This window comes from Triplophysa dalaica, chromosome 21, assembly GCF_015846415.1.
Source record: "Triplophysa dalaica isolate WHDGS20190420 chromosome 21, ASM1584641v1, whole genome shotgun sequence".
Lineage (NCBI taxonomy): Eukaryota > Metazoa > Chordata > Actinopteri > Cypriniformes > Nemacheilidae > Triplophysa > Triplophysa dalaica.
In genome coordinates this window covers 13,007,728-13,115,835 of record NC_079562.1, presented here as the reverse complement: position 1 = coordinate 13,115,835, position 108,108 = coordinate 13,007,728, and the positions used below count along the sequence as shown (strand labels likewise).

Sequence of the window (108,108 nt, the reverse complement as noted above, 5' to 3'; positions counted from 1 at the left end):
GACGCTCCAGTCAGTTTGATTACATTGAAAATTAACTCTCAAACATCAATAAAAGCTTTTGGTAAATAATCATGGTAAAAGCGTGATGAGCCACAGTTTACCGTTCATTTAAGGATTTTAATGCACTACGCGGAGGATCCACCCCCTGCTTCGTGTCCGGTGGTTCTTCGCCTCGACGTTGTGCATAAAAATCCTTTAATGGGCGGCTAGCTGAGGATTTTGCCTTAAAAATCACAAAATATACTCTTTAAGATTTTGTGATAGGTTTATTACAGTAAAAGCTTTTTAAAGAGTGTGAAAAATGGTAACGCAGATGAATGATTCCTTTCCGAAGAATACTTTTTAATTGTCATCCAAGTCTTTCATAACACAAACAAGAGGAGCTTCAAATTTAGATTCACTTCGACCATAATACAAAAAGTAAATGTCACAATGTATTAAACAGTAAAAAAATCCTGCTCTTAGGATCACTTCAACCGCCCAGGAGTGACCTGAGGTTGGTGTTGTTTCAGTCCGGTCTCTCATTCATTTTGAACTGACACAGTTCTTCTGATAGAGATGAAAGGTCATCTAGTTGGGTTTGGTCAGCAGCTGAGTGGAGAACTCGTACAGGTCTTTATTGATCTTCTTCAGGGTTCTCACCTCCTCCTCCAGCTCAGACACTCGTACTTTAGTGTTCTCTCCATCACCAAACACGCTCTGGAAAAAACAACAAGAGTCGGTTCCCTCAGGAGTTCTCTCTTTATTTTTGCATTTCATAGAGAAGGGAACGTCAGGAAATGATTTAGAATAATGACTTTAGGGCTGAATCCATTTCGGATGAACTATTCCTCCAATTTATATTGAACCTGTAATAACCCCTTACTCTAAAAGAGCTAACTTGCACGCATTTATAATCCAGATGAACTGTGTAAATGAGGAGGTGAGGTTATTTCGCGAAAAACCCACCTGGCTCTGAGAATTTGAGTTCCGTCACATTCGCTGAGGTCATCAAATCCCGTTTTAGAAAATCCCTAATCTAGCCGCGAAAATATTGACATTCCCTTTGTGCTGAATTCCCCACTGGCAGGCAAACACACCGGGTGACAGCGATGCACATTTTCCCCAGATTAAGTCCGGGGGAGGAGTGATGGCGAAAACGCTTCAGTTATATATTTATTTACATGCATCTCGTGAACAAACACAGCGGGCTCTGAGCTTGCTGGCAGGATCGAGCTCTCTTTTGAGTGAGTGAAACTAATCCACTTAATGGTCCTGCCAGAGCTGGACTCGGTTTAAAAGCCATCTGAGCTCCGCGAGGAACCGAGAACAACCTCTATAGTGACCTGAACCAGTACGAAGAAAAATAATGACAACGGACCCCAAAGACCCCCTCGGTCCCTCCAGATGGACGGAGCTGAGGGGACCATCTGGCCGCACTGTACTTTGACATTTTAAAGAGGGTAAAATAATGTTTTTGGAGGTAGGTACGCAGTCTTTGAATCGTACAGGATTGGATTCGGCCCAGCTCGCTGTATCTCCAATTCCCTAAACAACTGACGATCAATAGATGCAGCTCGAAAACCTCCACATGGATGGTCAAAAAACCTTCCTCGAACAGAAATGTGGTGACAGCTGGAGTGAGATTCCTGAACTACGGAACATAAAACAAGAGGCGCCAGATCTTTGATCACTTCCTGCTGCAATTGCTTTTTTTCCCCACTGTGGAACTCAGAGAAAATAAATCTGATGTGTTAATCAGTTCAGCTTCAGCCCAGTTGATCTGATCGTGTTCTCCTCCAGCGGCTCTCAAATACCTCTCTCGTAATTTTCCGATAGCGTCTGTGTGGAGAAAGTCCTTTACAGTGTTATGAGAGCAGAAGAGCCCAGTGGAGCTGCTCTATCAGCAGATTAAATCACTGGAGACTTCATCTGTGTGTGTGTGTGTGTGGCTGGCTGGCTGATTTCCTGTAAGTGGCAGTAAATAACATGGTCTATACGGAAGATAAGCATCATATTGACCACGTCTGGAAAGCAGACACATTTCACACTGCTATTGGCCTTTCCCCCAATAATCCATTTAAATTTTAATTTATACTTTCAATTGTGAATTTTTACTGCATTAAACATGTTTCTGATGTAAAATAGTCGATAAATATTCTCTTTTATTAATAAATAACTGTTTGTTGAGCTTTGATCTTGTTGCCATTTTAAAGCGGCCGTGCAATGGTGTTTCTTCCATTCTGACTTCTTTACAATCTTAAAAATGTGCCGTCTTCTCATGCTTGCTCATGCTGTAGTATTTCTGTGCTCAATACACTCCACCAGCGATCGTACAGGTTTCGGAAAGTTTTTTCGAATATATAAAACTGTTTCGTAACATCTTTACATCTTTCTTAGTCCCTTATTGGACAATTCTACCAGAAAAGCACGCGGCAGTAAGGAGAGCGGGAGAAGACGTCACTTTCACTTGAGTGCAGGAGATAGAGAGCATACGTTCAGGTGTTTGTTCACTGAGTGAATCTGATGGCTCTGTTTTGGTGACAATGGGTGCGCATGTGCTTTAGTTCAGACTACCCCTCCCCCCGCACGCGCCGTATGCTTTCGGAAATAATCGTACAGCTGTATCTATGTTCTATTAATGTGATCAAACTAAATACTCTTCGAAGAAACGAAGTATGCAATACTACTTACAGTTACTCAAGATGAGATTGTCAGAAACCGTGTGTGTTACGGCCGCTTTAAATACTGTATACAGGAAGTTGTATGTGGCCATTACTTGCCCAAGTCAAAGGAACCCATACCTCAAGTAGGTTCACACTATTGACAGTAACAATAACTATATAGATAAAGAGTCCACAACAATTAAGATATAGATGAACAAAAGTGTTGGAATAACTTTAAGACCTGTTATGAACGATAAAACATACCGCTAAACAGTTACTGGGGCAGTTCTAGGTTTAGTGGTTTTTGGGACGTAGTCAGAGACATCCATATGTGTGTCAGAATACTCTGTATACACTTTAAAAACATATGGGGCCCGTTCACATTTCACGGCTAAAAATGTGAGGAAGATGCAAGCCGCGCTGCTTTCTCACTTGTTTTCAAAGCGTTTGTGCGACAATTCTTGATGTGTGTCTACATTTAAAATAACCAACTTGAATATAACCAAAGTGCAAAAGACGCAAAATGTGTACAGACCCTGATTCGTACAGGGCATAATAATAATGTGGGCATAAGTCATTTGCCGGCAATCTCATTGGTCGGCTAGTTTTTACCACCCCAAGACGCTTTTAAGCCTGGTGTTTTGCGCTTGGTGTGCACACTCACATTGGCGCCCTTTGTTTAGTCACGAGGCGTTAAATGTAGACGATAAACTTGCGTGATTATCCTCCCGGTGTGAACAAGCCTTAACTTTTCACTTTAGTTATAATAAAAAAAGTAGACCAAATTAGATGCCCATTTATGTTAAAAGATATTTAAACAGACATTTCGGAAAGGAGAATATGAGGTCTGTGAAGTGCAGTTAATTATTCAGGTGAACATGGTTATCAGCCAATGCATATCAACAAAAAACAAAAATGGCAGTTTTTTTTCTCTGGCTGAGATATCACCTACCGGAGCGCAAAATCTGAGATAACTATCCTATCGCAGGCCTCTCCTCACTGATTATGACAAGAGTCAATGGCAAGCTGTCCCGCCCTTGCTAAAATCCAGCCCGCCTCACGGTAATGATGTTTACCTTGTCCGTGATGGCGCACATCAGAGAGTAGAGCTCGTCTGCTTTTTCCAAGTACGTGCCCTCCAGATCCTGTAACATAAATAAGAAAAAACATCAACATAACACATTAAAATACTGATTGAGCATGCCAATAAGACGCCCGCATGTGTGCATTCCCGTGATGCAAGCGTCCCCGAGAGATCGTGCCGAGCGTGAGAGGGTCAATTAGAAACATGGTTTAATAGTGGCTGTCTCCTGCCGGCTGATCACTACTGACAGTGAGTAAGTGGCCGGGGGGGTTGCGCAGGGACTAACGTTGTTCCAAGGGTCCGACGAGATTATTAAGGCTGACAATGAATATCCCAGCAAGGTCAATCTCTTTTTAACAGCTCTTCCCAGATCCTGCCATATTGCCCAATTGATTTACAGACCATCAGTGCCAGTCTACGGAAATTTACCGTTTCTTCCATGACGCATACAGTGAAATTGCTGATTTTACAGGAAGACGAGGAAAGCTGGTCCTGCTGTTCGGCACAATAGTTTAACTGTTCTTGTGAAAAAGTATTCTGTTTTCATATTTTTCCTATTCAGGTTTTTTCGAACATAAAAAATGTTTGCCTCTCCAAATATTTATTTGATCTTTAACATTTATGCAAGCGGCAGATACCCAAGCAACTTACATTGCATTATACTATACAACTGTTTTGAAGTATGTGCAATCCCTGGTTTCTAACACATAACCTTATGCCATGCTCTAACCATTGAGCCACAGGAAAGCAAAATTGAATATGATTTATGAGGAATTTAGATTAGATGACTGCAAGAAAGAAAAAACGGAGAGCCAGTGCAATCTCTCTACGTCAGACTTCATTCTGTGTTGCGCAGACCTAACGGCATATGAGGTAAAGCCGCTGCGGAAGCAGACGGCATCATTATGCTTTGAAACGCTCTCGCGGAAGTTTGATATTATATTGGTTTGCTAATGAAGCGCCGAATGAAGCACAAAACATTCTGAACTTTCGATCACAAAGTATTTCCCTCGTACAACAGACATAAACAAATGAAACAAATCCTATCCAGTATAAAAGAGTATAAAACCGTTTAGTGACGGTCCATTTGGGACGATACTACCCTTATAAAATCCATACGCTACATGGTTGAGTGCATGGTGTATAGTATGTCATTTGGGACACAGCCTGTGATTAACACACAGCAAGTCTGCTAATCTGCGTAATGACTCCTTTGAGTCAAACACGGAACTCACAGACTTAATGTCTGAATCTGTCAAATCATTTACTCAAAACCCCTCAGAACGTATGTGTGCCTTAGGCCATTTAGATAGAGTGGTTTGTAAGATTTAGTCTTAATAATTGAAAGTATTTACAGTGTATTTATATGACAAGGTGTTGTAAATTACCTATACAATCATTTAGTTTAGACAGGAGAGAGGTGAAACCAGAACATATCAGAAGCTGTTGTTAGCTAGCTGCTAATTTAATTTAACTGTATGTAGTAAACGTGTCCTTTGATACTGATAGAATTATTATATCAATAAAATTCTCAAGTCTGGCAAATAAAAATCAATGAACGCTAGTGGAAAAAATACAGCTTTTTTGCCGATAGGGTGAGAATGGAGGATATATGAGTGACCGGTAATATCTTTGTCGAATAATTTCATACCCATTAAATAACTTGGAAAAGGTTGCAAAACGTAATAATAACTACTGAATAAAATGACAAATCAAAAGCCTTTTTTTGCATTTATATTGGATTTATTGTCAGTATTGGATTTGTAGTCCAAGAGTAGGGTACGTTTAACTGTGTGTGGATGACAGTGTTTGTCAGCCACAACCGAAGACCAATTTTGACCAAGGAAAGACCCTGCTACTATTTTAAATCTTTTTTCAAAATGTTAACCAAATTGACTGAATTGTTGGTCTGTATCAAAAGAAAGAAACTCAAAGGTTAGGATGACAAATAAACCGTAAGAGAGTTTACATTTTTGAATGAACTACTGCCATGAATAAGAGAATGTAGCGGCTCCAAGTGACAGTAGTGGCAATAATATCCACTCAGACAATAAGTAGAGGACATCACGCTGCCTATACATGCTATTAGAATTATACTTATAATGACGTGAATTGACGTCCTTTCAAGACGTTTTTACCACTGGGGAATTCAGAGCAAATTTTGATCCTGGGCAGGTCATAAACTTTAAACTGGTTAGAGCATGGCGCTAGCAATGCCAAGATCATGGTTTCGATCCCAGGAACTGCACATATTCAGATACAAATGTATAATATAATGCAATGTAAGTCGCTTTGGATAAAAGCATCTGCCAAAGGCATAGTGTAATGAAAATATAAACTGCGAAGGGCAAACAGATTGTAGAACCTGAGAACCTTGTACTTCTAGAGACTCAAAAGGTATGTTCCAGTTCTGGAAAATGGGGGGACTGGAGACTGCACACTAAATATAAAGCGTTCTTCATTTCAAGCCTTTGCTAACTATCACTTATAAATGATTATATACCGTACATAATTAATTGCAATTATTAAGACATATTTGCTTACGATTTGGTAAAATGTGTCTGGTAATCTTCACCAACCAAACTGACCTGTAAACCTCACCAAGAGCTTTTGCCCCACCGCAATGAGCTGCCTAATCCTCAACCAAATAATAGCTTTCCTAGCTTTCCTATCTTCATGCATAGTTCTCAAGATATGTGGTTCACTCCATTAGCAAAGAATAAAGAAGCGTGATCTCCTCAGAGATGGAAACACGTCATATTGAAACCCCTGCTACACTTCTCTGACCTCCATCTGCTTCCATCAACCGGCACGTTAATAGACTTCTGCGCGCTTGCGATTATTAAAAGGGTCACGCAGTTCATTTCGGGCCTAGCATTGCGGGCTTCTCGTTGTGGAAACAATTCTGAAAGAGAATTTAATTTTCTCCAAGCAGCTTTAATTTACACGCTGTGTGGACCCCTAATCACGCCACATGTGTGATGCTGAGCGCAGCCTCCGGGTCGCAGTTTGAACGCGTTGTTTTGGCTCCTGCCATAAGTATTAATGCACTTATCAAAACGGGTTCCCCGTCGCTGAGCAGAGTGCGAAAGACGTGTTTTTCAGATAGCATGAGCAATCCCACGGGCTGGAAGATTAGCACGGTAAATAAACTGTTGGGGGGAAAAGGAAGATATGTGGAAGAGGAGGAGAGAATAAAGAAAAGTGAAGGCTAGACCCACGGAGCAGGTGGTGGGCAATTTTAAGACTTTGTATGAGCATTTCATTTATATGGCTATAATTGATTTAGACGTGGGAGGAATTACAGCCAGGCCACAAACAGCTGTTGCTCGACACCACTGTAAACATTCATCATTCCAGTGGAGGATGGACATTTCCATCTGTGAAACACGCATTAAAAAATCTCCAGCCCAATCATATCACCAACATGCAGCTGTTACATGCAATTAAGTCAAAGCCTTAAATAAAAATGGAATTTTCTACACTTATTTTTAACATTTAAGTGTCAATAAAACTACAGAACTTCATAATAAACAAAATAACAACACACACAAAAAACATACAATATCCACCCACTGTAGAAAGAGTTTTCTCATATTTATAAGGCACAAGTAAACACAGATTTTCCCGACTCTGAACATTGTTTCATGTTACCTGCGTGTTGGCTCCCGGTCTCACACACACACCTCCTGTGGCGTCTCCCTGCTCTGATGGGTTCAGGTGGCGACTGAACCGCGGCAGTGGGATTGATGGACGGCTGTCAGGCACAAACATGTTGGCAGGTGCTGGTATGATGGCTGCGTTGGTAACAGGACCTGTCGGAGAGAAAAAGATGGACGCTGTCGATCAAATCATCCTTTAGAAGTCTGATAGTTTGTGCTAGGAGTACAATATTCGTTACGTGTCGTGAAAAACTTTCCAGGGGTTTGACCCCGTAACCCGTAAGATCCCAGACGTATCCGTCACCAAATCGACCACATATAGACCGAAAATTATTTTGAATAATAAAAATGATCGTTCACACTATTTTACAGTGCCCGTGGTACAGTGTAATTATACATTTGAGTACCGAGTAATAATAATCAACTACATGTACTAACTCTAGGGTTAGGATTATGGTGTAGTTACATGTCATTTTGCATAATGTATAGTAAACACTATAGTAAATACATGTGTAACAAGGGCACCGTAAAATAAAGTGTTACCAAATGATCCATCACTGAATGACTCCAAAAGGTTGTTGGTTCGTTCGCAGGGAACACGCATTCGGATTGAATGTACAGCTTCAATGAACTTTGGATAAAAGCGTCAAATGCATAAATGTAAATGAATCTGGAAAATGGCACCGTAAAACCAGTTAAGATCAGAGCGAAGCATCATCCTTGGAATTTTACGACTTGTGGAAGTGCTAAACAGCTCCTTAAATACTTGCTTACCCTGTTAGACACTTTTATTCACCCATTACAGTCGAAGCTGAACATATGACCATCAAATCATAGAAAAACCCATCAGTATGTTTCATTCTGTCAGTAACACCATAAACTTCTGCTGTTTGAGACTGAGAGAAAGAGCTTTGTTTGTTTTTCATTGAGCTGACACAGTATATTCAGCACTCGTAGGAATAAAGCATTTGTACCGCTGTGATTCACCTGAGATCAATTAACAACATCCAGCACCAACTGAGCTTCTGGCAACTGCTGTTTACCGTCCTCTATAGAAGAGCTAAAGACAAATCATTTGACCACAGGGACTGTGGCTGACTCACTTGATCTGCATTAGTTCATGTACTAAATGTCTCCCTACAGCCGATCGAAGTGTCAACTGGAAGGATATGAACGCTTTAAAAATGTGTTTGTAAGTCAGCAGCTTGAGCACAAAAAACTACATTTATTATTTTTTATATTAAAACCCCTTCCACTAGCAATCCACTGTCCCGCCCGCTGGACAAAATGAGACTTTAGGAATGCTAATGGGTACAAACATTAGTCAATTATTTGTTTTTTAATGGAAATAGTAATACTGTATCTATATAGACCACTTTTCCAGATGCACTTCTGGTTTCAGTTTTGATAAAAAAAAATGTAATATCAAATATTGTCCCTGTCCTTCCAAAACCTTGTACGTCCAAATTCGCTGTTTTTTTAGAACACTGTACTTTTAAATGGTTTAATACTGTGTTGTCGAAGTTGACGTTTTAGGACTTTTTTGGTTATTTGCAAAGCCTAGTGACAAACATAAAGGGTGACCAATAATAATGGTCTGGGAAAAAAATAAAAATCACAAAATATGGAGACATGAGGTTTCAGAGGGACAGCAGTGATACAGTATATATATAATTAAATCTTAAAGATATTTTGCTTAACATTTAAATTTGGTCGTAAAAAGTCTGTAAATTGTATTTTGTGTGTGTGTGTGTTAAGTCTGTGTTGTGTTAATATAAACAAAGAGGAAGTTCATCTCGACCTGCGTTGGATCAGCGTTGAAACAACGTTGTTTACATCATCCAAAGTGGTCTATAGCGGCTGGCTTGTTGAGACAGAAAAAGATAAAAGATTGCACATATAATATTTGAAATAAATGCTTTTTCCACAAAGCTTCAAGAACAAAAAATAATCTGATCAACGATGTTCTGTTATTTGAACAATAGGGTCATTAGATGTGGTTTAATGTATAACAGACCAATGAGATTTCACTGTAGGAACCCAGAAATAAAACCCAACAAAATAGTTTTGCAACATCAATATCTTGTGTTTACATAAAAGTCATGCCTGGGTATCACATCAGACACCAAAATATCTTCTTTGTTTCAATGCAACAGAAACCTTTCATAGCTAGGATTACAAATTTCCACAGGGGAGCAGAAAATGCCAGTTATTTTCCATCAGATGAAACCCAATAAACAACACAAACAATTAAGGTGACTATTCATACTTCAAAGAGACTGTGGAGCAACGGTTTTCTACGGCACAATTTTGTCCTGTCATCTTGACATCCTCTAAAGATTAATCATTGCATAATTTCACAGAGAAAGAGAGAGAGTGAGAAGATCTATCACACAGAAGAGACTGTTGGCAGATTAGATTAGACCCATAAACTGTGTTGGCGTTTGATAGAAAAATTAAAAAAATGAGCTTCATCGCTCACTCTGAGTCATTCACAAAGTTTAAACAGGTCAACACTGGGATGTTTGTGGGAGGAGTTTGATTCCTGCTGTGCAAGTCGACTGGTATCGGTAGATATTATAATAATAGAATAACACATAAAAACATGTTTTAGTGGCATTAAATCAGCGCAATACCTCAGAGCCTCTATATATGGACAAATGGAGATCATCTTTGGTCAACGAAAACCGTTCGTATTTGACTCCTGTAATTCTTCTCAAGTCTTTACATGTAGAATTGTTAATTTATTGAAGCCATTCAATTTAACACAAGAAGCACTCTCGCCACCTAAGCTTCTGGTTTGGCCCATGCTTCCCGGTGAAAAAGAAAAGAAGGTGATAAATAGCTTTTTTGGGCGAACCGGCTCAGTGAACTGTGTGTACATTAATCCCTGTTTTTGAACGATGCCAAAGCAATTACGATAAAACAGGTAAGCAGCGATGCAGCGGCAGGCGTCTAGGGGATGCTGCATTCTCTCAGCTGTGTGAATTTGGCTAGAGAAACACGCCGCTTAAATGCATTCAATTATATCAGCCGTTTGACCAATTTAGTCTGTATTGGTATTTTCCAGAAATGTATTTTACACAAATTACGGGTGTAACAATACAGTGAAAAATTACTTTTTTGCAGTTAAAATAAACATGTTTTTGTACATCGTAAAAACGTATCTTACGGTATTTTACTGTTTTATTTTATAATTACAGTTTTAAATTTGTAAAATTATGCAGTTCACCTCTTTCATTTTTACACAGATTAAGGGTGTAACAACACAGTGAAAAATTTCTTTTTGCAGTTAAAATAAACATGTTTATGTACATCGTAAAAACTAATTTTACGTTATTTTACGGTTTTATTTTATAATTACAGTTTTAAATTTGTAAAATTATGCAGTTCACCTCTTTCATTTTTACACAGATTAAGGGTGTAACAACACAGTGAAAAATTTCTTTTTGCAGTTAAAATAAACATGTTTATGTACATCGTAAAAACTAATTTTACGTTATTTTACGGTTTTATTTTATAATTACAGTTTTAAATTTGTAAAATTATGCAGTTCACCTCTTTTATTTTATACAAATTACAGGTGAAACAATACAGTGAAAAATTACTTTTTCAGTTAAAATAAACATGTAGATGTACATCGTAAAAACATTTTTCACGGTATTTTACGGTTTTATTTTTATAATCATAATTACTGTTTTAAATATGTTAAATTATGCAGTTAACCTCTTTTATTTTAGAGAAATTACGGGTGTAACAATACTGTGAAAAATTACTTGTGTTTAAAATGTGCATTCTGATGATTTCACATGTACACTTTTTTTACAGAATTTTTACTTATTTTTGAAATGATGCAAAAATATTACAATACAGAAGTAGAGTGCCAATTTACACCTTGGATATAAAATAAAAAATATTTTTTACGGGTGTGCCCTAGCTGCCAGAATATTACAGTTTTGACAAGATTTTTTACAGGTATCTTATGAGCAAACACTGGAGAAATCTACAGACACACGCATTGTAAAGTCCACTTTAAACATGTTTGTTATTTTATTAAACGTAAAAATGGAACGTTTAGAAGTCCACCCGAAGTCTACTGAGTGCTTGATTTTCTTTGCCTCTGGGAAATGATAGATCACGCTCATAGTTAAATTATTTATTTAGGAATCAATTATTCAGCTAGTTCTCTGTGTTTGTGTCTCCTGAGTCTCTTGCTAAATAGAAGCTTGAGAACCCTGTAATGACCTTCAAGAGCTCTACCAAGTCAACTGTAAACATGATCTACACAGGTCAATCACAGGTACTAACAAAAGTTAAGTATTGAAAAAAATACATTGAATACATAAAATGAGAGTATGAACATGTTAGCATAACTAGACACTTCTGTACCAGAACAAATGTGTGTGTATGCGAGATGGTCACAAGAGCTCAGAAAAAGAAATTTGAGCTGAATAAATGTTGACATGTTCAATTCACAACAAATTAAAATGTTCAAATGTGAACAATACTTGAGTTTTTTGTGTCTGTTTGGCTTGTGTCACGTCTTGTGTCATGCTCAGTTATGTTCAGCGTCACTCTTCTGGATTAAAGCTAAAAGATACATGCAGAAAAGCAAGAAGTCTCACACACACAAGCCGAGAGTGGGTTGATACTTCATTATGTTTTGGTAGAGTATGCGGGAGGCATAACATGAATGTTAATGAAGGTTTAAAGACCTCCTGTAGTAAAATTAAGAGTGCCTGCGGGTGGATTTACAACATTCAAACATGGAAACTGTGAGGGAACCCCTCATCATAAATTCAAAGCCGCTGACTGAAATTTTACAGAATATTTCTATTTGACCGCCACATACAGAAATGGGGGATGGAGCCATCTAAACAGTCCTGAAGCCAAACCGCAGTGGGGTTCCCAACAGGGGAGCGTCCGCACCTCTGTATAAGAAGCATTTTGTCCATTATACACCCCAGTGAAGATGCCGCGGTGAGGTCTGCTGATGGCTTTGTTATAATGGTCTACATTATGTTAGTAGTCATTCACCCATGCAGTCTGTTTAGCTAAAGGCTCATCCGCCCTAATACGGTCTGAAAAGCCTTTTAAGAAAAACACCTGGAAGCAGGTTGGATGAATAAAGCATGACAGGGCTACTCCTGAGTAATAACATAAACGCCTGTCGAGGGGAAAACACCGGGCTCCGAGTGACATTTCTGGCAGTCTTTGAAGCTTGTCATCACATTCAGAAAAAAGTGAGAAGAGAATATCGCTGTTCAAAAGCGTCTGAGGTTTCATAGCATTTTAAACCCAAACAAATGCTGCCCAGATATCTGTAAAGTCAAATCCCAACAGAGCGCGAGCGCACTTCCCAACCTCCGCTTCCTACAGTCTAGATTTGAAAAATCAAGACAAATGTCCCAATTTCTCTTTGGTTTCTTGTTGACAGGGGAGTTGAATGATGCTTCCAACGTCAGGAGGAATCTTAAGTAGAACAAGAGTTTTTTTTTTTTTGTTTGTGTGTGCTACGAGAGGGAAATGCAGATATGTTTATCCGTGCTTTGAGATTCTGCCTATGTTTTTGTTTTGCTAATAAACGCAATCTGCAAAGGGAAAACCGTATTTGTACAGCTAATGGCTTATAAATAACAATGATAAACTCAGATAAAGCTAGAGAGGGTTTGTCGTACCAAAAAACTGCATTCTTGTTTTACTTCACCTGACTTGAAGGTATTTGGGGTGCATCCTTTGTCCCTGTCTAAATCTATTAGCTGATCTGAGACCTATGGACCTGTTTGTAAGCTACTTCTCTCAATGCAATAAGTGCTGTAAATCACTTCAATTAACGGCAAGGGATGTTCAATGCAGGCAATCTGCAATATATTAGAGTCCTTCATGCACTAAAAGCCCAAATTACAGTCTAGAGGAATTAAGGCACTCAAACACTCTGTAGGCTTCGTCCCAACAACCGGTCAGCCGCCTATATAGGCAGCATTTTAAAAGGACGTTCACATGTCGCGCCTAAAGGTAATGAGTTTTAAATGTTGTTACTGAAAGGATGAAACTGATTCATGTTATATAACGTGCAGTGAAAAAATCGGGTTTTTTCTGTATAGACACCTGGATAAAAATAAGTAGGTGGCTAACTATTTAAGCAAGCTTTCTAGGCCTATAAAAAAGTACCTGAGCGCGTAAAAGACGTGACATGTGAACAACCATCATAGGTGCAGACCAGACACAATGCACTTCATATTTATATTTGGAACATCAGATTACAATGCAATTGCACTGACAGGTACGCCCACCTTACATGCGTATACATTTGGGCGGTCTTAGTCAAATCTTATCACCAACTGACTGTAGATTTGTGGGGATGTGATTACATGAAGCGTTTCAGGCCGGTCTGGGTGAGCATTCGCTTTTACATAGAATACATCTTTTGTTCCGGTACTTTTTTTGGGGGCAAATCTTACGTGTCTTATACATGCATGGGCAACCTGTAACACACCAAAGACACAGAAATACGTATTCGCGGCATCTGACCATTTAATTCAATTTCTGTAAATTTCCTACCTGTTAGACGTGATGGCTCTCGATTATACTGTTGAATGGCTGTAATTAATGTGAAACTAAATACAAAAGAATCAATTTAATTGAGAAATTAGTTGCAGTACTAATATCAGAATGTTGGCTTTCATTCATAAAATGATGCTGTTAAAGAAATCTGTTGCTTCTACATTCATTTGGAAATTAAGTGAAATCATCAGAATGTAAAGTATATTTAAAAAAGAAATGTTGTGTGCGATTAATCAATACTCCCGACATCTATGCTAAGAAGACACTGTAGACTAGCTTTATTTCTCAACAGAATCTTTAAAGACATCACAAGAGAGCATATTTTCGTTTCCGTTTATACAGATATGATGTGTTTATCATGTTAACTTTTTGAGCAAAGTGCCGCATTAGTGAATTCACTCACTTAAAGGGGGCAAAGACCAACAGCTCATTTGCATTTAAAGAGACAAACGCCGAAACAGCCTTTTTTCGAACAGGCAAAAATTGACATGTAGCGCAGAGCAAAATAAAAGATTTGTCGTGTATTTTGAGCTGAAACTTCACATTCTGTGGACTCCTAAGATTGATATCACATGTAGTAAAAGGGCTACATTAGGGGGCTTTTAAAACCATTAAAATTCCCACTATAACCATTAAATCCCTCACAATTTCTATTGAGTTTTGGAACTGTTCTATTGTTTTTTCAGCAGGTGAATGAGGGGAAACTTTTGGGTTGGGTATAATTTGTGCTATGGGAGTTGATTGGATCACATTGGATATTTGGCCATTAGACATATAGTGTAGCCCCCCCAGGCCCAAACATACATCATGAAGCGAAAAGACATCATTTGGAGGAGGAGGGAAAGCTTTACCTTAAAGATTAAGAAAGCATGTAAAATAAAATAACATCTTTATTATCTCAGAAGAATACAATCCCATCCAAAATTGAGGATGACGCGATAAAGAGAAAATGATGTGATTTAAATAAATGTTGATTATAACAGAATTCATTGCTTATATTCATAACTCAATTCATAAAACAAAAAAGTTTAATAAAGCTACATATGTTGTGTGATCCAAGGCAGCTGCCTATTTAGACATTAGACAGCTCAACAGATTTACAGTCATTCACACCCCTGAATTAAACTCTACGTCATCTTAAAATGTGGCACGTGAGCTGCTTTTCCTTGTTGAATATGTTTATATTTTGTTGCATGCAGTCGGGTCTGGCTCATTATCTGCCACTCAATCACGGCAATTGATTCACAAGGAAACTGGCTCCACTCCTGGAATTACACTAATGGCGCAGGCTACTTCAACACACGCTCATAAATTGTGTGCGAAACCGCTCCAGGTCACGCGGGTTGGAGTGACAGGGAGAGGCATGAGGAGGTGGGTAAATGTGCGTGCTATGCCAGCTCACTGCAGAGTCTCTTGGCACGATGACACCCCGGAGGGAACGGGGCAGAATTGATATCAAATTTGTTGCTGTAATTTTGCCAAACGATCCCAGAGATCTCCCTCCCGAAGGTTTTGAGCTTACTGCATCAGACTCGACCTGATTTGATCGGTACTTCATTTCCATATCTATAGCGGGACAGTTTTACTCCGTATGGTATATTTAAGTCAACAAGAAGTGAGACACTGATATCTGATTTGTAACTCCCAACTGCATCAAAGCTGAAAATGATGTTCTAAAAAGATACACTTATCTTGTTTATATTTGTTGGAGCAGTGTGTTTACCAACATTGGTGTTTGTTGGGCAAGATGAGATCCTCAAAGCACATCACATGGGATAATCTAGCACCAGGCAGAGGGATAGAGAGCCGGAGACAGGACGGGAATGGGGTTTTGGGTTGTCTAAGTGGTCTCTAAATGGTGTGTGCTTGGAGTCTGCTCTTGACTTTAGGTCAGCTGGGTTTAGAAGATTACATGATTAATAGCCATGGCTTTGAAATTAACACAGAGGTCAAAAACTTGACCTACATGACGCAAGAATTTCTAAACTTCCTAAGAGCTGCAACAACCACTCAATTTAACCAATTATAATCAATAAAAGTAGTTGACAATCAACATCATAACTGATGAGTTGTGTCTGAATTCTTGTTGAACTTCTTGAAATTTAAAAATAAGAAGGCTCGAAAAACAGTGATAGAAAGATCCCCATAAGCATTTCCTGGAACTACGCATCTTGTACGTCTTCTGTCGCGCTTGTTTGTAGTTTCTGCACAAGCGTGTCCTCTGGCTTTAAGATGCATCCGCATTACAGTGAAGAACTGCGCAAAAACAAATGTAGTAAATCGTCTTGTCGTGTGCAGTTTATTAACGATTTATTGTGCAGCCCTACCTTATTTGTGTGAATGCTAATATAGTTGTTTTGATAATATTGTTATTTAGTTATCTTAATCATTCTTTGTGTGAACAGATCTTTAGTGCCTTGCATAACATCTCACGGCTCATTACTACACTACCCAAGCACTAAACCACCTCACCTTCATAAAAACATCATGACAAACTGTAAAGCCAATTTTTAGCTTCCTTGTGAATGACATATTGACATCATCGGTGAAAGATATTTATTATAAAAAACTCAACTACATGAGAGCCTTTCTATTTTATAAGACCTTTTCAGAGGATCTCCATGGAAACCATATTTTAACACGACCCACTTAAAACTAGGCTGGACCGAAAGTGGACTGAACAAATGGACCCTTCATCCTTATGAATACAAAATGTCTGACAGTTCAGTTCAGCTGGTTTTGGCAACAGCGCTTGTTTGGGTCGCCCTCTTTTCACATTCTCTTATTTGACAGGCTGGCTGCTGGCTGTAATGAAGACAGATAAAAAGAAGGGCGGGGATCAGTTGCGTCTGGGAATGAGGCGTGAAACCGGGTTTAATTGCCTCCATGATCAAGAGCCTTGAGGAGAGAGACCATCACCCCTCGTCCGGCCGCTATGAGTTTACAGAAGCCGCTCTGCTCAGAGGCTCGTCTCCTTCTGAAGTTTATGCCACGCTCGCACCCCATCCTAAGGGCCAACAGACCCAAGAGAGCAGGCTTCTGTCACACAAATAGATGCATGATGGGAACAACTAGAAGAAATGTGGTTTCTAAGGCCATTTGTAACAATAACTGTGCTAAAGGCATGCATTTGTCTATTAAAAAAAGCCTGCAAGCAGAATATTCGCCTTTTTAAACTGTAATTTGATTTTGTACATTCATTCAGAAAAAAGTGTAAACTCAAAAACAAATCCTGTGCAGTAAGTCCCGGCTTGTTTTGATTGGCCATTTGTCTGATTTTGTAAGAAGATCTGGCAACCCAGCTATAAGATTGCACAGAGGTTTTGTTTAGAATACAGACTATTTTCATTCAAGATATTACAAAAAATAAATGATTTTCTGTCAAATTCACTCTAAAATGTTTTTTATTTTATGTTACGGTTCATGTAAATACACGTATATTGAGATAGCCCTTAAAGTCCCAGTGCAACCCCTTAGTATGTGCAGCAATATTTGATGTGTTGACGTCATTTCAACTGAAAAATGCAGAGAGTGCGAGACATATCGAGTGCCCCCACCCCCTTTTAAAGGTGTCATTAATTGGGCTTGTTTATTGTTTTGTACTGTTGTATGAGGTTATGACGTTTGCCGCTTCAGCAGCTCTGCTTGTGAAGGGGCGGGACTCTTCGCATTCTAAAGTGGATTTGATTGGACAAGAACTTTGATGAGAGGCTGAAGTGTAGCATGATGTCGTGGAATTTCTAGATTTTTTTAAGCGCACGTGCCGGACTGTCAGTTTTGAACGGTTATATGTGACCCTGGGCAACAAAACCAGTCTAAAGGGTCGATTTTCGAAATTGAGATTTTTACATAATCTAAAAGCGGAATAAATACTAAATTATATTGATGTATGAGTTGATAGAATATGACAATATCTAGCGCGTTGGAGCATATCAGTTTATTGATGTCCTGAACTTATTTTTAATAAAAGGAAAAAACTTTCATTTTGATTTCACTGGGGCTTTAAGTAAACATACCTATTGACACTTTTCGGGATAAAGGCATGGGGATTTTTTAATGCTTATATAAACAACAAAGGTCATGAAATTTTGCATGGGTGTAAATGCACCTTTTATGTAATGAGTTGTGTAACTGTATCAGTTCATTTAGATGGAGATGTGATTGAGTGATTACGTACAGGGTAAATGACTATTGTACTACTAAAAACAACAATTTCCACCAGTTTGATTAACATCAACAGTACTTCAACCATGTTTACCCCTCCCTATCTCGATCACAAATTGCTATAGAATTTTAAACATAAAACTGAATCAAATGACACAACCGGTTTACAAACTTAATAAAAAATATGAGATTTGTTTAATTTTAGTTTTGTATTGATGATTATGGCATTGCCTTCCCTCTACACCGAACCTCTGAACAGCTAATATTATATATTTCTCTCTCAGAAAGAAAAAAAGAGAAAAACTTTTTTAAAACACAAATTCTCCAAATCTTGTGGTTGGGCTGACAGGCATCTCATTGGTCATTAACCAAAACCTTTAAAGCTCTCCGAGAAGTTTAATTACAGCAGGTATGTGATCAAAGGCCCTCAGAACCAACGGTGTAATTCAGCCCTGCATCGATCTGAGTACACACAAAAATCTGCCTCAGCCTCGCTCGCTCTGACTCCCTCTCTTTTCCTCAAAGCAAGACTATTAAACAGAGAAGCAACATAATTAACTACTGGATAAAGGTTATCACAATAATTCACTGCTAATTTCTTCAACTCGACCGGCCTTATTGGCCTTTAAAAAGCCGTCGACCGGTTAAACAGATCGGAGGTCTCTGACATCAGTTGTTCTTTAGCCCTTATTGACCAGCAGGGTAACAATAGCAAGAACGAAAACCAATTCATCACTGTGATTTTTCACCTCGCGATAGCCCTTACCCTCCACCTCTCCGCATTTGACGAATTACAAAGTTATTTAGCCATAGATTTTTTGGTGCCTCAACCAAAGTGATTTATTAAGGGTATAACAAGCGTATCCAATGAAGTAAATGTGTATAAAGACAGCTCGAAAATAATGCAACTGTGCACGGGACTTTTTCTGGAGTCTGCCGGAATGAAATTAATGGGAAAATTCTTTCATCCTCCTGCCCGTAACCCAGGACGACCAAAGCTCATCTGTATGTTGGAAGAGTGAACGGAGCTAATTAGCGATTTCACCTCACGGGAGAAAAATGAGAGAGAATTCAAGCAGTCCATCAAAACTGCCAAGGTCTACAGACTAACTCATTCAAAGGCTGAAGGATATTGGAATATTTAAGGTGTTATTGATACAGTATCAGGGATTCAGATTTATAGAACGGAGGATACATTCACAAAACCCACTTTACTTCTATAACGTGATGTACTGAATAAAAGGATACAGAGTACAGGGTTTAATCTTTCATTGTTTGATATTACATTCATAATTGTATAATATCAGCATTAACCAGAACACTATTATAAATAATAAATATAGCTGCAAGCAGCAATTATGGGGTCAAGACCTACAAGGGCAGAAAGGCAATCGTCTGTGGATATTTTTAATTATATGTATTTGAAAAGCAACATATAAGCAGATTAAAAGCTAAAAACATTTATTTGAATAGTATTATTATTGATTAACTTTTGACTAGTAGTCACCAAGTTTCTACGAGGCAAACAAGATGTGCCTATGATGATGCATACAATGTTCCAATACACAAACTTTGAAGTGTCAATTTCGAAGTACTTTGGTTAGAGCCAATTTCATGTCCTACCATCGTGTGTCCTCAGATTGTACCCATACATCAACATGGCAAACGTAGAGTCTCTAACTCAAACCCTCTATCGCAACAGTCCAAAGATTTACATATATTTTGGGTTACAACTTTTGAACAAGAAGCTCTAGAAACAGACACAGTTTTCCTTTGAATCCTTGACGGCTCAAACACACCCTATGATAGCTTGACCCCACTGATGTTAAGACAAGACAAAAATTCTCTTTGCACATTCCCTTTACGTTATTTGCATAACTGACACAGGCAGAAAGACAAGACTGAGGAAAAACTCATCCCAGGAAACCCAGACAGGAAAATAAGGTTGATCCTTAGAGGGTGAATTTCGGTCTCATCTGTGCGCCGATGACAGAATGTGTTCAAGGATAAGAACCACAACACTGCCTGATGTGTCACTATCTCTGTAGAATCTCATCATTCACTCGTCACCGCTGCCCGGTCTCGACCAAAACACCAGAGATCAGACACCTAAACTGGAAAAGACGCAGGTGTCTGATGGCACGTCAGCCGCGAGTGGGTGACATGCAGACTGGTCAGCTGCCAGGGACAAGTGAAGAGTCAGCAAGCCTGACTGAGCACTGATGGATGCCGGGACAGAAGAGGGCTGAGTGTACGTAGGAGTTGACTAAGCCTGTACACGATGGAATCAAGCAGGGTGACAGAGAAAGAGGAAAAGAAGGAGAGAGATGCTCACCTTTGTGGGTGATGGAGCGTATACACTGCTTGCTTTGAACATCCCACATCCTGACAGTCTCGTCATTGGAGCCAGACAGCAGGACTGTGCCGTCCATAGATACAGACAGACATGTCACCAGATTTCTGTTCAGGAGGAAACAGATTGTTAAAATTGTGGTGACAGTAGAGCTCAGGTGCAAAACTATATCGGCTTTAGTGTGAAAACCTGAAAAATGTGTTACAATTCAGCCACAATGAATTGATGCTTGCAGGTTCTCTGGTGCACAAACAAACAAGTCTGCATTTAACAGTGTGAATCATAATATAAAACAACTCTGGTGCACAAGTTAGCACACATAACAGCTTTTTTATCTTATATTGACTTTGGAAAGGCGCAATATATACAAATTATTATTATAAGGTACAATTTAACTAAATTACATTTATAGTCAAACAAACAAAAAAATGTTCATATTTGTGTTGTATTTATGCTTCAACATATATGAAAATAATACAACAAAGACATGAGAATTCCCGCACAGATTTGGCTACATATAGAGTTTAAAATATCCTCTTGTTGTGTTTTTTAATGCCACAATCGACAGAATACAGTCTACAATTTTAACACAGACCTGCTGCCATTGCCAAACAAAAAGACTGACGACAGCTGTAGTTAAACACAATAAAATGAGCGGTGTGAACAGAAACGGTCATCAAAAATGCTTGCGTTTCACTTCATAACACTTGAGATTAAAAAACGACTGTCTTTTGTTGGTGTATTATGATTTGGGTATGTGTCTTAAAATATCTCACACATGCCCAAATCAGAAACTGGGGAACAAGGTTATTTTTTGTGTTCATACTGTGTCAATGGGGCCAATGTTGTTTGGTTATCAAAATCTTCAAAATATCTACGTGTGTGTCGGTCATACAGTTTGGAAAGACCTAAGGGTGAGTAAATGCTGAAAGTATTTACATTTTTTGGGTGAACTATCCCTTTAAGACTGCATTCAAAGGGACAAGTAAATTATACATTCATCATTTTGGATTGATTTATAATTATTAAACAAGTAATTTTCATTTTATAACCGTGTATGCTGTTTTTTGTATATATTTAATTTGTCAAATGTGATTAAAAATGTGTTAAAAGCACCACTCAAAACAGGGTGTCCCAAACCGGGGATCCTCAGGAGGAGAACATCTCAAGGGGTATTTTTGAGCAGATGATTCAGGCTGATAAAAAAAGTCTACTTTACAAACATGCAAAAAATTTATTATTTGTCAACTACTAGCACAATTAAAAAACTGTATTCTCACAAAAGAGATACTCTAAAGTGAACATGTGTTCCTTAAAGATATGGAACACAATGACAAATTACACCCTCCTGCCACCAACAGCCACCACCAATTCTATAATCCACGCTGTGTGCCACCTGAAAACTTATAGCACAGGTGCTCATCTTGGCAGCCTCCAACAGCACAGCAAATGGAGGCTGCGATTACACCGCCTGCCTGCATTGGCACACAAGCAGAGTTTTTACACAAAGCACAGAGTGAAGGAATTTAATCCAAATGAGACCAGATGAGTTCCAGCGTAGACACCAGAAACTTTCTCCCTTTCTTCCTTTCATCAACTGAACTTTGGGCTTCAGATACAGACCCATGGAGCACACCAAAGAGCAGACATCCTCACCTGTGTCCTATGAACACCTGGTTGCCATCATTGTCCGTCTGGAAGGTTTTATCCCGGCTTAAGCTCTGCCAAGCAAGAAAATAAAGAAAATGAGACGAGTGAGAAAAACATTTACTACAAGCAGACTAAACAGTCCTCTCGCCAAGGATTTTGTTCCCCCAGAGTCAATCAGCATCCAGTCCAGGTACACACATAATCATGTTCTATCCAGTGGCTTCCATTAGGTAAAGGGGGATTCAGTTGTGTCTGTCTTTCCTAAACGGCCTGATCGATTGACTTAATGGCATTAATTAAGGAATAGGATGTGGGAGACGTATGGTGGCCTGGACCGGACCACTGCTGAGTCAAATCATTACATCACCTCTTAAAAAGGCTTGCAATAGGGATCATCAATAATACATGACAAGAAGAGTTTAAGCCGGGAGGAGATGTCTGGCTGATGTGGAAGAATTTTTCTTATACGGAGTCACACAATTAATACGGCCGGATGCCTCTCTGGTACGGAAATAAAACCCATGTGATAAGGAATATTTTTGAAAGACCTTAATTAAAATAACAGCCCTAAAAGCTAGTAGAGAATTTGCATTTTCTAACTATAGGTTCCCTAAGGAATTGGTAATGATTTTAAAGCTTTGGCTTAACAAGTACAATAAGATTTGGGAAATTACTAAGATTTTAAACACAAATTACACATAGTCACAACTCAAACGTGTGTTTAGGTATATATTTATGCTATCCAAAGTGACAGAATGCTTTTAGGTATTTTTTATCAGTAGTGAGTTTTCCCCGGGTAACAGCCATAAAACATAATAGCAATATAATACATAATGACATTAAAGTCTCATGAATAACGTCAATCATAATTTTTTCAAAGCCCAAAACAAATTCCTGAGGGAACACCAGAATTCCGGGTAGGCTAACAAATATACATTATGACTGATCAGCTCAATTGAATATAAACCATAAAGTATTTAAATCAAAAGGATGAAGATATGATACTTCATATCAAATAATCATTTTTCGCATAACATCTAATAACTAAAAAAGGCAAGAGATAACAAAAATGTGTGTATCCCACTTTCTTGCCAACAGATTTTCAAAAGGAATTTCAACCAATCAGAACTTGACGATCGGGGTCGTTGTTTTGGAACGAAGTCAGGATGTTTATTCCCAACCACCTAACGCTTCTTATGTTTCAGCCATTACTCTAACTGCAAAATCAACTTTTAAACAGTACAGCCAAATAATGAAGAATGTAAAGACCAGCCTGAGAAGTCCAGGAGATCTGAATCTAGGCTTTGAACATGTTGAAAGGTTTTAGAGACGTGAACAAATAAATAAATCAGGAAACCCTGCAGACTAATAAGGCGAAGAAATTCCAGACACAGATTCTAATGAATAAACGTGAGGCAGAAATTCCCCAACTTGTCATTACCAGCTCATTAATGCCCTGATTAATGTTTCAGAACGATGATGAATATATCTGGACACAGTGGGGATGAGTTGAGCACCTCAATTTGATACCTAATTACAGCACCACCGGAATAATCTTTAAGCATTTAAACCACTAGATCAAATTTAAAAGATGATTTTAAAGATCTTGTATTTAGTATAGTTATGAATAAAATGCAGGTATTGACACTCATTATAGGAGATAAAATAGCAAATTGTCCTGTTGAAAAGTTGGCATGCCCTTGAGACATGTTACCTCCTCTGGCTTCAATGACTACTTCAAGCTCCCCAATTGTCCTGAGAGATAAAGCTGGATCTAACATCACTGAGCCCCTGTGGTTGAGAACCCCAGTGAAGAGCATGCTGGGAAACCAAATAACTTACACTTCCTAGAGGATTTTTGTTTAGAACCCAACAAAGTCATTGAGGCTTGAGAAACTAACATTTAATACAATGTTATAAAGGTATGTAAACAATCATAGACATATAATTTGCATGTATATTTATGAACTAAACTTTACACCAAGTGAATTTTGCAAAGAGGACCCTAAACTTACCCCAATTAACACACACATAAATGTGTAAAATTAAGAAAGGTCTTGAGGAGAAAAAAATGATCTAACTTTTTCTGCCTGAAGCAACTTCTGTTAGATTTGCGATTTGCAATGTAATCTTATGAATACTTTAGCTCATAGTGTAAGCCATATGATAATTAAAGCACTTTATTAAGTGCTGACCAATAAACGCTGCCAAGAAGTTCCTCCGAAGTGTTCTCTGTAATACTCTTATCATTTATGAGAGTTTTTCTGTCACCCTTGGCTAATTCACTAAAAGTTTCAAAGCAATGGTCTGCAGAAAGCTTCTTTTTACACTTTCTCAAGTACACGTGAGTGGTTTTAGCCCATGCAAAATGTGGGTATATGCCTGAGTATAACGTAATTCTGAGTGATTGTTAAAGAATTGCTTACTATGATATGATATTCTTTCTATGATACATTGCCTGGGATTTTTTCTCCCAATTTTACAGTTTGCTTGATAGCACATCTCTGCTCAGTTTGAGGCATCATTCATTTTGGTACCAAAAACAATTTGATCCTTTTCATGAGCCCAGTAGTATTAGATTGTATAATTTGACTAATAAATAAACTGAACCGATTTATAAAGTGCCAACTAGATAAGCATAGCACAATTGCTAATACACTCTTAAAGTGATAGTTTGCCCAAAAATAAACATTCAGTCATCATTTATTCACGCTCATGTCGGTAAAAAACGAATTTCTTCCTTGGCCATTATGTCTCCCCAACACCACTGTATTCTTCTGTTTCCCTATTGGATCTTTAATGGATCTTCTTGGTGAAGAGATTTCTCTGGTTGAGCTCACCCAGGTCCTCAAAGCCAAAATCACCTGCTGGGGAATAACCTACTTCCAATGATCCAGCGGGTAAGGCACTGGCTTTAAGGGAGGTTGACAAAAGCCATGACACATGGATACGTTTCATCTGTGATTCCCTTTGAGATGAGCCCTCTAAATGGATGTGAGAATGGAAGGAAACACGTTCAATTCACATCCACTTACAGTGAAGCAAGGAGCCTTGAGCTAAGCTAGGATTGAGAGCTCATCCCAATAAAAAATAATTAAAACAAGAAAATCACTTATTTTATTTCTCAAGAGTGCTGAAAATGGATTTGAAAGCTCAAACCAGTGTATGACAAAAATAAGCAAGAAAATGCATCTCAATGGGAATCAAAATGAACTGTCTACTGTAAGATCTGTGTGAAAGAAAATAAATGATAAGTGAATGATAAACAATATTATCGGCAGGCAGATATTATCGGCAGATAATGGCTAATAAATAAATTATCGGCATTGGCCCGCTACAGAAAATAACGCCGATATGCCTCGCCGATAGGAAGCTGTATTGATTAATACGCGTTTGCGTCAATTTGCGTGTTTGTGCTACAGAGAGCATGTCGGTGGTGTATTCATTTGGGGGGCAGGGTTTAAATTAGAGATGGGCATTTTTCAATTTTATATTTGAGCTAGTCAAAAACGAATATTGGAATATTTGTTTATTTAAATTAAGTTACTAATGAAGTAATTTGTTACGTTTTTATTTTGTCACAATTTCACATCAAGCTTATAATTATCATTCACAACGCATCAATATTATACCCTGTATAAAGTTTTTTAAGTGTAGAAAATACAGAAAAATATAGAAAAACTGAATTTAAACCTATGAGCAATGGGATAATGCAAAAAGAAAACATACAAAGCAAAATGAACAATACGCAACGTACAGTGAGTATATTGACAGTCTGTGTTATATAATAATATTGTTTATTTTGTTTTACATGTTCTTGATGAGAAAAAAAGGCATATAGTCTAGGTCTATTAATTTTTTTTTAAGTCTGTTCAACAAGCCAACAGTTAACAAGCCGACAGCGAGAAACCGCACTGATCTTTAACTAAAACACAGAGTAAAAATAAAGTTTCATCCTGCCCATCGTTCATCGGGAGTAGACTTTGACCTTGAGCTCACGGGTGCTTTTCATCTGTGCACTCTGCCATTTTGTAGTCTCCATTTCAAAGACACCATTGCATTAGCAAGTCTGTGATCTCTTTACCCTCTGCTCTTGTTGCTTCTTTAATTAATATGCACCAAATTAATTTTCCAAACGTTTTAAAATTATTTAGTTTATCCTCATGCAAAATGTGAGAAGGGACAGTCGCTGAAGTGACCGGGCGGTGCCCCCTTGTTTTTTTCCACCAGCTCATTCCTGGTGCTTATCTTTTTTCCCATGCCGCTTAAATTTGCAACCAGAGCCCCTTGCTTTTAGCTGCGTAAAAACCCCCTGGTGGGTATACAGCATATATCGGCATCGGCATCAGCTATCGGCTTAATTGAGGTGAAAATTATCGGCATATCGGATATCGACAAAAATCCAATATCGTGCAGAACTTAAAATAAATTTATTTTATTTTAATTTTTATCTCATCGCTACCGAGCAGACATCCAGCTATAACCTTCTCTTGCTAAAGCAGGGAACAAAAAGACAGGGTGTATTATTGCTTATGAAACAGCAACAGGCTGAGCGAGCCAATTAAACGTCTCGTAAACATCTTCACAACTGTGACAAAAACTCCGTTACAGAGTGTTTTTTTTGGGCAGCATTCAAAATAAAGGCCACGAACATATGCTGAACATATGCTGCAGTACTCACCGTGGTGCAGAGAGACACCTGAAAAATATTGCCGTCGCTCCCTCCGCAGAACAGAAAGTACTCGCACGGGTCAAAGGTCACAGACATGATACCAACATCGAAGAGGACGGACAGCAGCATCTGCCCAGAGGAAATTTCCCAAACCTGCGAGAGAAATGGGAGAAGCGCTTTAGATGTATTAAAGTGTAAAAGATGGATCAGGAAAATCTTTTAAAATCTAGTTGTGCACCACTTGGCTATTTTTTCATAATATATTTTATTTTTAAATGACTTTATTAAAGAACATTTTATTCATAAAACAGGTGTATTGCAAGTGTTTATTATATGAAATATAATAAAGCTATAGCACTCTTAATAAATAAAAGTGTCACTTCTGCAACTTCTGTTCTTTATTTTTCTGTGCTCTATGAGCCAGTACATCTTGAAATGAATAGTACAAAGAGAGGCCGATAGAGAACAGAACAAAGAGACACAGATAAGAGCGGAGAATACAAAAGGAATACCAAGACATCTGGGTAACAGTTACTCTGTCTGTCAGGACAGCAGCCTTTTCTCTCGGGGTAATAAAATCCCCAGTAAGATCTCTGGCTCTCCAACATCTCCACATTTCTGTTCCAACTTGCAGCTTAATAGCAACATGTTTGCCAAAAAGTTTGATAGTAACTCATTTGTACAGGGAGAATGCGGTGTTATCGTCTCAAATAAATGCTGAAGTAGACGTTAGAGAGCTCAGAAGCTTAGCTTTAGGAAGCTTGAGTTTTTTGCAGTGAGGACGATGGGACAACAACACAGAACCTTTAGTCCAAGCGAAAGGTCTATATCGCAGAGCCCGTAAGAAGAGAACGACCACTTTCCTAAATTTACAGCTGCTTGTAAAAAGATGGTTAAATCAATAGAAACATAAAGTTGGGGTCAAATTTTCTACTTGAAGAGAAAAAAAGACATTGCGAGTGTTTGGACAGAGCGTCGCAGCACATTCCCGCACAGGTCCAGAGTGATTGATGTGCCATCCTAAAGAAGACTAACTGACCGGAAAATAATTTTGGGTCTTAGCCAGTAGATGAACAGGATCAATCAGGACCCGTGACCCTGTCATAAAATGTCAAGAGCAAAAGGAAACTGCCCATTATCTGTAAGTGACTATTACTGGCTCAGAAAATCTATGCAGAAAGCAAATCATATTATTTAAAGGGATAGTTCATCAAAAATAAAAAAGGTCACGGTTTACTGACTCTCATGTTGTTCCAAGCCTTATGATTTTCTTTCTACACTCCAAAAACTAGGGGTGGGAGCAAATTGATTCACATATGAATCGCGATACAGTCTTCTAGCTATTCAAATCGATTCTCAAATTTAAAAAAGATTTATAAAAGATTTTAAATGTTATAATTAAATATAATAACGTGATTCCATCGAAACAAAAAAGGCAGAAGTCACCCGCAAGAGAGGTGCAGCGCCCGGTCCAGTTAGAGAGAGAGCGCACACCTCACACGGAGACACAGCGGAGCATACACGAGCAGTAGAGAAAGAGAAAAACATTCAGCCCTGTTGTGCTAAACTTCACAATAAAAAAAAACCTTTCATGATGGTCTTTCTCTGCATCTACACTGTGCACTGAGCGGCAGGGAGAAACAACGCATTCAATTCACCTTCCGCTGCCGAATTGTCAATGAGTGCAATATAGCGTTTCCCAAAACCTGTCACTGTTTAGACTTTAGAACATGATCATACTTCTGTAAATATGCACAGTTTGTTAGCCAGCTCACACACACTCAACGAGACAAATACAGTTATATTACCAAAATCAACTCTCTCATGTGTATGATGATTTTGTCATAGGATGTGTCAATTCGTGAAAGTTACTGTCGTTTGATATGTGGCACTAATGACCATTGTATTAAAATACAACATGTGACAGTTCACTAGAAGCGAAAGTGCAAACAATAGTCTGACTCAGAGCGCAAATGCGATGTAATGGCGTTTTCCGTATGCTAATTTGTATGTCAAGAATCGATTCTGAATCGAATCTTAAGGGACCAAACGATTCCCACCCTTACCAAAAAATATTTGTAAAATCTGTTCTTTACACATTTTTGCGTCTAGTTACGTTTATCTCGACATTGCATTGATCCTTTATATTTACACAAAAAAAGACACATTAAGTGTGTAAATTCCATAACAGAATAATTGCATGCATCACACAATATGTTCAAAATTGTTTTTTGAGCCTTACAGGACTTTTTTCAATGTAAATTTTAATTGATTTTATTAATTAAATATAATATCATGAAAATACTTCAATCAACCAAAATATTAAAATCTGTATCACTACATGTTTAACCAATATAAATGTTTTTCTTATGGACAAAAAGTTGCGTTAAAGACACTTACATTTTAAAACCATTGAAAACCATGTGCATAAACCTCCTCAGTAAGTAGGACAAAGGTCATGTTTTACAACTAAATTAATTAACCATCTGATAAATCAAGGCTGTCTAAAGGTCATGCGTCAACTGTTCAAAGGTCATGAGATGTATCTGGATGTCCTGACTGATTTCCATCTCAGTTCATGTAGACGTTAGATGTTTTTAACAAAATGACTAAACGCCAAACACTGATCTGACTATAGCAAATAGGCTTGACACAGAAACACCTCATGAGCTGTGTGCTGAGTGACCTCTCGGATTCCCCACACGCATCTTTGATGTCTGACAGGCTGTAATCCACTGCATCCAGATCTATTGAGCTCAGATGACTGATGAACAACAGCAGGACAAATTAAACCTCTGAATTATCCACCTGATTGATGGCAATCTGACAGCGAGCACTTTGTTTGAGGGAGAGACAGGAAAAACAAGATGGTGTGACCATGACTAAAATAATAGAGCACTTCAACATTATTTTCGTTTTTTATAGGTATGTGTTTAGGGAAAATGATAGTAGTTAACAGAATAAAACTGACAATATTTCTTCCATGTTTCAAATAAAAAAATTCTTTATGCATTTATTTGCAGAAAATGAAAACTGGAGAAACAGGTGAAAATAACAGTAAAGGTGCTCTGTATTTTTCAGACCTCAAATACTGCAAAGAAAACAAGTTCATTTTCACTATTAAGCAACACAACAATAATATTTATACATGTATTTAGAAACAATTCAAATAGATTTTTTATGTGATACAACTCGTTCTCAATCCCAACTCATCTCAAATTGATGCTCGGTCAGCGCCCATCTGGGTTACATTTGAACACGCAGTGTACACCTTTGCCGTCGTTTTTCGATGAGCAGTTAACTGCGTTGCTTTTGGCTTAACCCCCCAGACCGAGATGCATGCAATTCTTAGCATTTCATAATTATTTGTGGTTTCGATATTTTGTAGCACATAACCCCACCCTAAACCTAACCTTTTCTCAACCATATAAAACACAACACACAAATAAAAGTACAGTCACATCTATTTTTTCCAAAAACTGATCAAAAGCAGGGTAAAAGTATAACAAACAACTCGTGTTGCAGACCTTTTTGCACCGAAGAGGTACGATAACTTTATATGAAGATGCCGTGTCTGTGAAGGCACGCAGTCGACTCCCATTCAAAAGATAAACCAGAACATTATCTAGATACAGTCGATCGCAGAAGCCAATCCTTATAACAATAATAATATTTCCCGTTCAAAGACAACGAAATGACGTGATCTGTCACGAGACACAGAAGAGACAATTGCATCGAAACTGACGTAATTCTTCTTCTACCCTTGGAATATCTGTATTTTTTAACGACTTGTGACTCCTTGTATCTTGTGTTTTATATTTCGATAAATAAACTGTTACATTACCTGCTCAAACTGCCTTAACAGTGTCATGTAAACGCAATTAAACTTAAATTAAACCCTGTCACATCATCATTGCAAATTATATCTAGTATACAATTTCATACAGATGGTAAAATTAGCTTGCCCTGCAAGTCGAAAAACGACACAGAGGGGCACTGACCAAGCGTCAATATGTGACGAGTCGGAGTGAGGATGTGTTGGATAACCTTGATTATTTTTCATGTGTGTTGTCAGTCAGTCTTTCACATTACTGTTAAATGACTTTATATCTCTCCTGAGGTTTGATTTTGTTCAAGTTTAACAGACCCTAGACTGGAATGAACACAATAATTTGAAATGGTCTCCATGACTTGTATTTGTGTGCATTTATTAAAAGTACTTTCCAAATGCAAAATATGTAGGCCTAGCAAAGGAACCGTTCACATAAATGTGAAAATGTGGACATTTTTGAGTCTTTTTGGTTTACAAATAAGAAACAAAAGAAAATAGAACATAAACTCCTTTTGTTTTTACTTACGCAACATTATTATCATTTAACTTATTTCATTTTTTATCTTAAATCTCCTTACTTCTCAATACAGTATTTAAACGTATTAAATGAAAAATATTGCATGGCCCAACCCACAATCTATTAGAGTGAAAACACTTCATTCAAGGCCAACAGACTTTAGCTTAAAGAACCGGGTTATACGCTTCTCTTAACTTCATCTAAAATTTATAAACAGAGATTCGCTCAAAAGGAGAAAGTAGCCCGTGCAGTTTTCATCAGAAATCAGTCATCCTGACCTGGAAGACAAAACAACTCTGACATTGAACCTGACCAGTGAGCATCACCTTGTCTCTTTCTCTCACAGACAGAAATGTGTTAATCTCAGGTTTTTTTTTAAAACTCAACAACAAAAACAACAGCTGTGGATCCACACAGAAACTGGTAAAGAAAACTGAAACATCAGTGTTGTTAAAGATTTTAAAGCTTTCACTTGTTTAATTAAGCTTTCATCTTGAAAATGAAGATGACTATTTACAGTCAACTTGAACATTAGCTAATCAAATGCATTACTTACATAAAATGATGACATCCACACTTTGTAAATACTATCATTGCTCTCGCCAACTATTCTGCATACTGTTATTTAATATTGATCGTATTTTCTATATATTTCATATCTGCTGCAGGTCACGAGTATCTTCCTATTATGGGCTCGGCAATGCACCACTTTAACACTCGATCCTTTGAGCCAATCAGCTGAAGCATAAATGCAATGTGAAGGATCCCTCGTGGACCACAGAATAGAAAGGCATGACAATGTTGATTGCCAGATGTGCCCATTTTTTGCAATGGAAAACAAATTTTCTGACTTTAAAAGTGGAGGAGGATGCGTTTCCATCCAGATGCTGGTGGGTACAAATAAACCGTACCGTGCAAATGTGTCCTATGGTGTGAAGGCAAAAGATTTGCAGATGAACTGTTAATAATATATTAAGTTGTTGTTATTACTTGTAATATAAAATAGCAGAGAGATTTATGTTTATGTTTATTGTTTATTGTTCTTATTCTCAGTGTTTGTGTTGTCACACCAGAAAAAATAATATAGACCACTTCGCAAAATATAAACACTGGTCCAGAAGCACTTCGGGTTATGCACTTATCTTATATATATGATAATATCTTAAAGATATCCACGTAAAGTATCTTTGTGTGAATTTTAGCGGCATCTAGTGGTGAGGTTGTGAATGGCAACCAATGGCTCACTCCCCCTCCCTTTCAAAGCACTACGGCGGCTCTCACAGGACTAAGATGTCGTCACGTTTTCACTTCTTTGCTGAAGGAGATATCGTATTTACGAAACGCACTCTGTAGAGCAGTTTGTCCGTATTGGGCAGGGGTCGGAAACTCGTGGTTCTTGAGACGCATATGGCTCTTCTGCCCCCCTGCTGTGGCTCCCTGCCGTCTTTATATGATGCGTTTGCTCGATCGGATCACAAGTGGACACCTGCTGATGTAATCCGTCTATTTCGTCCACTTTTGACCACTTCTGTCCTGATTTCTTCAAGAAAAATCTGAACATTTTTCTGGGTTGCTCTGGAAGAACATCTATGTTTTGTTTATTTAATAAAAAAATATACCAGAAAAGTGTTAAGTAGGCTTGATACATGATTTTCAAGGGAAAAAAGATAACTAATAGTTACCTTTTTTTCTACAGTGAAGGTTTTCAAATCCAAGCAGTTGTCCACGTTTTGCCTTTTGTTTCAGTCTAAGGGAATTTTATATTAATATTAAGATACTGTATATCGGCCAATATATCGGTTTATTGGATTCCAATGTTGAAGAATTATCGGTTATCACTATCAGGCAAAAATTTACATATCGGTGCATCCCTAGTAATAACTTTATCATGTGATGTTGGTTCATCAGTACGCCGATCGTCTGTGCAACGTTAAATGAAGTCAAACACACCTGATATTATCGGATATCGCAATGATTTTAAAGTTGATTATCAAATTTTTGTTTAAACACATCGCCCTGCCCTATTGTTTAGTGTAAAAAAAGCTAGAATTTGTATTACTTAACTATATATTACTACCTAACTTAACTTAAAATACAAATACAGATATACAATTCTTAAACTGCTAGCAACAATTTAAGCATACAGTAAAAGCCTGTAACTAGACCAGATCAAGTGCCAACAAAACAATCCCAAAATCAAATGAAGGACTGCTGTGCCTGAATCCCTCCCAGGGAGATTTTGGCTGCTTTTCAATCTAATTTAAAAGTGAATATCAAAATTCTTTGGTTCAGCTAACCGAAAGGTTTCCCTGTCGTTCACAGGCCGCTAAAGGATAGAGACCAGACTGAATGCAGATTATGACGAAGTTCAGGTCGTGAATCCCTTCTGCTCCTCGCTGCCTCCACGGTCTATAAAATGCTCATCAGTGCTGAGGGCTCTGGTGCGACTTAGATCTAGATGCTAAACACAAATCTTCATCTCAAGCACATCAATATGCTTCTTATTGGTGTTGATGTTTAACAAAGGTCGCGCTGGTTTGAAACAATGACATTAAATCGAACAGAAAAATCAAATACAGTCTTTAAACACTGTCAGAGTCCATTGCGAACACAATGGATAGTATCTGAAGAATTATACGTTACTGATACGAAACTGACTGAATGAGTCACGGCATGCGGGTCACATACATGTCAATGTCAATAAACTGTCTTGGATTAACCCTTTGCTATCTTTGACGGATAATTGGAAGCATGTGGCAGAACATCTTGCTCGTGTCGATAAGGATCTTCCATCCATGACAATATCTACAGGGACAGGCCATGACACCGTTTTTCAAAACAGCTGAGAGCAGGGTAAATCAGAGCATTAGCACAATGAAACGGTGCAGGCAGGTTTCCCACATACAACACAAACAAATTTCATCACCGGCTCTTTGGGTGGGGGTGTGATCGATTCTGATATAGATCAGCTCCGGGGCCCTGACAGCAGCCACTGAGCTCAAATGGCTTTTGACAGCATGAGACGGGCCTGATTAAACCAGACCGCCAGCACGTTTTGTTTGAATGTTCATCTCCCACAAGAAACTCTGAGAGCATCCGGAAAATTCTTAAACCTGCTGCTATGATGCTGTGAAGGTCACGGTCCAAAGATTATTTTCAGACAGAGAGGACACTGAGGGACAGTGTCAAAAATGTACTCTGTGCATCACCTGTCAACAGTGTGTGAATTAAGAACAATCTATTATAGTTGCTAAACTAAAACTATTAAAACATGTATGATAACTAAAATCTTAATTAAAGTTAAATTGAATATGAGTTAAATAGTTAAATATAAATTGAATATCTTTACATTATTATATTATTTAAAGAAAATAGAATGATTAGCAATAAACGGAAATACGTTTAAGTTGAGGCAATAAAATAATAAACTTAAAATAAATTAAAATAAATAAATCGAATACAAAAATAATTAAAATAACATAAAAACTAAAAATATATAAATATATTCTATAGTTATTTATAATACAAGATTTTATAGAATAATATGATATTTTTTGTATTATTATAGAATAATATATTAAATATGAAAAAAACTCAAAATATTATTTAAACTGAAAACAAAACTATAATAATTCTGATTTAGAATATTATGCCACAAATATTTATTACAAACCTGAAACATTCTTTATAAAAAAAGAGGAATTCTTATCAATAAGGTTATATTTATTAACATAAGTTAATGCATTAGTTAACAAACTAACAGCATTTTTTTAAACACTGGTAATGTATGTTAATACAAATCTAACTTTTTTAATTCGTTGTATTGCTCGTTTTATTTTGTTTATTGTTTGTTCATATAGGTCATTGCGCCTAAAGTAGGGTGTGAAATGTGTTAAAACCAGTGAGTTTAATAAATTCTGTACAAGTATATTTCTCATTGTTAACAAATGCAATAATGAAAGTAATGTTGTTGCCTAAAATGCATTTTTAATGAAGTCCAAATCTTGTCTAATATTGCTGGTCTTTATAAAGTTACAGGCCACCTGACATGTAACCTGCTAAATCCTATTTCTACTCGCATTTTGCGCATGACTACTAATTGCTAATTGTGTACCCTGCTGAGGTGAGATTCCCGCTGTGGTAAACTCGACGGCCCTTTATTACCGCAGTCACCTAAAGCCAGCCCTCGCCATCTCCTCCTCCCATCTCTCTTCACTAGAGCTCTGGTGTGACAGCAACTGGCCCTGCGAAAGCCCCACGGGGGACTCTGGGTAATGAGCGAGCGCACTCACTGTGACATTGAACGCCTGGTGCCGCGGTGCCCCGGGCACACCTCCAGCTTAAACAAAGACTAAGCAGCCAGTCATTTATGACAGATCCTCACAACATGTGGCCCCATGATCAGTCATGGCTATGGATTCTTTATAATGGGCTTGATTACTTGGCGTAATCCTGTCAATGCAATGTCAATGACAAGAGGTGCGGTCAGGTGAATTGAGAACTACACCTATAGACTTATTTCTTGTGTAAAACACATGAGAAGATATTTTGAGAAATGTCAGTGGAAGTCAATGGGGACCAAAATATCTTCTTTTGTGTTCTGCAGAAGAAAGAAATTCAGACAGGTTTGGAATGACATGAGGATGAATAAATGATGATTTTTTTCTCACTGAGGTTTAATGTACTTTATCCTTGGAGGGACGTTGCTGTCACCTCATCCCACCAACCCTACACTTACCCACCCCCCTTTTCTAATCCTAAACGTATTAAACACATCATAGCATGGAAGTGACTGAAATAATGGATACAAGACTAAAATAAGGAAATACTGACAAATGTAACCTTTTAACACCCTTAAAAATGAGAAAAAGTAATTAAGTGACACAATAGCTATAATAATCTAGTCTGTAAAACCAGAATGATTGCTTTTCTAAAAAAAACTTTATTTAAAATCATCTAGGGGACAGAAACGTTCCCGCAAAAAGGCTGTGTAAACCTTGCTTCGCACGTCATGGATGTAAACCATTGGACGTGTGTAATAATGTATGGATTTGTTCTAACAGCAAGCTGGCAGATGTTTAGTCTGTTGGAAGAGAATGTTCTTATGCACAATGTCTGTCCATCCATCCCTCAGGGACATCAGTCTCTCTAGCCCTGATCTTCAAACAGTCTCCTCAATCGAATCAAGCACATCGCCCAGAGGCGTCCAGGAGAAACAGCCCTGAGTGCCAAACATCAGCACTCACACTGCTGCCTGCTGGCTATCCGGTTTAGACCCGCACGACACGTACTGACCCAGTGTCAGCGAGAAAATCTAATTCCTCCCAAGTTCACAACTCGAGAAAGGGGAAGCGCGCATTATTATGCATTTAAAACAAAATTATCCTGTTTAAGTGTTTTCGCTGGAAGACAAGAGGCTTGGCAAACAAGGTCCATGAAACGTGCCAGTCAACAAAGTACGGCCGCAAATGGGATGAAAACTTTCTTTGAATGACAATTCAAGGTCTCATCAGTGCAAACATTAATTTAAGAGCATCTTGCTCCACACTAAACAAGGAAGATAAATTATCATAAGTAGTAAGAAGTAAAGGACCCCCTCGTGACCGGATTTCTTCATGCCATTATCAGACTTAAATAAGCAACAAACTGAATTACAAGTGAGGCAGCTTTAGAACCGTACAGCTGAAAAATATGACTTCATAAATATTTATGTTTTTCAAGGGATTTCGCCGACACCGAAGAGAACAGATGAAGACATCAGCATATTAAATAAGTTATCTAAAAGATAAACAACCGTACGAATCATTTGTGTTTCCAATTTAATAAAAATAGTATGATGTCAGGAAGCATTAGAAAGGTGCGAGGCTGTGTGTAGATGTACCTGCAGATTATAAACATATGACTAAACATGTTCTGACATTTCAGAAATGATATGTGGAACACCAAAACAATACAAATGATGAATCCAATATGTTAAGCAATAAAAATATGTGTACTTATATTTATATCTTAATAATGCAATGATCTATTATTGAAAAAGAAAAATTCTGTCATCATTTACTCATTTTTTGTCATTTCAAACCTGTATGACTTTTTTTTCCCCGCAGAATGCAGAAAAAGAAGATATTTTGAAGAATGAGTGGTTGTATGTTCATGTAATGGAAGTCAATGGGGTCCAGTGTTGTTTACTAACAACGGTTACTAACATTCTACAAAATATCTTCTTTTGTGTTCTTTGTGTTTTTACTTTCTTTCTTCAACTGAACACAAAAGAATATATTTTGAAAAATGTTGGAAACAAAACAACGCTGGACCCCATTGACTTCCATTACATGAACATACAACCACTGAGCCTTTTCTCACAATATATTCTTTTGTGTTGCAAAAGAGGAAAGAGTCATATACAGATTTTGAACAACATTAGGATAAATAAATAATAAAAAAACAGTGAACTGAAGAGCAAATATTTACCGTAAGATCACATCAGAAAAAAGACTGGATACAATAACTCACCTTAACAGTCTGATCTAGTGATGCTGTGGCAACACGGGCTTGTGGTCCCATCAGGCCACAGTGGATGTCTGTGATAGGGAGGGAGTGGAGCGACAGGATGTGACGTGGTTCCGGCGTGTGTGGTGAATCCAACTGAACGACGCTGAAACACAATCGGAGGTCCAACGGGTCACAATACAAAATCTCTCATTAACATCCCATTATAAAGTCATTATTTTAAATAAGAGGCTTTGGACAACAATCGTTTATTGTGCGTGCCATCAATCTCATCGCATTTTATTTGTCTGATGAGTTAATTAAAGATTCTATCGGAAATCAATCATAATCTTACACCATGATGTCTGAGTGGACAAAGGATCAGATAAATGAGAGAAATGGAATTAGAGAGATCCAGATGGAAACTCGGGGGCCGATAAAGCGAGATGAGACAGAACCGAGCGCCATTCTGTCAGCACTGCTGCATGATGCGGCACCTCTGGGTAAACTCAGGGGCCGACCTGTCTAAAACAACATCTGTGAAACACACATACTCTACAGTCCATAAAGCTGCTGTTCTTGCATTCATGAGGTCTAATAAACAGAGTGACCTCTAACAAATGCAAGAAATGATAGAAGCAACATTCACAGACACATTGTGCAATACGAGTTAAGTTCTAATTGTTATTCTCATGCCGGTCACCTAATCTTGGCTTTATTCTTAAAACTGTGCCTTCGGGAATGATGACAAGGGGGTGCATCTTAAAATTATGTCTACGTTCATTGGTTGAATCCATGTGGGCAACTTTCCAATTACATTTTGAACTCACAAATGGATCAAAAAAGCTATTGATTTTTTAAAACGCAACAAGAAAAACATTTGACAAAATATAGCTGCAAGCAGCAATAATGGGGTCATTGGATCTCTGGCCCTTATGGTTCAGAATTTAAATACTGTAGGAGTTAAACTTCCAAATGGTGGTGGTGCTAGAGACTCTAAATTTGCTATGAGTAATGTTGAAAATGTCCTCTATTTGTATGCAAGATTTCTAAACTTTTTACCATACGGTTCCATGGGCAGCCATAGACATAATGGCGGAAGAATAAGAAGAATAGAATATATTATTATTCATTATTTAATCGTTTATTTAAAAGGTATATTTAAAAGGTGTGAGTTTTCTACACAGGTTCCAATGATAAACAGACATTTCTCTAAATACTAACTATTCAAAAAGTTTCCAGAACACTCTCAGAACAGAACAGACAATCCCATAGAATACCAATGAAGCTGTCTAAAAATACAACTCATTTAGCTGCTTTACAAACAGCTTTACAGGTTGACATTGCAAGGACACATGGACACTTCGGCAGACTTTTTGTCCAAAGCAACATATTGTACAATGCATTAATGCATTAAGATACACATTTAATCTCTATATGTGTTCCCTGGGCTTTAAACCCATAACATCTGTGCTACTAACATATACAAAGAGCAACTATAAAGTGGCTTCCAAAAAAGTTGAAAGTCCAAAATTACTGTTACACATCACATAGCTCTTCCATTATCTGAGCTCATATGTAGCAACCTTCCAGGACAACTTAAAGGAAGCAAAAAAAGTGATTAAAATGAAAGCCTTGCATACGACACAGTGTGACAGTCCGAGTAAAGACTCCATTTGTTCACCCTGACCCGCGACATCTATAAACCGAACTCTGTAATCGTGTATCTTTGAGGAACTCTTTGGCAGGAGGCGTGGCTACTGTAATCAGTTTAAGCTCTCCTGTTCTTCACATCTGACAGCGTGAACGTGTCCCTCTCCAATACTTTAGATTCCCCTCGTTCACTGCACGCTTCATTCTTCATGCTGCGCTGCGCTCGGTGCCGTTCACTCAGCGGCAAGGTCACAGCCGGCGATTCTTACAGCACAAACCTGAGTGAAGAACACGGTTGCGTTTCCAGCCAAACACGATTAAGCTGGTGCAAACACAGGCTCGGAAAATCAATATGTGCGCCGTTAAAAATAAACGAACATACTCAACATACAAAACAAAAACATGATACTAATGAGGGTGTCTTGATGGTAGGGGGGTTATTATGTTGTAATATGTATTTATGTACATACAAAAGTTTAGTTCACCCAAAGACTCTTTAATTGCTTTTTTACCCTCTTGCAGAACATAAAAGAAGATATTTTGAAGAATGTAGGTACCCAAGTAACCTTGCCCCCAAATGACTTCCATTGTTTGGAAACAAAACCACTAAAACATTTCTCAAAATATCTTCTTCGTGTTCGAGTTATTTGTGAGGAAAATAAATGACAGAATATTTATTTTGGGGTGAACTATACCTTCAAAACTCAAAATATTCTACTATAGACAAAGAGCCAAAACCCGAAAATTAAAAATGATACACAATCTAGTACTGGATTTATTTATGGCATCTTACACCCCCGCTCAAATCTGCTTAACATTTTTAGCCACAGTTAAATAATAAGAACACGTTAATAATTTATTTTACATTAGTAACATATACATATTGTATATTTTATTTTATTTTAATTTTACATTAATTAATAGTTTATTTGACATCAATAAAATGCATATTTCATCAGCAGTATATTGTATTACTCACATAGTTAAAACAATGAAATTCCCTTTTTTTTTCGTCTGCTGTTTTTGACATCACGTCTCACGCAATGGCGCACTATTTAATGAAGGACCCGGGGCTGTTTATGTTTTCATGGTGCCATTAGCCAATCAGTGCTGTCTGGATGTCATTTTCATTTTGGAGACTGAAAAGTCACATGGCATGTACTGCTCCTGTGATTGGTTAAAAATAACATTTCGGGAAATGAGTGCCTATGAGAGAAGAGACTCGGCCAGCCATGCGACTTCCATTGAGATGAATGGGAAAACTAACAGGCTTAACAGTGTCCAACTGTAATTGACCTCTTTTCCTACACTGACTACATTCCCTTAAGGAAGTGTGACAACAAAAGGCAAACTTTAAAATCTATAGAGTTCCCTACCTAGACAGTATATCTGGTTATCAAAGACACTATACGCCACTCACTTGATTTCAAAACAGCCACAGGGTGCGGTGAACTCGCATACTGTGATTTCTGAAATCGTGACCTCTCAGCTGCGAGTGAGGGTCAGGGAATGTCGATTACGGCGTAGGCCGAGAGGTTATTCTGCCGAGCTGTACAGACACAGAATAATAGATACGCATCATCTCCTTTCAAAACTCAGAGACAGATGCTGAATTATTCATTGGGGTTTGATGGCAGCGCAGGGCTCTCCCGCTTTCCTTCTTTTATATATTGCAGCCCGTGGGCCTGGTTTACCTTACCTAATGCCATCAAACAAACACACGCAGAACTTTCATTTAAAATTCCTGCGAGTCTTTCACCGACGGTTGTCACTGGTCTTCTCCTTCGAAACCAGGAGACGTGTCAGTGCAGCTCAGCAGGAAATCTCAAGCCGAGAGTCTGAGACTCTTCAAAAACATAACAGAGTGAAAGTTTGGGCATCTGTTATAATTGATAAAACTCAGAGAACATTGAGGTCAGTGTCTTTCTTCATCAGCCTCAATTCAAGAGCTTCAAAGCGTGTTACTTCAGATCGATAACAATAAAAGCAGAGCACAATAAAGAGAGAGATAGACTGAACGCAGGAGAGGCTCAGATGCTGAATTACTACAACATAGCTGAGAGCTGTGAAAATACATCGCCTGAAGGTATAAAAATGAGAGATACAGTTTTGAAAGTAGCTTTTCACGTACTTTATATCTTAATTATTTCAGTTGAGATGTTTTCAAAGACATCTTGAAATAAAGTGGAGCTGTAAGCTTGTTTGTGTGTATTTATTTCACCATCTGAACCTATGGGAACCTTGAAAATGCTCACGGTGCCATCTAGTGGCAGTGAAATTAACTTTCTGGTTCTGTATATAGTTATTTTGGAAAAGAAAGCGCTTTTTTGTGACATTATTTTCAATGCTCTAAAAAGATTCTCATTATTAATGTGGAAAAGGGTAATAATAAAATTGTTAAGTATTCATACACTAGCAGATGCATCGCCCTTAATTTATGGACATTTTGGACATGATTGCTGTATTACAGTAATGAGAATCTAATGAGAATCATCACAGAGAAATGAGTGTCAGAAACAAACCCAAATATAAAACATCCAGACTTATTATAGTAATTAAACTTATGTCACAACGCAAAAATGTATAAACTGTATAAAAATAGGCTTCCTTTTCATGCAAGTGAACATGTTTTGAGTAGCATCAGCCATGGTATGTAGAGTATGTTTATGTCACAAAGATTATAACGACTGCATCAAAATAAAACAGCGTACATATCCAAAATAATTATACAAATGTGTCATCTACACTAAAGTCACTACAGTTTAACACTATGAACTTTTGATTCATCGACTGTTTGATGCCGACACTAAATGAACTTGTTTTAGTAACTCACTTTCTTTCTCTGTGTGCCAAGTGCAATACAGATGTACAAACAAATCAACAACAAAGTACCTATTCCAATAATATGGGTCAATAAGGTCTAACCACCACTTATCATGTGGTGTGACCAATAATATCCATATTTGCATTAAATCAAAAATAAAATATGTATTTTATTTAATTGTTTGTGAAATATGAATCTCTGATACAGTATGCTTACGTGAATGGTATTTTTTTAAACATTTATATCAGTTGTATGATTTTCAGGAATTTTTTTTTAAATTTTGTTAATTTAAGAAGACAAAATTATAGAACAAAAATACTGAACGTGATGATTATTTATCAAAAATATAAAAATTGAAATGTTTTCTAAACACTAACTGCAATATATAATATTATTTATTTGTATTTGAAAATTGCCATGTTAAAAATCCTTATACGTCACTGACCCATGTAAGAATATTTGATTTGCACTTGCAAATGTTTGAAAGATGCATTAAACACAAAATATCCGCTGGCATTTATTTTAAAGATACGGTGTGTAATTACAATGCCACTAGGGTGAACAAATAGATTATATAACAAAAACAAAATTTACACACCAGTGCTTGAGGCAATATCACTGTATCAGGCTAGTTGAGATGCTAAACAAACAGAGCAATGTTTTGATAGTACCACAAAATCGCACTATTTACACATTTTTGGGAAAGTCAAAGTACAAATGGCTTATAGTTGTTTGGCCAAATCGATCTGAAATAGATGAAGTCTAAATTAATTTAGATGCTTTTCTTTGAAAGTGAAATGTTATTAGAAAATGTCCAAAGTAAATGTTATAAGCTACAGCAGTAGTTACTGTGGACAGTGGACAACTGAGGCTGATATTTAACAAATATAAATATCCTGCACTTACTAAACAACGTCTGTTCTTATGATGATGATGAATAAACGCTTACAAATCTTAAAATCGTACATTTCATAGTAAACATATGCAAAAGGTTCTGATTTCATAGGCTGTATTATATGTCGCTGAGGATATCACCACTTGAAACAAGCACAAAATTACACTAAGATATGAGAGAATGTGATAAAAAAGAAATGCAAATCTTCCTGCAGACAGACATCTCATTACAAAGACACAAAATCATTCATCTGTTCTCATCTCACAATTACTTGACTGAAATCAGCCTTGTGTTACATTTAATCTGTTTTAATATTCTAGTCTCATCTCTGAACAAGCCAGAGATCCAGCTTGAGTTCCACTATACACTTCTGGCAAGCACCGACTATGAGAAGAGGATCAGTAATTTAACAATGTCACCTTTAAAACAGAGTTTTCAGCTAAATTTTTGATGTCGCTTTAAAGGGATAGTTCACTCGAAAATGAAAATTCTATCATCAATTGCTCTTTTGTCGCAATCCTGCATAATTTGATATGTTCTGATGAACACAGTGAAAGATATTTGAAAGAATGTCAGTAACCAAACAGATATCATCCCCCATTTGCTGCAGTAGTAGTGAGAATAAATACTATGGGAGACTATGGGAACTCTCCTCCATTGAGTATTTGGGGAGCTGAGGTGGAAGTTGTATCCAGTTTTCAAATACTTGGGGGTACATATTAATGACAACCTCACTTGGAAAACTAACTGTAGTAGCCTAGTAAAAAAGGCCCATCAACAGCTATATTTTCTGAGGAGGATTTACAAGATGGACTAGGAACTACAGCTTTAAAAACATTCTGCAGATGTGAGGTGGAGAGCATTCTCAAGTTGTGTGTAAATGTGTGCTACGGAAACTGTTCTGCTACAGAGAGGAAGGCACTGCAGCGTGTGGTAAAGCTTTCTCAGAAAATCAAAGGATGCAATCTTTAGGTAATCACTGACATGTTGGCCAGCATCATGAAGGTCTCTTGCCATCATGCTAATAGACTATTTGTTTCGCATCCCTCAGACAGGATATTGCACAACATTAGAGCTAGAACAACAAGGTTAAAAGATGTTTTTTTTCCAGAAGCTGTTAAGACTTATGAATTCTGCCACTAACCAGAATTGACCATTTCTGGTTTATTGAACTGTTGTTCTTGTTTTTATTCAACTGCTGCTATTGCTATACTGCTGCCCTCATTGAATTGCTGCTAGTGTTGCTTTCTTCAACGAAAATTGTGCCTAAATATCATCATCAACGAACCATTATCACGTGATGAAAAGGACGAGACGCAACGTAAATGCTGGTCATGTGACAATGACTAAATAAATGTTTAATGCAATATTGATGATGAATTAAAACAAAACTAAATGTGGTTTACAAAATAAAACTATGTTTAACTGTCTCTTCATTTTTGTTGACCAAAAAGAGACGAGACGAAATGTTATAACGTTATTTTGCCTCGTTTAGTCGCGTTATTATTATTACTATTTCTATTTCTGTTATTTCTATTTCTGTTTCCTGAATCTCACTTCATGGGCTGCATCAGGTCGCACTGCTCAGACGCAGGAGACGTCACTTCCTCAAGCCCCACTCGCGGCATTATTTAGAAGATTCAGTTGCGGTGAGTTGGCGTAAACGACAACAAACAATGCTAAGTCTGATACAGAGAAAGGGACCAATGGCCTGCCAGCCGGGTTTGTTTGGAAGAAAAGACATTTCGAAATTCTTAATGTGTGTGTACTTCTAACATGTTTGGTTGGTAAAATAAATATGTTGTAAATTCAGAGTGTCTTCCGTGTCTCGAATGGATGTATTCTTGAGTCTTTAAGGTAACAATAATATAATAAGATAACCTTGTTTGAAAAGGGTTTGGGTAAAATAAAATGTGGGTTTCGTCATACTACTAGGTACTTAAACTATTTTGACTGGGTTAAATAGAATTGCAATACTAAAAAGAGACAAAAATAAAATTTTCTTTGACTAAAACTAGAGTAAATGTCATCGGTTTTCGTCGACTAAAACTGGATGAAAATAGATATGGAAAATGACTAAAATAAGACTAAAATGCTCAGACTCTTAGTCGACTGAAACTTGACTAGACTAAAAAGAGTATGAACGTGACTTAAACTAATAAAAACTTTCTATTTGACAGTTTGACAAATAGGCTAGACTAAAACTAAAATTAAAACAGGCCGCCAAAAACAACACTGATAGCTGCTTATATTATTGTGTCAATTTATTTATTTATACACTTCTTTTAAATGCATATATATATTTATATATATATGTGTGTGTGATAAGGAATTGTTATATATATTTTTATTTTTAATGAATGTTCCTCCCATTATTTTAGGGGGGTTATCTATTTTTCTATGAGTGGGCTTTTACCGGACCTCAGTATACATTTCGTTCCATTTCATGGAAATGTTTTGGATTGACAATAAATATCCTAGAATCCTTGAAAATTTTAAACTTGAGCTCACCTGGAGAGATTCCATACGAGAGCCAGATTGTCTTTCCCTCCCGACACGAAATGGCTGCTGTCGTCTGTGAAACATATGCAGCTCAGATCCTGATAGTGACGACTCAAAATGGCCAACAAATTTCCTGTTGAGACCTATCGTAAAGAGACCAACATGATTGATTATAATGTTTGATGAGTAACATTACAAATGAATACTTTTATAAGGCATAAGACAAGAAGTACAAATTAACAGTGCAAAGCAGTGCAATGTTATTTGGTGACCGATGCACATCTCCTCACCTCCCACAGATATAGAGCTTCAGCAATGCCTGCTAGTACATAGAGACCATTAGGAGATGAACACAGACAGGTAACAACCCCAGGACATACGACCTTCTGCTGTAACTGGTCCTGAAAGATAAACACAGAGCATTAACTCAGTGAAGAAAACCTAAAGAACAGACTCAGCACTTTGGTGCAAGTTACCCGAAGTTTTACATTTTAATGAAGTGCACAAATAGGATGCTAATGAAAGAATTGCTTTGTCATTATTTCAGCCATTTTTAAATGTGATTCTAATGTATTTATTTGATTAGCAAAGATCATCACAACTAACTGTAAGGATATATACACTTTTAAATATATAAACTGCTTTAACTAAGTGCTTGTTGTTTTGGCATCACACACTAATTACAGACTTATGTGATCCCTACGCTCTGCAAACGACCGACCTCTTGTAGTGCGATCCCAAAAGGGGGGGGGAAATCACTCTCACGTACCCTATCTGGATCTGTTCCACATTTGTGGAATGATCTGCCCGCTATTACAAGATCAGCAGATTCTGTAGCAACCTTTAAGAATCGTCTGAAAACACATCTCTTCCGTCAGGACCTGACCGATCAGTACTGATTTCTATCTCTTTTCTAAAAACGTAGCTTTGTATACTGTGGTAGGCTATATTAGACCAGTTTTATTACACTTAAGCTTTTGTTGTCCTTATATTGTTCCACTTGCTTCTATAGTTAACCTCATTTGTAAGTCGCTTTGGTTAAAAGCGTCTGTTAAATGACTGAATGCTTAGGTAGAACAACAAAGTTCTTGTTGTTATTTTTAGACAGGTTGGATGGTTCAGTGTTTACTACACCAGAGAAGAGAAAGCTCAAGTTCACATCCAGCTCAATTGCTCGTCCTTTAAATATTTGACCAAAATATTGAACCAGTACCTACAATTTTTTTTTCTGGGATGTCACACTAAATTGAATAGCTACATTTAACCCAATCACACACCCAAAAACACAAAGAAAAAAACGTAATGTCTCTTCAATTCATCTTTGGTGTTAATTGGTGGTGAGCAAAAAAATGTCAATAAAAACATATTTAGCCTCTTTATGATATATTAATTAATGATATTAACAATTATAAACAAAACTTTATGATATAACATTAATGTGTTAGATTAACATAAACTAGACAAAATTGATGACAGTGGTATGTGCAATTTTGAAGGTAAAAACGACTCAAAATGATAAGCATATAATATCATAAAATGTATATTTATAAGAGAAAAAGTATATTTTAGATACAGGTTTACAATATAATCGGTCACCACTTCTATTATAGCCTATTTTTCGCAATTTAAACACGTTAACTGAGTTATTTGTTTTATGTCGCTGCGGTGTAGCAAATTAATAAAACAAAAATAAATGATCGATATAATATAATGTTGGTAACATTACATACTTCATATTGGACAATGCTGTCAAATCTGACTGACATGTTACCGTTAACCCCTTTAAAAACAAACCTAGCCGGCTCAATGCGCAATATAGTTTAGCCGTTTATAATTCTGTCCTTGTGTGTATGAACAATCTTGTTTAGTGAATAAATTAGATGCCGCATGCTGTAACGTTACACACCTTTCTCTGGATCTCCCACACGTTTATGAAGTTCTTGCCGAGTTGAGCTCCTAAAATGTATTCCCCATTCAGGACAGTTAAAGACCTCGCGGAGGTGTTACCCCCTCTATAGGACAAGAGATTTGTCCCGGAATGAGGGTCAAAAACTGCGCAGTTCCACAGCTGTCCCGCAGAATCTGCGGACAGAACCACCTCCATGGGCGCCGACATGTTGGATACACAAAGCGCGATTATTTTGGAAGGCGAGATGGGCGGATGCGTCGGTGAGGCGTCATTTCCGGTTCACAGGTTAATTCTGGGTAATGTTGTACGCAGCCAAGAATTCTGCGTGTACTCCAATTAATCGTGCCCTTAAAATGTCGCTTGATAACTTTTGTACTTTCGTGTTAAAGCAACGTTAGAAAATAATCATTGTTAAGCTTTTAATCATTCAAATCATTTATACTCACAGAAGTAAGTGTTGTCAGACGTTTTTATTTTTTTAAACATGTACACTCACAAAGACAAAGACTTCATTTCAGTAGACTAATGAACGTTTTTGTGTAACGCTGCATAGAGTCAGCTGGATCATTTGACTAGACTAAAACAGTTCAGTTTTCTTTACTAGCAAGCATAAAATAAATTTAATAACTAAACACACAATTAACAATTTATTCTGTCTCAGTGTAGCCCATGCTGGTTTAGTCTATGACACACCTATTTCAGGTGACAGTCTTAAGTGATGAATTGATTTGGATTGGGAAACAATGAGATAAATTGTGACAAACATTCCTCCTAAAAAGTCTATTTCTACGTCTCCATTAACTGGTTTATTGTGCATCCAGACAAATGGCAGTAGGCCTATACTGTATCGGTCATAACATAATGCTTTGGTGCGTCTCTAATGTCTCTCCTCAAAATTACCACAGTGAGAAGAAGTACAGTTTTTATCAAATAAATCTGTTATTGTTATTACTGTAAACAAAGGTAAACAATTCCTCAGAAGTATATTATCTATTATAATTATAGTTGTCACTTTATCTAAAAATAGCTTTTATGATTTTTTTTGACAGTGGTAAAACAAATTAATTTACATTAATGCATTTTTGCTATTTTATCCTGGTTATTCCGATAAATAGGTCTTTCAATTCTCAAACGTCTAGAAGTTAAACATCGATATATTTTCATAAAGAAAAAAAAACATTAAAAGTGAACACCAATGTACAGCATATATATTTGTTGACGTGAATCTAGCTTCCCGATCTCACCCAGCTAACATTATTTAATGCTGCAAAAACCCTTTGCGATGAAACTAACTTGACCGACACTGAATATACTCATCGAATTGACTTCAGTGCTCTTTATTTCAAATGTAGAATAAAATGTGCTTCAAGTCCAGGGTTACAAGTGCACCTTGCAGGCATCCTCAGAACAGTGTTGCGCTGAAACGTGTACCCAGATACTCCATCATCCAGTCTTCCTATCATCTCTGAGACAAAAACAGTGTTTTATTAATTCAAACAGAACACTTCAAGGTTTCATTATTAATACTCTGTACTTGTATACTAAATTAAAGCTTAAAGAACACCTACATGGTACCAGAAGCAGACTTAAGCAAAGGATCATGGCCAATGTAACGCTACTTGCAGTGATACTCTTGACTCCATTGTCTGGATTGACTTCAACATGATGTGCTGTCTCCTCAAGGACATCTGTGTTTTTGCACTTCGCCCTACGATGAAACGAATATGTCAAAACTTTCAAAACACTGCAGCAATAAAATGCCAAAACATGGTTCTTTAATCTCATCTGCAAGAATAAATGTACAGTATTTTCATAAAGCATTAGCCTGTATGTTTTTATTCAATCTGCCGTTTGACGAATGTGTTAATATAAAGCGATTAGATGGAATTGAATTATGCAGAGCAATTGATGAGCTATGACTTACAGTTGCTTCTGTAAAAACTGCTTGGACGTCTCACAGGCCTTGTGCTGTTTCTCCGCAGCGTTTTGGAGCTGTGCGGCAGCGGTTTGTAAAGCCGCGCACGAGTCCAATTCTTGGGCCTTCAGGGTCAGGTTATGCTCAAGGCCTTCAATATGGTCTGAAAGGATAATGAAAATTTCTCCTCAGTCATAAGATCTCACACTGTTTGATATTTATTTCACTTTCATGTCACTACATGTAAATTTACTCGCCCACTCGTAATGTTTAAACACTCTCATACATTCTTTGGAGGAAAAAAACATTCATAATTCCATTGGCTTATAAGGAAATGTCCAGGCCGGGTAATTTATCAGTTTGTTTCTTGAAGGGGCCTGGGTGATGTAAGAGCACTATTTCGGGTGGTAGCTTATAACCGCGGATATCTTCGCTTGCTCCTTTGTCACAAATTCGACACTGGTGTTAAATTATGGTCTTGGTGTGAAATGTTTTTTCTGGACATCACACCTATCCTGTTTTTTTGAAGGCCCACTAACTTTTTCCAGACAGCCGCCTTACTAAGCGGTTCAATGGAGTGATTTTAATCATTGTTCACAGTATAACAATCTCTTTAATACCCCCGTTTTTTTCATATCTCATTTCCGCCAGTTGTTTAGTGAGGCAGGAAATCCTTTCTGAATCATAATATTAAGGCTTATAAAATTTGGATAAACAGGATTGCGGGATGGTTGTATTCGGGGAGCCGCAAAATCCTGTTCTTCTGTCAGGACTGCTGAGTGAGTCACTGGCACAACCTTCCCAATCTCCAAGAACTGTACTTATCCAGAGTCAGTAAAAGAACTCACAAAATCACTCTGGACCTCTCACACCCTGCACACTTTCTCTTTGAGCTGCTGCTGTCTGGTCGGCGCTACAGAGCACTGAGCACCAAAACAGCCAGACATGGGAAACGTTTCTTCTCTCAGGCATATACCTCATGAACAGTTAAATGTTCTACCTTGCAATAAAAACATGTGCAATACATAACTTTATATATACTCATATTTATAATACATATGCTATTGATATAATATTCACCTATCCACATTCCCCTGCATAACACAGTATTTGTATATAGCACATCTGTACACACAATATACTGCCTATTGTCTTTTAAACTAATATTGTCCTTTTTGTCAAATGTGAATTGTCTATCACATATTCACTTTTACATTTTGTTAACTGTGCCTTGTCACTTTTTTAACCTGTATGTGAACTGGAAGCTTCTGTCACTTAGACAAATTCCTTGTGTGTTCAAGCGTCAAACATGTGAAGCTGACGTCACGCCCTATATTGCGTGTTGCAGTGGCGCGGCCATCTTAGAAGTATTACACTCCACTGCAATTATTGTTTTGATATGATTTCCTAATCAAATAAGAAAAACAAAACACTGAATGGAACGCACTAGCAGCCTTCCTCCCAAGATGGTGAAACGTTTAGCGGGGCGTGACGTCAATTAAAAGAGATCTATTGAATGCATGTACTTTAATATTTATATATATGTGCTTAATATTAGCATATAGCAAGTATGCAATAATCTATTTTTTACATATCAATATTGCTTTTTGCTAGCCGGATAAAATGAATCAAATTAAAGGGAGGATTCAGCCAAAAATAAACATTTTGTCTATTTGCTTGGTTACAAGCATTCTTCCAAATATCTTTCTCTGTGTTCATCAGAACAAATACATTTATACAAATTTGAAACACCTCGAAGGTGAGTAATTGATGACAGAATTTTCATTTATACTGTTCTTTAAAAAAGTTAAATGAGTTATGTCGTACGTTTCTGAACGTTGAAGCTTAAGAATGTCATGTTTTTATAACATGCACTGCAGAGAAATCCAATGTTACTAACAAGCAGTGCTTATTTGTTGTTTCCCAAGTTTCTATGGTTACATGGGAAAATGCATCTAAGAATATCGTCTGAGAGAGAGAGTTAGAGAGAGAGAGAGAGAGAGAGAGTTAGAGAGAGAGAGAGAGAGAGAGAGAGAGAGAGAGAGAGCTCCTTTCATGGCTGCTCCAAGCAGAGGAAAAACTGTGACGTGAATTTTCCTACCTTTCTGAAGGCTGATTTCAGCACTGAGGTTTCCCACCATTACTGTGTATGCTTCAATCTTGCCCTTCAAATCCGTGATGTTACCGTTCAGAATGATCTGCAAAGAAATGTCAAGATTATTAAACTGAAAATCTGTAATGGGGTGAGGCTTTGCCGTGGAGGTTAGCACTGAGATATTAAGGAGTGGTCGTCACATCTCAAGGGCGTGCGAGTGAACAGCACCACCTCTAAAGGTCAAAAAAGGCATTTCACAAACATATCCACAGAATTTGTAACCACTTGAGTAAAGGCATGTGTGTGAAATGTGAAGAACTGAAAGAATGTAGCATTATCAGTGCTGTTTTTTCCAGGAAGGGGAGTGATTGAGTTCCTGCCTCCTCAATGGGAGTTTGCTTTTTTTAATATTAGGATCAACTGATTTGACAAATATTTGCATAACTGCTCGGGTTAAGCTGACCTGCATGCTCTTTCCTGTTTTGGTTTGTCGCAAAACAAACCCAGCTGCTCTAGATTTCAGGCGTTTAGGGGAAATGAAACTTAAAATATTTTCAGGTAAATGAGAGTCAATGTTCTTATAACAACTGTATTTGTTAATTTATCTATGAATGATCGAAATTAGTTTAATGTGAATATTCAAGTGCTCTTTGGCTAATATAGGTCAACAAGAAGCTCCAAAACTCACATTTTCTTGCTGGCTGGCCTCGAGGGACAGGTTGAGAAATCTCATCTGCTCCTTTTGCTGTTCGATTTGCTTCTGTAAGACACTCTGATTTTTCCATCCCTGCCTCACCAGGTCTTCAAGAGCCTTTCTGTCTTTGGTCCACACAACTTTCGCCCCCTCGTGCTTCTCTTGGAGTTCCTTTAGCTCTGCACGACACTTGCTGGCACTTTTCATGTCCGCCGAGGTTGCCCACACCGCAATGATGATAATAGAGATGATGGACCAGATGGCGAGGATGGCGATCACAATATTGCGGGTAGTCTGCGAAGACTTTGAGGCTGTCATCCTGATCCACGTACAGTAGGATCCACAAACACTAGATGCTGTGATGCTTACAGGTCGATGATATCCGTAACTAGTGGGCTGGTGTGTCCAGCTGCTGTGTGTTTGCTGGTGAGAGACAGGTAAGGTGTTGACGCAAGGTTCTTTGCAGATGAAATGAAACTTTTAAAGCTTGGGCTTCCCCTAAATGTCAGCCTCGTGGAGCTCAGGAAAGGGGAGTGGCCGTGCTTCTGTTTTAAGGACCTGTCTGCCTCCTGAAAGGCAGGCTCATCGCTATGTGACGCATCTGCTTGAGATTTCATAATTGGGAAAACTAAAGTAACCTCCCTCGTTTTTAACTGAAAGAGTGTTTCAGTTTCCATTCCTCACTCTTGGGGTGAGGAGTGTCTTGGCAGAGATCCTGGCTCATGGGCGAGTTCGGAGCCGCTACGATGTCTTATTTTAAACAGTTTTAAGACCTTCAGAGCACGAGCAACTCATTGTTTCCTGAACTTTTGCCAGGCACACTGTGTTCATGTTTCTTTCAGTCACACACACATACTGTACATTTGCATTTAGTCATTTAGCAAACTCTTTTATCCAAAGCGACTTACAAGTTGGTTAAACAATGGAAGCAATTGGGTCAAACATTAGGACAACAAATAGCATAAGAGCCATAAAAACTATCACAAAGCCTACTACAGTGTACAGAGACAAGTTTACTTTAGTTTATCTAAGCTTGTTTTTTTTTCACTACTGTACACAGAAGTGAGGGAGGATTGACCTTGGAAGTTGACCTATCTGCATACAAAAAACATAGATATGGAATTCATATCTGTGATGATTGTCACTGCTTATATTTTATCTGTCCTTCACTTTCTTTTACAGAGAAGTACTTCAACATAGACAACCCTTGTGGCAAACACAGGCTGAAAGCTCAAGAGCCATCTAGTGGTAAACAGCAGCACATGTGAGCTGTGTGCTGGGTTTAGTTAGAGGAGACCTTCGAAATTCTACTGCTGGCAGCGTGATGAGTCATCATTTAGGGGGCTATTACATAATGTTGTAGGGTGGTGGCTGTTTCCATGGGCCACAGTTTACCTCCCTGTACTGAATTCCAGTGCTTGAAGGATAAAGATTTTGCAAAATTTTGCAAAATTTTGAAATAGATTTGCCTGATTTTGGAAGAGTAGCATGTCTTGTGGTCTGCAGATGTGCTCGTTGTACAAGATTTTCTATTAAAAAAATTGTTTACACATTACATTACATCTAAAACAAACGAAAATATTTGTTTTATATTCAGTTTATATTCAGACAATGAAAGCTACACCCTCTTCTGTTCACAGTGATTTATAATGATCTGTAATTAATTATACACTCCACATTAAGTGTGCACATTAACCAACTACATTAAGTGTGTTTATGTCTCAATTCTCCATTTCAATTAACTACAGTGTTTCTCATTAGGAATAAAATGAACCGTTAAAACAACTAAATGGCTATTAAACGGCTCTTAAATAACTATTAGAATGGTTCCTTACTGATCTGGCTTGATAGGCTTCATGCATCATAGACATCTTACAAAATAATAGCTTTTACATTCTTGTGTATTTGTATGAAATTTGTTAATTAAAATATTACATGTTAACTTTGTCACCCTGTGGGATTATTCAATGCATGAAAGCTACAGTGTGTTTAAAATGTCAAGAAATTGGTGATCAGGTAAAGCACTTAAACAGACACGTTCCTTTCCTACATTGTTGTCCAAATGTCTGTGAAGACAATACAAATCTAGTATTATAAATCTAATTTAAAGCTCTAAATAAATCGAAAATTACCTTTAACAAGTTAAAAGTAGTCCTTAGAGTGTGAGTGCGTGAGTGAATGAATGAGTGTGTGTGTGTGCCCTGCGATGGGTTGGCACTCCATCCAGGGTGTATCCTGCCTTGATGCCCGATGACTCCTGAGATAGGCGCAGGCTCCCCGTGACCTGAGGTAGTTCGGATAAGCGGTAGAGAATGGAATGGAATGGAAAGTTAAAAGTAAATCTGATTTCTGAAATGTCTTGAATGTATTTGTAAGGTTTGTTGTAAATCATTATTATTTCTTAAAACATGTTGCAGGAAACAGAGATGATATTTAACCTCACAGGACATGACTCACTTTTCTATCATCAGATCTTCATTAGATGCTGATGCTGTCGTTACTGACTGTGTATAATGATCATGTATCATCTGTTCACACAGCACATAGAAAGCTGGCAGAGACAGAGAATCGGATAAGAGCTGTACCTCCCTTCAGTGGGTATTATTTCTCCCAGGAGACATCCTGTAAACTGGTATTAAGACCGCAAAAACTGACAATCCACGGAAATAGCAACACACAGCAGAAAACTTTAAGAGCTCAAGCCAAGTTAACCTTGCATTGCATTTATCTGCAAAATGAAGCGGTTTTCTCTTTTGTGTCTTTTACTACACTGTAAGTGTTTAAAACTCATATTTTCTAAGTGTAAGATTTTATAAATCTTTGAATGTGGTTAAATGAAAAATAGATCTAGGCAAATATTTATTTTGAATATCCGTTAAGAAATACATGACTTACCATGAAGTATATTATGTAAATGTAATTAATTATTTATTTATTAAATTATGCATTTATTATGAACGATAATGAATGAAACACATAAGAAAGTTAATAGACTTTATAGAAGTGTTTAAGGAAAACCTGGAAAGTTGAGATTGTCATATTTCATTTAGTAATATATTTTTTTAGTATCTGCACTTTAACTATGTTTCACATCTCACTCTGTTTCAGGCTTTTTATGGAAGACTTCAATGAACGTCTCTGTAAAACAGGGTCAAGATATAGCTCTGACCTGTCCGCTTAACCCAAACAGCAGTGTGGGGGTTATAAGCTGGTATAAACAGCCTCCTGGGCAAGAACCACAGTTCATACTCTCCCACAACTTGACCAACACTTCACATGTGCATTACGGCAGTGGACTGAACCACAGCAGATATGTCGTCTTCACCAGCGATGGATTAAAAACACATTACCACCTGCAGATCATCACAACCTTGAAAAATGACACTGGTGTTTATTATTGTGGGTTTGCAGACAAAAATCTGACACACGATTGAATGCTTATGCAGGCTTGATATAGCACAAGACTTCATCCTGAAAGAGGGCTGTGTTATTTTCTTGTTGAGTTTTGGGTTTATAAACATTGTTGCTAAACATTGAAATGCAGTTATTGGTGTGTTGGTAACTAAACATTCAGCCTGCTATGTTGTGAACGCTTATCATTGTTAAAATATTTCTTTCATTGTGAAACCTCAAACTTTGGTCTAACTGGATTGGTTATTTCCCAGGAGGTCTATGCAGAAGCGCAGGCAGTGTTGTGATAGAAAGTGCATCTGTCTTTTGCAAGCAAGCCAACGGCTCTTTCCTGTTATTTTGTCCCTTTTAACCGAACAACAGCCAAATGGCACATGCTTTTAACACAGAGAAAAACTGTACAACATATCAAAGAAAAAGACAATTTATGCCAGTTTTACTTTGCCAAAATAAATAAAAAAGCTATATTGTACAGTGTCTCTGCAGTTTAAGAATAGTTTTTTGTCTCAATAAAAGAAAAGACAATTTAGGCACAGAATTGTGATTCATTCTTGTGTTTGTATCGTTTCAGTTAGAAGATGAATATATACTGTATATAATTTATCAGAAGTCAAACCAGAATGCTGCTGGAAACAAAGATTTCTAAATAAATTATGACATGCCTAACTATGAAATATGAAAGACGTTGTTTTCGCAGAAAACAGCAGATAATAAACTAACCCTGCCCACCATAGTCTGCACATTTTCTGATATCTAAACATTATAGTATTACCAGTACATGAACCTATAAAAGTTCATTCAGTCTGTGAAGAATTGAGAAGTGATGTTTCACTGCGTGTAAATGCTTCTGCAGAAGGAGCACCTGTCACAGGAGCACAAGGGACATTACTAACCGCCAACTTCTGTCAGCTTTATAAGAGTCGACCCTCCATCAAATGACACTTCACTAGGGACATCTGCAGAAACAACACACATGAGACTGCTGTGAACAGACATGAATGAGCATAACAGAATGAAATTGAGTGTGATGATTCTCTCTCCACTTCTGCTGAGGTGAGATTTCAAAGTCAAAGAACTGAATATATGATAAATGCATTGATCGTATAGTTAATAGCAGAATTTTCTTTGACAGCTGTGTATTTGGTGACAACGCTCAAATGAATCTGATATTTAGCAGAGGACTTCGACTTATTGTGGAAGGTAAGAGATGTATTGCAGTTTCTGAATCAAAAATGTTTATTCTAAATGAAACGACCATAAGCCAGTATCCCATGCATATTACACTTTTTTTCAGTTCCACATGTTGTTTTTCATCATCTGGGGACTCCAAAGGTGCATCTTCTTCTACCAGTCCAAGTTCAGAGTAAACGTCCCGGCGCAGTTACACTTGTGTGTGTCATCACTGGTTTACGGTCTAAAGCCGTCCGGATCACATGGAAGGTGAACGAAACATCAGGCCTCAGAAAACACACCAGCACGGCTGAAGTCCACAGAGGACCCAGGGGGACGTTTTCTGCTGTGGGACTGTACACAGTTCTCGCTCATAAATGGAGTCATGAGAACACGTACCAGTGTGAGGTAACATACAAAGAAAGATTTAACTACAATAAGGCAGAGTCTTCTCTCTGTAACCCCCCTTTTTAATTTATTCTAGACTGTATTTGTTAGTTTTGTGTCTATTTTAGTGAACACTATCTGATAATAAATTTTCAGATGTTTTTGGTCTAAGCATCTAAAAATGTGTTTTCAGATATTATACATATACTGTGTGTTTAATAAACAAGCCACAACTGAATTCTAGTTTTAGGAAAAGTTTACGAGAACTTGTAATTGGGCGAAAATGCTATGTTTATAATCTAATAAAGTCATTTTGTCATACTATATGCATTTTACTTTGCAACTTGAATACATGTACATGTTTTCGATGAAGATTGTTCTATATTTTGAGATTAAAGTAATACAATTGTGACAGTATAACTGTCCAGAGATCATCATGATCTAACACAAATAAACTATTAGATGTCATTTTTGTTCAAGAGAGCCACACTTTTTCCCTTTTCGACCTCACTGTTTGTCATTAATTCTTATATTCATATACATCAATTGCATTTGATCTTAACTATGCATAATTTATACTAAAACTGTTAATGATATTAAATAAAGTATTGGCCTAAAAATGGTTGGGGAAAACCTTGTGTCCTCTGGAAAAACTGAACTACATTTCTTATAATAATAATATAAAATAAATGTATACAGCACATTTCATTCACAAGGGTTTTTATACAAGTATAACTAAAACTAAAATGCTAACTTTATTAACTAAAAGATATTAACTTAAAATAATTAAAAACTAAACTTAATTAAAATGAATCCAAATGAAGTATAAAAGATAATTAAATAAAAACTAACTAAACTAAACTACAGTATGATAACTTTATCTGCATAAAACCATCACCAGAATCGAAGGTCAGTTATTACACATAAACAATCAGAAGGGGGCGCTGGAGGACTATAATAACACCTGTTTACTGACAGACTCATGAAGAGGTCAAGAGGAGGACAAAGAAATACTTCTTTCTTTCAGAAACCGTAAGTTCACCACTTTCTTTATCTTTTCTTTAAACTCGTTCAGGTAATTAAAGCCTTAATGGAGCATTACTAATATAGCAAATATCAATAATGCGGTCACATTAACAGACATTTGAGGCTATTCCCTAGAAATGATAAACAAAATGCAGCGTTTTGAGTCTCAACATATCTGCCTTTCTTAATTGACAAACACTTTCGAAAATTGTGTTTAGTTCTTCTATCACCAGTGAAACATCTCGGCAGTTTACACAATGCTAAGGAATTGACCCCCAAGGAACCGTTGGCGCTCCTGTTTTATGGCAACGTCATGTTTTGACAACATTTAAATCAACCAATCAGATTTCAGAAATAAGTTTACAGTTTATTTTAAGTTTTATCTTCCAACCAGGATTAGGTGCTTCTAGACTATTGTTCTTCACCTATCATTTCTCTCTGGTTTTAGGGGTACGATATGGTTAGGTTTGGGGTTTGTTGTGGGTTTATGTTGTCCCTCTTTCTCACACGATAACAATGGATGCTGTAAAGCTTTAAAAAAAGGACAAACATCCCCTATGAAACGTAATAAACACGGTTTGCATTATTGGCCTACTAATGCGGTCATACTATTGATATGAATTTGGAAATATTAGGGGCGATTCACATTTCACGCCTAAAGCCGCGCGGAAAAAGCGCCGCATGTCTACATTTAAAATAACGAACATGCACGCGCAAAAGACACAAAATGTCTCCCCTCAAAATATTAAAAGGATCAAACTGTTTTGCAACAGTATGATGGTAAGCAAGTAGGCTACAGTACGATAGTGAATATTTTATTTTGTTTGAGAACATTGTTTACGCAACTGGTCTATACTTGGCCACTGGTTTTCTTAGATCTAAGATCCTATGAAGAGGTTTACAGCAGCAGGCATATATATATATATATATATATATATATATATAAAGAGTTCTGCTCAATACACTAATGTTTGACCCTGCACACTTTTGGCTGATGCCCAGCCTGTGCACTCATGTGCACTGTTACCTTATGAAGACTCTACCAGTGTAAAGCAAAGTATATCTATTAACGGTTAAATGTTAAACATTTAGGCTACTGGATGAACATGTTTGACTCACAGGGGTTTAAAAGATAGTAGACCTACAACTCAAAATAATAACTGTGTTTTAGATATGAAGTCACGTGTCTTCATGTGTATCATAGTAGGTTAACAAGGTAAAGTAGACTGAATGCATCTGTGTGTGATTCTGCATGTGCCTTGCACCGTATTCTCTGGCAAAGCCTTTCTGTACAAACTACAGAAACTGGGACGGGGTTAAAACATTTTGCATGATGACGGGATGGTACTTGTTTACAGCCTAACTGACTAATCTCCAGAACATCAATTGCGTAGCGATTTAGAAATGTTGCTGGAGTGAGAATTCACCACGTGTGGCAGAGGTCCTGTTAAACAGGTTCATCTCTCAGTTTTTAAAGTGACACGCCTTGACATGTCCTACAGGTGAGGCCTGGAGAATCAAATGGGGAATTAACAGCTTTATTATCAAAACATAAAATTACTTCTTTCACTACATCACCCTGTCTAACAATAACACCCGACAACATCTAAATGAATTAACATAAATTAATTTATCCGTTTGGTAGTGATATTATTGGCCTATATAGTTTCTTTAAAGGGGTTATTAGCATTAACTTTTGTTTGCATCTGCCTATTAGTTAAGATAGTTTTAGCTTTTTGGGTTTTTGTAGTTTCAGTTTGTTATGGAATGTGACATAGTTTTGATAATAGAAAACTAAAGAAAAAGAAAAACTAAAGTGAAACTAAAAAAGTCAACTTAAATGAAAAAATAACTGTTTTTGGCTGTCAATGAGAATTTATAAAAATGTTTAAATATTATTGGTTCCTTTAATACTCATTCTCTTTACCATTCCCCATTTTTCTAAATATAAAATGGGTTCTTATAAAATTCATTTTTACAAAATAAAAATTGTAAAAATAAGTATATTTTAAGTTCAATTTAAGTATACTTAAGTTTAATTTGGGACTTAATTTGGCTTCATTTAGTTGATAAAATTTAACCTTTACCGGTAAGTATACTTTAAGTGTAACACTACAAAATCCTCTAGAAAATATACTAGAAAGATCATGGATCAAGTATACAAGAAAATAAGCTTGAACATTTACTACACAACTAGTTTACAACTACGTTATTCTGAGAAGTACATAAAACATAGACTAAAAGTACTTTTGTTTTTAAAGTAATGTCACTTGAATAAACTTATTTTTTGAAATGTTTACATTTAAGGATTAAAATAAAAATGCTGATGCGTTTGGTAACGCAATCGATTATCAAATATATTATAATATAATATATCTGAAATGAAATATTAAAACAAACTAAATATGAACAAATATCAAAATCAGTGCTGAAACTAAATCTAAAATGATATGATTAAAAAAGGAAATATTATGAAATGACACATTTTAAAATGCAAATTTTGTGCTATACAATAATAGCTATCACTATAATGTTAGATAAAGATTATTTCTAACCCCAAAAAATGAAAAAGACCATTATTTCGTAACCAAAAATGAGCTCATACACATATCAGTCTTTGCCATTTTGAGATTAACCAATCCTGGGGGATTCTCCTTACCCTCCATTCACAGTCTTTCTTTCTCTCTCTCTCTCTCTCTCTGTCTCTTTAGCTGAGAGAGAATGGTGAGTAATGGTGGCGATATGCCAGGCCGCTATTTACATGTCTACTGTGCAAGAGAAACCGGTCTGAACCAGTGCATACCGACTCCCAGGGCTTTCCAGAACTCTGCTCACTCATGCTCTCTCTCTTTTCCTGTCATTGACTCAAATGCAAGACCGAATGAACTTCCCTCAAGTTCTCCTGTGACATTCTGTCCCCTGCAAAAAGGCTTCGGTACAGATTCCTGGAATAGATTCTTGGTTCAGATTCCTCAGAGGTGTAAGACTACCCTGATTTAATCCTAGCTCACTGACAGGCCAGCCTTTTCATCTTGTGTAATACGTAACATGTCATGGGGTCTTGGTTGGACTGTCCATGTCTCACAAACATTCTGAAGTTGCATGACTCAGAATATGCAACCGCATCCATGTCAGGAAAGTTAGATGCTGTTGACAACATAAGGTTAACACAACCAACATTTGTAAGTGAATTTGATGTTTAGAATTATTTTATTATTAGATGATATAATACTGTAATACAATGTTATTCTATATTATACAAATATGGGGAAAATATTATGGATGGAAAAATACATTATGGAATGATGATTTTTAGTAAAACAAACCAACGACTGATCCAAAAACTGTTCAAAGATTTGTCATCTTAACACACACACCGCATCCGTGCATCATCCCAGTTGTAAATGAGCTTTACCACATACCTGATACCTAATACATGATAGTCAAATAAGTGTTTGACAACCAAATATGTGTTCAGCTATAATAAAAAAATCAACTCCACGTCCTTTATGCATCCTGCTGCTGTCTTATACATTCACCTAAAGGATTATTAGGAACACCTGTTCAATTTCTCATTAATGCAATTATGGTGGTGGTGTAATGGTGTGGGGGATGTTTTCTTGGCACACTTTAGGCCCCTTAGTGCCGATTGGGCATCGTTTAAATGCCACGGCCTACCTGAGCATTGTTTCTGACCATGTCCATCCCTTTATGACCACCATGTACCCATAATGCAGCATGTCACAAAGCTCGAATAATTTCAAATTGGTTTCTTGAACATGACAATGAGTTCACTGTACTAAAATGGCCCCAGAGTCACAGGATCTCAACCCAATAGAGCATCTTTGAGATGTGGTGGAACGGGAGCTTCGTGCATCCCACAAATCTCCATCAACTGCAAGATGCTATCCTATCAATATGGGCCAAAATTTCTAAAGAATGCTTTCAGCACCTTGTTGAATCAATGCCATGTAGAGTTAAGGCAGTTCTGAAGGGTGAAAGGGGGTCAAACACAGTATTAGTATGGTGTTTCTAAAAATCCTTTAGGTGAGTGTATGTTTATGTATAAAACTATAAGTACAATCACATTGACTTTACAAATCATTCTAAATTACGATTTTAATTTTGAATAGTGATGATATTCTATGTTTTTCCTACAATGGGAGTCAATGGTGGCCAAGAACTGTTTGGTTACAAGCATTCTTTCAAATATCTTTCTCTGTGTTCATCAGAACAAAAACGCTTTTTTACAAATCTACATTTCTGTTTTCTAATGTAATGCACTTAAAAATCAGCATCACAATTGATTGTCCAGCTGAGGTTGGAAGGTAGCCATGACCTCTGACCTCTAGGGATATGTCATCATAAGCACATCCAGGTGCAGAGGTCATTTTTCCGCCTGGTGTCCTTAAATGTGCCATTCATCTGTTTTGTTTCGTGAACTTCAAAGACATGTATGGCCTCTGGTCATTTATCCGAGCTTGCTTCTCAAGCAGCGATGTCCAAGGAATGTATTTGGTTCATTTGCTGAAATGACTTCCAAATGCAAGGCGAAGTTTGGCCTATCTATTTTTCCATTACATGCTTTTGGCTGCAATTAAGTTTTCCCAAAACTCTCTTTTGTTTTGTTTCTTGACATGTTGTTTTTCTTTCTTGCCACATTTGCCAAATATTTATAATTTACTGGAGTTGGGGAGGGATTTGAAGCAAACAACACCCTGCTGTTTTAGGTCCAGAATCAGTAATATTATAAAAAGAATTGTTGGGAAATAGGAAACAACTGAACGTTTCACAAAGGTGGACCATTCGTACATTTTTGTTTTTCCAAATTGTGGTTTCAGAACATCTTGATCATTAGATTTCCCGTAACATGGAATAATCTCTGGCATTAGCTCTCATTTTCCAGCAGACTCAGTGCACATGCATCACATCTCCGGTGGCATCCAGAGGACAAAGGGATCTCAAATGTTGTTCTTGTTCAGAGCGGTAAAAGGCCTGTGCCATGCCCACCGATTTAGTTCAGATACTTTTTTGAATATTTAAGAGATTTTCTGACTACACTGCACCTTCCTGTGTGGAGTAGTGCAGATTATTACATTACAGTATTATATCCATTTATTACTGTCATTAAATGTCCAGTGTGTCTGTGTGTGTGCCTGTGTGCCTGTGTGCTAGTGTGCGTGTGTGTGTGTGTGTGTGTGTGTGTCTGTGCTGTGTGTGTGTATGTGCCTGTGTGCTGGTGTGTGTGCATGCGTGTACATGAGTAGGTGTGTGTGAGCGCATGTGTGTGCATGCGTGTGTGTGGGTTTGTGTGCTGGTGTGCATGCGTGCAGGTGTGTGAATGTTTGTGCCTGCGTGTGAGTGTGCATGCTTAGGTGTGTCTGTGTGCGTGTGTGCATACGTGTGTGTGCGTGGGTCTCTTGTGCATGCGTTTGTGTGTGTGCTTGTAAAATCTTAAAATAGAAGAAAAAAAAATACACAAATTACAGAATACATTGTATTTCCACAGATCTTTCAAAAAAATGTACATAAGCAACCTCATCTACATGAATATTTGTCTGTTATATTCATAGCTTCATAAGGTATGCAGAAAAAATCATTCGTAAAATAATCGCAAGGTGATAAATTAAATAAATGCATATTTTGACAGCAGGTAAACATAAAGTAGGTTTTGTCATTTCCATGTAAATCAATAACACTTTATTGTGTAATGACAGTAAATTGCAGTATCCAGCCTGGCAGTACAAGCAGTGTAAAGATGCCTTCAGGATAGATTAGCTATAACAATTAGCTGAAATTCCCAAACTGAACCCAGTAACACATGGCCTTTCTATAGACCGTGGATGTTCTTCTATCAGTTCCACGCAAAGGACAAACAAGGTGTGAGCCACCTTTCCCAACTGTGCTTAAAGCCCCTTACCCTGGAGCCCAGCCAGACAAAAAGCAGAGCAAACCAGAGTAAACCAGTATGACATAGAGCTCCTCAACCTACCACCCCTCCCAAATCCCTCTGACCATTCTCAAACCCCCTAACACACATGAACACATGCTTCCCGTTTCGCTTTTTAAGTTAAAAATGGTGTGTCAATGTGATCAGTTTTAGTCCTGGTTATTAATATTATCCATTCTTGATGATCTTTGTGTTTCCAGTTTTGTAGTAATAGCTCTTGAACTCATTTACCGTGTATCAATGCCAGAATGTATCTGTGTACAAATATAGTCATGCGTTTAGCTGATTCCCATAAATGAAAAGCCTGCCATCAGAGGAAAGGAAATAATGAAAATGAGCTTTTTAAAAACAGTTTACAGTTTTCACCCACATGTCTCGGAATGAAGGTTTAAACTCTGCTGAATCATGATGTCACATATGCTTTCAATCGGGTTCAGTACTAGAGGAACTAGGATCCTTTCCTGGAAAAGAATCACAACCGAGCAACACTTCAGGGCTTTTTTGTGGTGTTTTTGACGAGCAGTAATTATAAACACGTTTGCCAGAACAACACTATTGGTATAAAGTCATGAGCGTCATAGACAGAGATGTTGAAATATGGGTTATTTACATTTGATCAGCAACACGTCGGCATCCAATTAAATGACATGTTGACGGTCATCTTGTTTACATAAATTGAAGAACAAACAGGGTCTAAAAGATTTTTCGAGCTTCTATTTTGGTAAGTGACTTTCCACCCCCACCCTGCTTGCACCGCAGACAGTCCATACCAAAACTAATAGCTTTTAAAATAGTGCCATCACAGACAGTTAGATGTGGTTAGATGTAATGCCCTCAGTTTTGCTGAATGTCTCACCTTCAACCCAGTCCGTATATTATTCATATTTGCATGTGAAAATTACAGATTTTCTAAAATGATTTCACGTATTAGAGAATTGCTTTTCAGACTTCTCACAGTTTAATTCAGATGTAAGTTGTATGGCGTTCCCATAACAGGTGGTGATGATACCATATATGATACATATGAGGCAATATATTATTATCGAAAATATTCAATCATCTGGATATAAGTTATCATCACATCTCAGAGGATTCCTGCGTGAACAAGGCAGAGATCGATATGGATTTGTGGAATGACTCAAATTAAAAAGCAGTGCTGTGCCTTCAATATTGGATCCGATTGGAATGGTGCAGCAATCTTATGTGATTCAAACATTTTTGTACTATGCATCGATATTGCTTTGTTAGAGATCGTTTGATGTGTCCTGAGCACTATTCACACGAGATTAGTCTTATCTGGTGACCTCAGTCATTTGTAATACTCTCAGAGGTTGTCTGTGATCTTAAGCCTGTGCGAATCGCCATCTCTGTGATTTGGTGGGCTCATATATAATTTTCAAGGTTTTATACACCGTTTGCGAATAATGGAGGCTGTTTTTGAGTGTTTTGGTATTCTTTCGGGTGATGGGTGATATCTATAAGTTATCCGTAGACTCCCGTTTGTTTATTTATTATGGAAACTCACGTAACATTTGAGATCCGCGATCGCGGTGATCTTTTTTCCAGTTCACGATCACTGGTCTCTGGTTCACGATCACTGGTCTCAAATGCAGGCAGGTACGGTCATATATCATGAAATGCAATACAAGTATAGGCTATATAAACAATATGCAAAGCCTTGCCATCACATTCGGGAAATAAGTCAGTAAATTTGAATAAAATCATCCTGTGCGAATGCGTCACATGAAACACTGATGTGGGGAGGTCATTTATAAATCACAGGAGGTCTCTAGATAATACTGATGCTGTGTGAAAACTGTGAATGATGCTAATGTGTATCGTAGCATTACATCTCTAACCAAATTCACAGAAGGCTCCAACTATACAAACTGTTATGCAATCAAAGCAGTGGGCGTTTACTTATAAAATCTTCAATACGGCACGCCTATTAAAACCAAACACTTGCAGAGCTGGCCTCAAAACCTGTGTAGAAAATAGCCTATTACTTATTGATTTTGATGTTTTTGAATATAAAAACTACGCGAACGTCATAAGTAGACCTCATATAACAGTATAAAACAATAAACAAGCAGAGTTCATGAGACCTTTAACTACAAAATATTTAAACTGTGTATGATGCAATTCTACATATACGTAGGTATTATCCCCATATGTTTATTTTTATGTGGGGTAGACTCTATAGAATTGTTTCATATCTAATAGGTTTCATATATTGCTTAAGCATATATTTTATGTATTGTGTGGGCATAAATGAATGTGTATTTTTAAAAACATACATATTTTACATATTTTCGCTTCCCCTTTGGTGGAATGAACTACCAGCCTCCACCCGAACTGCAGCATCCTTCACAAGTTTGAAAAAACAGCTCAAGACATGCCTGTTCCGCATTCAGTTGACTAACCAATATCTGTATGCCTGTCTGTTAAAAAAAAAAGTTCATTCTCTCCTTTGCTTACTCCAGCTTTAATCCTCCTAGTAGCATGGCCTTGTGAACTAACGGTACAGTTTAGCCTGTTGACAAAATGCTTATATGCTCTCCTACTTGTATGTCGCTTTGGATAAAAGCATCTGCCAAAGGAATAAATGTAATGTGAAATGTAATTTACCTTTCCGGGCAACTTTGCCTCTGTTGTGAGAAAAAAATCATTTTGTAACATCTAAGACGATTATTGATATGCAGAAACAGCACAGATCTATTAGGATAACAGCTGGGGTATTCCAGTGTTATGAACGTGACATAAAAATGCTCAGAGAATGAATTTTTTACGATTATATGAACCATCTCTTTATATTTTACTGAACCCTTGTCGATAGAGTCTTAACAAAAAATGTCAGTCTATGAAAAACATTTTTATTTAAATAAAGGATACAGTTTTTGGGAGACGATAAACTTTAAATAAAATGCACAATCCTGAAGCAAAAATACCCAATGAATAAAGAAGGGATGCCTCTTTATAGAATATAAAATAGTTACTTTATATGAATTTTCATGTGTCCATTTATGAGGAGTATGTAGCGTTATGGACTCCTGAGATAGGCGCAGGCTCCCCGTGACCCGAGGTAGTTCGGATAAGCGGTAGAAAATGGATGGATGGATGTAGCGTTATGGATGTGACAATGACAATGGCACTTACCTGACTATGAAAAATCATGCACTATAAATAAAACACATTTGAAGAGAGATCTCACATGGGTATTTGAACCACCAAATGTGAAAATCTGTGCTGTTACCATAGTAAAAAATTGGGATAAGGTTGACATTTTGACGGAATTGCCCAGCTCAAGTAATTTAGACTTGATAGAATTTGATGAGATTATTAAAGACCATTGGTTAGCAAAACGGAGCACCGTCTCAGAAGAATAAAGGTTAATTTGATATCTTTTACATCTTCTTCTTGTCTCAGCAAAAACAACAGAGATGTTTTAAGGCATTACCACTGTATTGCATACTGAGTTGTTGAAAAACACGGTCAGCTGACATGAAAAGGGAGGAATGATGTGAACTCAGAACCTGTTCAACAGGGACACTCATTACAAACAGTCTGTGGAAATTTAGGTCAGGGATGGTACGGCGATATTTGGTTAAGTTTAGGCTTCGCCTCCGGCTACGTTTGATCATGTGATTTTCTTTAAGTCCTTGACTCAAAGTGTCCTTGAAAACTCTCACAGCCAAGACACATCTATTTTTAACCGAGGCAAATAAACAACAACTTCTTTGTGGATTCCTCTGTGGAACTGATGTGAGGAAGATCTACTCAATAGGGTACCTTACGGCACCATTTCATAGTTATTTGCTTTTGCTATCGACTTGTTCTGCAGAATCAGATTTGAGAGGAGTGGCCCGCAGGCCCCGCAGCCGATGATCTTATCTTTGATTGACCGTTGACCTGGTCTGGACTTCAGTCTGTACTTAAAAATGAATGAAGGAAAGAAAATGTTATTTCAGTATCAGTTTTTTTTCTTTTCTTAAAACTTTTTGAATCTTGATTTATACAGTTACATGCAAACAATCTCGTGCAGTTCTCAGCATTCTTCAGTTTAATCAGAATCTAAATTTCCTGCCCGGTAACAGTTTCAGAAGTCTTGACCAATCATTTACAAACAGGAAAAGCTGACTGATCGTGAGCACTTCCCCCGCACACTTACATTTTTGTCTCTGCACAGTGAACAAAAAGAGCAAACAAGAACGAACACACGCACATTTTGTTTTCACATCATGCAAAGTTACAACTTTATGTGCAATGTGAAACCAGGAATTGTTCCTAAAATAAAGATTAAATCCGATGAGTAAAATACACAAAGAATCAAGATTCTACTATATAAAAGAGTTGTTGTTACCTCTACAGTAAATATCTATAGGTAAAGGGAAACAATATGCAAAGTTTGGGGAATAAAGGGGTACAGTATAAATATTCTTCTTTATTTTCCAAACTTTGTAAATCTGGTTATTTATGCGGTACATTGCAGGCCGTAATCTAAAGGGTGACCAAGTTATGTTAGATATAATGATGCCTGTTGTCCAATTGCAGAACATTTGCCCAAGTGAAAAACAGCCATGCATCATGCAAACTCATTCATTTTACACCTAATGACATGTAGTGCAAAAAACTTTTTTTAAATTGTGCTTGAACGCTATTGTTAAAACGAAGAAAACAATCATGATATAAAAAGTTTAGGCATGCAAACAAGCAACGTTTCACCGGTACAATGTGTTCTTGCAGCAGATGCAACCTGTGAACCACATGTTTTTTAAATGTCTGTGGTTTAGGTTTAAAGTCCCGCTGATGTCACCAATGTTTAGTTTTTCTGAAACGTCTGCAGGAGGGGAATTTCTTGCGTCCGTTTGATTGGCCCGTTACTGTTTTGTTCTCTTCAGGCACACGCCCGGAGACAGAAGGGCCAATGAGAGCGCTGCTCGTGAGGAGTTGTTGCTCCATATGTTGAAGCAGTCTGGTTTCCTGAACAACCGCACAACAGCACTAGTCAGGATGTTTCATGTCACAGAGACGTCTGTGTGCGCGAGGCCAGCTGTGCCCTTTCCTGCCCTCTCTTGGCTTATCCCCCGATATTCCCTCGAGTTCAGCTCCTCCTGGGTTATTCTCTGTGACTTATCAGCTGTGCGAACATGCTTACCCACAGTAGTGTGACCTCACAGGCCTCCGGTGCTGTTCGTCGGCCAAATGTTGAGTCAACACGCACCCTCATGCAAACAAACAACAGCATGAGTTTTACAAATGTGGTAGCAGAAATGCAACTAAAGACTGCACAACGTTTATCCGACGCTGCTGTAACATCTGACCTCTCTGTCCCACACGGTGCTGGTGTTTGTGAGGATTCAGCACAATAGGCCCTTTGTGCCACTTCTTGGCTTTTTGTGGTTTGGCACAGGCCTCCGTGCCGCTCGGCTCCGGTCAGTGACTTCTCTCCTCACCTGCGCGCTGTTACTTAATAACTAGAGCAGTGGGATCAGGTTTGTCTGGTTATTAAATCCAGCATCACTGCCAAACGTTCAGATAGAAAAACAAGGGCTCTGTTGGACTCTCTTATATATTGTGTATATTCTCTCATGTGTTTGTCACTTCATACACGCAGCGACTGGAATTAAATGCTGAGCAGTTAAGATGTCGTAAAGACCCTAATTAGGGCTTGGGCCCTCCTGTCAAAACAAAAGGATGGGGGTGGGATTGAAAGTTTGCGGTCAAAACAAAAGGTTTGTCTGGTTTTTAAATAGGTCGGGTTCATTAGTAGACACAACAATGACAATAAAGAATACTGTCCTGATCACTTTTTCATAAATATACCTGCTGGAAAAATAGGTAGAAACCCAAACCATTGCCAAAATTCTAATGGTTTACAATAAATACTATTTTGAACCTTAACCAGTTAATCTGCTAGATAACATCCCACCAATAGAATCCAAAGGAAACCAGTAGCGACCAATTATAGTTTTCATTAAATCCAATACAATTCCCATTATTACCATTAAATTCATTACATTTTCTATTGTGTTTTGGGCCCTCAGTGTCTGTTTCTATTTTCCTACACTTCGGATGATAGTCTTGTCATCAAAAAAATCAGTCACATGTTTTTCTGTTTTAGAAGGGGGTAAAACTTGCGTTACCGATGTGAAAAAAATGACACAGATAACATGTCTTGTAGGATTTCTGTGAATTAAAATGCACAAACCAGAAGAAATAACACATATACGAAGTAATGGCTTTTAATAAAACATAAATACGGTATTATATGTTAAGTGCCCATTTATGAGGAATATAATCCATTATGACGATTCTGAAAACTAGAAAACCGTGCTTAAAAAATAAAAGAAAGTTAAAAACTTATAGAGAGACCTTAACATGGATATAGATGTATGATGCAACAGCGGTGTAATTCAGATTATTTTCAGGTTATCCAGACAATTTATATGGGAAAATCCCTATTACAATACAAACCACAATACATGCGAGCCTGCTGGGGTAAAAGTGAGTGGGAATTTCCTAATCCGTGGGAACTTTTGTGCTTTTGAGAAAATGAATGTGACTTATACTTAAAAATCTGAATTCGCATGCCTATATGTTTCAGTACAGTATACCTTTAGTCCGGCCCCAACAGTCCCTGTTATCATCTGTACCTATCAGCTCTTGTTTTTCTGTAACCTGAAACCTTCTTTCAATGTAGGGAGACCAGCAAAACATTCTTTCAGCTCAAAAACATGAAAGAACAAATCACAGTTACCTTCACATGTTACAATACTGCACAGGAAAAATACTAGCAAAACCAGTGGGACATGTGTAGGGTTCTGTCATGTTGGACAGCAGGAGGGAATCAACAGGGAGGCTGTTTTTTAACCTCTGTTACACACCGGCCACAGCCCGCAGGCCTTTCATACAAGTTTGCTGCAAGCAGGATCAGTTACAGATTCACATCCTTACTCTATATTCAATCTACCTGTTATAAAGGATGAGATGCATTGTTTATATCAAATAATTCTGACTTAGACATAGTGAGCATTGAGGAAAAGAAATATATTCAAACTGAATATTCATGATTATTTTCATGAAACTGCTGTCCTACCGTATTTTGTGATATTTTTTATAAATCATTAGTCATCCTTTGTCTTTCACTCGGTTTTGAAAAGATATAATCAATAAAAAGTATTAAAAAGTGCTTGTCAACTTTGACAACACAGTATTTAATCATTTAAAAGTAAAGTGTTTTTTTAATTTCATGAAATAATGCGAAGGTTTGGGAAGGACAGCGACGATATAAAAAATCATGTTTACTAGGTTTACATACACTGTACGGATTATTTGCTTCCCTACATTTTTTTTATTCCAGCAATAAGTTGCTTTTACTTATTTTACTTACAAAGTAAGTTATGATTTCATGAGCTGAATAAACATTTAAAGGTAAAATACTATTAATAGTTACAAAAATAAAAACATTTACCACAAAACTAATAAAGCTAACAAAAAATTTAAAATAATAACATAAACACTGTCGTGTTTTATTTTTTACTTATTTATTTTAATATTATTTTTGCGAAAAATAAAAGTGAATGTTTAATTAGATTAATGGCTTTGGGCCTGAAGTGAAAACTATATTACTCTTAATTTAATCAGCAATTAAATTGTAAAACATCAGAGACTGACTCAGTCGTATTTATCACAAAATAAAATCTTTGTCTATATGTAGTCATTTGACACATGGCTCAGGAGCAGGACCTGAGAAAAATCATGTCTTTAGCTGTAGGAAGAGATGCTCTGGTTGGCTTCGCAGCCCACGCTTTGTGTAACTCTAGTGTGTTGAGAGGCGGCTGTAAGGAGAGAAGGTGTAGTCTGTTTTGCTTAACAGCTTTCAGCCTCCAAACGTTCCCTCTTCACTTAAGAAACATGAATGCTAGTCTGACCTACATAGATGGCCTGTGAGGGGCCTGGAAATTGTCTTTGTACAGTCTGGACAGGGATTAGAACCTGTTTACTTTGAATAGATTTTTAGGACACTGATTTGTTTTCATGCTTAGTCTATTTAGTGTGTTTAGCAAACATTGGTCTGTATTCCTTCAACAACAAGCATCTAATGTCCATGCAGAGGCTGATTTTTATTACAAACAGATTTTATCACACGATTCTAATTATGTGAGATTTTGACAAACGATTCATTCTTTTTTCAGACACCCTTAAAACAAAGAATATCAAAATAAAATCATATTTTTGAAGTGTTTCAATTATTTAATCAAACTGAATTCAAAACTATCAAATGTACTTCTGCAACGCATCCAAACTGTATATCCTCTGAACATTGTAAAAACATTTCAACACCCAAAGGACTCCAGTCTGATATCCAATGTGAGAAACACACATACAGAACATATCATCCCGACAGTCTCATCTCTTCTCCACAGAGACGCATGAGTTCATTGGTCTCGGGTGTTTCGCTCATTTACTGCAGCCAATGTATTTTAAACAGAGGACATGACAAACGTCTCCCAAAGTGAAACCCGGATCAGTGTGATGCTTAACTAAGTGTCAGGAGAAGCTGTCAGTGCCACGGCAGTGTGCCAGTTGATGCCCGCCAGACCAATGAGTTTACGGTCACTTCTAGAATAAACACTGACCTACATGCCCTCTCTGTCTTTATCGTCAAAACATATTTTTCCTTTCCTCATCCCTCCCTTATCTCATCAACGTTCTAAATCTTCTTGACGTGACTGTTTACATCTGCATGTTCCCACCGATGCCGGTTGTTTACTCGTACATAAAGCGTGACATCAGAGAGGCAGGGAGCTGTAACCCTCTCCTGAGAGAACTATGAAAAGAAAGCACATTATTCCTTATCCTTCCTGTTTGTGTGCTGTTTTCTGTCATATCTGCTCAGTGAGAGTATAGGGTTGTGGTTTGGATGCATTGTGTGTTCTTTCAGCCATTAGCCAAATCCTCTTTTCTTGTGTTCTCGTCATTGTTTATCATGGGTTTGCAGAAAATGATGACTGTGGGGAATTTTCGATATAGGGAAGAGCTGAAACGTGTGAAAGCTTGTCATGAGTCAGTCTAAACTTTACAGTGCAGCATTTTGGGAAAAAAATATCCAGCTTCCATTTTAAACAAGAAGTGTTATGAGTTATAAACAAGGTTCTTGGAAGCGTTCACCAGGATCACCATCTGTGGAAAAGGCGACTCCTCCTTATGGCCCAAAGCGGAACTGCACATCCATATGGCACAGCCGATGTGGGTCTAAGGAGGGACAACTGTTGCTTGTAAGAAAATTTATTACATTGTGTACCAGGTCACAGTTGAACCCTGCAGACACATTTCACTGCGAATGTGTGGAGAGACCGCACAAACAACTCCAACTCCAGTTGTTTTTACCAAACAATGAATGTAAATGTCGACCAGGGACGGCCATAACTACAATTCAGTTTCTATTGTATACAAAAGAAAATGATACATTGACCTTTTTGCCCCTTTTGTATTCCACACAAGCAAATGGGAGCAAATAATGACATGACTTGTATTTGTGTGTGAACTGTCCCTTTAAGGATCCTCAAAGTTCCTTCCAAGGCTGATATTTCACCCCAAAAATTGTAATTGTGTCATCATTTATTCTCCCTCTTATCATTTCCGCAAAAGAAGATATTTTGAAGAAAGTTGGTAACCAAACAGCAGTGGCACCCATTCACTTCTATAAATGGACTCAAAACCAATGCAAGTGAATGAGAGCCAGTTAAGAACATTCTTCAAAATATCTTCTTTTCTGTTCTGCGGAAGAAAGTCATACGATTTTGAAACGGCAAGAGGCTTAATGTGGGTGATGAAAGAATTTTCACTTTTGGTTGAACTATCACTTTTAGGGCATATCAAGTACACAGAATTACATCCTAAAGCATTTCTGAAGGAAAACGCTGGTGTCTTAGAGAACAGTGGGTATTATAGAGGCCGAAGGAGAAACAATCTTGGAGAACGTCCTGTTCCTGCAGTAGCTCAATTGTGCAACTGCAAACACATCTTGAAGGCTTAAACCTTTTGTTTATGTTTTTCCACCCTGCATGAAATCTCTCTTTTCGGCTGAAATGAATGCATTCGTTCTCAACCCCGCCATACATTCCTCATAATATTTACCATAAGTTCACAGCTCTTTCTGAGACTTGGACGCCAGCCAAGAACAGAGGCAAAACACGACCACGTGCAGCTCAGCCTGAGAGGGGAAGTAACATGCACACGCTTTTGACGCATTTAACAATGCTTCCTCATTTTAGCACTGTTTGTCAATATGCATTTGGAGGAATATCAACTCGTTTCGAAATTCCTGACCTTCGAGGTTCAGCATGTTGCTTGGAGGTGTTAACCCTATTAAAATATATAACATAAATAATGCATGAGTTTACTTTTTTGGATACAGAATGTTTAAATAAGTTGGACACTGATTTGCATTGAGCTGTTACATCAAAGACTCCTAGTACCACATTGGTGGGAAGAGTCTTACTTCGTCTATTTATAGTGTTTATATGAGCATAATATTGAGAAGCGAGCAAATGCAGAAAACAAGCTCGACCTTTAGTCTCCCAGAGCCTCCAATTTGCAGCTTTTTTATGCAAACCAAAACAAGTGCATTTCCAGTGAAGGACTAAGTATATTGGCATAAATCAGTTCATCAGGTTAACTGTCTGTGAGTGTCTTGAGATATTTTTGGAGGTTCCTTGGCTGTAAGACTAGTCTCTTCATCTGGCTCAAACGCTGCTTTCCACGAAGTCACAGCAGACCATTGGCTTCACGGCAAACTGATCCACCTTGGATGAAATCAACAAGCGGCTCACATGCACAGCCTGGAACGTCATGTCTCCATGTAAGGAAGATGCATTAAAGACAAATAATGGTTTGTCTGTCCAATTTAAACTATATTATCAGTATAGCAATTTAAGCAAGAAAGAAAAACATTTATTTTCAGAATCTATTATGGTACTTAGTGTTTCCATCTTCCTTAATGACAGCATGTTATCTTCTTAGTATGACTTGAGAAGGGAATGATCTTTAAATGTTATATTGGGCAGATGCTTTATTAAAAAAAAAAAAACAGTGCAGTCAAGCTATGCATTGTAATAATGTGTGTAACATAGAGCCTTCTAGTTACTGAAAGCAAATAGATTATTTTATTTATTATTTTATTATTAAAACCCTTAAAACCCTTTTCCTACTTAATATTATTAGTATTTTATTATTTAATTTCCATTTTTATTCTTTTAATGCGCTTCAAGATGTAAGGATTTATATAAAATAAAGTTATTGAAAGCAAATAGATTTTTATTTTATTTTATATATTATTATTTTATTGTTTTATTTTTTATTATTATTCTTTTTTTATTATTCTTACTTACTTACTTTACTTTACTTTACTTTACTTTACTTTATTTTATAAATGATCTTTTATTGTTTTATTTGTATTATTATTCTTATTTTAGTTTTTTAATTTTATGTTATTCTTTACTTCACTTCACTTCACTTCATGATTTTATCCCAATTTATTGTAAAATGTAAGGTGGACACTCACAGACAATCTGGCCATTCCTTAAGTAACTATGTGTCACACACACCAGTTTAATTGCAGTTTTCCTTTTTATGCCGTTAATAAAACCCCTGACATGTATATTCTGGTTCCTCTTTCTCTTTCTTACTGATGGTCTAATTGGTTTTTCTGTTTTCTTCTGCTGTCCTCTGAATTACTCTGCTATCCGGACACATACATTCCTCCAATGACCCAATAGTTCACATGAGATGTTAAGTAAACAGATGAATCAACAGTGCAGAGGCTGGAATACATACACAAACACACAGGTGTATTGTGGATACATCACAATAAAAAATAGAACCTCTGACATCCTGTGATGTTGTTATTCTTGAGTTTAAAGATTTGCCACAGAGAGAGTAATAAACTATATACTATATATACAATATATACTATTGTGCTGGGTCGTCATTTCTGCTCCTTACAGGGTTGGTTGGCCTGATATATCAAAGTGATAGTTCACCCAAAAATGAAAATTCTGTCATTATTTCCTCACCCTCTTGTCATTTTGAAACTGTATGACTTTCTACGGACACAAAACCAATAGGTGCCTCCTATGGTCGGTTCACAACATAACCGTTCATATGTTCAGTGCTTCCTGTCTGGTTTTACCAGCCAAAACAGCTCAGTTTAGAGTTTAGCCTAGAGCAAAATGAAGGCCGAGAATTATTCAAGTCAAAACATATGAAAACATGAGAATATTCTTTGACTAATACATTCCAGTGTATGTGATGAAATGTTTGCCTTCAGAGGAGAAAGAAGGTGCCTGTTCCACATTTGTGACACTGAACAACAAAATATGTTTTATGGGTCAATTTATTTGTATAATTGATTAAAATAGTTAAGCTTTCTATTGACGTCTGGGTTGTAACGATAGGCCAAGACCTGGTAGAGATACAACCGTTTAAAACTCTGGAATCTGAGGGTGCAAAAATCAAAATATTAAGACAATCGCCTGTCAAGTTGTTAATCAGAGGCACTTTAGCAGGCCATCCACTCACAAAAATAAAGTGTTTATATATTTATGGTAGGAATTTACAAAATATCTTAACAGAACGTGATTTTTATTTAATATCATAATGATTTTTTTTACAAAAAATGTTCCCGTGCTTAGACTGGTTTTGTGATACAGGGTCACATTTTATACCCATTCATGTTGTAATACGATGGAAATATTTTTCATGATATGAATGACAGCGTGCACATTTACAAGTTGTGTTAAAATGTACTAATAGTACATGAATTTGATCAACCCAAGTAAACATTTCGTCATATGTCATATTCTATACACTTTCAAGTTAATCTTAAAATCAAGATTGTTCAGTAAGATCGAAGACTTTCTTTGTCCTTTAAATGATTTGAATAAATTTGCTTTCTGGGGAATTATGGGACTGTGAGATATTTTAAACAACAACACAGGAGACCGCATTCAATGCCCCAGGCTCCACTTACAGTACTGCGTGTTAAACATTGTTAAAATAACAACCCAAAGCATCTGCTGTACTACTGTATCATTCTGTTGGACAAACAAAATGTTTTTATGATAAAATGTCATAAAGCTATAAACCTTTGATCACACCTCAAGTCACCTTTGAGTAATGGACTTTGTGAAATATGTTTTCAATGAATGTTGAAGAAACATTCTACCTTAACATTTATGAAATAAAACAACATTTATCATCTTTCTTATTCACCATTTTTATTTATTTAAAAAAGTGGTTAGCAAAAATATACTCATCAACATGAAAAAGTATACAAAACACATTAATTCAAAAATAAATGTCATTAACATTCATCATCTTGAAATACAGTTTGAACTTCTGGAATGTCTGTCAGGACACTTTCGGGAGTCGTAACAGTAGTAAAGCTTAACGTGACATAATCCCTGTACTCATTTATCATTTCCTCAAAAACAACAGAAAGGCACCTCGGAGTAGACATGGCTCTATATTTTTCCTCATTGTTTGTAAAGCAAACTGAGTGGCTGATCTAGCCCTGCATAACATTGCGAGTTGTCTCAAGCCACTGGCGAAAATGCCAAAAAAAACCCACATCTAAAGTAAAGTTATCTGTGCTTATACATATGCCTTTGGCCTTGTGTTACATTCAATGAGACATTAAGACCCTTGAGGAGATTGACTCGACCTCCGTCGAACCACATAAAAGCCTTACACCCAGATTAAACTGGACGGGAGGTGTTTTTTACCAAAAGGGAAAGAGCAGGATTTCCATGTGCAATCTCCTCACAGACAAAGCTTTAGTTTTCCCTTCTGCATAGAATTTCCAACGCACACAGATATTGAAGCATTTCGACCTGTACATCAGAATCTCTTTGGCTTGAATCAGCACAAATGTGAAAGCGTTGTGGGGCGGCTGTACGTTTCGAGGCATCACGCGGCTCTCTAAAGGGTAAGAGAGAGTCACCACCTTATTTACAGGAAACCAACTTTCGCATTATTAGGCAAGGTACTATGTGCAGCATCCTGAATGGCTTCTGCAAAGAGGGTTCTCTAGTTCACTCATCATCACCTCCAAATTTTACGAAATCCGTTCTAGGCACAAACCGGAATCCGATCGCTCTTCGGGACACCGGCACGGGCTTTATTAGCCCGGCCCTGAATGTCCTCTTTGTTATTATGAAAGCGCGCCGCCTCGCCCAGTCCGGACATCTCCTCGCTATGGCCCTCTGCAGGAGCCACGCATGGTCTATAAGGATGTGAACAGCTCGAATCGATCTCAGTCTCAGAGAATCGTCCGGTAGAATCAAAACTTTTTTTCAAACATCACGCGATGCTCGGCTAGCAGAGTGTTCAACAGGTCATGCAGCGAGGACGCATGGACAAGGGTTGAGGGTTCGGATCCACCTGACGGAAACAAGAAACGACCGTTGAGAAATCTCGCCGTGACGAGAATCAGTATGTCAGTGAATTGTTACGTAACCGTCGGCTTACCTCGCAGTACACCGGAGGGGGGCGTAATCTGAACTCTTGGACGTAGGCCATAAGGGGGCGCTCCAGAACCGAACTAAGGTCTTCCTCTTGTCGATCCGCTGTGCGGCTTTGGATGTTTTGCTCATCCGTGACGACAGAACTGTACTCCGGAGGAGCTGCATGAAGAGGCGGCGAGAGATCAAGATGAGCACAGACAGATATTTGACTGCGTGCGATGCTAATGACAAGATACTTACGCTCGGGTTGCTCGGGGATGGCCATGCGAAACCATTCCATGTTCATGCTGTACTGGCTGCTGACGCTGGACGTGCGACTGCCGAACGGATGGAGGGGGATGGTGCCCATTACAAGCGGAAGCTCAAGAGAAAGCTTAGACGTCCCAGGAACGTCCACGCACACCTGATGAAAGATGATGAAAAGGTCAGATTGAAAAACAGAGAAATGCTAACCTAAGAAATGTTAACCACGAGTCAGCTAACTCACCCGGAGCATGTATTCAACTTTGATGATGCGACATTGCAGGATGGAGGGGCCGACTGGGGGGATTTTGATGGCTCGACCGTGCCACGTCTCCCTGCGGCGAGCGCCGACTATGTCACCGCATAGCGTTGCAACCACAGCGAGTTTCTGTTTCATAGTTCCCCTGGCAATGAAAGTCTGCTTCTGCGTGATGTACGCTTTAGGCATCACGGATCGTGAGGTGCCGTTATCGAACTCTGCGAAGACCGGAATGACTTCCCCTAGAACGCACAAATGACGGTTAGCATTTCACAAGTACAAACCCAATCATGTCTCAAGTGCGACAGTGTGCTTCCATCCACACCTGGTGTGTAGCCCTTGCGGTCTATCTTTGCAGTGATGGACACCTGGCCACAGTTTCGGTACCAGATGCGGGCCATCTTCTCTTTTGTTCCTGCTTGAGGAGCCTGCGAAAAAACGAAAGTGTGAACTGGAGAACTGGATAGACACCGGGAGGGTCACAAAACAGAAGATGTTGTCGAATCTCACCAGTAAACTGGGTGTGTTGATGTCGATGGGCTCGATGACTGTGAACTCTTTCTTGATCTTCTTCACCGTGGCCCACGGACGATGCAGCTTAACCTTCACCCAGTAGCGGATGCTGCCGTGCTTGCCTTCGAAAGATGTCACCAGAGTCCTGACAGACAAAACATCGATTTTAATCCGACTGCCAAACTTTTCCATTCAGAAAATAACATCTCCACGGGACAAGTCACTTACTCTTCCGGAAGCTGGAAACTGAATGGGTACTCGTGTCTCCCAGCGGAAAGCACCGTCAGCTCTTCATTATCTAAAAGGGAACAAAAGTAACAAACATTGAACCCATTTTTAAGGTTTCGTATTCGTCACACTCAAACACACAAAGCATGACTTCTAAGAAACCAAGAAAGATGTCATCGTGCATTAGAAAACGTCACTATTCAGCATCTCGAGGACGACTTTAAGTTATTTATTACATGCACAGATCTGAAACTGGTGCGAAATGAAAGCATTTCTTTCGTCTCAGCCTGTCATTTAAACTCACACATGGAACATCGAGTCCAGAAAGCAATGCGGATGTTGTTCTCAAACGCCTCTTGAATTATCACTCAATTGGTTTAAACAGAAAACGTAAAGCAACGTCAAATATTAACGTAATGAAAGGACAAAAAGGCAGTTTTGTTAATGTTTTATGCAGTTTTTACGTTTCAAAGGTGACGCACGCTCGAGCAGTTCATGAATGATTTTCAAGTATGATTTTATAACGATGCACAAATCTACAGACTTGTTACCTGACTAGGTTTTCAGACAGCACAGAGCTCTAGTCGCGATTGACTGACCTGCCTGCAGAAGCACTTCTCTCCGGTTCAGATACTCCACTTCATCGCTGTAGTTTTGCGTGTAAGCGGTGCTGGACCCGGCGCTGCGAGACTCGGTCCAGTGCACTTTGGCGAAACCTTCCGCGTGCAACTTTATCGACTGTACTTTACTCTCGGCCGAGAGCTCCAACACGACTTTCCCCGACACGACATCTCCGCTGCAGAACACCGGAGGACAGTCCATCTCCGGCGAGTCGAACACGATCTCGAACTTTTTCAGTTTGTCGAAAATCATCTTTGGTCTTGCAAAAGTATCCTAACGTCAAATGTCGCGTTAAACACCGTCGGGTCACACAAAGAGCGTGAGGTGCGTCAAAGTGCTGTGAAGTCCTTTATGCTCGAGGTTGAAAACAAAAGTGAAGTCGCACATAGACGTGCTCGGCCTTTAAGTCTTGTGGGCGGTCCTCGCTGAGTTTGTTATGTAAGGCCTATGGCTGAAACCGCTGCCTGCTCATAAACATATTGACTGGGTGTGGATGGAAGCTCGGATGATTGATGGTTACAGGTTCTTAGACAAAAACAAGCTGACTGAGCATGCCCGAACCAGAGGAACCTCCCCGTGAAGTTTAGCAAAACAACAACGGCTTGTTTCTGGAGAACCTGTACTGTCGTTCAAAGGGTGTGCGCGTGCGTGTGAACGCGCAACTTCTCAGGCGTTTTTGAAAGACGCACAAATACACATTTCGCATAAGTTTATTTTTTTGATTAAACTTTTTTTTTTACAATAAAACGCAATTTCAAACTGATCCTTTGCGAACAAGCGTTTGAGCAAAACTCCAAAAGCTCTTCTTAAAATACAGCGCTATAAAAGTACAGGAAACAACATAAGTTGTTTCTTTGTTACATCAGGGATACTATCGCCACCTCACGGAGGACAGTTTGAGTGTTTATTTAGTCTTTCTGTTACAGATGCGGTTTTGTTCTCCCTCTAGTGGTGTGACGTTCACATTACAACATGAATATTATCATCTCTGTGCTGCCAAAACACAAGCTGTAGTTTTAGATAACAATAAACAACACTTTAAACTGATACTGTGGTGTGTCCTGTACCAAACGAAGTAACGCAGTATTTGTCTTACACTCACAAATATATATACTTTTATATTTTCTGTTTATTTGTTTGGTAAAGGGTGACAAAAGATGAATTCTTTATCAAATATTAATTGAATAATCAACACGGCTGATATTGGTATATATTTAAAATGCAGAAAGATGAGAACAGCAGACACAGATGACATGAAGAATATTGTCAGATCACATTTCCTTGAATACTTTCCACTTCTGTGAGTTGACGTTTTCATGCCTGACAAAGCATTGACTTTGATGGCCCATTTTCTATCTTCAGCCTCATTACTTGGTCACTTAAAAGAAATGTTTGACAAAGTGTATTGACATTCTGATAACGTCTGTCCTTGTTTGCACTCTGTGTAAAATCTGGCTTTTAGATGAAAGAGTATTGCAACTATAAAGAGCAATTCACACAATTTATTTTCACATTTTACACCTTCATTGAAGCTCAACAGCATTTTTGCAGGATTTTCTTGAATATTTGTTGCAATAAGAATACAGTTTTTACAGAATCTGTCATACTTGCTAGATTTACTATTTTCGAAAACTGGGAAGAAGGGTTTTTTATCATGAAAATATAACTTAAATAAGCATCATTTACATATAAAGGGCTCAAAGAAGAATCTGTGATCACTCAATAGGTCAAATGTGTGATCATGCTATAGTATTCAATTCTTTAATCTAAAAATAAGAAAATAAACACATGTGCTTCCAAATACAAATCATTGAGTATGTTCTTACTCACTTCATTGTAAAGTCCTTTAATTCACTACAACTCAAGTTGTTACCAATTTAACATGCGACCGAGAACTATAATGTTTTTGAAGTAAACAATGTTTCATTTCCTACACTGCCTAACTTCCTGTATCACTACAACTTACCAACAGTAAATACACTTCTGTTTATAGGCAATGAAACAATTGAAACAAAGAATACAAAAACAATCAAATCATAATTTGTGCTTTGGCAAAGAGTAATAAGAACAGCCAGGATTAAATTTCTTATTTGTTCTCCTGTTATACAACAAACTGTTATGTTGAAAAACTTTAAATACATAGGTGGGTCACAACATATACAACATCACGTTTTAAACTTTTTCTTTCCTTAATTTTGATGCAGTAAAGTAGTAAACCACATGTGCCTACTTCTCAAGTTCCTATTAACACACATTTCAATATCCTTATAAATTGGCCTTTCCAATTGTAATGACAATAGCTCAGCTTCATCACACTTTCTTATGAAGTGCAGTTGTTGGTTTGTGTATTCCAGCTAAACAGATGAATGATTAACCAGTGCACACACTTGCCCAGCATTATCACTTCAGTGCCATCTGTCAAAGGGCTCATCTTGACTCATGAACAAGAACTCTACATGCGTTTCTGCCCGAACACACACCTCATGTTGCATGAAACCACAGTAAAGCCATAGCATACAAACTTCAGAGACTAAACTCTTAAAAAGGAAGAAAATGATAAAAGCACCAACCTCTAATAAGATGTTGTCTCTTTCTGAAATAAGTGATCCTGGAGGTATAGTCGTTGTAGACGGTGTTCACTCCAACACTGCGGTTTTCCAGCCAGTGGGCTGTGGCGACCCCTCGTCCCTGAACACCCAAAGCTCGGACTTTAATCTCCCGGTTCAGCTCCAGGACCACCACACCTGTCACCATCTCTCCACTGCGGTACACAGCATCCCCCGGACCGTCCAGCTCGAGGGAAAAGTCTTTAATACTTTGGAAAGCCATTACTTCAGCAGCCTAAAATTGTGTGCGTTATACACACACCTGTTGTGATAAAAGACCGACTTCAATAATCGTGCATGGCCACGCGAGCGGAACAGCGGGTAATACTCATTTATTTATCGATTAAATCGTAAAATATGTTTTTTTTAAGTTTTAAATTTGGCTGTGGGATATTCCCGACAATACAAGTACATAAAGTCGAAGGCATGTACTCACCTTGCACTTCTCAAAGTAACAGACCGCAACAAAACTGTGCGCTGTATGAGGGAACGCCTTCTTTAGATTTTGCGCCTATTGGAAACAAGCGCAAGTGTAAACCCGCCCCGTTGTGATTATTGCCCCGCCCACCCCTAACGTAAACATGCCCCGAACAGATGATTTGGACAAGTGTGAAATGAGTGAACCACCTAAATATAGTCTCTTATAGACGGTTTCATCATAACATAAACAAACGTTACTGCGCATGCGCACTTTTGTCAACGTAGACTGCGATACCAAGCTCAACCGCTAGATGGCAGTGGACAGACCAGTCAACATATTGTTTATTTAATAAAATGAACATACAAGAAAATTCAACTAATCGTTTATTTTATACGATTATTACACAGTCAAATTATAATAAAAATGTAATTAACATATATTAAATTATAAATAGTTATAAACTAGCCAAACACAAACGGGAGCTGATGGTCAGGCGCACGCGCGTCCGATGAAACGTGCACGAGCATTTTGAAGAAAGAATATTTCGCTGCTATCCTTCTAAAAACCATACCTCCATATTTCGTGATTTTCTATTTTTGCCATAAATCATTATTATTATTTACCCTTTATGTTTGTCACTCGGTTTTGCAAATATTTAACCAATGAAGTATTAAAAAGTGCTTTTCAACTTTGACAACACTATGCAATCATTGAAAAAGTGACCCACCATTTCTGGAGGAACAACAACGTACATACAAGGTTTCAAAAGGACAGTGACAATTTTCTATTTTATCCTAATGTATTGGCTAATACAAAATATGTAAAGTTACATCACAATTTGTTAATTCTTTGATTGTGACAGTTTCGTCGTTTTCTTAATCACTAGAAGAATGACACTATAATAACTTATTATAAAGTGTACATAATAGGGCTATAACTTGTAGCAGTAGATATTTTATTTGTATCGAGTGCCATCCAACTGAGAATGCAATGCCGAGGGCAAACACTACTGACACACTTAACTGTAATATTTGGCACGTTTGAATTACAAATTAACCTTGAGAACTACCAAGCGTAAGCAGGACATCTTCTATTGTCACAACAAGCCTCAAATTCACTCATCTGCAGATAAAAACAGCATCACCCTCTGTTATGGTTGAAATTATCTCGATTGTAAGTCATTATACTCAAACGTTTAATATTTCTGACATGACAAGACTTTGAAATGGCAAAGACAGTAAAAAATGATGCTTTATTTTAGACGTTTCATGTGTCTTTGACAAGTCAAAAACAAATATGACTTATGTGTTGAAAAGGTGGATCGTCCAGGGATGCCTTAGAATAAGGCTTGGGAATAAAAACTTCATTATGAGTTGTTCTGAAGTCCCAGGTGCTTAGCTGGGGTCTGATGTGACTCTCTTTTACCTAAGAAAAAACATTATATTATCAGGTGACTTTTTAAAGTTCATGTCAATGTCTATGTTTAATTCTCATGGATTCAGCTGAAAAAATAACCGATACAAGCATTGGGCAGGAGCTGATCTGTCTTGAAGTGTTAATATTTTACCCGCTGAAGCTGCCAAGGGCTGAGTTGCTGTCTCCTACAGTTCTGGGGCACAAAGTCTCTTTGCATGGTTGTTAGCATTGGATCTGGCTCTAAAAAACAAGCAGTTCAGAGAAATATTAGAATTGGGTAAATAATATTGTTTATATTAAAATGACATCATGCCAACAAAAACAATCTGAAGGGTCAGATCAAGCTCGTCCCGTATTTACTTAATACAAAGAGGGCATGTCTTATAAAAAGCAAAAATACTGGTCTAGCTGGGACTAAAACATTTGATCCTATAGGGCAAGATAATGTATAATTCAGTGCAACCTTGTTCAAACAGCATATTGCTGGATGGGTTGTTGTGTGGTCTGGGTCGGACGATCTCTTTTGGAGAAAACTGCTCATGTGACGTTGTGCTGTAGAATGTTACTGACAGACCGGGTCTCCCAAATTCGACATTGCTCAAAGTCCTTAGATTTGCTCCTTTAACATGCACTGGAAACGACATGTTGCTTATCTAAGAAGGTATACATCTCAATATTAGAAAAAAGAACATTCTGTACTGGTATAAGTTGTCATTTATATCCTCATAAATAAGAAGATGTACAAATAAGCATTTTAACATCGGATGAAGGTTCAAGTCAAACCTCTGGGAAGAAGGACTGGTTAGTTGTCTTAATTCTGTCCTGGTTAAATGTTTCCCCTTCAAACACAGTGCTCAGATTTTTGTATTTGCGCACCAAATGAACAGGATCTGGTTTCAAGAGAGACAAGCGTTAGAGTGATAGTTCACCCCAAAATTTTGATCATTTACTCACCTTCATGCCATTTTCAACCAGTATGACTTTTCTTCTTCCACAGAACACAAAAGACGATATTTAAAAGCAAGTTGATAACAGAATAGCGCTAGTACCAATTTATTTGTATGGACACAAAACCAATGCAAGTGAATTTGGGGCAAGTTAAAGGGATACTTCCCTTTCCCACTATGGGAGTCGATGGGGGCAAAATCTGTCTGGTCATAAGCTTTCCTCCTAATATATTTCTCGTTGTTCTTCAGAACAAAGACATTTATACAGATTTGGAAATGTGGAGTAAATGATGACAGAATTTTCATTTTAGGATGAACTATCCCTTTAACAACATTCATCAAAATATCTTCTTCTGTGTTCTGCATGACAAGAGTGTGAAGACAGAATAAAACATTGTGGTTTAAGTTTGCACTGTTTTAAAAGTGACTTTTTTAACCTTTTTTACAAAAACACTTTTTCCATTACAAAGAATTGTTTTGAAATATCAAGGTTGTGCAGATGGTCTTTTTGGAACACACAGCCATGATAGACTTGAACAAATACCCAAATGTCTATGTAAGGAAATTATATAAAAAAGTCAACACAATTTCGGTCTATGGTAAAACAAAAAGCATATGGCATACAATTAAAGTACATACCACATTTACGCACAGGAAACTGTTCAGATGTGGTTGTGTTCCATTCATCATCAGCAAGTTCTCGGAGGTTGAAATGTTGGGATTTCTTTATCTTGGGAAGCAGAAGTTCATTCAGTATCGTAGGGCTGTGAAAATATAAAATGCACATCCCCAAATTCTTAAGCACTATTGTTTTAACTTGCTTCTTGAAAATTGCTCTCAGTATCATTCTTATTTTATTAGGATAAACTGTAAATGGTGACAGAAACTGTGCAGGTTGGTACTAATTGGCCGCTTTTTGCACGGCTACTTGCCACATGAGCAAAAAACTGGACACAAAATGTGAATTTGAAATATTTGATTAGCTCATTTTTTTGTGAAAGCAGACCTTCCGCAAGGAAAAGCTGTTTAGTTTGTAAAGTAAGAAACGACATTCAAATGTGAACATGCCAATTGGTTTAACCATTTGTAAATATAATATCATATATAGACATATTAATAATTCATTTTTGTGTAATATTAAACTGCTCCTCTTAACATGATTTGCAGCATCCGGGATACAGAGTGTTATTAGTTTTGAGTGGTTGTTATTGGAAAATAACAACCCTTAGAATGTCGAGACTGGCCAATCAGAATCAATCATTCAAATGACGTGTAATAAGTATGAAATAACATTTATTTGTTGTGACATCAGTACCTGAGGTCACCTGACTCTCTGAAGGAAGAAGAGTAAGTTGTTTTGTTCTCGGTTATCTTTTCTTGGTCTCCCATCACTAAGGATGAATGCTGAATACGTTGCTGGATGATCACGCATATAAAACAAAGATGTGCTTGAGTTTGAACACATGGGAAGGTAAACAAAGGGAGGGATGCACTGACTCTCTTACCTGTTCAACAGACTGGAGAGGTGGAAGTGGAGGACACCATCTGTTCTGAAACTGCTCATTGTAACTGGATATCACAAACTTGCTATTTTTGTTCACGGTTAGCGTGGACCCAACACCTTATTGATAAACAAAAAATATATAATCAAAAACTAAACATCAGCAGGACGTGAAATAGAAAGAGAGAGAGAGTATGTGTTATTGACCTGTGTTCTCCATTGGCTTTGCTTTGAGGACTGGGGGAACTTCATGCGTGATATAACATGATCTGTAAGTGGGTTGCGGATATTTGCCTTTTGGTAGATTTGTCCCGACTGATGTGATGGGAAGAACAGGCTTGGTTACAGATGTGGGCGAGTGCTGGAAGTCCTCAGTAGTAGTAGTACGAAATGTTTCACTTTTGTTGTCAAAATGTACTTTGAAATTGGTGCTGTGCATGGTTGCGTGAGTTTGCTTTGGTTGAATGACAGGGACTGGTTGATGTGGAGGAAAGGATGATGAAGTTTCTGTCTGGAGTTCTCTGATACGTTTCAGGTCTCTGTGATGGAATTTTGGAGAGACAGGAGGAGCAAGGGTCTCCCTTTTTGGCAAGGTGGTCTCCAAATATTTAAAATGCTTCTGGAAAGTAGTTTCATACGTGTCATCTGGTCCGTCACCACCACTTCCGATCCAGAACGGCACATTCGATATTCTGGAGCCATGGACCTCCATCAGAGCTTGCTGTAGAGAATATTAGTAGTTTTCGCAGATTTCCTTAAATAGATATGAAAAATGACAATCTATTTAAAGGTTTAAAACAGCTGTGTAGAAATCAAGCTTGTGTCTTGAAGCACGTATATCTGACAGTGCTTCATTACTGACATGAAAACAATTCAATGTTACCTAAACTGTAAAATAGTCAGTTTTCTTAATTTGTTGTGAAATTGTGGCTGGAATACACTACAATACTTTTAAGATCTGAACAGATTTTCTTTAAACTAGACATCAACACTTGCAGACTTTTTGAAAGTTTCAGGAACACTATAACTGATCAAATCTGCAGACTGGCACAGACTTTCTGCATCAAGTCCAGACTGAAATCTGAGCAAAAGTCTTGTAGTGTATTTTAAACTTAAGTCAACACATCAGATAAATTGATCCAAATAACTTTTTGTTATGTTGGATTAAATAATGGTATTCTTTGTTCAATGTATTGTGTTAAAATATTAAAACTAATCTACATGATATGATGTTTTTTATATTTAAGAACATGGTTATAAATGCTTGAGGAGTTTTTTGAATAGAGAGAAGACCTTCGTTGTTGTTAAATGCATCAAATTGAAATGAATTGTGTATTTGACACAAGTTATTAAGCAAACAAAATGGCATATTTAGTAAAGCCCTTTTTCATAAAAGCTGTTCCCTTACATAGTTCATTAGCTGAACCTTTGTCTACAAAAAAGGAATGTCTATATTAATTCAATTTTGTATAATATATAATCAAACATTTAAAACGTGTTTTGTGGTTAATCTCAATAATAATACACACTAAAATGATGAAACAACATTTACCTCAGTCTTCTGTACAGCACTGTCCAAACGGAGCGGAGCACACAGGGCAGGGGGTCAAAGACTTTTCAATTTGTTGTGGAGACATTAATTATTAAGGGTTTCCCAAGACAACCACTAGCGAGCCTTTATTCATGATATTTACATTAAACACGCCTATTCTTAGGAATTTACTTGTTGTAGTGGTTTACATTTTGGTGACACATCGAACCTTTCATGTCTTTGTATACTATATATTTGTATTTACTCAGAACTTTTACTCTTCGCTAAGTGGCAGTAGTGAGTAAACAGCAGTGCGAGGGCTTCTATACACTATACACGCAGAAAGAACTGAATAAGTGTCATTAAACACACCAAAAAGACATGTTTGCAAAGGCTATTTACCAATGTTTACCTGTATATTTCACGATTGTCTCCGCCAATCCTTCCCCAATAAAAACGACATTTCTTACATATTTTGTAAAATAAAAACAGCATTTCCTTCAAAACCATAGCAATACAAATGTGCAGAATATTTTATTTGTTTATTTAGTCATAAGATTTAAAGTTACCGTATTCAATGACACTGCATTGCATATTTTGTATGAATTTATAGTCTACACAGAGTAATGTGTGAGAAATAAATCACCGAAGAGGTTCCCAAGTAGCCAAACACTTTTATTGTGAATTCATATAAAATCACCAACAACAGGCACACAATAGAAAAATAGCATGTGCAATTTTTTAAGAGTATGTGAAAACAATGTCCAAGTGGAGTAAACACAACCGTAACAGTACACGTTTAAACTAAAGAAAGGAAAATACTTTCTTAAAAAAGGAAAACTACATATAAATGGTATAAAGAAGCAAGCAAGATGACACACGACTGTGGTCTATAAAAGGTCTAAAGTTACGCACCTAAAGGGTTGTTGCATTTAGTGTGTTTAAACTGATTGAACTGTAGTGGAAATTAAATCTGACTATTAAATTGTCCAGCTTGCAGGAACCCATCAGGATTTATACAACAACTACTTGCATATTCAGACACAAGCTGCAGCACACCAGTAAAACGATGAATAAATGAGTAAATGATAAGGAGATGTTAATGTTATTCATGTTATGAATTGTTGCCACGAGATATGTTGTGTTACAAGTTAGAACTATGTGCTTATATTCCCCTGTTGCTGTAGTTGTCAAGTACAGAGCCCTACATAAGGCAAGCTTTATGAAGCATGTAGGAGAAAGTGCTAATGGCCCGAGTAATTCAATAAGCCATTAAATTAAATAATAGCCTAATAAATGTCCAAACAGAATCTCCCAACAGACATGCTTGTGGCTTTAAATACTGAGATATTTTTATTGTTTTATTCTAGCTATATGCATCAGAGAACTATCCTGGTGAATATATTGAACAATATAGCTTATCTCTACACGTTCTGTTCAAAATGCTTCAAAAACTAGTTAACTCACAGATTTATCACAAGTCAATGTCATCTACACTATATATATATATATCTGCAGTACCAGTCAGGTCTGAAACCTGCCTATAAAAAGCTTTTTTCTAAAGTTTTCTATTATTTTAGGCAAACATGTGCTCTGTTTTGAAAGTGAGAAACATCTGATAAATGTGAATAGTGGTGGCAAATCAGCAATGGTGCCCTAAACATAAGTTACTGTCATGCAACTTATTCATTTTTCGACCAGACTTGTACCATGATGAACAGCTGAATTGTGCGACTTGGGCAGCTGGACAGATCCCAGTAGAGTTTCTACTTTATAATAGTGTCTTTGTCATGGTTTTGCCGCAGCTGTTGTGGTCCAACTGCAGCTGTTGATGTTTCTTTAGTCATTTCTCCAGGAGCTTGGATAAATTCTGTCGCAGGTTACTCAAATCATAGATCTTGACATCTAAATTCTCAACGACTTTCTGCACTTCACTCTCCACCTGGTTCCTGGCATCCAGAGAGAAAGCTAAAGCGCTTTCTGCTGACTGCACACGATTCTCCAACTCTGCGTTCTTCTCCTCCAAGTCCTATCTCCAGGACAAATATGTATTAAAGATGCAGTTCACCTCAAAATGTACATTTTGTCATTGTTTACTCACTATCTTGTCGTTTCTCTCTTCTACAGAACAGAAAAGAAGATATTTTGAAGTCTCATTCACTCATTCACTTCTACTGTATGGAAACAAAACCAATTCAAGCGGTATAGTTCGGTTACCAGCATTCTTCAAAATATCTTCTTTTGTGTTCTGTAGAAGTCATACAGGTTTGAAATGACAACAGAGCGAGTAAATGATGACAATTTTCATTTCTGACTAAACTATCCCTTTATTTCTCTATAATTAAACAAAGGACAATATTTTTTTTAGTGAAACTCTACCTGGACCCTTTTGCAGGCCTCCTCTCTTTCTTTCTCCAGATCAGTAATGTCTGGTTTCCTGCCTTGCAGAATCTTTATTTCCTGTATAATTAAAATGAAAAGAAATAAACAAGGAATATTTTATCCACATTGACCTGAAAAGTTGAAAGATTTTAAGCTGTTTTTATCAGTGTTATTACATAGTGTGTTTGAACAGTGTACCTCATCTTTAGCTTTTATAAGGGCCTCCATCTCAGCCATAGTCTGCATGAGCTCCTCGCTCCCCCTCTCGCCTGAGGCTGAAACTGAGCTCTGAGCTTCCAGCTCTGCAACCTGAAACATGAAACCGTCTGCCATCTTACAATTTATGCAATAAATCATTATATATATGACTTTCTTTTTAATGTCTTAAATTCCAAACTTTATTTCCAGGTTTAAAGGTCCAGTGTGTAATGTTTTGGAGGATCTATTGACAGTAATGCAACATAATCTACCTAACTATGTGTTCGGAGGTGTTTAAAGACCTTACATAATGAAGTGTTATGTTTTTATTACCTTAGAATGATCTATTTCTATCTACATACACCACAGGTCCCCTTACATGGAAGTGACCATGTTGTTTCTACAGTAGCCCTAAACTGACCAACTGCTCTACTGAGCGTGTTTCATAAATACGTGATCTCCTTTAACAAAGAAGCAAACACATGACATCATCTTAGTCCTGTGTCTGCCAACAAAGTGCTTCGAAGGGTGGGGTGAAGGGAGCCGTTGGTTGCAATTCGCAACCTCACCACTAGATGCCACTATATTTCATACACTGGACCTATAAATAAAACTACATTTCTTTCAATATATTTTTCGATTTTCTGACCAAACTGTAGATCCATAACTCACACATTAACCACAATTCTTCTTTCTGTAACAGAGTGTTTTATTTTCAAAGGTCTCTATAATTTTAGGAGCAACTTCACACCCTTCCAAACTCCATAAAGAAAGTAAACCAGGCCATCACTGCACTGCACTGCTTCTACCACCATCACAACTCAAAGTACTTTTCTGTTTATGTTAGAGAGTCTCATTTTCCCAACGGTCATTTGTCTTTCCCATTCTGGGCAGTGAACGCGTATTGTCTTTTCCTATAAATATCCTAGGACGCCCTCCCGTGAGACCTGAACTACATGTGTCACCTAGCTGATGTTCGGTTAAGCAGACCTTCAAAGCATTTGTTGAGAATCATCTATGTAAAAACGTGCCGAAGGGGAAGTTTTCAGTTCGCGTGAGACCGCTGCTAAAACAAATTGAAAACACCATCTGAAATGATATGTACCCAACCATTTTAATATTTACATCCAATGGGCATTAAAAAACAATCATGAGTCTGAAGTGATGTGACTGACGGCTCCTCACCTGCTCTCTGAGCCGATCTGTTTCTTCCTGATACTCGGCTAGCTGTTTTTTCCATTGTTCAATGCTGCTGCTCGCTTCATGAAGAGCCGCTAACAGCTTTGCGTTGCTTTCCCGAAGAGAAAACAGCTCGGCTTCTGAGCTTATTTCACATATCGACCTGTGAACAAACAAACATCTGTGTTTCAGTTATACTCATTTTGAAGCTCCTTCTGAAACCCAAGACAAATTTCATCAAAGATTTTTAGTGCGACAGGAGCAGATGGTAAACACACGTTTTCTGTTCGGCTTATAATCAAAGTTGATCTTTTGTTTGATTATGCATTTCAATTTATTTTGCATTGTTTATTGTTTATTTTACAGCACATTAGTCAACAACTGTTGTTTTATTAGTGACATTGACATAGCACATATGTCTTCAATTTGAAATGTCACAAATTTATATAAAACCATCAGAGACAGATTTCAGAATTCAAACGTAGAAGTAAAAGTGTCAAAATAGTTTCCTCAATCCCATTTCAATAGCAGGGACTATAAGCAAGCAAATCGTAGGCTGACTTCCCACATACAGTATAAACACTGTGGCTCTCTGGTGCTTTTAATATTCCATTCCATTTTCTACCGCTTATCCGAACTACCTCGGGTCACGCTTTTAATATTGTTCCGTTTATTTGGCATGTCAACGTCTGGCTCAATAACTAATCTTGGTGTAAACATGTTTGTTAAAAGATAATTCACCAAAAAAGGTTTTAATGTCGTGTTGTTCAAAACCTGTATGGACTTCCTTTTAAAAACACATTTCTAAGGGTTTCTAACTCTTTCACATGGATAGTTCACCTAACAGGGAAAATACTGTTATCATTTATTAACACACCTGTCATTCCAAGCCTTTATATGACTCTTCCTTCTGTTAAGCACAAAAGAAGATATTTTGTGAAATGTTTTGTGTCCACAAAGTGGAAGTCAATGGGGGGCCTTTGTTGTTTGGTTACCAACGTCTTTCAAAATATCTTCTTGTGTGTTCTGCAGGAGAAAGAAACTCATAAAGGTGTGGGATGACGTGACGATGAATAAATGATGAACGACTAGTCATTTTTTTGAGTGAACTATCCCTTTAGGGCAGCTGAATGAGCATGGGCTTAGGTTTCTATTTTAAGCTCATCAGATGCTAAAAAAAATGATTGTATTCAGTAATGTGACTTCATGATTCCGTAAAACTTTTGACGTGAAGCTCACTGCCTATTAGCCCAGAAAACTACTGAGCAGGAAGAGTATATCAGACGTACTGATTAGATCAACATGCGTGAGGAAGTGAGGTCAGACACCACATGTACCTAGTACCACACCGCAAAATGTCTGACTAATTTAAAGAGAGGTCAAACAATGAATATTTTACGTGTCCAAACATGCGTACGTGCTTTGAGTCCAAAATATAATGTAAATTAAAGGTCCAGTGTATGAAATTTAGCAGCATCTAGTGGTGAATTGCAACCAAGGCTCACTGCTCACTCCCATTCGAAGCACTACGGCGGCTCTCACAGGACTAAGATGTCATCACGTTTTCACTTTGCTAAAGGAGATCACGTATTCATGAAAAGCGCTCTGTAGAGCAGTTTGTCCGTTTAGGGCTACTGTAGAAACAACATGGGGAATTACATGTAAGAAGACCATTCTTTGCTGGTTCAGCGATCGCACAGACCATCTTCTCTCGCTTTGCTTTTTAATTTCCTCTTCTTCCAGTAACAACAAACAGAGCAGCATGTTCTCCATTGTTCTTCTTGGTGTTGTTCTGCTGTTTCCTTTGCCACCCTCGAAGCAGCATAAATGCTGATTGCGGACCCCTGTAGGCCAGGAGAGGTATTGCAATATGTCGCAACATGCATGGTTCAAATCCTGTGTGTATGCGTATGAGTCGAAGGAAGTGTACTTTCCAAGGCTGTGCATTCAGCTAAAAAGAAAGCATGCCACGTGCACAGGATAATAAAAACAACGCTTCATTAAGTAAGGTCCTTATACACCTCTAAAGACATAGTTATGTATATTATATTGCATTTCTGTCAATAGATCCTCTACAAACGTACACATTCAACCTTAAATATGTGTAAAGAATTTAGGTATAGAGGCCTGTACTTTCCTAGTAGATATAATAATTGTAAAGAACAAAAATAGTCAGTAAAATGAGGTGCTGCAAATGCTGATCAATAACCTAAGATGGTTGAATTATGAAGACAGCCTTTAATATTCTATAAGTTTTAAAAGAGGTTTTCCTTTTTGTAACCCAACATTTGAGACATGTTTAGAATAACTGCTATCTTTCAATAATACAATTTTTAAAAACATAAAAATGTGATGAAAACTAGTAAAGATTAAAAACCTTTTTAGTGACAGGGTTGACCTTGATGAACATCAAAATCACTATTTATAAGAAGAAAAAGCATATGATGTATTTAAAAGTAGCCTTAATTTCTAGATTCATTTGACATCAGATAATTTTGTAAACATATCCCCCGTAAAAAAGAAAAAAAAACGTGATCAATATCTACATTAGTAAGTAAATGGACACCGAATTGTATGAATGTATAGAAAGCACCATATTTTATAAATAAACATCATTTAAAAGTCAAGATGTAAATAGGATGGGAGTCGGGCAGATGTGTTTTACCCTTCAGACAGCATCTTCCTCATCTGCTCTTTCTCTGTGGTCTGCTCCATATCAGCACTCTTACTGCGAAACAGCTTTTCCTCAGTGCAGCCGTTGACATCGAGCAGCGGAGGAGCCTGTGTTACACACATACATGCATCAGTCAACCCCATGACTATCATTACGGGCAATCGTTTGCGTACAAAAGATGTACACATACTTAAGAAGCACAAAATATTTGTGATCATATCAATGCTGGCCAATAAAAGCATTGTTTACATTTCAAACATCAGTGTGATGCTGCCAATAATATCCATCCATTATCCATGGAGATTATGTATTAACAAAATGCGTTCTGTAGAGCAGTTGTGCATTTAGGGCTTCTGTAGAACATCTTCCATTTCACACTAAAACAGCAAGAAAACATTTCTATGAACACGTCATTCCTAGTCAGTTTCTTTTACATAGATAACCTTGAGCACTGCAGTCTGGAGTACATCGGGGACAAGGCAACAAATAGCCACGTACTGTGATGGAAAACTCAAAGTACATCAGTTTATTTCAAACCACTGTTGATCTACAAAACCAGAACATGCTCATGAAAGAACGCACTGTTTTGCTTTCTCTGTGGAACAGCCTTGGTCTTTCAAACATGTGCTGTGGTGTGTCTATAGAGCACTCAGAAAAGCTTGTATTATTTATCAATCTCGAACTTGGCATTCAGGAAGATGTTCTACTTCCAATCTGACCACTGCAGCCGACGGCTCATGTGCCTTCTTCTCTATCGATCGTCTGGGCAAAAGAGGATGAGATGAAGCTCTCCGTGTGTTTAATATATTAAAAGGAGTAGGGAGATTCAAAGAGGAGGCCACTTCACTGCACGGTTAATGGTTTCGGAGAGCTTCTTCAATAATGTATCTCGCAGATTTCTGCATTTTATAGTAGGATCACAGATTCAAGCATGAACTTTCTTTATCATGAACTGGGGCTGTTTCACTGAAGCTGATACTGGACGGTGTTGGAACAGTACATTAGACATAGAAAAGTAGACATTAAAATGATTACATTTTGTTGCTTTGCAGCTTGAAATGAAGATGGACACAGTTTTTCTATTATCCAGCCGAATGATTTTTGATCAGATATGTGACCAAAAATCCGTAAAATTATCCAAACCGTGAGTTTTGTGATCCGTTGCACCACGAATATACTGTATCTTAATATTATTTATTGGCTTTAATATATATTTAGATTTACATTTATGCATTTGGCCGATGCGTTTATCCAAAGGCGACTGACATCGACCTGTCTACACATTTTAAGTATGTGTGTACTATATATTGGCCTGATTTTTTATCCACCAATTTGTAAGAGATTTATAAGCAGCACCCCCCTTTAGGCTTTATAAACTTACTCGCCATCCTGCCGACTGTAGTTGCTTGCTACTCTCTGTGACGTCGTCTCCACTCCAGCAGCCACCCTCCAAGACCCGCCCCACTTTACTTCTGATTGGCTAATAATGTTTGTTTGTTTGAGGGAGATAACTGTGTTCCTCTCATACCATTGGAAGGTGAGCCTATGAACTCGAACTGATATCAGGAAGCTTTTTTAAATGCAATCTTTTTTAAGCAAAAACAAATTCAGCAGCCAAACGACGCAAGTCGGAGATCCAGCACGGTGCCAGAATACTTTAGGCCCTGCTGCCGATGATGATACCGATTACATTAAATATGACCATTTATCGGCCGATAATATATCATGCATAACTAGCTCAAAGTTTTGAAAAGCATACTTAATATAGATACTGGTTTCAAGTACACCCCTCAGAAAGATTTTATTATGAAGTGCGGCATTGTTGCCGTTTTCAACTCTGAACACTCAGGTTTGGTTAAATAATGAATAAGTGTAACTCAGTGGTCTGTTTCATATACAGTTGTGTTCAAAATTATTCAACCCCCAATGCTGTAAATGGTTTTAGGGAATTTAGTGTACATTTGTAATTGTATTCAGAATGAAATCCTACAAGGACTTCTTAAAGAACCATATGCAAGTAAAATGACATCAATTAGTTTTGTAATACAGTAGTAAAGGTTTCTTTTGTGAATTCTTCATTGACATAATTATTCAACCCCTTAAAGACTACCACTCTGAAGAACAGAGGTTCAATGAAGTGTTTTCAATCAGGTATTGAAAACACCTGTGGATATCAGGGAGCAGCAATAAAGCCTAATAAGCACCAATTAGGCAGCTTTAAAATGACTGTGATACTCAGCTCCTTCTAGACATTTACTGGTGTGGTAACAAACATGGTGAGGTCAAGAGAATGGTCCAGGAAGACAAGAGAACAGGTGATTACTCTTCACAGGAAGGGCAATGGCTATAAGAAGATTGCAAAGATGTTAAACATACCAAGAGACACCATAGGAAGCATCATTCGCAAATTCAAGGCAAAGGGCACTGTTGAAACGCTACCTGGTCGTGGCAGAAAGAAGCTGCTGACTTCGACTGCTGTGCACTACCTGAAGCGTAGAGTGGAGAAAAGTCCCCGTGTGACTGCTGAGGAACTGAGAAAAGATTTGTCAGATGTGGGTACTGAAGTTTCTGCTCAGACAATACGGCGCACCCTGCGTAATGAAGGCATCCATGCCAGAACTCCCAGGCGCACCCCCTTGCTGTCCCCAAAGAATAAGAAGAGTCGACTGCAGTATGCCAAAAGTCATGTGGACAAACCACAGAAGTTTTGGGATAGTGTTCTGTGGACTGATGAAACAAAATTAGAACTGTTTGGGCCCATGGATCAACGCTATGTTTGGAGGAGGAAGAACAAGGCCTATGAAGAAAAGAACACCTTGCCTACTGTGAAGCATGGCGGGGGGTCAATCATGCTTTGGGGCTGTTTTGCTTCTGCAGGTACTGGGAAGCTTCAGCATGTGCAAGGTACCATGAATTCTCTTCAGTACCAGGAGATATTGGATGACAATGTGATGCAGTCCGTCACAAACCTGAGGCTTGGAAGACGTTGGACCTTTCAACAGGACAATGATCCCAAGCATACCTCCAAGTCCACTAGAGCATGGTTGCAGATTAAAGGCTGGAACATTTTGAAGTGGCCATCGCAGTCACCAGACTTAAATCCGATTGAGAACCTCTGGTGGGACTTAAAGAAAGCAGTTGCAGTGCGCAAGCCTAAGAATGTGACTGAACTGGAGGCTTTTGCCCATGATGAATGGGCAAAGATACCCGTAGATCGCTGCAAGACACTTGTGTCAAGCTATGCTTCACGTTTAAAAGCTGTTATAACTGTAAAAGGATGTTGTACTAAGTACTAAGATTGAATGTCACTTGGGGGTTGAATAAAACTGATAATGATGTGAGCTCAGAAAAGACATTTGTTGTTATTTCATTATAAATGTTATGTTATATTTGTCTGACCTACACGTGCCTCTTTGATTTAATTGTAAGCAGGATGACTGAATGATCATAATCAATGTCAAACCGACCAAAACAATCAATTTCAGTGGGGGTTGAATAATTTTAAACACAACTGTAGCTATAGAGAGACACATCTGAACACATGCAAGCTCATGGGAGGTCAAGTTTCATCGGACGTATGCGCCTTGCCCAAAGTTAACTTGCGGTCTTTGTTTGGTTATAGTACATTTATTTTTTATTTAATTTATATTCATATAAACTTATCTTCATATTTGATTTTATATTAATTGTATTAAATTAAATTAAAACTACTCAACCATTATTGATTGTTTGTGGAGGTCTACAGGAAATTTTATTCGGTCATAATTTCCTCACTCAAGTTGTTCCAAACCTGTATAAATGTTGATGTTCTGATGAACACAAAGGAAGATATTTTAACTCCCATATTGACTCCCATAGTATGTATTTTCCCCACCATGGCAGTAAATGGGGAATGAGATCTGTTTGATTATTTACATTCTTCCAAATATCTTCCTTTGTGTTCACAGAACAAAAACCTTTATCCAGATTTTGAACAACCTGAGGGCTCAGTAAATGATGACAGAATTTTCATTTTGAAGGTGAACTATATCTTTAAGAATGAAGTATGATAGTTATCATAGAATTTCCCTTTCAGTAAGTGAAAATGATCAGCTTCCTGTAAAGCTAAACACACACTGCTTATAAATTCGCTCAGAGACCCCGCAGTGTTATATAACTCACTCCACACCCGCCAGTGTCACCACCTGGCATGTGAAGACATGCTTTGAGAACATACACAAACTCGCTTCATAAGCATTCAGAAACACAATAAACACAGTAAAAACCGCCTACAGGTTCACTTTGCTTCCCAGAGTAAAATCCAGACATAATTCCTCTTCTGCAAAAACAATTAATAATCTTACACCCAATTTAATAGTTTCTGTGTCTGTAATAACAAACTGCTGAGCAGTTTTCATATTAGATTTTGACTACCGATTATAAGGACAGATGCATTAGATGTCATATCCCCAAAGGCCAGATGAGCCTCTGGGTTTGAATCTGCTGGCACATTAACTATATTGAGCAACTGAGATTGAGATATTACGGAATGAGTTATTAAATGTTGAAGTTATAATCATTACGGCAAGCTACCATGTTGTTTTCAGTCAGGTGTCTAACAGGTATGTTCTGCTTGAATCCTATTGGAGGTGAGTTTACCTGAGGAGTCGTGATGCTTAAAGCAGGACTCAACAACTCAAACTTCTCCTGGGATTTATCCCGAACGAGCCGAGCTGCTTCCTTTAGGTCCTTGAACTGTTCTGCAAACTGAACAGACAATTGCACACAACACGATTGGAAACAATAAGTTATTTTATAACAAGTATGTTTAAACAATAAAGCAAGACTTATTATTACTACATCCCTTATTTTAGCATGGCTGGAATGCTGTATTTGTTAAAATCCGAATCTGTTGTATCAGTAACATGTCTCAAAGATAGTCTAAATCACAGACTACTGTCTTAATTATTGCCAGTGATTTTGAATAAAGTAATATTTTATGAAGAAAATTCCTAAATAAAAATGTCTTTCCAACAATAAACATTTACCTGTTGAAGATGCTGCTCCGAGGTGAAACCCAGGCCGTAAACTGTGTTCGCCCTGCTGTCTGCCCACTGGCCAAATTTCTGTGATGTTTTTGTGAAGGTCATATTCGGTGTAATTGTGCTGTTTATAATCGCCTATATTACATAAAACATCAAAAGAAACATATCTTTAGATAAATGAAACTGGAACAAATAGATTTAGATTTGTTCGCCTATAGACAAGGTCTCTCACCTGAGTGCCCCCCACGCTGATGATGCGATACACGCTCCTGCCGGCATCGTAGAAGAACGAGACGGTGACAGCGTGTTTGCTGGCCGGAATCCAGTTACGTTTAGTGGCCGGGTCGATCTGGAAAACGTGCGCCTTGGCGCTGAATAGTGGCTGTTCCCTTTGAGACAAAAAATACAACATTCAATGCATTATTCAGTTCCTCCTCAGGATGCCATCAGTTTCATTATTCTTAGGCTGATATAGTTCAATTTCGTAGCAGGTGTGTGTGATCGAGCATCTAATGCGAGGTCAAGTGTCTTGTTATGAAGGTGCACGGTTCTCCGGTAAGGCCGGGGAGAGATTCTGTCTGACATCATCACATCCTAATACTAAATCAATACGAGATGATGATGAGAATAAGGTTTTCTGATCTGCAAGAATGGCTCAAATTTCAAGGTTGTTCCACACTGTTTGTAAAATGATACAAGTATGGCGTCAGTGGATAAAGCTCAGGTATGGTAACCAGGTTGCTGGTCTAACCAGATGTGACTTGATATAGCATTGATAAAAGCTCTCTTCTTTACGTAAAAGTGAGTTCATCGCAAACTGACAGTTCTTTATTTTATATGGAATATTCAATGTTTATTATGAAAGATTTTTTGTGCTCTGGAGTGTTGTTCCTTCTCTGACAATGTCAGCGTGACGGTTTATGCAGACACTGAAAAGGACAGCTGCTATAGGCCCTATTTGGTGTTCAATATTCAATTTCACTTGGAAATAGATTACAATACTTAAAGTCCCAGTGAAATAAAAAATTTAAATTATAATTTTTTCATGAAATATTGCAAATTTATAGTAATTAGCATATCTATGCAGGTACAGGGCTCTAGACTAACTTTTTGCACTGGTTGCACTGGTGCGCCTTACTTTTTTTCTTGGGTGCACTAGCACAAAAGTTAGGTGCACCCAAATTTTAGACCGCATCGCATTTAACATTTACCTGCTTTGACCAGTTCACTTTTGTTTAATGTCCATATGGGCAAAATTTGCTTGTAAATGTTTATCTTACAAACTGTTCAACATTAAGTTCTTTATTTGAAGAACAAATTTACAAGAAAGGTAACTTACTGAAAAAGTGTTTGTACTTAATGTGCTTCAGTTAAGTGAAATTTAAACTTAAAAGATCTCAAGATAAATGGACAAGGGCTTGAAGGCTCCGTGTCGGAGCATTGCTTCTGATTTTTGGACGGATCAGGCCTTAAATTAACATTATTTACGAAAAAGTTGTGAATTGTTCTTTTCATCTTCTCTCATCATCCCCTTCTACATCCACTCTGTTTAACTAACAGCATTAGTCTCCTCACCTCTCTGTCTCACTGCAGCACACGCATTTTCAAACGTACACCAGAGGTTGCGCTAGAGTTTTTTTGTCCGTCATTTTGATTTACATGCTCGTAAAAACTCCGTCATAATCTGTTATTACCCGTCACTATGGTTCAAGGTGGCGTTAGGTGATAATTTGTATGTTCGTGACGTCATCACGCTGTACTGGCGTCTCGGAACTTTTTGTATTGTGATACAACCGAATGCCCAATAAAGCCGATACAGTTTTTGATACCATATTCAAGCCCTTTCCAAATCACTTTTTATTTTGCTCATATCTTGTGTTTGTAACAAAAGTTATAGCTGATGTCGGCTGAATCGCTGTGATTTTTAGGAACGGAATTTGGAGTAAATCGTGTTTCAAGTTCAATGATGAAATTAAAAGCACAACAGTCCCGTATCACAAGAAAAAGTCACTTTCCAGTGGTGAGAGACTTACTCTAATAACAATTTATTTAAAAAAATCCTAGTGTTGAAGTCTATAAAAATACTGTACAAAACCGTTTGAATAAAACGTAAGTAATGAAAATGGTGCAGCACACTTAAAGAACGAGAGCTCTGCCATTATCACTACACAAGGAAATTAGCAAACATTACGGACAACAAATAATAAGCAGTGAAGCAAGTTTTACGTTGTTTATCGTGTGTTTATCTGGACTTGTGATCATCTCTTGTTTGTTTTGCGATCGCGGTCCGGCTCCTGGTGCTGCAGACTGTGAGCTCTGTCAACTCACGAAAACATTGTATAAAAAACATAGTTTACACAGGACTGGCGGGAAATGTGCATGGATACTCCTTCATTCTTCATGTTATTTGGTTTACTTTGATAGGTCAACTGTCTTTCCCGCGTCCCAGCGCGACATCCGACGTATATGTCAAGTCAGTAACAATAACAGGTGAAAACACGCAGGTTGCTTTTCGAGCATATCACGCTGAAGGGAAATGGGGATTTACAAATTGCCCTCATTGTAATCCGACAAAATGACGGGCGGCCATCAGATTTTTCCGTCACTGGTGAAAAATCCGTCAATGACAGAGAATTTTCAGTTAACGCGACCTCTGGTACACTCACGTGCAGGAATATCTGGACCACAGCCAATCAGAGGGGGGTCTGCCCTTCACTATCATTGATTGGTTTAGACCACGATATGGGTCTAATGTGTGTCTGTTATTGAATCACAGGAAGACTTTCAGGGTTGCTGATCGTTTTTTTCCCCTCGAACGGCTGGTCGCACCGGTGCGACCTCTGATAATTTTAAGTCGCACCATTGAAAAATAAGGTCGCATGTGCGACCAAATTAGTCGCACTCTAGAGCCCTGAGGTATTTTTCTTTTAAAATTCATGTACCCTCAGTTAAAATCCAAGAAGTCACTTCCGCTCTGAAATGACGATCCTTCTCAAATCACATACTGTTAATAAGATGGTTTGGGTGGAGCATCCGTTAACTCCTCCCACTCAACTGACAGTCTGCTGCTAGTTTCATTTCAAAATGCAACAGCTGTATTATACATACAATCATTTGCCGTAAAAAACGCAAGCTACGCCCACTAATGATCTCCTTTGAAATTCCTTTTCACTCGGAAATGCGTCAAAAAGCGATCGCAACTTCCGTTTCACGGGGAGTGTAAATACAGAGTCCTGTGCGGAACTGATGAAAATGTGATAACAAAAATTTCTGAATTTACTATTTATATGAAAGTATTTAGGTAAACTTAACTTTTTTTTCGTTCTGTGAACTACAAGCAATATTTATCCCAAATGTGTAGTAAAAATATTGTTTCTACTTCCATTTATTTGCAGAAAATGAAAACTGGAGAAACAGGTGAAAATAACAGAAAAGATGCTCTTTATTTTTCAGACCTCAAATAGAGATGGGAAATTTTGATCATTTTTCATTTGGAGTACTGGACAGGTTTGAAAAACGAGAACTCGATTAATTGAGGGCGGGGTATTAGGCGTGTCTTTAATCCAATGAATTAGGGCCGATCCACATTTCGCATCTTTTCTGCGGTCGCGACGCGCATGCGGTGCGGCGCACACATTGTTCTATGCGCGTTAGCACCACATCGAGATGGTAATAGTTCAACTTATTGGACAACGTGAGCTGCGCTGATTTCTTTACTCACATGACCCGCGGGGTGCATCCCGCATTTTCTGCATGGTTTTAGATGTGAAATGTGAATCAGGCCTTATGCACTTGAGCGCACGTTCACGCAGAGGAGAGGAATCCTCGCTTTTCTCCAGGAGTGCAAGCACCATGCGAGCTCAGCTTACATGGGAATGGATTGAAAACGTTAGCCCTGCTCCGCGAGCAGCGCAAATAAATCACTAGAACCCATTATAAGCAGAAATTCTGTGCCCACTGGATGCAGCGCGAAGAGACGCAACACAAACACCTTTCTTTTGTAAAATAAAATCCATAATATAATAATCAAACATCTTCTAATGTAATGTGATCACGTCGACACGTTAGCATTTAGCATTGACAAAATAATTGACAATTTGGATCACTGGAAACTTGTTGCATTGTGCCTTGCTAAGACAAAATACCTAAAACAGTTTTAAAAAATGGAGTGAGTAGGCAGATTAGAATAGACCGTCAGAGGCCTCGGGCTCTAGGAGATATGCATCATCTATAATGGTCGAATCGTTCTCTATGCAGTGCACGCATGAGCATAAAAACACTTCTAGCTTTGCAGTTTTGTGTCAATTAATTGCGCTATGCAGGTAATCAATGCATTCTTAGCATTGATGGAAGAACTCCCATAGTACACACTTGCCAAGTATTGACCATCCGTTTCACACAATTCTTCAGTGGGTGCTGCTTGGAGAAATCTCAGATGAAAGAGTCAGGAATGAAAATGATCTGTGTTGGCGTGTGAAGAGCCAAGCCAGTGAATTTCCAGGAATATGAAATGGATATCAAAGAGCACTACTGGAGCCGCCTCTGCTTAACTCTCATTGGCCGATGACAGAAGATTATGTCACAGTGTGTTGCAGCTAGTTCCTTGCATTTTTCTCCTAGTCCTTGTACCACGCCATCCTCTCTGAACTCCGAAATGCACACCATAACACCTCCTGATCCCTCTGCACCGCCCGCAGAGAACCCACCGCCAAAAAGTAAGTAAGGGGCTGATGCTAACAGCAAGCGATCAAGTGAGTACATCTCATAATCGCTCATTAAATTTCATTCTTCTGTCCAAGATCAGATTTAGATCAGACTTGGCTTTGACACATCACCATCCCACAATGCTGAAGGTCACACCTGTGCCAGCACATTAAGGCTCTGAAGCAAAATCTGGGCATCATTCCGGTCTGCGGTAAACCTCGAGAGGATGAAGTGACATTTTGGCAATGCTTAATAACTCTGGCATACAGGAAGGTTATCTCGGACAGGACACTTTTGAAAAGGCAATGCAGGTGTGAAAAGTGTTTATCGAGCACTTCTGATGAACAGTAGGGATGCATTCGAACCTAAAGGCCGACTCCCGGCGCCTATAGCAAATCTAAGGTCTCTAGTATGCACTAGACCTGATTGTTCCCAAAAGCACAGTTGAACTTCTTTACATATGACTTAAATGAACAAATCTGGCAAATGCTGAAACTATGGACAGCCAAATGTGAAAAAACTGCTAAGGGACTTGGTAAGAGACACGTACTTCTCCTCTCAAGGCTTCTTATCACCTGCTGGGTAATAGCACACGGTTCTAAAATTTCACATCTGGCCGATGTGATCCTCGACCCAATTACTGGGAAATGTCTGTTAGCAACGAGATGTATTTACGGAGTGCCATCTGAGCTCCTCTGAGCATGCGAGAGGCCAATCTCAGTTCACCTTCTCTCGCCTCTGCAGAGAATGCGTGTCAACAAAGCCGATCTGCCACACGTCTCAAGCGTATACTGAAAGGAAACAGGGATGTTATGATGATTTGATGCAATAAAAAGTGCATTTAAATAAATGATAAAACTTAAAGTGAGGTCAAATAAGACTTCTTCCTGTTCGGAGTAGGGTTATTTAACACATTATACCGAGTATACTGAACTCCCCATATTACTTCCAGATGTTCAAGGTAATTCTTCTCAGTCATGCAAAAGATTACACAAGATGAATGAGGACTTGTGTTCTTTAGATGAAAGGGTCCTGGTGTTTCGTTTGCTTGGCACACGTATTACATACAGATTCTAAGAGAGGACAACATTCATAACAATGTGTTTGTTGTAGGTCACAAAAGAGTAGCATTTAACAAAAGTTAAACAACAAAGATGTTTTGCAGACGGGTGAAAGGAAAACCATACGTCCATAAAACAGCGTTTATATTATAATCTCGTGAGATCTAGTCATCACTGGCGCGTGCAGCATTTTTTGGACAATACTTTGGACATTTTGGTTGACTTCCAAGCAAATGATCCACACAAACGCTGTCTAGCTCGGTGGCTCACTAGATGTTGAAACACCGCCAGTGTACGAGTTTATCGTCGTCTTTTCTTAACTTATCCAAAACGCGAATCCATACGAAACTTACACAGAAATGACAACGACAGTTGAGTGTCAAACAGAGATGAATCGCGCCGTTAAACAGCATTAATCGTCGCTTTTCTTGGACGTTTGTAGTAAAAGCCGCTTTGAAAGTGAACTCACTCACTCACCCCATTTTGCACAGAAGTAAATCGATCAGCACTCTAGTTTGTTTTTCCAGCAGAGGTTCGGTTTAAGTCCGATATGTCCGATCTGAATGGCGATGGTCAGTCAGCAGCGCAGCTGTCAAAACAGTTGTTTGGCTTTGTTTGCTCCGTTATGGGGTTGTTTTGTGGAAACGGAGCTCTCCTTTGTCTAGTGGCCCTCCGCTTGTCGCCCTCATAGTCCTGTTAGTTTTTTGGAAAGGCCTCGGTGTTTCCAAACTGCTCAAAAGCACGAAGTAAGCATGAGCTTCTGATGGTCACCCTATGGTGATTTTCTCAAGTAATCTGCACCCCGTGGACACTACAGTGTGTTCACTTGTATTGAACTGACGTTACTCCATCACGCATTTGTAATCTGCTGCCCCCTATGGGCCACTGAGCGCAGCAGCAAATACTGAAATCTTATTTAGTCTACTGTTATGAAGACATTCGTCTTAATTTCACGAGAGATACGATCTACGGTTTAATATCAATATGTTGCTGTTTTATAATTGCTTTGTAGGGACGCTAACTGTATAACGACTGTTTGACGGAGTGCCACTGATGGTTACCATGGCAACTCTTGTCGCTCTATTTTCAGAGCCGTTGAAAGAGAGAGTTACGTCACTGTATTAGACTTCCATTGGGAGTCTATAATGCGAAGTTCACTCGTGTCGAGGGCTTTATATTTACACACGTTGCACCCATTTAAACGGGCTGATAGTTTGGACGTACTGAGAGCCGGACTGATAGTTTGGACGTACTTGAATGACGTGAGTGTCGCAACTCTGTTTTTAACAGCTCTGAAATGGGCCACAGACATCATAAATGCTCGTTGGCTCCCGGATAGAACGTCAACAGCGCCCCCTAGTGGTGACAATTTTCCCCTACAAGCACTTGCAAGTGATTGAGTAAATACTTATCAGGGAAGAGTTGAGTTAAGTAGTAAAAGTTCTGTGTAGACAAAACGTGTTTGTATCATAGACGTTTATTTCATTATTTTGAACTTTATAAGACAAACCTTTTGACTTGTGTGTTATAAAAATAACAAAATTCACCAAGAAAGATTGAGTTTAAGTTAACATAAATAAACTTCACAGTAAAAATATTCTTTTTCTAATGCGATTTTTCTACCATGCAAACACACATACTGCATTAAAAAAAGAGAATTTTTAAGCAAGCCTTGCAACGTTCATTTTATTAGCCAACTGTTAACTGTCCGTAACATAGACCTCTTTGTAGCCATCTCTGTTTGTAATTGCTACTGTAGGTGATGTGCGGAGGTATTTTCTTTACGTGAGTTGTGATTCGGCACTGCTACTGCGAGGATGAGTCTGATGTTTTTAGTCCTATGTCACGTGCAGAGCCATTGATAGAAGTCAACCCCAAAGTCAACCCCAAACCCCAGCCAAACTAAACCAAATGATCAAAACACAAAAAGAGAAATATCTCAAACACTGGACAGAAGCAACAGCTCAGCAAAGTAAACTGGAATGCTATCTGTCACTAAACAGAGAATA

General features: G+C 37.9%; 7 protein-coding genes across 7 annotated transcripts; 1 reads left to right on the top strand and 6 right to left on the bottom strand.

The window, feature by feature from the left end:
* Positions 1-321: 321 nt before the first annotated feature.
* On the bottom strand, positions 322-47,659 carry wdr18 (WD repeat domain 18). Its single transcript, XM_056734883.1, has 10 exons — positions 47,413-47,659; positions 45,797-45,907; positions 45,516-45,649; positions 37,657-37,798; positions 26,804-26,947; positions 22,129-22,193; positions 20,455-20,579; positions 7,384-7,544; positions 3,722-3,790; positions 322-699 (listed from the first exon to the last, which is right to left on the bottom strand). Exons 1-10 carry the CDS (start codon positions 47,620-47,622, stop codon positions 571-573), a joined length of 1,290 nt encoding a protein of 429 aa, XP_056590861.1. The 5' UTR covers positions 47,623-47,659; the 3' UTR covers positions 322-570.
* A 211-nt stretch (positions 47,660-47,870) lies between these two features.
* Positions 47,871-52,681, bottom strand: si:ch211-1a19.3 (uncharacterized). The gene is made up of 5 exons (XM_056734102.1): positions 52,114-52,681; positions 51,432-51,528; positions 49,340-49,493; positions 48,984-49,123; positions 47,871-48,880 (listed from the first exon to the last, which is right to left on the bottom strand). Coding segments are annotated over exons 1-5 (717 nt in total). The 5' UTR covers positions 52,438-52,681; the 3' UTR covers positions 47,871-48,878.
* A 3,768-nt stretch (positions 52,682-56,449) lies between these two features.
* si:ch211-1a19.2 (uncharacterized protein LOC100142650 homolog) lies at positions 56,450-57,585 on the top strand. The gene is made up of 3 exons (XM_056735372.1): positions 56,450-56,583; positions 56,663-56,730; positions 56,825-57,585. The coding sequence occupies exons 1-3, from the start codon at positions 56,525-56,527 to the stop codon at positions 57,172-57,174; spliced, it is 477 nt and encodes a 158-aa protein (XP_056591350.1). The 5' UTR covers positions 56,450-56,524; the 3' UTR covers positions 57,175-57,585.
* A 19,741-nt stretch (positions 57,586-77,326) lies between these two features.
* On the bottom strand, positions 77,327-80,844 carry LOC130410546 (arrestin domain-containing protein 2-like). Its single transcript, XM_056735254.1, has 8 exons — positions 80,434-80,844; positions 79,835-79,904; positions 79,604-79,751; positions 79,419-79,521; positions 79,079-79,335; positions 78,832-78,994; positions 78,596-78,750; positions 77,327-78,508 (listed from the first exon to the last, which is right to left on the bottom strand). Exons 1-8 carry the CDS (start codon positions 80,705-80,707, stop codon positions 78,455-78,457), a joined length of 1,224 nt encoding a protein of 407 aa, XP_056591232.1. The 5' UTR covers positions 80,708-80,844; the 3' UTR covers positions 77,327-78,454.
* Positions 80,845-81,195: 351 nt separating this feature from the next.
* Positions 81,196-83,542, bottom strand: arrdc2 (arrestin domain containing 2). The gene is made up of 2 exons (XM_056735255.1): positions 83,026-83,542; positions 81,196-81,833 (listed from the first exon to the last, which is right to left on the bottom strand). Exons 1-2 carry the CDS (start codon positions 83,282-83,284, stop codon positions 81,823-81,825), a joined length of 270 nt encoding a protein of 89 aa, XP_056591233.1. The 5' UTR covers positions 83,285-83,542; the 3' UTR covers positions 81,196-81,822.
* Positions 83,543-83,962: 420 nt separating this feature from the next.
* si:dkey-13m1.5 (uncharacterized) lies at positions 83,963-88,943 on the bottom strand. Its single transcript, XM_056735292.1, has 9 exons — positions 88,899-88,943; positions 87,554-88,100; positions 87,351-87,466; positions 87,161-87,261; positions 86,485-86,609; positions 85,682-85,788; positions 85,362-85,551; positions 85,050-85,138; positions 83,963-84,907 (listed from the first exon to the last, which is right to left on the bottom strand). The coding sequence occupies exons 2-9, from the start codon at positions 88,056-88,058 to the stop codon at positions 84,767-84,769; spliced, it is 1,374 nt and encodes a 457-aa protein (XP_056591270.1). The 5' UTR covers positions 88,059-88,100; positions 88,899-88,943; the 3' UTR covers positions 83,963-84,766.
* A 594-nt stretch (positions 88,944-89,537) lies between these two features.
* On the bottom strand, positions 89,538-107,309 carry homer3b (homer scaffold protein 3b). Its single transcript, XM_056735245.1, has 9 exons — positions 106,577-107,309; positions 100,567-100,723; positions 100,338-100,469; positions 99,949-100,056; positions 95,302-95,417; positions 92,643-92,799; positions 91,458-91,568; positions 91,257-91,337; positions 89,538-90,906 (listed from the first exon to the last, which is right to left on the bottom strand). The coding sequence occupies exons 1-9, from the start codon at positions 106,579-106,581 to the stop codon at positions 90,721-90,723; spliced, it is 1,053 nt and encodes a 350-aa protein (XP_056591223.1). The 5' UTR covers positions 106,582-107,309; the 3' UTR covers positions 89,538-90,720.
* Between the last annotated feature and the right edge of the window lie 799 nt (positions 107,310-108,108).

Bases quoted from the DNA above. Each gene is read 5' to 3' on its own strand.
- si:ch211-1a19.2 (XM_056735372.1), top strand. From the start codon at position 56,525: ATGAATGAGCATAACAGAATGAAATTGAGTGTGATGATTCTCTCTCCA. The intron at 56,584-56,662 runs GTGAGATTTCAA...TTTCTTTGACAG, and splicing joins CTCTCTCCACTTCTGCTGAG to CTGTGTATTTGGTGACAACG. The intron at 56,731-56,824 runs GTAAGAGATGTA...ACTTTTTTTCAG, and splicing joins ACTTCGACTTATTGTGGAAG to TTCCACATGTTGTTTTTCAT.
- si:dkey-13m1.5 (XM_056735292.1), bottom strand. From the start codon at position 88,058: ATGGAGGTCCATGGCTCCAGAATATCGAATGTGCCGTTCTGGATCGGA. The intron at 87,262-87,350 runs GTAAGAGAGTCA...GTGATCATCCAG, and splicing joins CTCTCCAGTCTGTTGAACAG to CAACGTATTCAGCATTCATC. The intron at 85,552-85,681 runs GTTTGACTTGAA...ATACCTTCTTAG, and splicing joins ACCAGTCCTTCTTCCCAGAG to ATAAGCAACATGTCGTTTCC.
- wdr18 (XM_056734883.1), bottom strand. From the start codon at position 47,622: ATGTCGGCGCCCATGGAGGTGGTTCTGTCCGCAGATTCTGCGGGACAG. The intron at 45,650-45,796 runs GTGAGGAGATGT...TCTTTACGATAG, and splicing joins AAGCTCTATATCTGTGGGAG to GTCTCAACAGGAAATTTGTT. The intron at 37,799-45,515 runs GTGAGCTCAAGT...ATTGTGTTTCAG, and splicing joins CTCGTATGGAATCTCTCCAG to CGTCGTTCAGTTGGATTCAC.
- arrdc2 (XM_056735255.1), bottom strand. From the start codon at position 83,284: ATGGCTTTCCAAAGTATTAAAGACTTTTCCCTCGAGCTGGACGGTCCG.
- LOC130410546 (XM_056735254.1), bottom strand. From the start codon at position 80,707: ATGATTTTCGACAAACTGAAAAAGTTCGAGATCGTGTTCGACTCGCCG. The intron at 79,905-80,433 runs GTCAGTCAATCG...GTTCCCTTTTAG, and splicing joins AGAAGTGCTTCTGCAGGCAG to ATAATGAAGAGCTGACGGTG. The intron at 79,336-79,418 runs GTGTGGATGGAA...TGTGCGTTCTAG, and splicing joins CCGCAAGGGCTACACACCAG to GGGAAGTCATTCCGGTCTTC.
- homer3b (XM_056735245.1), bottom strand. The intron at 100,470-100,566 runs GTGAGAGACCTT...TATGTAATATAG, and splicing joins TCAGCGTGGGGGGCACTCAG to GCGATTATAAACAGCACAAT. The intron at 92,800-95,301 runs GTAAAACACATC...GTTTGTTCACAG, and splicing joins AGGAAGATGCTGTCTGAAGG to GTCGATATGTGAAATAAGCT.
- si:ch211-1a19.3 (XM_056734102.1), bottom strand. From the start codon at position 52,437: ATGACAGCCTCAAAGTCTTCGCAGACTACCCGCAATATTGTGATCGCC. The intron at 51,529-52,113 runs GTGAGTTTTGGA...ATTTCTTTGCAG, and splicing joins AGGCCAGCCAGCAAGAAAAT to ATCATTCTGAACGGTAACAT. The intron at 49,124-49,339 runs GTAAGTCATAGC...GTTTCATCGTAG, and splicing joins CAGTTTTTACAGAAGCAACT to GGCGAAGTGCAAAAACACAG.